Source organism: Aptenodytes patagonicus, chromosome 3 (assembly GCF_965638725.1).
Source record: "Aptenodytes patagonicus chromosome 3, bAptPat1.pri.cur, whole genome shotgun sequence".
Taxonomy (NCBI): Eukaryota; Metazoa; Chordata; class Aves; order Sphenisciformes; family Spheniscidae; genus Aptenodytes; species Aptenodytes patagonicus.
The window spans coordinates 28,898,940-29,016,998 of record NC_134951.1 but is presented as its reverse complement, the minus strand read 5'-3'; the positions used below and the strand labels follow the sequence as shown (position 1 = coordinate 29,016,998).

The window sequence follows — 118,059 nt, the reverse complement described above, 5'->3', positions numbered from 1 at the left end:
TTTGTCCAAAGTCTCATAGAACAATTTGATTTTTTATTCTATAGTCTATGAATTGACATTCTCACCTATAAGTCATGAATTTTTGAGGATAATAATATTCTGCCGGACTAGCTTACAAAGGGAACCACTTACAATTTTTCTTTGTGTTCTACTGATAGCGATACTGTACTTTTCAGTGTCTTTGTTCAGCAAAATGCCAGTGAACTGCATTGTCATTTTTAGATCAGTAATGGACAAATTCAAAGAAGAGCCTTATCCTATCTATGTTCAAATGTGCCATGAAAATATTGTCATTTTTTCAGTCTGAAACATCAGTACTGTTATTGGTTGTTTGCGTAGGATCCTTCTGTAATTCTCCGTGTACTTAACCTTGATTTTTTCTGAAAATAGCCTGTTACCACGAACGTCCAAAACCTTGGACTATGATCTTTTTCCATATTCTTCATTTTCCTCCGAAATTTAAAAGGTTGGAAAAAGGTAAGATGAGAGAAAGTGAAGGATAACATGTGAAGAAGGAAAAGGCTGAATCATTTTTATCTGGAACTCAACTCTGCCAAGTTACAGCTGAGTCTCAGCTTGCCTTTGAAATTCCAGAGTGAACCTTTTCTGAGATCTTTTAGCCGGTACTGTAGTTTAGAATTGGCACAGCTTAAGAAAGTCAAACTTTGCATGCCAGGTAACTCAAAGCTAGAAACTTGATATAAAACCTCTATCCTCTTTATGCTGTAATGATAGTCAAAACCAATATAAACTACATTGTTTTACTCTTCTCATGGTAAAAGTCAAAGAATAAGCAAAGAAATGTGTTTAGGTGAGGCAGGAAATATCTTGCCTATCAATCCAAAATACTAAATTGCACCCCTTCCTGCAGTATCTAGTGAGAAGACGTTCAAGTACTCTTAAAAACATGAACACCCTGATTTGCTTGGCCTGCTCTAGGTGGATAGTTGGATCACCACAGAAAATGCTCTGTTGTCCTTTTCCCATGTTTTAGCTGGGGCTTTGTTATTTAGCAGCCACTACGGCTCATATATCAAAACACGAACTTTAATAAACTGGGTCTTGAAGCATTCACAGATTTAAAAATTCTGTAATGGATTAGGTCCAATGAAGAAGTGAGGAATCTGCAGCAGTATTTAGGTTGTACTTAGTCTAATAATTAGTAGTTAAGCCTAAATGAGGTGCCAGAATTGACATCCTAAAGATTCCCTAATTCAGATGCCATTTACCCCTGAAGGTGACTAACCACACTGTAGTACTTTCCTGTTTAACAATAAAATTTCCTGTTTAGTTTGCTTCTGTGCAGGCACAGAATTAGCTCATTTTGAGCTGAAGTGTGCAGTTCTCATGTAGGGCCTGATGAGTGTTCTTCCTTCCAAGATCCTGTGAGCATGTTTAACTGACATGAGCAAGGTTGAGCTTCTCATAGGATGAAAGTGAAGTCACCCCCTGAAAAAAAAGTCGTTGTGATGCAAACCACCTTTTAAATACTAGCCTGAATGTTGGGCTAAACAATTGATCTGAGATTAGCTTGCTACTCAGCCTGAGGAGATTCAAGTGCACATTTTTTGGTATCTTAATCAATGGATCTAACCACCAGGCTCTATACAGAACTGAAAAAGAACACACTTTCTAGTAAGTCTGGATGAAATTGTGCCACTGGGTAGGATGGAATTCAGAGTTCCTGAGACCAGAAAGATCACAAGAAAAAAATGTCTCTGCAACAGATAAGGTTTTTTTTTTCCTTGAAGATGGTGGTGAGGGCTTCAACTATAGGCCAAGTTAGGAACTGAACTGATACTGTCCACTTTTTTCGTAAGTATACTAACTACAACATCTTAGATAAAAGTGAGTGGTTTCACTACTACCACAACTTTTGTGTTAAATAAAATACCTATGTAGAACATAGACTAGAGAATAAAAGAGGTAGCTCTGCTCAGTTCTTTGAGAGTTCTAGATGTCTATGCTCCTAACTACCGTGAAGGATTGCTAACTTTGGCACTAGGAGACCCTTACACTCTAAAGGAGTTTTCAGATATGCCTCTGTGCGTAGTGCATCCTAGGCTTCTCAGCATCTGGGCTGTCCAGTTTGCAATTCTGAGGCTCTTAACAGTCCCTATGCACTGAAACAAGGTACCTATTAAATCACAGGGATGAACAACCTAAAACGCCTCGGTTCTTTGCTGGGTCTGTTTTAGAAACTACTTGGGAGCTTGTGGAGAGCCTTAAATGCAGGTCTGTTATTCTATAATGATGTGAGCATTGGAAAAGATGAGCAGTCACATCTGGAGCCTGTGCTTTACCCGCACGTTCAGCTTCAACCACATAGTGAGTTATAGTAATCCAGGGTGGAGGTCACAGACAAATGGATTGTTTGTCAGGATTGTTACAAGGGAGGAAGAAACATAGAGCCAGATTAAAAAAACCCCAACATGTATGTGCCAAAAGTGCCACCTGGGATGAATTTAGGCCTGTGGGTCCAGGTGAGCAATCCCCACAAAATCCTTCTTGTAGTGTGACTGAGAATCCTGAGACATCTCATGTTCTCGCTACTAAAATTTGTTAGACACGTAAATTGCTGCTGCTCTGCTTTCCTGGGCTGGCATTGTTTTAACTGTGCGGAGCATTTTAATGCCTAATCTTTGGCTTCACAAAATAGGCATATATTGCCCTTAAGATCAAAGGCTAATCCAGTAGCTATGCCATGAGCATGCATCACTCACATAGGCAGCTTTGAGTTCAGCACATGATAAAGCAGTTGAGACTACATCCCTTCAAAAACATGGCAAGAACTGTAAGTCATGGGATGGTGCTACTGCTCTCCTGTGCTTCTGACTTTCTAAATCTTTATGCTTATATTCAGAGTGACCCGTCGCTAATCGTGCCTGCTCTTTTAGGCCCTATGAGTGTCCCCCACTAAGTGCATTGCTGTCAGTTCACCCTGAAGTAATCCTCTGGCTGCAGAAGGCTTGCACCCAGGTGTGTGGCTTCCATTAGCAGGTGTTCTTATTATTATGTCGTTATAAAAATTATATATAAATATATTTGTTGAAAGGTATCCAGAAAAAGCAACTGAGTGCTGAATATCATGATCACACTGTCAGAATGTGGGGACATGCTGTTTCCCTGTCTGTTTTGCTGATGGTCTTCTGTAAATGCTGAAAAGGGGATAGCGTAAACTCTGAGAGCAAGCGGGAGAGAAGAAGTAGTTACTGACTGCCCTCTCCAAGTCTTATCGGAGCTTAGTTCTGTGCTTTGGAGACTTTCTTCTGTAGCTCACTGTATCAAAGTCTCTGCAGAGATCTCACAGAACAATATGGAGATCATCTTACTTGTGCCAGGGCCATGGAGTATGTAAACTGGAGTTCCCACAGCAGTCTTTGGTCTGTGTCCTGGTCTGAACTTGCGAAGGTTCAACAGCTGACCAATGTCATGTTGCTGGAATTTTCTTTAATATTTTCATAGTAGTTTTTCTTTTTCCCATGTTGTTGGCAATAGAAAGTCAAATACCAGCTTCTTTGGCTGCTCAAGATATTACATTGTTCTAAAGGCATGGCTGGTGTGCTTTTTTAGAGGAGAAGTTGATCAGTTCCATTAGTTATGGGCATAGCTGTTCTTCAGTGCCTTTCACAAGACAGCAATGACATGGATCCCATACGTGGGTAGTGCTAATGTCTTCCAGCAGCAGTTTGCTTTGTAGTTTAAACTTTTATGTTTTAGGGCAACTTGGCTCTGGAACAGAACTTTAATGTTTCATTTTCATGTATAACCAGAGTTTATGGAAATAAGAAGTGAATATGTTGGTCTTGTGAATATGTCCAGAGAGGCTTTGGCTAATATTCCTTTCTTAATAGCGTCATTTCAGTTCATAAAACTTTTATTATTGTAATAAGGAGTCACAAAATGAAGACTGCAAGTTTGTGAGGTAAAATTCCTATGTTTGGGATCAGTGCTGTTGCAATGAAATAACACTTTTCCAAAGTGTTAGTGTGAATGTATGAGATCTGCCTATTTTCTCAGAGAGTTCTTTTTAAGGGGTAGAAATATTGTTTAGTTACTGTGATACCTGAAAATGATGATTCTCTGCCACTGAATTTTTGTATAATTTCTCAGACTGCCTTAAGTTCTCTTTATTGATTGTGAAATGTCTAGAGAACTGACTAAACAGAAGAATCAGTCTGGAGAACTGAATGAAAGACACTTGCTTTCCACTTCTTGACTTGCTGATCAATGCTTTTCTTTTGTTATGTTATATTTCTGAAGATTATTTTTCTCTATGGGCCTGCTGTAACTCAGTGTTGATCTTCATTGCTGCAATAACACAGCAGGCAGAGGGACTACAGCCAAAGTCAACTTAGTCCTTTGAAACTGGTGTCAAAGAGATGATATGTTTGTTAAGGAATTGTCATGTACGCTCTTGGTTAAATGCATTTGTGATTTTGCAATATGTGGTGTTAAAGCTGAAATAAAATCTATCTCAGTGTTTATTGAAACTGATACGCTCATGTATTATGCCAGATTCAGCAGCCCTGACTAACCAGCTCACACATATGGCATTAGTAAATACAATCTGTCACTCTGACATGTACGCCTGTGTTGACTTTGTTACCTTGTAATCCATTTGGAGTGCATTTTCTTAGGATTACCTTTTTATCAGTTTTCCTGTGTGCTTTTATAGCTGACAAATCTCTTCTAAGTTACTAGGGAAACATTTCTTCCCTCCATTAACTAAACATTAAAAGCTACAGCCAGGAGTGGAGGTAGGAGTCAAAAAATTCAATGAGGCATTATCTAACTTCAGATGTTGCACTGCAGAGTAGAAATCGGTGCCCTCTAAGTGATGTCTAAGACCCCCGACACACTTCATGGGAGACTGAATGACTTCAGCATGTGGTCTGAAACATCAGCATGTCTATCAGGGAACTTTCTTGGAAAAGTCAACAGTAAGATTCCCTACCCCATGCTACCGTTGAAGTGCCTCAACATGAGGTTCAGACAGTTATCTTCACCAGCTTGAATCCAAGTATTGTCCCTGGTGGAAAGACACCCACAGTAATTTTTTTGAAAGAACTGAATGGTGTTCAATCTTTTAAGGCACCATCCGGGGGATGGTGTTGGTGCTGCTTCCATCCATCTTCTGTGTTACTAGCTTGATCTGACATCTAGCTCAGAGTACCAGGACGCAATTCCCACAACAGCCTGAAAAGGCCGAGTCCACACCTGTCTCTCCAAGCAGCCCATTCTCTCACCTCACAAGCAGGTGAGATGGCTGAGGAAAATCTTCCTTTTCAAGAATAAAAGACTCACTGTGGCAAGACAGGAGAAGTGGAGACTTGGACTTTACAGCTTTGTAGCTTCAAAACTGCATAAGGAACAGCTAGTCCTGCTTATTTGTCTCAAAAACTCTTTACACATTTAATTCAAAACAATCTTTAGATAAACTGCATAAACAAACTTGAAAGAAAAAACTGGAACCCAGTATGCCCCCTTTTAGATGGGAGTGTTCTAAGGTGAGACTGTTCTAAGGCTAAAATTTATGCTTTCTCCCTCTAGCCCAATCAATCTTCATTTCTTCACTCTGCGATGTTCTAGCTCCAATGGAAGGGGGATGCACACCACATCCTTACCCAAAATGACCTATGTCCTGGGAATCCCAAGTCACCAGTGAGACTTAATTTTCCTCAGCTGGGAATTAAGTGCAGATGTCTCACTTCAGAGGAAAAGATTTTAATGATGAGGCTGTTACAAAGATACTACTTCTTCTTCCATCACGAAACTGTTCATGAAGCAGTTGAGTCTAATCATGATCACCTGCATACAGATAATCCCAGCAGAAAGTCCTTTATTTAATAATTAATGCCTAGATACAATTGACAAAATCCAGTGTCACTAGGAAATATAAATCAAAAGAATACATTTTACATGTATAATGGAGAAAATGTACTTTTCCATTAAGCATTAAAGTCAGCCCTAATGAAAAGAGCCTGTAAAATTACAGAAGCGACACAACAGCCACTAAATATCTTGCTGTCTTTCAGAGTAACTCACATACTTACCTTCCACTTCAAATACATTTTACCTACTTGTGTGTGTGTGTGTGTGCCTAAGCACATATATGAGGAGAGTTCCTAGCATCTAAATATAAGATAATAAGAAAACAAAAAGCTCATAAGACAGAAAGTTACAAGAGGTGTTTTTATGATTGAAGTTTAGTTAAATCAGAATATAAATGGATTTCTTCAAATTTTGTGTCACAGAGGGTTCAGCATTGCATCATTGCTTTTTGAAGTCAGACTGAAAACCAACACAGGGTTCACTTCATAAGTATATTTCCTATATAAAGAAATGTTTTTATCCAACACCGATGAGAACACATTCTCAGCAGTATTTTCAGTTTGAACTTTTTCCTCTTTATGGTTTTAGGATTAAGAATATTAATATACTACTTTTAAAATACCTACATGATGGGAGGTAAACTAAATGCTGCAAATTGCTGGACTGATAAAGGGGATTGTTTTGATTAACAAACTAACCAACTTTCCACTTTTCTGTTGTATTTTTGTCCAAAGGCTGATTTAGTAATGAGATAGCATTTGATTGCAAAACAAGAATGAATTTTTGGTTTTATGCAGATCCTAAAGAAAGAGGAAATGCATGTTGTAATAATTGTTAAAAAGCTCTAATCTCTCCCGAATAGAATTGCACACCTAAGATTTTGCTCGCACACTGAATCATTTCACAAGCACCAAAGCCAGAAGCAAAAGTCACGTTGAAGAGCAGAGATTCCTGCTCTTCTGATCACACCATAAATTTCTAGCCCTAGATCTGAATCAGTCATGGTCAAAACTGGAACTGAATTCAGTGGAACTAGTATTTTATTCCTGATCCTGTTTGTTGTGTGAGTTACGTTTAGTGGGAATTCAGACAAAATTCAAATTAATCAAATTCAAAATAAAATTAATTCATCAGATGCTATCATAACAAGACAATATATATGCTACTTATGGTAACAGTTGTATAAGAAATGCCAGGCCATTATCCTGTGCTGACCAGAACCAGTTTGTTACAGAGATATAACAAAGACAACCAATTGCTAGTAAATAGAAGCTTAAATCTAGCAAAACAACTCAGCTATGGAGAGAAATCCAGAACTCATAGCCAGAAAGTGGGATCCAGAGTGGTGTGTTAAGGACCATGACTCCCAGTACAGTGCACGGGGAGAATTAGTCGCTTCGGGTATTGCTTAGAGACAACGAATAGGAAACACAGATGATGAGATGGGTCGTAACTTCTCTCTCGAGAGGTAGGCACTTCACTTCAGCCCCAAGCAAGTGGCTCTCTCCACAGGGCATTCAGACCACAGAATGCTTTCTAAAATTACTTCATTTCAATTGGAAGGGCTCACTCATTTCTTCTTGAAGGAGGAGAAAGAATAACCTGTTTCAGCAACAACATACTGGAGCCAAAACATTAGCTCATATAGTCAGAGTTTAATTCCTTTTCATTCTGAAAATGGTTGTAATCCTGATCTTCTCCTACCCCACCGAGTGCTCCACCATCAAACTACAGGCAGCCTACCTGTGAGTGCTACCTTACAAATATGGCATTAGGTACTTGGGAGCCTAGTGTACAAAACTACCACATATGTACTTTTTAACAGCTCTCTAAAATGTTTCTGAGTGGATTTTTTTCCTTTCCGCCAGATGAGTTCAGATCAGAAGGGTGGGTTTCAGAGATTGCCACTGCTAGGCAGATTCATGCTGATACAGCATTTATACCATTGTCATGTGCATCTAAAGATTTAGGAAAAGTGCAGCTCAGGACAGATCTGTGAATCTACGAAAGTGAGAGAGAGTACAGTTCTACTTTTTTTAGCTTGTGAAAGGTTTAATATGTGTTAATAAATATAAAAATCTTCTGTATGCTCAACTACAAAATTCCATAATTTATAGTAGGTTTTCTAATATATATTTTATTATCGCATATGTACAACAGGCTGACTTTCAAGAATAGCCTTAAAAAGCATAAGCAATGGAGTAGTTCATCTGTGACTTTTATAACGGACCATAAATGTTTCAGAAGAATGGTCTGGTGAGGGACTTCTTGACTCACGTTTTGTTCTGCAGGCTCTGAAAACAAAGAATGTGCATGTATTTAACAATAAACCATACAGCTTTTGGTTTGAACTTTGGCTTAATTGAAATCAGTGGCAAAATTCCCCTCTTTTTATGATGAACACTGTGGTATAAAATAATTCCCTTCACCGTTATTAATGTACTGTTCTTTCTTCCATCCCCTGTATTCTTTAAATCTGAGTTTTATTTATATGCTGATATTCCTGTAACTGCAAACCAAAAGAGAAAGCCTCTTTTCCCATATATCCTTGACTTGCCTTTTGCATTTTTCTGCATGATTCCTCTTTGATCTGCCTCTGAATTTAATAATGAAATTTGACTCAATATCCCTCCCACTATATATAGCTCCTGCTACATCATGTTCTGTTACCTATCATCTGACAATGTAATTCTTGAAATCTGGCCATTTAATTTGGTCCAAGAAAATGTATCACTTAAGAAAAAGCCATGTTCATTTGACTAAGTGAATGCACATTTCTGTTTTCTTACCAAGCATTGGTGTATGGGCAGTTTCTCATACTGTGTGTGGGGGAATGTTTACAGAATCCTATCAGCAAAAATGGCATTTGGCAAGAATATTAACTACAATAGCAGCATTCACGGTTTGGTTTCTAAATATGTTATAATGCTGAATATTCTCATTTCCTTTCTGCATTACCTCTGCCTGCTACAGGGCTAGGAAGGTAGCCTCACAGAATTTTTGAATTCAGATTTCACCTTCCCCTGCCATGGGACAGGAAATGAAACCTCCTGAAGCCTGGGATCTCTGCATGAATGGAGGGCATTGTAGATACGCATCGTATTTCACTCCTCCCTGCTGACACCCGCAATGTCAGTTCTTTCCATCACTGGGGCATGCTGGACTGTTTTTAAAGACAATAGCAGTGCCAACCTCTTAACTAAGTCAAAACATTTTATTTTCTGCTTTTGCAATTTCCTAGAACCAATGTTTAATATCCCTATCAAATTACCTGATCTTTAGGAGAGTCAACAGGACTATTCCTAGGATGAGAACTATGCAGGAGGAATAGGCAATAATGTAGACTGTTTCACCTATGAGTAAAAAACAGAAAGCAGACATGAAACGTTTACTTCTTCAGTAATAAGAATCAGGTTTGAGATCTGAATTGGAATGCATACATATGTAAGCTAAATTAGCTATCAATTCTGACATAAGTAATTAAAAGGAGGAAAAAGACCTAGATGGTATGCCAATGGTAGGAATAACTCTTCCTTCACCAGTTGGTGCAAAATCATTTTCAGACTCCTTTTAGTAAATACCAGCTCCAATAGCACTTCATATGTGTAGCACTACCTTTTACTCTACTCCAGGGGTAGATTTGTGTTTTGGAGTATTCTCCCCATTGATTTTAAGGTGTTAATTTTATTCTGTGTATCAGAGGAGACCTGGATCTTACTTACCTGCTAGACCTCTTTTCCTTTTTTGCATATTATCATAATTGCAGTGTGCAGCAATATTTGATCTAGAGTCAAATTAATGTAAAATGGGATCTAACACTGTGTTTCTGGGCCCCGAGCCCATGGGGTTTCCTCTTTCTCTTAGGCTTCTCACCAAAAAGTCACTTAGGTGGCTTATGCGCTAAAAATTCCAACTGTTGAAAAACTGGGAGTTGTTTCAACTTTTGTTTTCCAAATGAGGAGAAACTTATTTTTCCTGGAGGAATGAATCCATCAGTTTTGATCAAATATTCTGAAGGAGAAGTTTCAGTTGAGAATGTAATGTAAGCCCTGAACCTGGGATGGAAAGCTGCGGAAGTTGGGTGACTTGACAAGAGGACTCAAATCCAGAGCCGCAAGCATAAAACACGAGACCTTTCTGTTACTTTCCTGTTGCACTGATTCTGTCGTGTTTATACAATAAAATAAGTTTTGCTTATATAGGAACTCAAATGCAGAGGTCCTTAGCTCTTCCCAAGCTCCTCTACCTTACACAGTCAGTGAAACATTCACCAAGAAAGAGATGGAGGCCTGGTCCCATCACTGGGCCACTTATCTGGGCTGTGAGAAGGCCAAATTCTGGTCTCTGAATCAGTTATCAGTTATTATATGTTTTGTGTGCTTGTGCGTTTGTGCCTGTGCACATAAGGACCCTAAATGAGACATTTCTGTATACGCTATATATATGCAACGGATGTAGCGTATAGTACAATAGAAACACAGGTGGTATGGATACTGGAGCAGCTCCAGTAAGAGAGAGTGAATATATATTCTACAACGAGGCAAGCAATGAGCAAGAGCTGAGCAAGGGCTTGGATCTGCCTGGTTTTTATTGCAGGATGACGCTCACTTTTTCTCAAAAAGCTATCCAAAAGTCAAGTTTTCCAATAAAAGAAAAATGAAAGCAATGATTGAACCATCACAAGTTGCACGGAATGAACATACCACCTAATGCTGCAAGCTACTGAAAGATATTTAATGTGGTGAATTTTTGAAGGAAGAGGGGCGAGGTCTATCTTAGTCTCAGTGCAGGACTGCTAATATCATACATTAAAAAATAGATCAGCAGTTGGCTCTCCTCTCAAGGTACAACATTTCTTTACGATGATGAGTTTTAGGAAAAGAATAATTTTTAGGCTTTTTTTGCAGTTTCTGAATCTTAATTGTACACTCAGTCATTTTTTAAAACTTTCTACAACTGCAGGAGCAGTCATAGGGGCAAAAGTTTCCTACTTTTTTGAAGTGGAAAGTGAGGTTCACACATATTTAAGGCAAACAGAAATTTTTAAAGTACATCACTTACCACAAGACTAGGAAAATTATTAGAAGCAACAGTCATGGATGATTAAAAATGGGCTAATATAATTTCACCAAAACATTGTAATATTTTTCTTTAAAAAGTTGGAAAAAGTGTTTCATTTTGATAAAAAATACCACTCTGAAATGATCAAATGAAATCAAAATGTTCTATTTTTTGTCAAAATCTTATAAAATGCTATGTTTTTGGTGAAGTAATTGCTGGTAAAAGAGATGTGGATGCTAACATTTTTACTTCTACGGGGAACACAAGAAAGATGATAATGATGAGATCATGCTAGAAGCCATATATTTTCTCCTACCTTCTGAGAAGTGAGGGAATTTGTAAGGCTAGGAGAGGGCACAATTTTGTGGCTGAAGAGCTAATTCTTCATTTTATATATTCTTTGTGGTTTAACTACTTGAATGTGGTTATGCATCTTCCCTTGTTGTTGGGGTGGTTTATTGGTAGGCATTCTGCTCTTTAAAAATCCAGAAGCAATTTTATAGAAATTTTCACTATTAATCTATATCCAAACAGTTCTTGAAATGTGAAATAGTGCTAGGGAAGTTAAGAAATATAGGTATGAAATTTTGGCTCTGTTCTTCCCAAATCTTGTCCATGAAAACTACCAGAATCCGCATTTCAATTCCTGTGACACAACAGGCTGTATTATCCCATTTTGATCTCTCCATACATGGTATTGATCATCTGAACATGATCTAACTAACAACGAGTTAAGGCTTAAAAAACAGTGCCCTAAACGAACAATAAAAACACTGACTGAAATTAGGCACAACTGTAGTTATGGATCAGTAAACAACCTTAGCTCTCATGCTGTGTGTCCGTTCACAGTTCACTGGAATCATAGAGTCATAGAATCATTTAGGTTGGAAAAGACCTTTAAGATCATCAAGTCTAACTGTCCAACATGCTCTGGAGAGCAGATAGATCCATCGCAAGCATTAGAAACGTGATTAAAAGTTAGAATAATTTCCTGTTGTTAACAGAAATGGTAAAAAATGTAGTGTACATAACGTTCCTATGTCATGACTCTTCTAAGAAACAGCTGTCCCTATTTCAGTACTTCTCTCAACTGACTGAGGTGCGGACGATCAAACCTGGTTGGGGTTCTCTGACTAGATGGAGAAAGGAATACAAATATCTGCATGTACCATGGAGAAAGAGAGACACATGTGGTGCTAGTCTTATAATAGGAGGTGGCTAAAATACGAGATGTTTCCAGCTCAGTCCTGCAAAGAGTGAATCGACACATGTGGAAAGCGGTCATTTCCATTGCAAGGGGAAGGGCTGAGAGGTGCTGGGAGGGCTGCTCTGTCCCATGGAGGTGGCCTGTAGTCATGAGAAGCTCGTGGACCTTCTCACCTCGGGGCAGGTCTATAGCAGGGCCACTGCGGCTGCGTGATGCATGTCTTGCCCTTCCTAGGATGGGCTGCGAACCTCAGGGACACAATGACTGGGCTGCAGGTACCACTGAAGCACTAGCTGGAGCTGTCTACATAGACACACAGACATTTCTAGTGATGAAGTTCGGTAGAGGATAGCTGTGGGCTCAGCAGCTGGAACAATTAGTGGGATTACACTCGTGTAAATCTACCTGCTTATGTATACATAGTGAAGTGGCTGTGAATGTTCATTGGACAGATTAATTCTGGCTGGTGCTCAGAGGTTTCTTGGCTACCTGCAGCTTGTCACAGGCTTTTTTCTACATGTATAAAACAATCAGATTGATAATGTTTCATACCTTACAAATTAAAGTTGCTGGAGCTGAACTAATCTCAGTTCCCACAGCAGCTGGTATAATTATAGATAAACCCTGCCAATTACTTGTTTATCTAGATTCTCAGCATGGCAAAACTCAGTAAGAAATATATGATAACTCTACAATTTAAGACAAAATGAGATTAATTTCAACAGTGTTGGGTCAAGCCCAATTTTATTGTATCTCACAAGAACAGGATAAGAGTTCTGTATTTCTAGCTTTCTCTTCCAGCCAAAAAATACTTCAGCTCCAAAGCTCTATGCCGATGAAAGTAAATGCTTATCTTCACACATGAATCATTTTTCAAATTAAAGTGTGGGAAGCAATCTTTTAAATTATGTGGATCTGTAAAATCATGGAGATAATTTGCATAGGATAAAGTCAAAACTGGGCTGAAAGTGCATAACTAGGTAGGCAATAACAACATTTTTGAAGTTTGGAGAATTTTTGTTTGATTTATCACTTTTTGATGTTGTTTCGAAAATGACATAAAATTCTGGCCCCATCTAAGCTTACAGCAAAAGTCTCATTAACTTTTGTATGGTTAGGACTCTGTCCGCATCACATCTTGTTAACAGGGTTGTATCAGCCCACAGACAACTGGTTTGGCCTGTACCCTCTGGGTATGTGAATGAGTGTAAATCCAGTCAAGATTTTTACACAATCCTGTTATCATACGGTTACACCAAAAGCTGGAATAATATTCTTCCAACTGAACAGGGTTATATTTATTTGCAAATATATATAAGTTTAGATTTATTATTTAGTGTGAAAGACTCCTTTTATTAAAACCAATCTTATCCAGTGGCATGATTTGCGATGCCACTGAATGGAATGGAGAAGTCTTACTCTTTTTTGAACAGTAAGTGGGGTTTTTTAAATTATAAAATTAAGAAAAAGTTGAAGAAATACTCAGTTTCTTCTGAGCGTGTTCATCTGTAGAAAGTCATTAGTTTGAATTGGTGAAAGACATCCTTGTATCTTTCAATGACAAAGTAACTAGATGATTCTTCTGAGATTTTGATGTAGGGACAAGACATCGGCAAATTGTATCTTCTGCTTTCCAAGCAGAAAATAGCCAAAAAGCAAGTATCTTCAAATGTCTTCACACACACAAAAAGGCCATATTTGATAACTTAGCCATTTTGCCTCTTCAGCCTGGGACTCTTCTTGGGATTTGATTTTAGTAAAGATAAATATTTTGCAAAGATGATAACTCCCTTTGCAGCCTGAGTAATGCACATTTACTGGCATATGAATCCAGGATACCGGGTTAGGTTTTTGGCAGTGGGATTTATGAAATAATTTGCAATATGGTTTTTATCATCAGGTAGATATCCTGAATCAGATTCTTCTCCTTGACCTGGCTTCCTATGAGACATTTATAGCTTAGAGAATTCCCATCTAGTGTACATGACAGCTCCAATAGAAGGAATATTTTATTGTACGGTTTAGGCTGGTCAGCATTCTTTTTATTTTTCTAAGGCCGTACAAAATTCTGTTAAGAGTTCAAGGACAGGTTTTTGGAAAGTATTCAGACTTCAATGGGAACAGAATTAACTGGGTGCAGGCTGCTTTTTGCAAACATTTATCTGAATCTCTGAGGGAAATGTATAATACATTTTACCCACTGAAAGGGTCTGCAGTTAGAACTAGTCACAGGGGTGAAATATCTCACATTTTGCATTTTCTCACTTAGAGCAGGATTTCTTGCATTCTAGCTTGCATTATTTAACCACTAGAGTCTCGTTCCAGCTAGAGATTCAGGCTTCCTCTGTAGTCGGCAAAGAGAAGCCAACACTGCCAGCAAAGACAGTCTGAAAAGGTGGGATTAATCTTCCTCTGAGGGTCCCTGACTTTCTTCTTTGGCTACACAGAGCACTTGGATGACATGCATGATTCTTAAGTAATTTAAATGCTAAAATTACAGCTGAATGCTTAATTATTCACATACAGGTCTCAGGAATCCCATTCCCATGAATCTATTTTTATACTTCCCAGGTTACCCACTTCAGCAATAGTTGAAGGATAGAGATGACAGAAGTCCCTTCATTTTGTACTGCATGCAGAGCTTGAATTATTTTTTTCACTGTTAAAAGTGTTCAATATGAACGGTTCTGGGAACTAATTCACAGTAATGTCTGGAGTATTGTAATCTGCCCCATGCAAGGTAGAACAGGTCATTCTCGTTAGAGTCGATATTTGTGCATTAAGCTCTTTAGTGTTCTCACTCTGTAATTGGGCCTTCAAAAGGGAATATAAAATTAATATTATTTCAACCATGAGAAAATTTGTATATTAATTCAATATCCTTTAACTTTATGTCACTTAATTGCTTACTGTAAATGCATGGAAATAAAACCAGATGCAGCTCTTCAGCCCATGGGATATCATGATCTGCAATTGCATGCCCTTCTCTTGCATGAGAAGGTAAAGTATGATGGAGTGTAACACAAACCCCTCCTCAGACCACTTACTGTGGCTTCCTAATTTCGTTGTTGTAACTACTATGGCACAAAAAGTCAAGAGGGATAGGAGAGAAGTAGGTGTGACATCAAAGCTAATAACTTGTATTACACATTATGACTACTACTCTCTAAGGACTGTACGGAGAGTCAGGCTCTGGTGGGCTTAATAGCTTAATTTTCCCCAATTATAATATAGTGATTGTGAGACATCTATTGCAAACCCACTTATCAGAGAAATTGGTTCAGTCTCATTATCTTTATTTTGTGGTTATATAAGCTAAGCCAAACAGGTAGAGAGATTTTTCCACATTATGTTGAAGGGGGGAGCAACAGGTAGAGCTCACTTGCCTGAACCCACCCAAGGGATCCAACCTTTAGTCTTCCCTATCATACACGAGGGAAATTTCAAGAGTACTTCTATGAAAACCATGGAGTGGTTTTCCCAAACTCACCATTGATTGAAGAAGAATGGAGCTGTGCTCTGGAAAGCTTTTCTCCTGGCATTTCTGTATTTACCCAATGGAAACCTTTCTTCTTAATGGAAATTTGACCTGAATATTGGAAAGCAAATATCCATTCAAAATATTACTTTAAAATAATAATTCAAGTGAATATTGCTGTTTGGTGTTTTGATAAGAGTCACAGAATTTATAAAGGCAGCTATTTAAAAATATTGTTTACTGATCCTCGATGAACAAAATGAATGAGTGAATGAGAGTTCTTCCTTTGACATCTCAGTTAAACTTCCCCTGTAGTTTGTCTTACGGGGGACAAGCGTGCTTTAAAAATATTCTCTGCCTTAAATCAGCATACATTCTCTTTTCACATAAAATATTTTAGAAATAGGCCCACCAAAAGAATTGGGCCCACCAAACCAATATAGAACTAATGAGAAATGCGTAGTAGTTTGAAGTAATTTCCAAAAGGCAGAGCTTATTCTCCAAATGAATTGCTAGACCTCAATCAAGTTTTTCACAAAGGCCTGTCCTCTTAGTAGGCATAATTTCATGAATGTATCTGAAAATATATATCTTCTGTTGAAATGAAAAATAAAAGGTTTACCTAAGTACAATAGTTTGCAGAGCAAGAGGCTAAACCATACAAGACTATGCATGATCACTCACATGAACTGTAAACTGAGAAATTTTTATTCCCTAGAGGAATGAAAACAATACAACAGAGGCTCATGTTTGCAGCCTGGAACATTGTCTAAATAGCAATGGACTAAATCTCTTTCTAATGTATTTTTTCTGTGAGATCCAAAAGTACAACCCGGAGTTAAAATATTTTGGAAACTTAACTTTTTACTTTCTGTCACTGGCATTTTTGCTTATTCCCATTGTGACACTGATCCTACATTGGCACTGATCCATGCTGTGTTTCTGTCTCATATAGCGGCCAGTTACTCATAGTTCTTGCCTTTTACTGAGTCTGCAGCAAACTTTAATCCTGTAAGCACAGCCCCAAAAGCAAACACTTGTAGCAAGGCAGTGCCGTACAAGAGTAGGAAGATGTGATGGTGTAAACACCACTTGCTGGTCTGTTCACACCAGTTCTAGAGGCAAAGATCCCTTTTGCTAGCCCTAGGTATTTGCCCATTCAGAAAGACTTCAATGTTAGAAGTCATCACCACTGTAAGAGTGAAAGTTATCCAAACTTCACACCCAGTGAACCCTTCTGAGTTAGCAGAAGGGGTTGGATGAGGTTGGATGAGGTCTGCAACGGAGCACTCACTCCACGTCTCTGAGCTGCCATGCAGATAATGGCATTTAACACTGTGCCTTACAATCAAACCCATAATCATCTCTGTCTTCAGTTTAGCTGCATTACAACTAGACATCTAGAAAAAACAAAAGCAAGATTCACAAGGCTCTGCAAATGTTCTGTAGAGAAGGTGCCAATCCTTTACTCAGCCAAAGGCCCTGCATCCCCAAACAGTTTTTGTTTAACTAGAAGGAATTCATTGCACCACAGGAGCAAGCAAGCATCCGTTCTTCAATCCCTATTAGGTTAGGGAAGTTTCCATGACAAAACCCCCACATTTTATCCTGAGACTGCTTCAGGGAATGGCAAAAGCTCATGAGCATTTATTTGATTATTATGACATGAGGGTCATCTTTTTGCTTTGTAGGTAAAGAATAACTAACACGATGATGTGATCACTAATTTGGACCATTAAATGCAGCCATAAAGCAAGCAAACAAATAAATAACATTCATCAGCAAAATCACTGCCAGTAGTCTCAAATCTAAGTGTGTATGGTACCACTTTTCCAGAGGAGTTGTTATATGATTTTTAATCTTTTCTACAAGTCTGAATTTTAGTAGTGATAAACTAAGCTTAAGGGCAGTGTTTCAGCAACTTGATTTTAATTTCTGGGTAGACTTGGAGTGACAAGAAAAAAATTACACCCTTATCAGTGGTAACATTTTGGCCACTAAAACTAAAAAATTAGCTAATTCATTCAATGAAACACATGCATGCAATTAATACATGTTTTTAAAAGTCCATCAGATGGAACTATGAAATAGTCATTGCTTTTCATTGAAATCATTAGATATAGTTACCTCTCCCAAGCGAGGTTGAGAATATATATAATTACATATAGAAGACGACTGGCATAGGGTATGATGCACTAGCAAGAAGTGTATCCTTAGGGGATTTATACAGCAAAATAGCTGGTGTGATAGATAGAGATTTGAGGAGAAGAGGGTACATTGATCTTTACTCTGGTCCATGGACTGGATGCCTGGAAGTAGCTGGAGCATTGCAGAGGCGGCAGATGAACCTTCAGGTTCACTTTTAGGCTGCAGGAGTCCAGGAACCACCCAGTGATGTAACCCAAAGAACAATAAGTGGGGACAAACAGAGGATTTGCTTTGAAGGCACGCTGCTGATTCAGACTAAAACATGAATATTTGCTCCCACGTTGCCATTTATTGCACTAAATTTTCTCTTAAACAAAGACTTGGCAAGGACTTTTACATTTAACAAAAATAAGTAGGTGATTTAGCACATGAAAGGCTTTACTGGTTCTGACAAAGTATATACATTTCATCTGAGTTAACCACAGTGTTTTTACTGAAGGCCAAATCCTGAAGCCTCCATTCACAGCAGCATTTTCTTTGAGAGGTCTTATGTAAATCGTTGAGGTTATTTTCTGTGGAATGAAGTCTGTTGCTAAATGTGTGTAAGCTATACTAATATTTAGACTCCAAGAAGAAAAGAAAGAAAACAACATAATATGTCATATTATTTGTAAAAACAGTGTACCAAAGTACAACATTAAGCCAATGACAGGAAGGCTTTGGATTTTTCTAATCTGCGTAATAGTATAGACCCCAGAAATTATTCTTTTATTGTTATTCCAGCAAGTTCAATTCATGCAGTCAATTTTATTGATTTACTACTAATATAAAATATTTCCCAAGACCAGAGGAAAAAACTGTACATGCAATTTGTATTTTGATTTGGATTAAAAAACCCGCAGATATAAATCTTGTTGAAATCAGTGGTAGCAAAGATATAGTAAAGATCTGGTATAAGTCAGCATTTCAACACTCTTTAAAACTGTTTTATGTGTTACTCACGTAACTCACTGAAGCAGGATTTGCTGTGAAGCATGTGATGGAAGAGCTTGCACAAAGGCTGCTCTGTGGGAAGTAAATTCTGGCAGGTGCACTCCACGCGCAGCATCGTGCCCCAGTTGCTAATGTAGGCTGCTTTGCAATCAGCATTTGCAGAACAGGGCATGTCACCCTTGATTAAAGTTTCAAGACAAGCTTCATCATCGTAGCATTTTTTTGTCACGTGTCTCCAACACTTTGACCGAAAAGTTGTGTATTTTTTCCTGGTGGAAAAAAAAAGAAGTATACAGTGACAGTTTAAAAACTCTGTGATTTCACAAAAAGACATTTAAGGATCATCATGAAAAGAGACCACTTGTATAGACACACATTTACCACTATACACACATTTGTCTATACACACATTTACCACTTGAGTACCACTCAAGCCTTAAAAATCACAATATTCTGTGATAGCTGGCCTAAACTCTTCTCTGATTTGCACCTAATTGGTTTGAGTGAAATCTGCAAAATTGTAATTTGAGGAAAAACTTGTTTTTATGAAAAAGTTTTTGAGAAAAAGCAAGTGCACTTCTAATCAGCACTGTGGAGATTTCCCAGGGTCCAGCAAAAATCAGTGTGAATACCAACAGTCTCAGATCCTCAGAGAAGAAATGCAGATAGAGGAATTAGACCAGTCGCCACAATGCGACCAAAACAGGTGCCGTACTAGTGGATCAATTTGTTGGGCAGTGTGAAGGAAGAATGAATATTCAACTTATTTTACATAAAATAATCTACATACAATGCCAACCCCTCCTCCCCCTGAATGCTAACAAAATACAAAATGTCCAAGGATCAGGAAAAATTAGAAGTAATTCAGTTGACCTTCAAGATTAATTGATAGCAGAGATAAGTTACGAGAAGAATTAACTTGTTTCCCAGCTCAATAATCTCAAATTATTTCGGTTTATTTACTCTCAGGATAGAATAAAATTGGCCTTTAATGCACTATGTATGACAATAGAAAGCATCTTTTACAAGTTAACTAGGAAATCTGTAGATATTAATTAGAAACCGATTTATCACTTACATTAAGTATTAGGGGACGATAAAGGTAAACTGTTGTTGTATATTGTACATTAATATATTAAAACATTACTTCCTTAATCATAAAATTAGGCTATTAATTTACTGTTGATATTGTGTAGCTGTAACAAGCAAGTCACATGGAAAAACATGGACTGTTACAATACCAGCTAGGACATTATTGTAAATCTTTTCATTACACAAGCAAAGGTTTCAAAGCAGATGCCACCTCTGTGCTAATGGAATTATTTTTATTCACCTCCTGATTTATAGATATGGCTAGCCATAATTCACAGAGTAATTTTGCTAATTATATCCATTTATTGCCAGTGCCAGGAAACATTAATGTTCCCAAAATAATGGGTAATTCAGCAAGTCTCCATTACGATATTGCATGTGTACACATGCACATGCACAGACATACATTTGTAGCCCAGTTCTTCTTGACATGAAAGGGGGCAATTCCCACTGACGTCAATCTGAATAGCCTGCACAGACCTGAAAGCGTCTCTTGGCCTCCTGGTTTGTTGACTGAAGGTTAATTTGATCACAGCTTTGAGGTAAAACTCAGGTCTAATCCACAAGGGAACCGGTGACTGCACTGAAAACCAAAGTGAGCCAACTGACCATCCACAAATGGTGGCAATTAAGTAGAACTACAAATACGGACTAATCCTGTTGCGTGTTTTCTAAAATAAATCAAATCTGAAAACTGCATTATTCTTCATGAGTTTGGTGGTCTGTGCATGTTTCAGGGAAGCTTTTTCCAAGTATCAGTATGCTCGAGATGAATAAGATGACAGTTTTCTGAATGGGCCAAGTTCGTTGTATGGCCGTTGGGTACAAAGGGTCAGACTCTACAGTGGAAGAGGTAATTACTTCAACCAAACAAACTTTGTCCGGTCTGCTGCACAATTTGTGCAAACTGCTAGAGGGCAAAGGTGCAGACAGGCCGGTGTTATCTGAAGAAAGTGGTAATGAAAATATGCAATGGCATAGTTTGTCCAGCAGAAATGGTGTTAAGCGTCATGAAACAGGCAGAAGAAAAACCCACACTAGATTCCAGACCTTTCTGAAAATGAACCTTTTCATTTTACTTGTGGAATTACCACAGTTGATGCAGACATCTGTGAAGATGTCAAACACAAGTGATGATATACAGTAAATAACATACAGAAAATAATTTTGTTATAGATGAGATATATGGCGTATATGTAAATTTTTTTTGATCAAATCATTATTCAAAAGCACATTACTGGGCAAAATCTTTCTTCTGCTTACCTGCACAGTTCATTCTCTTCACATACATGGATTACATTCAGACATGATGGGGGTGGAACTGCAGTAACTGCACAGGGCTTGCCATGAAGAAGTTCTCTGGCTCTGTGGCAGGATTCATCAGGCTGGATACAATCACAAAATGTCATCATTTGGGCAACTTCAAAAGGCATGTTTTGATAGAAGAACCTTATGGCTGCTTGACATTCTTCCATGTTGCACTTCTTATTTACTGAGCAAACCTTAAGGTACAGGGACAACTGTTTGTTACATACTTCATCTTCAACACACTCCTTGTTCACATCCAAACAGGTTCTGTTTGCTGTGTATGCTAAAAAGAATAACAGTTTTGAAAATGAAATCACAAGAAAACCTTTCTCAAGTGATGATTAGTAGTCATCCTGCCTGCAACATTCCCATTAGAAACAAGTTTGACTCCCAAAAACTCTGATCCAGTTCTTCCAGCATTGCCTCTTTTAAGCCCGTTGTGTGATCTTCATACTTCTCCCTTCCACTGCTTGGCCCTCATAAGCAACCCTCCTGCAAGTTTCTGCCCCTGCCTGATACGTGAGGGAGAAGAAAGTGAAAACTGGCATGACGGAAGTTTCTTCACAGTATGTGACCATTTCTGGGAGCTTGTGGCTAGTGGATACCTGAAACTGCTGAAATCTCCAGCATGCAGTCTTATGCTAGGCTACATAGTAAGTAATGGAGAAGAGACTATAAATGGCATTTCTGTGCTTTTAAAGCTAGTTTAGGTATTTCTAGCCTATGCTATAAACCTTCCAAAAAGATCTAGATAATTCTGACCCTAAAATGTTTATGGGATAAGATTTGCCTCTATAAATTTAACAGGATCAGGATTGTTACCTGACATTTTTGGATTCTTATCTAACCAGTAGCTTAACTGAAAATATGTTGGACCTATTGGCTCCCTGCTCTTCAGTAATTTGAATGAAAAGTATTCATTTTAATCGTAAGATACATTGTACACTATCTGAAAACAGAGCTAAACCCAGTTATTAGGATTCATAAGTAAATTCAGACTTACCTTGTTTGGAGAGAGCAGACAAACTCCATTGTAATTTTGTTTCCGTACTAATATTGTCTAGAACAAAAAAGATACAAATACAGGCGTAAGTGATAAATCATGTCTTAGCTTAGTTTTTAACTTTAAAGTATTGGCTGTGTTGCTGGCATAATGCTAGTAATAAAAATAAACAAGAATAAAAAAAATAGCTGGACCAAATAGGACCTGTCAGCTTGTTAACAAACTCTAAAATCACTGTTACATATATTCATAAGTTTTGGGGTGAAAGCCGTCAATGGCTGCTGATAATGTTCTCTACATAATTATAGGTCCTGTGAGCTCAAGAAGTGTTTTTAGAGCTGCTCAGCACAGTATAAAGACAGATTTCTTGTGAATAAAAAAAGGCCAGAAACCTTAACGTGTTCATCAGTGCACCCAGTTTTCAAGTTCAACTAACTGCTTGTCGTGATCTAAAGTCAAGGCAGGCAGACAATTCCTGCTATTAGAGAATTATTGTTATTGGTCTTATATTGTTTCTAGTTATAGTGTAATACTAAAAAGGACTGATTTGGATCAGATTGTATCAAATTAATACATTGAAGGACAATAGTATTTGCACTCAGGCTATCATTTTGCTATCAGATTAGTAATTTCCATCTAAATAAGCCTCTTAAAACTATCCTGTTTCCAGTGTTAAACTGCAAATGATTAAGAAAACCTTTTTCACAGACTTGTGCATGGTACTGTTATGTATGAAAGCATTCAGACTGCTGGAATACCACTAACCTGTGTCGGTGTCCTGATTTTTCTCATCATCAACATCACCATCATCATGATCATCATCATTTTCACTAGCTGCTGAAGCTTGGCTCTCTTGAGAATATTGTAAACAAGGGTTGTTAATTATTCCCTTCCATATTTTAACGCATCTCAGCTGATGTGGGTCTGAGCACTTGCACTCTCCCAGAACTGTTTTCCTCAGTTCTTTCCATGCTGACAAACACTCCTGGTTGACCATCGGGAGCCTGCATTTTGCTGCATCTGCCTGGCATGCTCGCTGGAAGCTCTTATACACTAGAAAACAGTAAGGGTCCTCTCGGCAGCGTTGCTTTGCAATACTGCAGTCATTCTCTAATTCTTCTGGGTGAATTTGGTCTTTGGGGTTTCTGTGTTGCCTAAAACTCAGTCCAGTATCTGATCTTGAGGAAGTTTCAAAATATTCTGTACAAATAGGTACAAACCAGAGATATAAATCAAATGGAAGATGGAGCATCATCACTGGTCAGCTCAAAACAAACTCAGGAAAAGGATAATTGTCTTAATGCAATAAAATGAATGAAAAAGCCCTAGTTTCATTCTGAGCTGTATGTAAATACATAATAATTTCAGTGTCTTGAAGACTAATAAATCTTCCTCATGCTTACTGCATCCTGGTAGCTGTATAACACAGTCTAACAATTCAGCTACTAACAGTAATACAAGAAACCCTCACTAAAATTACTGCATAAAGGGATTCATCTCACATAATTTTAACCACATACAGATTGGACTTATCACAGATTATGATCTTAATTCAATGCATAATTTGTAAAGAGAGAATGGCAATTCTGGAAGATGGTTCATTCATTACCTAAAATAGTCATTTAAGATAGACAGGGAGAATTACTCCTGAAAGCGTCTACCAACACCATAAGCTATCATCTGTAGGTAAAACTGATACTGGTGTAACTCCATCCAAACTTTTTGCTATGCTGGTGAGAAATGTAATCTCAATCAGCAAAAAATATAAAATTACTTCGTTTTGCTAGAAGCAAAAGCAACTATTCCAATGATATCAACATCAGGTTTTAGATACCCACTCTTCTTGTTTGGGGCACGGAGCAATGGATCACGATGCTATTATTTCCTCTGCAATAAAGCCATATATACTACTATATCATGTATGCTGATTGATGCCAGCAGGAAGTGACGGATCAGAGCTGGGAATCAACCTTGGGGCTCACTTTCCAGACTCTCATTCACTGGATGATTTTACCTCTCTTATGTCAGCTTTGCTAAGAGTATTTTTCACTCTTGCTTTCCATTGGGTTGAGCAAGAGCTTTAAAAACCATCTGAATTTCTCACATGCCTTTTATTGTTTATTTTAAAGCCGATAACGGCATTGTTTTCATATGCATGTTGGTGTGTGAATATCATAGAAAAGACAAAACTAATTTTTTTAGGGAATTATCAGATTTGAGAAATATGCAAAGAAACTTGAATCCAGTTAAAATGAGGGTTACAAAATTACATATTTCTTTTTGTTCTTCATAATTAAGTCTTTATGTTTAGTTACCTTTATCAAGGCTGCACTGTTTCCCAAGCAAAGTTGTGATGCTACAGAGATCGTCAGTAGTGCAGACACAGTTTTTAAATTCTGGGTATTCCTCAGCCAGGACCTGGATGATTCTATTACATCCAATAGCATCTTCTGCCTTGCATCTATTACCTAGAACTTACCATTAAAATTATAACGTTATTAATGTTTATGAATGCTTAAGGGATATGGTTACATAAAACAATTCAATTGAAGCACAAAAATAATATGTTCTGCCAAGAGAAGATGGTTTGAACTTAGTTTTGTTTGAAAACCTGTCATAATTTACAAATTTTAAATAATATTCAGAGTGAGATAATAAGGTTGTGGGTATGATATTGCCTTCTTTTATCTGATCTGACCCATTGCCAGAACATCTGTTTCTGTTCTCATTTCCAAAGTACGTAAAACCTTAAACTCATACCTTTTATTCTAGGTAGATGAGGTACAGAGACCGAACTAAAAATGTGCACAGGAGTCGAGGGGCACATCCTGAACTGAGGCACTGAAACATTCAACTTGGTCCTGTGTAGAAATGAGGTGCCTGGTACAGGGACAGGAATTCACAGTGCAGGCTAAGGTACTGCCACGTAACGGCGTAAGAGAGGGGAGGTAGGAGGGCAGGCGCAGTCCTGTGATAATGGCGATGCTAACCCCATGCTGAGGCATCCTGGTTTCAGCTGGGATAGAATTAGTTTTCTTCCTAGCAGCTGGCACAGTGCTGTGTTTTGGATTTAGGATGAGAATAATGTTGATAACACACCGATGTTTTAGTTGTTGCTAAGAAGTGCTTACACTAGTCAAGGACTTTTCAGCTTCTCATGCCCTGCCAGCGAGAAGCTGGGAGGGGGCACAGCCAGGACAGCTGACCCAAACTGGCCAAAGGGATATTCCATACCATATGACATCATGCTCAGTACATAAACTGGGGGGAGTTGGTCGGAGAGCAGTGACCGCTGCTCGGGGACTGGCTGGGCATCTGTCAGCAGGTGGTGAGCAATTGCATCATGCATCACTTATTCTGTATATTCTTTTATCATCATTATATTATTATTATTATTATTATTATTATTATTATTATTATTATTATTATTATTATTATTATTATTATTTTCCCTTCCTTTTCTGTCCTATTAAACTGTCTTTATCTCAACCCACAAATTTTCCTTTTTTTTTTCCTGATTCTCTCCCCCATCCCACTGGGGGCTGGGGGGAGTGAGCGAACGGCTGTGTGGTGTTTAGCTGCCTGCTGGGTTAAACCACAACAGACCTTTTGGTGCCCAACGTGGGGCACAAAGGGTTGAGATAACGATAGATTTGACCAGAGCGTGTTAAGGCAAATTTGTTATAAGCATTCATCATATTGGTTTAATTGTCGCTGGTCACAATGTTGATTAATTTACTCTCAAAGTTGTTATGCTTGCTCTCAAAGTTGTGTTATGTAAAACCTTACTTGCTGTCTATGTTCCCTGTTGTGCTGTCTATCACCTCTGGGAGCTGGATCAAGGATATAATTTTGCTGCACTGTGTAACACTACTGGTTTATGATATCATAAAATTATTGGTTGTAAGACTAATTTTTGTATTTGTACTTTGGTATTTGTACTTTTGTATTTGTACTCGGCATTGCCGTCATTTCCGTACCTCGGGAGCCACTTTTCAAAAACTATTAATAATTACACCTTTTACCTTTTCTCCTCGGGGAACCAATCTATGGGGGGAGATGGGGGGACACTTTCCCCCGTTCCTTCACCTTCCCTTTCTCTTCAGGCTAGTTACAACAGCTCTTGAGAATTTTGAATATCCTTGGGATGTTCAAACCTGTATGTTCCTATTGCTATGTCTCCTGAATGTGGTTCAGGTCTTGTTTAAGCTTAAATAATTATTTAAGAATACCACCCAGAGATCAATCCCGGTTTACCGGACTGTGTGGATTCGGTGGCCTGGCACATCAGACCCACAGAAGTATAAGGCTCTAGTAGACACCGGTGCACAGTGTAGCCTAATGCCGTCAAGCTATATAGGGGCAGAACTCATCTGTATTTCTGGAGTGATGGGGGGATCCCAACAACTAACTGTATTGGAAGCTGAAGTAAGTCTAACTGGGAATGGGTGGCAGAAGCACCCCATTGTGACTGGCCCAGAGGCTCTGTGCATCTTTGGCACAGACTACCTCAGGAGAGGGTATTTCAAGGACCCAAAAGGGTACCGGTGGGCTTTTGGTATAGCTGCCTTGGAGATGGAGGAAATTAAACAGCTGCCCACCCTGCCCGGTCTCTTGGAGGACCCTTCTGTTGCGGGGTTGCTGAGGGTCAAAGAACAACAGGTGCCGATTGCCACCACAATGGTGCACTGGCGGCAATATCGCACCAACCGAGACTCCCTGATTCCCATCCATAAGCTGATTTGATGACTGGAGAGCCAAGGGGGGATCAGCAAGACTCGCTCACCCTTTAACAGTCCCATATGGCCAGTGCAAAAGTCTAATGGAGAGTGGAGACTAACAGTAGACTATCGTGGCCTAAATGAAGTCACGCCACCGCTGAGTGCTGCCGTGCCGGACATGCTAGAACTTCAATACGAATTGGAATCAAAGGCAGCCAAGTGGTGTGTCACAACTGATATTGCTAATGCGTTTTTCTCAATCCCTTTGGCAGCAGAGTGCAGGCCACAATTTGCTTTCACTTGGAGGGGTGTCCAGTACACCTGGAACCGACTGCCCCAGGGGTGGCAACACAGCCCCACCATTTGCCATGGACTGATCCAGACTGCACTGGAACAGGGTGAGGCTCCGGAACACCTATAATACATTGATGACATCGTCGTATGGGGCAACACAGCAGGAGAAGTTTTTGAGAAAGGGAAGAAAATAGTCCAAATCCTGCTGAAGGCCAGTTTTGCCATAAAACAAAGGTCAAGGGACCTGCACAGGAGATCCAGATTTTAGGAATAAAATGGCAAGATGGACGTCGTCAGATCCCAGTGGATGTGATCAACAAAATAACAGCCATGTCTCCACCAACTAGCAAAAAGGAAACACAAGCTTTCTTAGGTGTCGTGGGGTTTTGGAGAATGCATATTCCAAATTACAGTCTGATTGTAAACCCCCTCTATCAAGTGACCCAAAAGAAGAACGATTTCAAATGGGGCCCTGAGCAACGACAAGCTTTTGAACAAATTAAACGGGAGATAGATCATGCAGTAACCCTTAGGCCAGTCTGGGCAGGGCAAGATGTCAAAACTGTGCTCTGCACCACAGCTGGGGAGAATGGCCCTACCTGGAGCCTCTGGCAGAAAGCACCAGGGAAGACTTGAGGTCGACCTCTAGGGTTTTGGAGTTGGGGATACAGAGGATCCGACTATACTCCAACTGAAAAAGAGATATTGGCAGCATATGAAGGGGTTCGAGCTGCTTCAGAAGTGATCGGCACTGAAGCACAGCTCCTCCTGGCACCCCGACTGCCGGTGCTGGGCTGGATGTTCAGAGGGAGGGTCCCCTGTACACATCATGCAACTGATGCTACATGGAGTAAGTGGGTCGCACTGATCACACAGCGGGCTCAAATAGGAAACCCCAATCACCCAGGAATCCTGGAAGTGATCATGGATTGGCCAGAAGGCAAAGATTTTGGAATATGGCCAGAGGAGGAGGTGACGCGTGCTGAGGAGGCTCCAATGTATAAGTATTACAGTAAGAATCACCCAGGTTAATCAAGAATGAACTTTGATAAAACTGAGCAAAGTGCAGTGATGATAGAACCAGACAAGTGCAGTGGTGATGGGACCAAAACTGGCTTCAGCATGCAACAATGCAACACCACACACCATCTCTCCTGCCCTGAAGGACTGTTATGACAGATGGAGCCCAAAGTCATGGACTAAATGAACTCAACGAACATTTTATAGGGATGGCCCATAGACTAAGGGAATGATATCTGTGTGTATATAACAAAAGACAGAAAAAGTGGTGGTGATTAATTGGGTTGTATTGGAAAGTATGGGACCTGGGCATGATGTAGATGGTATCAAATAAGGGGTGGATACTGTCTTGGTTTCATCTGGGATAGAGTTAATTTCCTTCCTAGTAGCTGGCACAGTGCTGTGGTTTGGATTTAGGATGAGAATAATGTTGATAACACACTGATGATTAGTTGTTGCTAAGAAGTGCTTACGCTAGTCAAAGACTTTTCAGCTTCTCATGCCCTGCCAGCGAGAAGCTGGGAGGGGGCACAGCCAGGACAGCTGACCCAAACTGGCCAAAGGGATATTCCATACCATGGGATGTCATGCTCAGTACATAAACTGGGGGGAGTTGGCTGGGGGGGCGGTGACCGCGGCTCGGGAACTGGCTGGGCATCGGTCAGTGGGTGGTGAGCAATTGCATTGTGCATCATTTATTTTGTATATTCTATTATTATTATTATTATTATTTTCCCTTCCTTTTCTGTCCTATTAAACTGTCTTTATCTCAATCCACGAATTTTACTTTTTTTTCCCGATTCTCTCCCCCATCCCACGGGGGGGCGTGCAGAGTGAGCAAACGGTTGTGTACTGTTTAGCTGCCTGCCGGGTTAAATCACAATAGTTGGCAAAGACAACAAATTTAAAGTAGCCCAAGAATATTCTGATTTTAATTTTTTTATAATAAAAATAAGAGAGAAGTTAACATAAAAAAAATGCAGAAACCTTAGTTTGACAGTCCACTTTCAAGCCCGTTGCTTCATGTGCACTTGGACTCAATGACAGACACTCACACAGGCTGTCAGATCATATTTTCCTTGTATGTGCAGCAAAAATAAAGAGCATGTACTAGTTTGTGGTACAAAGATAAGTCAATCATCTCTCTACTTTGTGGACTAATGGTTTTAAAAGTGTTTCATTACTTGTTACTGCTTAAGAAAGTTACAAGTTCATAGAATCATAGAATAGTTTGGGTTGGAAGGGACCTCTAAAGGTCATCTAGTCCAACTCCCCTGCCATGGGCAGGGACATCTTCAACTAGATCAGGTTGCTCAGTGTCCCGTCCAACCTGACCCTGAATGTTTCCAGGGATGGGGCATCCACCACCTCTCTGGGCAACCTGTGCCAGTGCTTCACCACCCTCAGCATAAAAAACTTCTTCCTTATACCTAGTCTATATCTACCCCCGTTTAGTTTAAAGCCATTCCCCCTTGTCCTGTCACAATAGGCCCTGCTCAAAAGTTTGTCCCCATCTTTCTTATAAGCCCCCTTTAAGTACTGATAGGCTGCAACAAGGTCTCCCCAAAGCCGCCTCTTCTCTAGGCTGAACAACCCCAACTCTCTCAGCTTTTCTTCATAGGAGAGGTGTTCCATCCCCCTGATCATTTTTGTGACCATCCTCTGGACCCGCTCCAACAGGTCCATGTCTTTCTTATGCTGAGGGCTCCAGAGCTGGACGCAGTACTCCAGGTGGGGTCTCACCAGAGCAGAGTAGAGGGGCAGAATCACCTCCCTCGACCTGCTGGCCACGCTTCTTTGGATGCAGCCCAGGATACGGTTAGCCTTCTGGGCTGCGAGCGCACATTGCCGGCTCATGTCCAGCTTTTCATCCACCAGGACCCCCAAGTCCTTCTCGGCAGGGCTGCTCTCAATCCCTTCATCCCCCAGCCTGTATTGATACTGGGGGTTGCCCCGACCCAGGTGCAGGACCTTGCACTTGGCCTTGTTAAACCTCATGAGGTTCACACAGGCCCACTTCTTGAACTTGTCCAGGTCCCTCTGGATGGCATCCCGTCCCTCTGGCGTGTCAACCGCACCACTCGGCTTGGTGTCGTCTGCAAACTTGCTGAGGGTGCACTTGATCCCACTGTCTATGGCATTGATGAAGATATTAAACAGTACCGGTCCCAATAGGGACCCCTGCGGGACGCCACTCGTCACCAATCTCCATCTGGACATTGAGCCATTGACCACTACCCTCTGGATGCGACCATCTAACCAATTCCTCACCCACCGGACAGTCCACCCATCAAATCCATACCTCTGCAGTTTAGAGAGAAGGATGTTGTGGGGGACCGTGTCAAAGGCCTTACAGAGGTCCAGATAGACGACATCTGTAGCCCTTCCTGTGTCCACTGATGTAGTCACTCCATCATAGAAGGCCATTAGGTTAGTCAGGCAGGACTTGCCCTTGGTGAAGCCATGCTGGCTATCTTGAATCACCTCCCTGTCCTCCATGTGCCTTAGCATAGCTTTCAGGAGGATCTGTTCCATCATCTTCCCAGGCACAGACGTGAGACTGACTGGCCTGGAGGTCCCCGAGTCTTCCTTTTTTCCCCTTTTTATAAATGGGCGTTTTGTTTCCCCTTTTCCAGTCAGTGGGAACTTCACCGGACTGCCACGACTTCTCAAATATGATGGATAGTGGCTTAGCAACTTCATCCGCCAGTTCCTTCAGGACCCACGAATGGATCTCATCGGGTCCCATGGGCTTGTGCACCTTCAGGTGCCTTAGATGGTCTCAAACCTGATGTTCTTCTACAGTGGGCAGCTCTTCATTCTCCCAGTCCCTGCCTTTGCCTTCTGCGGCTTGGGCGGTGAGGCTCGGGCACTTGCCGGTGAAGACCAAGGCAAAAAAGTTGTTAAGTACCTCTGCCTTCTCTGTATCCTGGGTAACCAGGTGTTCTGTTCCGGAGAAGGCCCACATTTTCCCTTGTCTTCCTTTTGTCCCCGATGTACCTATAGAATCTTTTCTTGTTGCCCTTGATGTCCCTGGCCAGATTTAATTCTATCAGGGCTTTAGCTTTCCTAACCTGATCCCTGGCTGCTCGGACAATTTCCCTGTATTCCTCCCAGGCTACCTGTCCTTGCTTCCACCCCCTGTAGGCTTCCTTTTTGTGTTTGAGTTTGTCCAGGAGCTCCTTGTTCATCCCTGCAGGCCTCCTGGCATTTTTGCCTGGTTACAAGTTACTTAAGAAAGTTACATAAGAAGCAGTTTAACACCATTTAAGAAAGTTTTATTTTGTGAAAGCCATGGTCTACCTTGTCAAAACAGGTACACAGGTCCTCAAACCAGCATATTTCCTCTCTTTGCTTCATGGATATTAAGTATCTGGCAATATGTAGCATAAGGAGTACGTGGCTCACAAGACCCAGGCTGGTCACGAGGCAGCATGAGGATTGGTTTTAATCCACTGAGTACATATGCTATTGTCTCTGCCCTGTCAATGGTGACGTCTGGTTTCCTGCTTTGCTGCTTCCCTGGTGACTAGCATGGAGCAGCAGAGGCCGTGTGCTCTAGTAAAAATGCAAAGCTAGCAGCCATGTGTCACCACTGCCATGGACAAGCTTTAATGTGATTAGAGTTTTAATGTCATTTATATGTTGTTGGCACAAATAGCAGCAGAAGGCAGTCTAGGCAAAGGCCTGCAAGAGGAAACAGTGCATTTTGCCTGTGCCTGAAGGAATGAGTATCAGCTATTCCAGAGTGCACATCCCCACCCTGCCACCCCAAAATCCTTTTTCAAACAGTGTCTGCATTGCCCTTTCTCCAGTTGCCGTTGCTGACTAAGGAGGGTTTGGGCATGTATTAAAATGTGCACTGCTACAGGGGGATGTTGCAGACCAGCAAGGGCTACAGTTCCCAGCCTCTGTTCCCACTTCACCTCTTGTATCAGCGAAGGAGGAGGTGATGGTGCCTGGGCTTGCCTGTATCTCTCCAACCCCATCTCCAACTTGCCTTCTGCATTTTTAGAAATAGAGCATGACCCTGACCCTTAGCCCTCACATTTCTTTCTTTTTCAGTAGCCAAGGAGCTCAGGAGATCCACTGAAGGTCATAGACATAAGACACTCCCTGACCATAAAGGTAGGGTGGAAAGTATGTGGTGACATGGGAACTATGGAGGCCTATGGAGATGGGTAGGTGGATATTCTACTCTATATTTTATCAAGTGAGTAAGGGATAATAAAATAATTTCAGAAGACAATTTCATGAGGACAAATTCCAGGGGTAGAAAAAGAGCAACAAAGATCAGGAGGGGCTTGTGTAAAAATTAGCTAATTTACAAAATGTATGACTGTCTTATTCAAGGTCCTGAGGACACTTCAAGGGTGGAGGTGAGTAGAGGTAGAAGAATAGGAAACACAAATCCCAGTATATTTTATGTAGCACCCCAGCCTCACTTAGCTCATCTGTCTTCATGACACTAACAAGTTGTGGTTAGGAGTCAGGTACAGGGGGCTGTGTTTAGAGTGGCCCTGTGCACGGTGAACACACTGCACTGAATCACAGCAGCTGACAACCAGGGAGTGAGAGGTAGGTTGTGGGGCTATGAACATAGAAAGGGCATAGACAGAATCGGGAAGCACATCAGATTTATGGGGTTCCCGTGCCTGGCCTCTTGAAAGCTGTGTAGAAATAATCTATTATCAGTATTGGTCTGTTTGTACACTATGTTGATTCAGCTGTGATGAACAGCAGAAAATATTTTATTGCTGGTTTTCAATTATTGTTGCTTTACCATTGATTAGTTCTAGGTAATATATTTTAGCTTATACATATGCTTCCAAGGCATTTACGAAAAATGCTCTCTGACCTAATGCTTGGCAGCCATTATTCATAATTTGATTTATTTATATGTACATAATTTATGTACATGGGACCACAGATAGAAGCATGACAGAGCAGAAGCTGACACTTCCAGGGTGATAATCTCTGTTCTTGTGCAGCCAGCTCTTCAGTCATCTCAGTGGGAATTACATCTGAAGACTGCAGAGGAAAGTACTGGGTTTTCCCCTCTAACACTGGTGAGACCACATCTGGAGTGCTGTGTCCAGTGCTGGGCTCCTGAGGACAAGAGGGACATGGGCATACTGCAGTGGCTCCTGCAAAGTGCTACAAATGTGATTAATGGACTGGAGCATCTGTCCTATGAGGAGAGGCTGAGAGAGCTGGGATTGCTCAGCCTGGAGGAGAGAAGGCTCAGGGGCGTACCAATACACATATCTGTGTGTATAAATACCTGATGGGAGGGTGGTGAATAAGGCAGGGACAGACTCCTCAGTGGTATCCAGTGACAGGACAACAGGTACAAACTGAAGTAAAGAAATTCCATTTAAAGGTCAGAAAAAACTTTTTTAATACAAGGGTGATCTAACAGTGGAAGAGGTTGCCCAGAGGGGTTTTGGTGCCTCCATCATTGGAGACATTAAAAATCCAAGTCCTGGAAGACAGCCTGCAGTTGACCCTGCCTGAGCAGGGGCGGGGTGTGGACTAGATCTCCAGAGATCCGAGCAGGGGTGGGGTGTGGACTAGATCTCCAGAGATCCCTTCCAACCTCAATGATCCTGTTTCTCAAAGAAAAATAAACTCTACTTCCAAAACTAATTCAAAACGTGATTCCTTAATATTTGAGCAATCTGAGATTGTTTTTTTTCTTTTGAACCCAGATGTTTCCAGTTCTGAAAAATTAAGAAAATGTATACTCATGGTTAAATCAGAGCTCAGAAATTTCTGGGTTTTTTTTTAATCAGTGAACTAAAAGAAGAAAAACCCAGCAAAATCCAAACTTTAAAATCTTCATTCCGCAGTGATGAAACATTTCTGACATTTTCAAAGTGAAAACTTTTGATTCCATCCAAATTAAATATTTCAGTCTTTTCCATCCTGATCTGGAAGGTGACTCAGACATTTTCACCCCCTTTTTTTCAATGTATTTTGGCACAGAAAAGGAAGTGAAAGAAGAATCGGACTCAGAGGGCTATAAACTGAGACTCTGAAAATGCTGCTGTAGTACTAGGGGAGCAGTGATGGACAGTTTCACAGAGAAAGGAGTGACTTAGGCAGTCATCTGAAGGGTACCCCCAGACCTGCTCTGAAGAACAAAAGGCAGAGGTCCTGATAACGCACACATTTAGCTCAGAGGTTACAGCCTGAGGTACTGAGTTATTGAACTCAGAAGAGGAGTATAATTATAATTTGTAGTTAGGTTTTTCATAAAGAAATTAGCAAAAGGCATATTTGCCCCATCGCCTGTTGCCTCCAACTAACATGCTCCTGCTCAGCACTGAAGGGCTATTTCCATTCATACAGCTCATTCATGAAGTTTTTAGTCTTGCACATGTAGAGTACTTTTGACAGATAGTATAATGTTATTCTTACTAATAATGTTGCTGGTAGATTTTCTGTCGCTGTTTCTGTGGGCTCTCTGAGAGGTACCATCAGCTGTCTGACTGTGGGTTTACACCCTCTGGGGTCATGGCACATAACAACCACATTTAGAATAATTTGTCCTAGACCAAACGCAATATCTGAGTGCCCTGCAATGCTGGAGAGTCCTTGCCAAAGGCTATTATCCTCAGGAAATATACAGATGCAAAAACAAACAAGCAATCACAAGAAGAGTTTATTTGCAGAAGGTTTTTCTGACCCAGTTACAAACCATTAATATGAGTGAATAAGCACATATGACATTAAGTGAGGGAAATGGCATATTATGGGCCAATGCAACAAATCCAAAGGGCAGACCACAGAAGTCATCATGCTGGCCCACTTCCTCTGGTTGCAGGGTATGATGAAGAATAGGCTACAGTACAAATCCTGATCTTTATGGCAAGTAGTCTTGGTGCGGACACCTTTGTGAATGATGTGAGAGAAGCAAATTCAACTACTTCTGATTTGGGGAAGAGGTTTGGTTCTAGAGAACTCATCTTTAGGTCACTGTCTTGAGCCTGAAAATACTGCATATTCCAACACATTTTTTTCAAACAGCAGCCATATATTTTGAAACTGTTCCACTTCACACAAAATATTTAAAAACTCAATAGAACATGAGCTGAAACCCAGGTCCTTTGGGGACTGTTGTAACCATTAGGTTATCATGTATTTTTCATTTACTCTGTTCTTAAAAGTATCAGCCATTCTATGCAAAGCAGGTACGCCTCTGGAACAGGACACACTAAGAAGGACCCCTCAGAGAATTTTCTGCTCTAATTATTCTGAATACTGCCTTGTGATTTGGGACACTCGGTTTCAAATCTCTGCAACAAATCAGACAGACAGAGGCATTCAGGTAGCTCACACTGCAGGTGAATGTTCTAGCAATGGGCTATTGACCATGAAGTCAGGCAGCATCTTCTGCTGCCTGGCTTCCAACACAGACCGAACGTGAGGCTGGGTCCTGACATCAAGACAGGCACAGGGACATTCATTTTATCAACTCTGCTGCAGCTGAGGCTCAGAACACATTATGGCATCAGGACATGGCTGGTTTTTTCAAATAATGTCAATATAAGGAGAAGGGAGGTTTCCATGGAGATATAGAGACCTCTGATTCCCAGTGACAGAGAACCTGCCTTATGGAATTAAGTTGCTAGAAATGGCAGTTATGTACCTAAATACCCTTGGCTGCATTTATGAACAGGACCAAGGCATGGGCTAGGCTAATGGCAAGTTACTGTCTATAGTGCTGCACTTTTGCATGGTACCCGGTCCGGACCGAGCCGTCTAGACTGTGAAGATAGCGTGGGGCTGGAGTCACTCCCAAAAGTCAGTTTTGTGCAGCCAGCGTGGGTGTAAGACAGTTTAGTTGCATGGATACATGCTGCCCCATGACAGTTGAACTCAGGGCCAGAAAATAGTCCCTGGCCCATTTTATTTGCTAGTATTGATGTAGCCTTGGCAGATCAAGGCCCTTGACATTTGTCAGTCAACAAAAGTGTCATTATTAGCTTGGTCTAATGACACTACCACACTGTACTGCCACGCTTCTTCTCCCTTCCATATTCACAGCACCTGGCAAGTGAATACTCAACATTTAACAGCAAGGTCTTGGGGGGATTTAAAGTAAGAGAGACATGGTGACTGACACCCAAGATTTGTTCAAGAAGATAATAGGCCTTCAGAGAAAGGGACGTTTTCATCTGAACGACAACAGAGATTAGGATGAGTTTCAGGTCAAATGTATAATATCTGGTCTTCCCCCACTTAAAACATACTTTACTTGGGAATGATGCACCAAGCATTGGAAGTGCAATAAATAGAGACAGAGACCAATTTTCTGCTTTCATTTATGTGAGAATCTGTTTAACAGTTCAAGGAGGCTTAGTCACATCGTAACCTGCACTTTATCGTACCATCACTCCCTGCATGTGAATCACTCTGACATGTAGGTACTATTCACTGAATAAATACAATGAGCCTCCCTACAACACAACTTTCTTTGAGGCATGCTTTATTTGATTTGTTTCTTATTCTAATACAATATTTGAAACTTACTCTAACCACTACATTGTTATGGGTGTCGTGTGAGATCATAGATCACAGAATCACAGAATGGTTTGGGTTGGAAGGGACCTTAAAGATCATCTAGTCCCAACCCCCCTGCCATAGGCAGGGACACCTTCCACTAGATCAGGTTGCTCAAAGCCTCATCTAACCTGGCCTTGAACACTTCCAGGGATGGGGCAGATCAACTCCTCCAAATTATGGAAAACAAGGTTGAAACTTTTTCCCAGCTGCATGCTGGCTTTGTTTAACAGGATCCCACAAGAGCATAATTTCTGCTGAATTCAGACTTCTTGAGTTGGTTCAGACTCTGACTTTGTTCATGGTCCAGAAATTTCATTTATCACCTTATTGAAGTGACAGTGTGACTGTAACTAAAAACAGTATTGGCTACTGTCAAGGATTTCAGAAGTTGACTGTCTTCTGCCGTCATTTTCTCTTTGAAATCTCATTGACTTCATTCAGTTACCACAGCAATATTATGATAAACTATGAATATGCAATCATTCAGCAATTCAAAATAAACCTGTGTACACCATAAAGAATTACCTGAAATATTGCAGACATCTTCAACAACATTCCAGACACTCTTACATCCATTTGCATCATTTATACATTGCTCCCTCAAGTGCAGACAGTCAGTAGTCTGAGCAGTAGATATACTTGTGAAGTACATGAACAACACTGTAAAAACAGAATATAATGACTATTTAATACAACAGATATTGTACTGAGATTTTTCATTTACACTTAGATTATAACAACATAATTTACTGTAGTTTAACTATAGATTCAAATTTTCTACCAAGATGCTTTTTAACAGAATAAAATTTTTCCTCAGTTTCACAACTGGAAAAATAAGTTTAAATTTTAAATTTTCAAAGTTGCAGTGTGGCATATTTTGTATTGTTTTTACCCCAGTATTATAACATCAACCATAGCTATATATGACATCTGTCCATAGATATATAGAAATGACTGCAATTCTGAGATCCATAATAAATTACAGAAAGGAAGACAGTATAATATTCAGAGGAAACAGCATTTTATTTGGACTGCAATTTCGTCAAGCTCGAGACTACACAGGAATTCCTATGAATAGATGTGAAGGAGATTTGACAGCTACACAACTGTTATATAATAAATGAGATTTTATTTCATAATACAGTACTCTTCACCCTCTTTGTTTTACTTCACAGATGCATCATTTCTTGAAAGCAACCCCAACTTTTATGTCTTTATCTGCTTCCCTGAGTGCACTGAACCTAAAGGCCATGTTAATTGTATTAAAAAGTTCTGAAACTGAAGACTGATGTGGAGGTTTCAAGGTAAAGAATTTTAAATCAGCACCACCTCTGGCTTATCAGTAGAAAATTAAATTGCCTTGCTAAGAAAAGACAAATCAATTGGGGTGTAGCTCTTTCATCAACATTCCCATGGTAACACAACCTCTAATTTGTAACCATTTGTCTTAATTTTCTTTATAATTAAGTTTCAGATGCTGATTTCAGGCCTTATCAAACTAGCTGCTGAACACCTGATGGGAGTGTTTTCCTTAGGTATTGAAGGACACAGCATCTCCTAGACCAAATCTCCTTTTTTTTCCTTTATGTTCAGGCAAAGTCATATGGAATTCGAGGAACTTCCAGCACTGTTTAAATCCTTAAACATCATCTGCAAGAGGCATGAAATATTCCCTCAGGACTTGTCCAGACTCTATCCAGAGAAATGAAATGTTTCCAATGATACATTTGAGAAATAAGAAATGAAATATCAAATATTGCTCTTAATAATCTTAAAGAGCCACTACTGTTTAGAGGTGATGCCATCCCTTCTGGAAATGATGCATACCTGTGATATCAGCACTGCTGTAGGGAACACTTTCTGGACGCATGTTGATAAAGATGAAGCAACATTTAATACTTTATAACTGACAGGCGCAATAGCATCTAGTGTGCCTCAGAGACACAGAAGAGGCCACATGTGCTTACCATAAGAAGGTGAATGAAGCTGGTGCTAATCCTTTCCCAGTTGTGCATATTCCTGCCAATTCTCAAATCTGTGCAGGGTTGGTTGTGAGATCAGTGATTTCCAGCCTGAAACACTCTTTTAGGCTGCTTCTGTCAGTCAGCCTGGCAGACTGATCAATAGCAACGGCTCCTGCCCCTTGACATTGAGGAATGTGCAGCTGGCCCATCCAAAGGGACAATTTTGGCTTATCATGACAACATTTTAGTCCTGGGACTGTCTCCAAAAGTTCTTTCTAATTGTGAAATTACTCACTATTTATTCAGATGACAGAGAAAAAAAGGCTGCCATATACCTTACAGGTGAAAATGACTGTATATATAAGACAATACAAAATTACAGACCCAGGAACTTTTTAAGAAAGGATGTTTTGCTGGATGACCATTTACCTATTTTGTAGGTACTAACACGACAGAAGATTTACGCATCTGATTAGGATCTGCAGCACAAAAACTCTGTGCTGTCTGCCCACTGTTAAGACATATCTTCAGAACCAGTGGCTGAAAATGAATAGTCAAAGTAGGACTGATTAAACAGCCAATTAGCAGCTCCTGCTCCTTTGTAAGGATTATTTCAGAGTGTGTTTATTTCGAGCCCACCTGGAAACTGTGCCCGCAAAAAGGAGGAGATGCTTTTGCAAAATAAAGAGCCGAGTGGCATAATCTATGACTGAAGCTAATTCAACCTAAGAAAGGGCTTCTCCAGGTCTAATGACATCCTATGGATGGGTCTTTTGTTTCCTCAGCAGTACACAGGGGGCATACTGCGGCAAGTCTACATGAAACAAACTGGCCTAAGTGATTTTAGAATCCAGTGCACTGTAGCTTATACAATTGCTTAAATTGGCAGCCATTACTTTAGTCATTCACTTTAGTTATTTACTCTAGTGTTTGGAGTACTCAGCAACTGTTTTTTACTCAGAAGAGTTCCGGGCATTTAAGAGTTAGTTTGTAGCTAAAACTCTTAGAGGGATCCATTTCGATATGAAGATACATAAATTTAGATTTCTACAGGTGTCTGTATTTTTGTACAGGTGTCTATTGATTCACTGGGTAGGTGTAAAATTCCCTGTTCTGAAGAATTTGGTGTCTAAAGGGAAAAGGGGGGAAAAGGGGGAAAAAGAGGACATTTTAGCACCTTCATTTTGCAGATTGGGAACTGAGGAACGGAGGAATTACAGTGTCTCTCCCAAGATTGCAGAATTATTGTCTGGCAGATAATAATGAAGAATGAGAAACCAAGCTGTGGTTTCTAGCCAACTGCAAGAGCAGCAAGATAGCTAGCTCCAAAGGAGAAAGGCAAACTATAGTTGAATATAGTTTGAATATAGTTGAAAAGTGATAAAGGACAACTTTATTCTAACAAAACCTGGAGCAGAACTACCTACAGAATGTTTTTAACAGTGGAATATGAGCTTAGAGTAGTGGGATGTTAAAGAGAGAAGCAGCATGTCTACAATATGTAGAGAGGGGAAAAGGAGAATAAAAGAAATTAAAATATATTTGTTTCAATGTATTCTCTTCTACCCATTCCTTCTGTTCCAGCTGTGTTGATTTTCCCTTTTTCTCCACTCAGACCCAAAGGGGAATGTCAGTAGCCCTCTGCGTAGCACTGCCAGCACTAAACGCTTTCCGCTTAGCAAACAAGTGGCTGTTTATTTAGACAAGGCGTCCCATCTGTGGGTCTCCTCGCCGGTTCAACTTCTTATCAGTGCTGGCACTGCTACCCTGCCTCACCTCCCGCTTCAGACCCCCTACCCGGAGCCGGGCCGAAGACGGCTGCGCCAAGCCGCAGGGCCTGGACGTCGCAGGCTGGTGCGAACCCCCGACAGGTACCTGCTCGCCCCCGCCTTGAGGCTCCCCGGGAGAAGGAGCAAGGGGATGGAGCCGTAAGGGGAACCCGTGGAGAGGAGAGGCCGGGAGGCGCAGGGCGAAGCGAGGGTCCTGGCGAGGCTGGGGGCTGCCTCCCTCCCCGCCTCCCGCGGCACTTACCGAGGCAGAGGAGCGCGGCCATGGCCGGCCGCTGGCGGCTGCAGCTCCGCGCCGAGCGGGTCGCGCCGGGCGGGTCGCGCCGGGCGGCAGGTGCCGGTGCGGCGCCGCCCCTTCAGCACCCGCCGCGGGGACAGCGCCCCGCCCGCCCGCCCGGCCCCCGCCCGGCCCCCGCCCGGCCCCCGGCCGCGCTTGCCGCACGGGGCGGGCTGCGGCGGGGTGTCGTGCCGACAAGGCCACGGCGAAGGGCGGGAGGGGGCCGGCCTGTCACCCTCCGGTGTAAATACTGTGTCTTTCTCTGCCCGCCGCTTTCGGCCGGGAGCAGCTGACGAAGCTTCCCCCCTCACCCCCAGCCCCGCGAGCTTCCTTCGCTGCCATTGTTACAGCCTTTGCTCGCATTGCTCTTTTTGCCATGATCGTTAAGCTGGACTGCGTCTAGATGGGACGTGGTGCTTGGGCATTTTTCACGGGATCTGGCAATCCCTCTGCATTCAGTTCCGCTTGATTTCCAGAGAAGCTTGATTTCCGGAGAAGCTAACAGAGCAAGTCTTTGGCTGCTGCCTCTAGTCGCTCGGGAAAATGCCTGTTGCTATGTCTGATCATCTTCCGTAAGCACTTTTCAATGCATTTTAGAAGTGAATTTGATTGTTTTCATCTCAGATGTGGAATAGGGTCATGGTCTATTAAGGAGAGAGAGGAGCTATGGAGCAGGTTGGACAGCAGACCAGAGGAACAAAGATCTAGTCTGTAGTCTAGACCCATACTGGACTATGGGTCCAACTTCAGGAGTTTAACTAAAATACATCAAAAAACACTTTGCCATACAAAAGTCAGCAGCTGACTTGGGTACTTAGTAAAAAATAAATAAACTATAAATCATACAAGCATACACCTGCTGGCTTCACTGGACGCCCTTTGCTTTTGCATTGGAAGGAGGAGTAAACAACAGATCCCTACTGATTTCTCCATGCTACTCATGAGTCTTGTTTTCGCAAGTTGCTTATCCCATACAGAACATTTTTAATTGGTTTTGGTCCTTGAATGCTTAAAACAAAAAAAATCCTAAAACTTCCAGTATAGCTAGCAAAGATAGAGATACAGTGGGTGAAATCCTGTCCCTATTGGCAAAGTAGAACTTGAGCAAAGTCCAGATTTTGCTTTTTGTTTTGCTTTGTTTTGCTCAGGAAAATTCAATCTTCCATGTAACTTCTTAATTTCTTTAACTCAGATTTTAACTTAGTTAATTTGTTACATTCCTTATTTAAACTCTTAATGCCAACATTGCTAAACACTTGTCTTTTTTTTTTTGGAAAGTGTGTGCAATAAAATAAAATACTATTTCATCCAATATATCCAACATCCAGAAAAAAAACCTTATTGTCAGGTAAAGGGAATAACCTGAGAAATGAATATCATTTTTGCTGTGAGACAAATTTTAGGTTGGAAGGCTAAATTTGCCTCGGCCTTAATCCATTGTAACATGCAGCAATAGGTTGCATGTCAGCGAGGGCTGAGTTAAACTAATGTTTAGTGTGCTCTCCTTCCTATAATGCACTCTCCAGGTTAATGACATGCATCAATTTTGTTAATATCTGAGAATGAGATGGTGCTCTCTATGCAGTCCAGAAGAAAAGGAAAAAATTTGCCTTTTTGGAGGTGGAGAGGGGGAGAAATTATTTTGCAGTCATTGTGACTGCAGGGAACGAGCTTATCACTACAGTGACAACAGGAAAGGAGAAGGTCAGGATGTCAGACCTCCAAGACTGTGAAATATGTTGAGAAACAAAGTACCAGAGTGATGGTGGCACAACAATTTATGTATGCAGGACAAATATGATGTGATTTAAACTCTGTCTAATGATGCTATGACCAAGCAGAAACGTCATGAGAACTCCGTTTCTATGCTCCTGAGTTGCTAGTGGAAATATTAGAATACCAAAGCAGCTAGAGTTAACAAAACCCAATTAAAGCTCAGCTTTCAGATAATTTTCAATATTTATAGACTGAATACGAAATGCACATTCCTCACCTGACCTTTTCTGATGGATAAGAAGCCCAGAAGCTTCTTTAACATGCTTTAATTTCTGTCACATGCAAAAGGCATTAAATTCCATATTGCTCTTAAAATCTTACCCTGTCTCTTCTCACAGACATTTCTATCTCCATTAGTATCCACTGCTCACTACTGGGTTTATTGTTACTGAAAACTCGCAGTGATTATTTTCATTCAAAAATAAATCCAGCTGGATAATATTTTGAATGTATCCAAATATTTGGATCTTTCTGGAGTAAAAGGTCCTAGAACTGGCAAAACCCCCTTCACTACTTTACACAGGTAGACAACAGATTTTTAAATGCCTATGAAGTTTTTCTGATGAAAAAATAATGCCTGACAACATATCTGGGCTAAAGAAGAAAATGTCTAGGTATTTCTCAAATTTTGTAAAACTAAAGAAATAAATACATATGAATATTTGCATCAAAAATATTTATTTCAAAAAACAAATTTTTGAATGAAAAATCTTTTCATCAAAATAACCAAATCTTTAGCTTGATAACCATATTTAACCAATCTTTAGCTTGATAACTGTATTCTCCGGCAAGAATTAGTTAACACTTTCTACCTATCCTTAGAATTTCAAATCTTAGATAAGCTCTGATTGTATCACTTGTGCCTCAAAGATATTCTATTTACTCAACAAAAATCCGGCCAGAGAAAAACCCAGAATCATTTGTCAATGAATGTCTCATATTTTATTTATATTCTCCACACAAAAAGTACTGTTAAGTTAAGGTTATGGCTAAGAGAAATTCCTAGGAATGTTGGAACATTGTAATTTTTGGGATCTAAGTGAAAATAGGAAAAGAGAACAAAGAGAACAAAAGAGAAATTTTTCTCTTACACAAAAGAAAATTAGGGCCAGAACCTCCATTTCTAACATGTCACAGGAGACCTGCAGGAGTCAAAAACTACTGATGACCTTTAGTGGTGTTCTCACCTCAGATTAACACAATTTATCCCACTGGCATTAAGGTAGTAGCAAAAAGACGACAATTTGAGTTAACAGGTAGTATTCAACCTCCCTTTAGAAAGATGCTACTTACGGTTTTTCCATGAGCTTTGCCACCACCACCACCCCGCCCCGTTCATCTCACTGGGATGTGGGCAGCACACCTGACAAGGCATGAGAATTTTGCTGGTCTTCCACAGGCACCCATGACCTTTTATGTTTGAAAAGTATGCATACTCCCCTTTTATAGCAACAGAGTTTACTTAGATAGCCGTTTACTTTCTACTTTCTTACTCTCTCTTCAAGGAAAAGATAAAAATACATTTTCTGAAATGAAGGTATAGGTTTGCAAAATTTTGGCATAATTGACATTTTTCAGCAGTGGGTTGAGGCCCAATTAAATGATTACTGATAATTACTTTGCAGTTAGATTACTATACTAGTTTTTAACTTTTTGACTTTTTATTTACTTATATCAAAACAAAAGAAAAAATTAGAAGACTTTTCAAATTCCATTCTCCCATTTCTGTAATTTTTTAATTCAGCAGCTGTTTTTCTAATAATTTCAAATGATATAGAAAAATTATATCTTTTTCCACACACTTTAAGAATACTACATTTTCTGCGACTGAAGAGCAAAAATAGTCTTCTAATGGCAAAGGAATTGCAACAGCTATGAAATCAAATCCTGCTGTAGTTTCCACAATTATTTGGGTTTTCTTTTCTTAGAAGAGACAAAGAGAAATTATTTCTTGAAATAACAATGACATAATAGCTATACTAAAAAATTAAGCTTACACATAGGAATAGAGGAATTCCTATGATTTTATTTGATGTTTAAGTGTTCTTTCCATTTAGGTATTTCTCCTTATTCTTTTTTAATAGAAAAAGAATATTCTCCTTTTTCTTTTTTAATAGAAAAAGAAAACTTTAATATACAAACAAATGCAAAATTTTTTCTCTCACTTTACACCAGTGTAAACGAGGAGTAATTGCAACAATGTCAAGTGAAACAGCTGTTGGGTAATGCTAAAGCATAACGTGATTAAGCACTTCATAAAACTATAGCTGTCATGATAGCATATCGCATGACATTCGGTCAAAATAAATCCTAGCAAAAATATTTACATAAGTTAGTCAAATAACACCTCGTCTATGAATAATTGGCTTTTCAGAAACATTTGAACATGTGAGAATGTTTGCTTTCTATGCCAAATGCTTTTTACTGAAAAACAAGTCCTCCCTTCCATCTTACCCTTCCTTTTGAAAAATCTTAACTGAAATGCAAGAATAGTGCCACAGGGAGATTGTAGCTGAGGTTCTTATAGATTAGCCTCTTTCTAACCAATAGGCCACATTCCCCTAGTAGACTAAGTCTCCAATGATGCATCATCTTCGTTCTTTAAGAAGAAAAATTGCAACGCATGGTAGGAAGCCCCAGGCCAGGGAGCTTATCCTATAAATGGAAAACGGGTAGGTGAGTACTTGATCTACGGGTCCAATGAGATATCACCTCTATAATTTCCAGAGAGAAATATTTTATTTTAATTGTTGAAAAGTCAATATTTTCTTGGTATAAAAATCTGTTGTTTGTATAATTAGTATTAAATGGCAGCTGAGAGATAAATCGTGAAAGCAAGCAAGATAACCAATGTTTTCTATTTTAAAGATCCTCAGAGGTCTTCTGGAGCGACACTTGCAGACATTATGGACTAAAAGGAGCTACCAAAGCAAAAATGTCCTGTCCTTCAGGGGTGCTGACACTTGTTATTCCTATTGGCCTGAGTAGGAATTTTGAGCTTATAGTACCTTTGAGCATCACATAAGTTTTATTTAAGTAGTTACTTTTTAGGCACTCGAGTCTGAAGAAAAAAAATAATCGACTATTTAGTGTAATCTTATGAAAACGTGTTACTTGCAGCACTTTGCGTTCACATCTTAGAAGCATGTCTGTGCTTAGAAAAGTAGCCTGGAATCTCCCGGAATCAATCTGAAGTGAAAGTTCCATAATGAACGTAGAATTTACTACAAGTGAATTAGCGGAAAAAGAAGTGCAAAGTAATTCCAGTATATCACTAGTGCATAAGTAAGCATTCCTTGTAAATAAGTCACTCATTTATAGAAACAGGATATAAATAAATGATGTTTGAGACTTCTTTCAAATACTTGAGTTCTTTATATGATACATTTTAGAACATTCCACAGCATCTAAAATATATAAAAATAAATATCTACAGTATTTACAAAGTATGATACAATCCAATCTTTAAAAAGACCTGTAAAGACATGTTCTTTAGCTCATACTGAGGTAAGTAGGTTTCTGTAAGACTGAGAAGAAATAGGAGAGGCAGTCGCTTTGAAGGAATCCCTTTGTCTGGTTGTTGTAGTCTGTAACACAGCTAAAAGCATGTGCAATTCTCTGGTGGTCTTACATGTATTGAGCCAAAGTCATCCTTGCTGTAACTCCATTGAGGTAAGTTTAGTTATGCTAGGGACAAATTTGTCCCACTCTACATTCTCTGTGTTGGCAGTGTCTTCTGCAGAAACCCTCACAGCTTCATCTAAATTTGAAGTCATGTTCATCCCTGGTATGTGGAGATGCAGTTCCACTGATTTCAATGGGCTGAGTGTAGCTGGGATACCTGTAAGATAAAAAAAAAGACTTTAAGATGATTTTGCTGTTTGTATCAGGTAGCTGACTGGCTCACGCTGTGATTGTCACTCTCTGAACACTATGCAGGTGATGATCTATTAGCAAAATGATCTGCCAGAAAATGTTCCAAATTGCGCTTGCGAATTTTAAGCAAAGACTTCTTGACTGAAGTCTGAGGGGATTTTTGATGCATAAACCTTGATTTTCTTACTTTTAAACTTTTCTGATGTGTTCTACTACTTATTTAATATGCATTATTTGGTAAATTGCGCTGTGGTTCCTTATCCAGATGCCACTGTGACCAGCAGAGCACTACAGCTTCCTGTGTACAAGTCAATCACAGAATCATAGAATGGTTTGGGTTGGAAGAGACCTTTAAAGATCATCTAGTCCAACCCCCCTGCCTGAGCACAGGACAGGCAGGGAGAAGAGAATGATGACAAATAATCAATATAGAGTAAAAGGTCATCTACAGCCACACTGTCACCTGGGTTTCATGGCTGTAACCTTGCTTGTGCCTTACATATAGGAATGGCAACACTACTGGAGAAAAGCAAGCTGAATTCAGGAAAAAAACATTCCTTCTATAGTAAGTGAAAAGACCAGACTTCTTCAGAGGTAATTTATTTAATTCTTTTTAGATATATATTTTAGGAACAGGTTAGCCGTCCTTGGAGATACCAATTTCTCTGTTATCAATATATATCTTACATAGTCCCAGCCTATAGTGTCTGAGATAGTTTCTAGACAACCAATGTTCACATCCCTAGGAGAGGAGGGATGGATCCTGTATTTGCAGTCCTTTGCAAAGTCCTGCTGGGATATAAAATATACTGTAATGAGAAATATCAGATAATAAATTACATGCCATTTTCCATCTATTCACAAAGCTAGGGAATTGCACAATCATTTCAGTGTTTGCCCAGAACTGGGAAAGCTTGAACAACTTCTGCCTTTCATTTCAGACTATGTTCATTTGTTTATCAACCTGTATTGGAGAAAAATCAAGAGTGGCTTCCCAGCTGTTCCTGAATACACACAATAACCCAACGGGAAGGATAACAGAAAATGTGAGAAAAGAAATTAATGTGAATTTCTTACTTGATCAGTCCAACTCAGAGCAGAATGGATGGTAAGCAGATAATTTGAAACAGTCAAGGACATTCAGGTAGTTCAATATGTACACCCAATTTTGGTTATAATATTTGTTATAAAATAGACCACAACTTCAGAGAATTAGCTCTGAGTAGAATATAGCTGTTTATAAACACATTGCAACTCCAGGGAAAATTATTTTCACACTTTCAGGTACCTGTTCTTTATTTACTTAGGAGTCTAAAAGAAGTAGGAATCCAAAGAAAATATTTATATACAATATGATTACCTTACCCCCTCCCCAATTGCAACTCAACTTTTGAAATAAACAAGACGAAATTTTGTTTCATCAATATATAACCAAAGTTGTAGCATATTCTATAAAATATTTCTTGTAAGTTACTTTTCTTACAGTCAGTTCTTAATTGCAAACACCTTTCTCTCATTGCATCGTCCTCAGATTCAAATATTGTTGTACACACAATTAAATTTTACTTCCACACCATCAAAAGACATAGGGACAAGTATACTATCAGTGGGTAATAGGTGCAGTACCATTTGCTGGAATTGTGTTTATGTTGGTCAATACAACGTGTTCAGAAAGTTTTGAAATGTTATCAAAATTGCTGATCTGGGTGGTCAAGGATTTCCGACTCTCTGTACTGGCACGACCTCTGGCGAGCCGTTCATCATGCTGACTGCGAATGCCAAAGATGCAACAAGAAAATGCTGCTTTAAATTCTTCTCTAAATTTCCCTGTCAACCACAAAAAAGACTCATGAAAAAATTGTACTATAAACCGTGTTTCAACAAACTTTATAGATTAGAAAAAAGCAGCTACCTAAAGCAAAACCAACCCAAAACACCCAGATGTTCTTCTAATGCAGAAGTAGGAAATCACAATTTCAACATCTTGGAGAAAGACAGAAAAAACATAACCTTTGTAAGAAGATATGTGAGGTATGGTATGAAACCTAAATTATTCTTGGCTAGACAGAATAGACAAACTACAATGATTTATGAAATCATGTCATGGAGAGTCTGCTGATTAACAACATATTTTAAAAAAACAAGTAATTGAGCAATCGTAGGCTTAAATGACTGAATCATTACTTGACACGTGAAATGAGAGGGCATGGCTAATTTGTATTTCATCTTGAATACATTTTAAAAGAAGATTCAAAGTGTTCGACAGCCCATTAGTCTGCTTTTGGGGGGCTCAGAGTAAATTGTTCAAATCATCCTCACACTACACACCACAAAAAAACTACAGTGGGGAAATGTGTAGTGAGGATCAACAGACTTTTGCCTCCCTGTATTTAGCTGCAATAGCACCACTTTAAGTCCTGATTCTGCTGTCCATAGCCAAATAAGACAAATACAAACTAAGACAAATCTATACTAGGAAGTAAACAGCATCCTGGCCAGTTCTTTGGCCCTGAACTTAGTTGGCACAGTCTGGTCATGCAAGTACGATTAAAGACTCACAGCCTCCAAAACCCAATACCTGCATATAAAATGCCAACTGGGGACAGCCCCTGGCCTGTGCTACCTCCCAGACAGTATCCAGGGATTTTTTAGGGGAATGGTAATTGTTTCAGACCAAAATCATGCCAGGGACTTCTCTACCAAAATAATGGCATGGACAGTCAAATTCAAGCACTTGGACTCGGGCCCTGGCACTGTTTAGTTTAGTTATAGGTAGATAGCCTGAAGGTAATGGGATACTTCAGGCAACTTGTTCCAAGAAGAGGATCTAGCTCCCACCGGAGGAGCTGGGCTGATGTTACACAGTCATTAATCTTATTTGCTATGGCTCATTACATTCAAACTATACATCAAACTTGAATTCTAGGTAACTGTAACTTACCACTGAGGAAGTTATAAATAATAGGATTGGCTGCACTGTTTGCATATACAAGCCAGTGTGAGAACGTGAACCAAGCGTATACAGTTTCTCTGTCATCAGCATGATTAAACATCCCAAAAACCCTACAGAAAAAGAAAAGCAAACCTGAAGGATGGCAAAATTAGAAACCATATAAAAGGATTTGGCAACTTCTAGCCTAATTTTATCTCTGATGACCTATTTGCAGTATCACAGAAAAGCTGACTCAACAGTGCTCGCTTTCTTGAGAGAATAAAGTCCTCGCCCCACCCCTCTGCCTCCTGTCTTGGTGGTTTAGCACAACAGAAACCATCAGTACTTTAGTTTGCAATGGTGCAGATGCATGACTTCTGTTAAGTAACCAAAGTCACCTGGTGTCAGATAAGTCACGAAAAGATGCTTTTGACCTATTCATGTCATTGAGGTTCCCAGCTCTAGGTCCACTCTCCAATAAACAGGGGCTCTGGAATTGGAAAGGCACTGAACTAGCCCTAAAACTGAGGCCACGGTAGCAGCTTCTGCCCTCCAGAGAAACCTGCTTTGCCCAGATTCCTTACACCTATCTTTTGCCATTTAAGTGAAAATCTAACTATGGGCCTACTCTGCTATTGCAGTCGAGGCAGCCTGCATAATTCCTCTGTGGTTCAGACCGTAGGTGGCCTGAACTGCCTTCTAGAAACACTTCTTTCTCTCCACATTGCCTACTAAGGGACCTGAGGACGAAAAGTACTTAAATCAGGCCTCAGAAAAGTGCCAGAATTGAGTGGGATGTATTTAAGCCTTCATATCCAACTTGAAACTATTCCTTAAAAACTAAAATGTTCCTCAAACACCAATAAAAGCCTGGTTGTTTTTTAGGGTATTCAAATCTTCTGCTGTATGTCATTATTTATCGGTATTCCAGAGGTCTCATGAGATATAACTATACCAAAGCCTTAGCCTGTCAGGCACTGTACAAAAACCAGAGTGTAAACAATTATGTCTCAGATGAAAAGGAGAGAAAAGGGCAAATAAGTAAAACAAAGCTTCATAGGCAAACTAAAGGGTTAGCCTAAGGTCTCAAAATTGTACATGACGGGGCTTGGGTTTGAACCCAGCATTTCACAGTCCCTAGGGCCAAGCCACAACACGACACTCTCCTGCTAAACTTCAGCTGCTGCTTTAGGTAAATGCGCTTCCATGGGTCCATTTACAGCAAACAAGGTGTAATCCCATGTAAATGACAGGTTTTAATGAGGAGATAGGCTAGGTCATTTTCATGAGGAAGAGCTTGCTAATAAGGGTTCCACAGTCTGGCCTTTAGTTTAAATACTATGGATAGGTTAGATATGTTTTTTCTTGCAAGTGTATGATTATTTTCAATTTCTTTATCATGAAATAAGTAAGCTTCTCCTTCAAAAGCATCTGCCAGAAGAAGAGGAATTTAGTAACAGAGGATTTTTTTTTTTGACAGAAAGCTTTACCAAGTGTTTATATTTTGGGATAAACTTTACCTTTTCAAGACATTGAGGATGCTAATTGGTAGATAGCAAAGTGCAAAAACCAGGAGGACAACCATTAGCATACGTGCTGTTTTCCTTCTTGCATGAATCTGTTTTATTTCAGCTGCCACAGCGCTAATCTTTGACTTTGTTGATTGTCCCAGCCCCCGGGGCTGTGCTGAGGACTGCAGAGGCTTCCATTTTTTCTGAACAACAGAAGAAGTTCCTGGGATCTAAAAAAGACAAAGTAAGGGGCACTTTGAAAAACTAGGAACTGTGGGTAGTTGTAACAAGAAAAGTAGAGATGTTGACATACACAATGTAAGCTTGCAGGGAGAAGTATTCTTTTTTATTAAATTAATTGATGTAGCTGGAAGAAACAAACCAGATTTCAGACACATTTGAAGGTCTGCATAAAAAATCACGTTTTATCCAAATATATCAACTGATGTTTTAAAATTGCCTTTACTTCCCAAATGCCTTGCCTTGCTTGTCTCTTTAGACTATCACACTTACCAACCCTACTACTGCAATTGTGTTGCTATAAAGTTCTACACTAAATGTTTTATTATATGACAGAGTAGTTTATCCATTAATATGCTGCTAATTTAAGATACTAAACAGCTTTTCAGCATTGGAAAACAAGAATTTAAAGCCTACATAGTTTTAAGTGCCATAAAATTTCCAAATATGCAATCTAGATGACAACGAAGCAGCTAAAGAAATCACAGCTGAAGTGTGGATCTCCCTGCAAAGCTCTTCAAAACTGAATGTATATACAGTGATGAATAGAGGGGAATCATGGAAGAGTGCCAAGCCACAGGAAGAATTAGGTTAGCCAAACACACCTTGCAACGGGTAGATGTAGCACCATGCTATTAAAAAAAAAAATATCTTGGTTTTTGTTTTCTGTGCCCTCACATAAGCCAAGCCAAATAAAGCAATTTTGCTTCAGTTCTTCAAAATTATTTCCTGCCTGAAGTGAAATGTGAAAGACTACAGATGGCAAGGACTTTCTCAGAGAACTCTATTACAATGACATTTATAATGTTTTCAATGTTATACATTATGAAAACCTTTTTGGGTAGAAATATAGGTTTTTTAATGCATAGTGCAATTGTCTGCAGGGTGACTAGTCTCATGAGTGTAAAATAATTCATGTTTAAAAGTATCTGCAAAATTCAAATTGTCTATTGTACCATTTTAAAAATTAGGGCTTATCCACACAAACTGACTAAAAAAAAATGAAATTTTGGATATTTATTTCAGAAAAAAAAAAGTAAGCTGAAAAGGGAATATTTGTTCTAAAATAAAAGCATGCATTTCAGAATAGCTATTATGTTGGTTTTTGGTTTTTTTTGTGAATAGCTTCCTTGCATAGACAAGCCCTTAATTTAGCATTTGTGTGCACCGTCAAACCTGATTTACAACTATTGGAATGTTTTGGCAAAGTTGTGTTGTAATGAACAGGAAATCAGTGAAGCAGAATGGGGGATACGTTATAACATTTATTTTTCACTAACATCTCTAGGGACATAAAGCAAAAAAACCCAACCTTGCACTTACCTCTACTGCAGGTTCCCACCCGTTCAGCTGAAATCAGCAGTATCAGTTTCATACATGGACACGTCTGTCCTATTGCAAGGGGTTTACCCTACTTAGCTGTGGGGTGTAGTACTGCAATGTGCCTTTGCCATGCACTACTGAGATGCTGACTCTGGCTTATCAGGGGTGCTTTGATATTCTGTTCTTCTAACTCTGAAGCAGAAGCTTTTCAGTCATACTGAGTTACCATATTGTAGCAAGAACTGGAGATGGAAGCAGGGAAATTCAGCCAAATCTCTCCCTCCTGATTATGCCAAAGATTCACTTGAAGAAACCAGTGACCAGCTTTCATTGTAGCTAGATGCAATTTAGATGAAGAGAAACATTATCTTGGCTCAAAATTGTGAATGGCTATTTCTACAGAAATGTTAGACATGACTGTGTACATGGTTTGTACCTGTGTGTGCAGGTAGAAGGGTCTTTTCTGGTATTTAAGCAATAAATAGCAAGAGGTGATCAAAGGTAGGACTGTATACAATGTACAATCTCACTGTACTATATATTATATTGCTAAATCTTCAGGAGTTTGTATTGAGAACCTTTCTAAAGAGTCCTATTTTCCTCAGTCTTTACCTGGCATGCACCTGGGCTTTGCTACTAATAGGCAATAATACAGCAAGAATTTTATCAGGAAAAAAAGAAAAAAAAGAGCAGCTATATACCCACAGATGCATAGTTGAACCAGTACCATCTAAGGAGCATAACACTTCAGAAGTGTGTGTGCGTGTGTGTGTGTGTATACAGAAACATTTACAAATATGCATTTATGTAAACACACATAAATGTATTACAAGTGATGGGATGAGAAGAAATGGCCTCAAGTTGCACCAGGGGAGGTTTAGATTGGATATTAGGAAAAATTTCTTCACGGAAAGGGTTGCCAAGCATTGGAACAGGCTGCCCAGGGAAGTGGTTGAGCCACCATCCCTGGAGGTATTTAAAAGACGTGTAGGTGAGGTGCTTAGGGACATGGTTTAGTGGTTGGCTTGGCAGTGTTAGGTTTATGGTTGGACTCGATGATCTTAAGGGTCTTTTCCAACCTAAATGATTCTATGATTATGTATGTACAAGTATACACATGCCAGCATAATGCACATATTTGCTCTTCAGTAATGAATCAGTTATAGAGATAATTGTGGAGAATTTGTGTAATTCCAATGATTCACTAAAAGCCCACTAGCTGTGTCCAAACAGGTACTAAAAGTTGCAGTTATTTTCTTATGCACCTTTCCTCTATCCCTTCAAATTATTATCAAGGGGTTTATAACCAGAGGAAATCTCTCCAAATGTAATAACGACTTGCAAAGATTGGAAGGGTATATTTCAGCTGCTAAAATGAAAATGGGTAGGGTTCCTAGTTACTAATATGAGTAGGCTTTACTGTCAATGCATTTGGACATCAGTAAATCGAAGCATACAGTATGGAACTTGATAACACAAATTACGTATCAACATTTTCATCAGAAGTCCATTCAGTCCTATTTATTTGTTCAGAAGTTACTTTTAATCTACTTAAAATCCGCAAGAGAACATAGCCTTCTAAGTCACTACTTCCTTGCTAATAATTAAAATAAATTACTCGAAATCCCTGGTAGTCGTGGCATGATTGTTCTTGTCTTTACAAAGATGAATCATTAATTCAAAGACTGTAAAGCTTATATTCAAAGATCTGCTTGAAGGACACAATCAGTAATTTTAAGAGCTATTGCACAAAGTACGGTGACGACAGCTTGTAAATCTGTCTTACCTTTAGTCATCTGAAAATTTGCATGCATAACACACTCCATTTTAAAAAAGAACCTTTAGAAAAAGTGTAAGGCATAGAAAGCATCTACTGTTTGCTGTGTTTTTTCTATCACGTACATCTGGAAGGCTCATTGTACCTTGCAATAAGATCATTATATTTAACTGAAGTTCTGGTAAACAGCAGGATTTCTTAATTAAAACTACTATCAAATAATACATTTAGAGCACCGCATTCATTTGCTCTACATGACTGATTATGGCACACCTGTTGCACTTAGAAAAATGCCTGATGTCTGCAGCCAAGTCACAGTTGATAATAGATGTGCAGTGGTTTTAATTTCACTTAGTGCAGCCTCTTATACATAGTGCTATCATCTATGCTAGGAAAAGAGACATTTGTAATTTCACACCGTTGATAGCACTAAGCCTGTAGCAGTATTTGTCTTTTTGCCACTGGAAAAAAAAAGGATCATCCTAACCTTGTGAGCACACAAGATGTATAGGGAGAAGAAATATTGCGAAGAAGAAATAGGCCAGCTAATACAATCGGGGGGGAAAAAACCCCAGGTTGGTTTCCAGTCGTTCAATTTCTGCTCTGAATCTGAACCAGCGTTTTCAAGCTACGTACAGGTTAAGAACAATTGCTTTGCATTAACTTAATTAATGGACAGTTTGAGAGAATAGGTAGATTGTTAAGAAAGTACAGAAGAGAAGGTTAAGAAGGAATACGGTGATAAGGTCATTGGATGCTACAGGACAGGTAACTATTCAGCAGTGCAGAGCATCTTAGAGCTATGTTAGACTGAACTTAATTTCAAAACTAACTGAGCAAAGCCTTTGTTCTGGTGAAGAGTCCCCTCAAATTGTAAAGGTTAAATTTTACCTTCAAAATATCTTGTTATTTGATCTTGTAAGTGTAAGAAATTAAAAGCAAAAATAATAATTTAAAGATAAACAGCAAGATAAACAGCAACTCTGGTTTAACCTAATCTGATTACAAGTGAGAATAATTGCTATTATGATGTATGGATGATAACAAAAATGCCTTAAAGCAGATTCGGTTTTTCCTATATTTTCGTTATTTGCAAGAGATATGTTTTGTCAGTATAAGATTTGATTTTTCCGTTTAACATAGGTATATTTAGAAATTTAAAGTCTGCTTGTGATTTCTCTGACAGATCAATTTGGACTGCATGAAAAATGCTCCAGGACAGCCTCAAATTTGGATGGTATCGGACATAATGGTGAGAAAGAAATGATTCATGCCCATATCTTTATGGAAATGTCAGCCATTGTTAGAGCCATTTGAGAGGACAGGAGATGGAATATCTTGCATCATGTCTTCAACGGGATGAGTTTATTGTCCTTTACAGAATGACAGGGCAGGGGGTGGTGGAGGACTACAGCTATAGATAAATGCCAGACAAAGCAGAAGACAGCAGAGAGAACCATAGACTGATGCATGACAGATTACAGTTCACGCCCAGAAAATGATTCTCAAGCTGACACCACTTCGAATTGTTGGAGGGAGAAAACGTTCCTGAAAATTCACATAATTTTTGACATTTCAATTCAAATGTTCTTTGTGTGCTTGCTTGCTTGGGGTTTTTTGTTTAGTATTTCTGTTTTCTTTCCTGTGTTTTTAATTTTAAGCTTGAAAAAACAGATGTTCATATTAGCAACCATGCCAACTATTTGTCAATAATTCACATGAAATGTTACTGATAACAGCCAGCTTCACATCAGGCAATTCCAGTCTCACAGTTCTGATGGTTGGACTTTCTAGTCCAACTTTTGTTCAGATTGGACCTGCTACGAACCTGAGACTTTGTAGAATGAAAAATAAAAATAAAAAATTGTACAGACTACTAACAAAATTAGAAGGCCAATCCCAACTTTTGACTGCTACAGGAGATTTTAGAGGTATAAATAAGGTCACCTAAGGTATTTTGGTAAGCATTTCAGATACAATGGGAGAGATCTTTCTTCTGCCTATAATCAATCTTTCTGTTGCCTTTTTCTTTATCTACCTCTAAGCCCTGCATGGACATGAGCAAGAAGGGGTTTACATTCAGCCTGACCGCCTTCATTTTTTAATGCATCTCAGTGCCTGTCCAAGGTGGCTGTAAGCCAGCAGTGTCACCGAACCTGGTAACAGTGCTGGATGTAAAAATCCAAGTCCTAAGTGACAACATGGAGCATACAGAGAAGAAGGTTCTACATAGGAATCTGCAAATAGTCACAACGGCAAGCAAATAGAGCTAGTGACAAGTGACTTACCTGGCGACACCAGAGCTTTCGAAATATTTGCAAATAGGCCAACACCATAAGACACAGTGGTGCCATGTATGTTACCAGAAAAAAGCATGTGTGATACATTTTGGGGTAAACCTCAGCTGGAAAGAGAATTCAAATAGGAAAAGTGCATTTAAATATACATACATTTCAAAATCACTTTAAGCCAAATTATTCACATAGATATGCATGTGTTTTTCAAACATGATAGGTTATAATGGAAGATGTATCCAATAATATTATGGTCAGGATTGATTTTTTAATCACTTCTATATACATTCTGTTTCTATTATAAGCATGCTTTTATCCTAAGCATCTCTTATGTCACATTATTGCTTTCATATTACATTATTACTTTAGGTATGAAGTCTTAAGAAGTTTTGCTTTTCATTAAATCAGTGAAAGATAGAAAATTTCATTATCTAACAACAGCTAACTAATTATCCAACCTACCTCATCTTTGACGTATTTAACAGGTTTTGTAACTGTCTTTAGTTTTAATTCTGCAAAGACTACTATGTATCCCTGAGTAAATTGCAGTCTCTCACCTATAAACAGAGAATGTAGACTACAGCACACAGGATGCTGATGGGAGGAGAGACAGACATTTTTAAATCACTTTTTGGTAGCAGAATAAACGTGATTAAGACTCAGTGACTTATTATTATGATTACATTAAAAAAATAGAATTAATTCAGTCATGTGCTCTAAACTTAGGAAATTTCCAAGATTATTTTTGACTCAGCTTTAACAATAATGAGTTTGCTACCATTGTGTTCTAGTTTCCTGTGTATGTCTTTTCAAAAGACAACTTATGAATGTTATTTGCTTAGAGACAAACATCTTACAGGTGTTATGAGTGTATTGTGTTTTAAGAATCTCGATCATAAGCTTCATCATTAGATTATAGCAGAATGTGCAGTGAGTGCCTGGAAAACTTGCTTTCACTTTTGTTACAACAAATGTAGTTTGGTATTACCAAATGTTGATATTAATTACAGCTTCACATTTATGGATGGCCTCAGAAAAGGAATGAACATTATAGAGAGTGACAATACGTAGCAGAACAGAAACTATGCACTCCATGAGCAGTTAGATTGCACGGCAATCCTAAGCATTGCATTTTGGCTAAAGAAGGAATGTTTATGTTAATTTCCAGAATTTCCAAATGTTTTAGGATGATAAGATCTGCAACTGAAACTGTATTGATTGTAGAATTAATTAAAAAAAAGAAAGAAAAAAAGAGTTTCACGAGATCAAAATGTTGGTGAGTCAAACTTATTTTCTGCCTCTTAAAGGGACTGAGATTGCAGACCCTATCAAACAAGAGGTCCCTTTGCATGCCAGGAGAATCCCTGAGAGTTTGATTAGACAGGGAGATACAAAGACTTGGCCCATAACTCTCATAGCAGGGAGGAGTACACCATCGTGTCAGCTCCAGGCTCACTCTCAAAGCCAGACTCGAGCAATACCACACTCAGTGTTGGGCCTGAAAGTGCCAGCTGGTTCACCAGTCAGCAAAAATCAGTATCAGGGAAACAGAAACTTGCTATAGCAAAATCCAGCCCGTGTTCATTGCTGGCAAAGGTAATAGAGACGTTGCCATTGACAGCTTTGATGGATCAGGGTTCAAAAAATTCAGATGAGCAGCATTTGGCTCCTTACTTGCTCTAAGATCCTCTAGTAAATCAACTTACCAACTCTTAAGTAGCAGCTGCAGCTACTAGCTCTTGTCAACGTCCCTGGGGGAGGCAGACCATTTGGGGCAGGTTTTGTATAATTGGTGATAACCTGGGTTTGTGTATTAACTGATGATCTCAAACTTGTTTTTGCATTCAGGAAAATGCAGCCTCACAGCAATCCTGTCAGCCAGGGAAATACCGACATGCATGCTTCACAGGTGGAGAGATTAAGGAGAAACTAGAGTAACGTGACTTACTGGGATCATGGGAGGTCAGAGCTGAAAGTACATTCTTTCTGCTCAGAAGGAGGTGGCACCTGCCTCATCAATGCTCTACAGGCAGCCAGGCCCCTTTCAGGTAGAAGGACGGTACATATTTAAAAGGCCATCTGGAGTTTATGGCTTCCAATTTAGCATTCCAAGTAAAGTGAAACATTAAATGAGCCTAGCTATCTACAAAGAACTGTCGGACCAGGTTGGAGGAAGATCCTAACACTTGCCTTTGAAGTTTAGCCACCTGGAAAGTGCCAGCTGCTAAACATCAAAGGAAACCTGTCCCTCCTCCACTCAGGGCAAGGCCCTTTGTAGAACTTTTCCCTAAGAAGCATGACTCTGTTTAGCTTCTCAAGCCAAAGAAAAGCTTTAAAGCTGTTTTGACAGTCACAGAAGCAAGCAGGAGGAAGGGCTGGTTTGGGATACTGTTCATTTATCAAGTGAGTGAGTTCCAGGCTCCTTGAATGAGAACATCAATCAGTCTATGGTCCTGGTGATATATCAGCTGCCTGACTGGGACTGCTGAACCTCTTACTGCCAAGCAGAAGAGGAGATAACTGTCTTTGCCTTCCATGGTCACTTAATGGGCTTCAGGACAGCGGGGAGATCGTTCTTAGCTGGAGTAACTGTCTCTTTAAGAAGAAATTAATGATTCTCACATCACTGGCTGCTATTTTGCTGAAAAGAAAGAGAGGACAAAAAGCAAACAGGTGGTCACAGGGACTGGACTGCGGTGAGATCCACTAACAAGCTGCCTTCTGTCTGCTGCAGGGGTTATTACACAAATTTTAAACTTTTCTAAAGCTTCCTTCTCGGCACCGTGTTCCAGTCCCAGACTGTTGTTCAATGAAGCAAGGAGGCAGAGGACTGAAACTACAGCTTCTGGATTTTTGCCAGAATTTTACTATATTTGTGTAAATACATATATACATACACATATACATATACAAACGTATACAAACTGAAAACAACCCAGACTCAAAAGGTTTTGATATGTCTAGCAAATTAAATATTCCCTTAAGCCACAGGTGCATAATGAAACTGGTACTCGTAACATCTTCCCTAAGAATAGGGAAAAACAACAAGACTATCAAGTTTGTTGAGCACCAGTACCGAGTTCCCAGGTTTCCTAGTCTCAGGAAGATACCTATGAGGTTTTGGAGTTACCAATATGAAGAAGCAATGCAGCTAAAAGAGTATACTTTTAGAATAAATCTTACTAAATAGGGATGTTAGGAAGTGGGTGTCCATAGTAGAGAAAATTTGCCCACACAACACAGTCCTCTCCAAGCTGTTCCAATGTCAGAGTACTTACAGTTAGCTAATACTAAAATGACATTTTCAAACCTGATATATTATGCTTGAATTATCAATTCATGATAACACCAAGCATAATTTTAGTATTAACAATATTCTGACTTCTTTCTGCATTAAAATGTCCCACAAGTTTTTTCTTAAATTACGAACACTTTGATAAACAGGATGTATAAACCTTCATGTAATAATGCAATTTCCAGCTATTTGTTTTCCAGAATTAAGACAATATGGTTTTGTACTATTTTATTAGTAGTCTAAGAGGAAATGAAACACAAAGTCTTCCCTTTGTTTCCATTCACCCATGTAGTTTTGGGAAAGGATTATCTCCATATTCTTTTTATCATTTGCAAAGAGGTTGGCTAATGCACTTTGGCTAACACTCTTTTTGTGAACAGCTCTAAGAGAATGTATTTAGCTGACTTGGACACATGGTGAACTCATTTTAATATACGTTTCTTTTATTTTGGCACTTTATCATCAAATTCAGCACATAGCAATTACAGACCATTATAGAACTGCGGCCAACACGGGCTCCTTAAGTGAGCCTGCGTAGGTCACATGTTGGATCCTTCTGCATTCCCAAATAAAATATTGTTATTAGACAGTACTCGAAATGAAAAACCCTCAGCCTAGAATTGGCAATGAATTTTATATTCAGGAACGCCAGAAGCAATTAAAAAGAAATTGAGCGCTGTTTTAGGCTGAACTATTGCTCCATTTGCAGTCACTGGCAACTCTCCAACAGCATGCTTGAAATCTTATTAGTCAGGGTGGTCACTATTTGTTCACCGTTAAGGAGCCCAAGTGTCACAGTGCTGATCAGACCTTTCTTCCAGACACTCATCAGACTTGTATGGATTTCAGCAGCCGGACCTAAGTCTGGGTAGGGTACAGTGCTGTATCCTGCTTTGGCATCTCTGACATTTTCCTGGACATGGATTCCCGTTAGTCCTCTGTAGCACCTCATGTTTCAGTGGCCCTGAGCTCCCAGAATTAGAATAGACTTCCAAAACACTTTGGAAAGTGTCATTAAGCACCCCCTTTTTGTAGTCCCAACCTTGACAATTCACAGTTTAACATCGTTGGGACGTACAGCATACATGATGCTCTGCAAAGATTTCATCAGACATACCCTAATTTTAGACAAATTATATGCAGTTCTAAACAAAGCAGTAAACACCCAAATATAATCCATTTCCTCCAAATTGACTCTCCTATAGGATTTGCTCAGGGTCTTTTGTGTGTGTGCAGTATCCACATCTCCACTTTCTCTTTGCAAATATAGCTTATTTGTAGGAACATGAATTTCTTTCTCCTTCAAGCTCCTCCTAGTTAGCTTTCTTTGACCCTCGATATTCCCATAGTCAAAAAAGGCAAAACAAAATCCAGCAAAAATGCAACTATTTTCTTTGAAAATATTAGCTCTTTATTCTTTCTTCTGGCCTCAAGGCTCACCAGTCTTTTCAAACTGCTGCCCTGTTATCCATGTTCTTTTGTTCTTCTGTTTTGGGGGCCTTTGTGATTTCAAACCCTGGTTTTCAGTAGAAAAACTGCATCTTCTATGCTTTGGCCCAACTCAGTGTCCTTAGACATTTTCAGTTGAATGGAAATTATTAGTAGCTAATGACGCTCTATTCTCCATAGTCTGAAAGGGATATTAAGGTGTATATATATATTATATTTTATACTCATTGATAATATATGGTTAACTCTACATTTACTAAGTCATTCCATGATTTGAGCAACCTACTTGTAACTTAATGCATAGAAAGGTTCTTCTTTCAAGTTACTATGGTAAGCTATTATTAGAAAGTGGAGAGGATTATTTTTTATGGATAGCTGAAATGCACCAGCAGAATAACTAGCAATGATGGTGCATTATCATTAGAAAAATAATTCCTTAAAAAGGCAGCAGGATAAAAATTGGACTGTTACCTTTCAGTGGAATGAAAAGCTTCCCATTTCAGAAAACTTTAACGTATTTTTAATGTAAAATTATTTTCATTTCATGATCAATATAAATTAAAAAAAAAAAACAACAAAATCATTTTAGAGCATTTGCACTTCATTTCCAAAGCAACACACAAAAATAACTTAATTCTATGCACATCTACTTGCCTTTGTTATACCCCTTTCTACCTCTCCAAACACCCAAATGAAGGCTCACAGCATAACCTGAAGACCAGTTGATTTCATTTTGGACAAATACCTCCATAGGAGTAGAGTCTTGCAAACACATGGGAGTTTTTTTTCTTTTGTATAATGGGTGCTTCAGCTCAGGCATATCTGTGGGCTGCAACTACTTCAGCACAGCACTGAACGAGAGGCACTCTTTAAAATAGTTCCGAGGCTACTACAGACTCTGTAGTTCAAAAGCAACACTTTCCTGTTGGGAATCAAGAAGCGGCCAATGCAGATCTGGAAATTTTGAGATTGCATTCCCTGATGAAATGCTCTCCTGACTCCCTAATTAATTAACTACGTCATTTTCATTTCCTAGGTTGATTAAAAGAATCTTTGCTGCAGATCTAACCTTGAAGTGATGAAGGCATGGATAATTAGTTCTGCAGCCAAAATGAGTGGACACAGATTGTACTAGGAGTGAACGCTGTGAAAGAAAAAAGTCACATAAATACTGCAGCATCCAGCAGCAGACGGGGATACAAAATCGTTCGCAGATGAAGAATACTAGAAGTAAAGAGCAGATGTGTCCTCTCCAATGTAACAGCAAGTACAATACTCATAGCTTAACAGAGACTTCCTCTAACCTACAAACTTTCAGCACATCTTTGTCTGCAATGAGTGCCTGCTAGCTAATGGCCATCTCTGCCCCCTTGCCTTGTCCCAGAAGACTAACTGGGATGAAGGAGATAAAGAACAGGGAATGTGATAGCCAATGTCTTCTCATTAATCCCGTGGTGGCCCTGCGGAGGCTGTTAGCAGGGGAGGAACTTCCAAAACAGCACATGGAAGAGCCCTCAGCAGTTCAAGCTGCTTAAGCTAATTTATCATGATAATTAAGTACAGGTGATCCAGTTGTATTTTATCTTAATTGTTCACAGGACTGGAATCTTCTTCTACAGAGACAGCTCTGGGAGAGAATCTGATAGTGTTTTAGTCTGACTCGAGGCTATTAAACAGGCACCTTTTAGTTATATGTTTTGGCAAACCTGGCTTTATTTTCCTGTGTGTGAATAATGGTATTACTGATGGTCATTATATCCAGTGTCAGAGTCACAGCATGTAACTCATACACTCTATTAGCATTGGAGTTATGCCAAGGCCCACCAGAGTTGAGTCTTAACCATTTGGGTGGGTGGCTAACACCGCTTGCTGTGAACGGAGACAAAATACGAGTAGTTACTCCCTGACAACCCTTGTGGCTTCTCACAGCTGAATTCAAATACAGAACAAGTTAGATTCAAAGTTAATCTGGAAAGGCAGAATTACACTTCTTGGATAGAATCATTTGTAACTGATTACATTTACAAAGTTATTTAAATGATCTTGTCCATGGCAAATTTCAAATTGTAGACTAACTTGCTACCCCATATTGATGACGTCTCTGTAAATTCTGTAATGACATGCAATTTGGATTGAAGTCCCAGGAGATATCTATAAAGACTAGTCAAATATCAGCAATTAGCAAAAGCAATACATCAGGTAAAGAGAAATTCTGTTCTCGTGTAGTTATTATTTAAGGCTAAATACTGAAGTCTTTGTAAACCTGCAATGTCCATCGATCACAGAATTATATAAGCATAAGCATTTAAAGGTGGGAACATTTGTACCCTCTGGGAAACATTAACACGGTCAAGATGCAACCCAGCCTCATTCATTTAAACTTGGTTTCAAATGTACTTCAAGCCTTAGCAATACAAAAGAAAATAGGATTTCACAGTATTTGAAAAATGGTAGTTCTAGGAAAGCTTATATAATTAAGAACATTTTGTGATATGTTTATACAACTTGACTGCATATTAATATGTCCTGATATTTTTATTACTTAACAGCAGTACAAATTCAGTCTTTATGGTCAATGACACACTCACCTCCCCAGTGCTCATCACACACTGTGAACAAGGTGGTTTTATTGGCTAATCCTGGGAACACACTGCTGCACTCCATAACAATAGCCTGAGGAATCATTATGATGCAGGACACAATCCAGATAATTATAATGCTGTTCCTTGCTCGCTTGGCTGTGCTTTTAAACATCAAAGGGTGACAAATTGCATACCATCGATCCAAAGCAATGCAGCTGAGTGTTAGTACAGACACAGAGACTGAAACTGTCTAAAGAAAAGGAAATATTATGTAAATGTAAATGTAATTTTTTTCAAAGCTTTAAAAACTTATTGTAATTTTTTCCCAGTCTTAAAAATTATTTCTATTTTCAACATAGTTAGCTCTTTATCTGCAATTATTAAATAGAAATTATTCCCAGAGAAAGACTTTTTAAAATCACTTCTTACAGAATTACAACAGATATCCTCATCTGCTGTAGTCCCGCTAGAATCAACAGGACAATTCACAGATTAGGGTTCTACCCAAACTGAGTAGGTGTAGCAGGGTCAGATTCTGAAAGAGCAAATTTATGCGACTTAGAATTTGCAAAACTTTATCTGAAAAACTACTTTTAAAACATTAGACAAATAATTAGATCTTTTTTTCTTTGTAGAACAATTTTGTTTGTTTGTTTTCTATGTTGCATTTGGATACCAGTATCTCATTTTGGCTTTTCAATTTTCACAGGAACAATGGAAATTCAGGATCTCATGAAAAAAAAACCAACAACAATCAGCTTAAGGCAGACTAAGTTATTATTACTATTACCTTCTATTCAGTATAGGAAATAACTTATCGTTTTGGTTTTACTCTTTCACTCTGTACACTAGGTGATCATTTCACTGTCTCTTCAAATTTTCTTCCACTAGAATGGAGGCTTTGAAAAAAATTCTGTGATTTTTATTGTATCGAGTAGAGGACACCCCTGCTGGAGAGCTGTTGCCCTTGACAATGTGGCTCTTCAGCCATACAGGTACCTGCTGAAAATATAAATAGTGCTGGAGGCACAGAGCTGATCACCTGCATACGTTCAGAGTTCTGCTTAATTCTTTTGATTTATGACTGAAAGGCCAAGCACTTGTCATTCTAGTATGCCCAGTCAGTTCATCTAACCAGCTATTCTTAGAAAAGGTATTTGTCAATCATGTTGATGCAAATGATCTCATAACCAATTAAGTCCACTGGTAAATGAGTGGTAGCAATTAATGCTTCAGGCAGACAATCTGATCAGCTCCCAGTGAACCTGGATACTTTGACTGTTTCTAAAGAATGTGAAGTAAGTCACTAAACACATAAGAAAGCCCAGACTCCCTTCAGAAGTTCAGATTCTCTGTCCTGGACACTTGTGTAGCTCTTTAGGTCCACACACACATAGTATAAATGATTGTAATTCTATTTACAGACATTTTTATTGCATTATATCCCTTCTGAATTATTAAAAAAGATCACAGAAAGTGAAGAGTATCAGACAAATGTTCCAGAAAGTGTATTGCCCAAGTCTAACAATCAGATAGACCAAGAACAATATTTATTAAGCATAAACATATTCACAAGGGGAACAGTCCTTTAATCCTCAGCATGTACCCTGAGATATCTACTTCAGTGGCAGAGATAGACTTCCATCAGATTATCACTATTAGGAAGATGCTATTGTTTTTTCTCTTTTTCGTGACATGGGTAATGTGTACACAAGCACAGTAAAATAATACCTGTAAGTAAGGAATCACTTTGCAGAGGGACTGCCCAAAGAACCACGTTTCTGTGATGTCCACTACTAAAGTTGCTGGAAGACAAGTAATTGTGACCAGAATGTCAGCCAGAGAAAGATTCACTATGAAATAGTTGGTAACTGTCCGCATGTGATGATTCTTCCACACTGCAATGCAAACTGAATTTGGAAAGACAAGTTAGTAAGATGGAAAAGACTTAAGGAATGCTTCAACAGGAAAACACTTGGCTTTGCAGAATTAAGGAAATGTTTGTGTCCTTTGTTTAACACAGAATATTTGAATATGTAGTTCAGCGTAAGAACCATGTGTTTTCTTTTAGAGTGGAAACAAGAGGGTACATGTAGAGAGAATCTTAGTACACAAAGAATAGTTTTCCACAGACCACAGCATGGGAAATAATCTGATATATAAAGCAGCTTATTCTCCTGATAATTTATCTTCACTAACTATTCACACAACTTTCTTCATGTCTATTTTAATCCATTGGCTCTAGTCTATGGCAATACACATCTACATTTCTAAAAGTTTATCTTTTTCTTATGATAGCGTGATGCTTAACTCAAACTGCTACCACACAGAGTCTTGTAAACTGCACTGAGACAACAATCATTTTATAAAATATTTTGCTGGGCATAATATATCTGTTGCATCTACAGAGAATCTGTAACAGTTGTCTGGGTAAATGTGATCTGAGGTAAGTAAATAAAGGTAATTTTGGCAGTATTAAGCACTACCCATTTTAAATGCGGTGTATTTTTGATGGTGATTACTGTGATCAAAAGCAGCATGCAGCAGACACTTCATAAGATGCATCTTTAAAGCTTGTTTTATATGTCTTCTTCTCCCTCTTTTTCAATCTGAAAGGCTTTTAGAAATGAGGCAAATCAGTCCTTTAACATGGTTGCACTAAATTCATAAGCTAATACATTAAAAATGCCAAAATTGAGTCTGAGAAACTAGCCTAAAAATAAGCTTTTTAATAACTTTGGAAGTAAAACCCTGAGAGGTTGTAGCAATCAATAGCTTTTGAATGTTTTAGATTCAGTCACCAAAATCTCTTTAAAAACTGATGCACAAAATTTTCCAGAAACACCACAATAATTCTTGTAAGAAAACACTACAACTCATTGTACATCAAAGGTTCTTCTCCTGTAAACAATAATTCATCCATCAAGCAAATCTGGATGAAGATTCAAAGTCTCCTTAATCTGTCAGGATATAGCACTATGCTTAATTTAGATATATTAAACAGATCACAGAATGCTAAAGAATACAGTTAGAAGGGTACTCAAGAGGTTGTCCAAATCTAAAATGGAATCAGCTAGAGTTAAGCCATTCTCTTATTAAACTAGCTAAAACAGATGGAAAAAAATACACAGACTTTAAGGCACATAAGCTCTTGAGATCAGATACTTCTTTAGATCCTAAGAAGGATGGTGTGCCTGAAAGCTTGTGTCCATCTTCCAGCTGCATCAGTTGATCTAATAAAATATATTACTTCATTCCACAAATCTTGTCTTGCTTAAGTCTCAAGACCAGCACAACTACAACAAGACTAACACTAAGCCATTGTTGCCAAGTTTACATTTTAAAATCTGTTATATTTGAAGGTATGATGCCTCTTTTAAATGTGTTGCAGTGCTAAACTATCTTCCCTATTAAAAAAAAAAAAATCTTCTAATGTCTAATCTACCTTTCTTTTGCTGCTATTTATATCACTTTTTTCCCTGTACACAGGCAGCAATGAAGAAGAGTTTTTCTGTGCGGCAACGCTTCACATACGTAAAGAACATTATTACATCTTTCCTCAGTTTTCTTTTAAGACTGTACAACTCCAGAACTCTTTATCTTTTACTGCTCGTCATTTTTAGAACTTCTGCAACCATCCTTGTTGCTGTTCTCTGGACACTCTTCAGACTGGATTCCACCTGTGTTGTCAGAGTGCAGTGACCAAAATCAGCAGAATACTCATTCAAGACCTTACTAGAGCTTTAGCAGGAGCTGAGATTGGAGCACTTCTTCATGAGGGCTATGTTTAGACATTTAGGGCTAATTTAGGACAAAGAGAGAGGGAGAGGCTAGGTAGCCTTCAGTTTCTCTAAAAGAAGGTGATTTTATCAACTACCTTTTTAGGATATGTCCTAAAGTCCTGCCTGACCAACCTTCTATGATGGAGTGACTACATCAGTGGACATGGGAAGGGCTACAGATGTCGTCTATCTGGACCTCTGTAGGGCCTTTGACACGGTCCCCCACAACATCCTTCTCTCTAAACTGCAGAGGTATGGATTTGATGGGTGGACTGTCCGGTGGGTGAGGAATTGGTTAGATGGTCGCATCCAGAGGGTAGTGGTCAATGGCTCAATGTCCAGATGGAGATTGGTGACGAGTGGTGTCCTGCAGGGGTCCGTATTGGGACCGGTACTGTTTAATATCTTCATCAATGACATAGACAGTGGGATCAAGTGCACCCTCAGCAAGTTTGCAGACGACACCAAGCCGAGTGGTGCGGTTGACACGCCAGAGGGACGGGATGCCATCCAGAGGGACCTGGACAAGTTCAAGAAGTGGGCCCGTGTGAACCTCGTGAGGTTTAACAAGGCCAAGGGCAAGGTCCTGCACCTGGGTCGGGGCAACCCCCAGTATCAATACAGGCTGGGGGATGAAGGGATTGAGAGCAGCCCTGCCGAGAAGGACTTGGGGGTCCTGGTGGGTGAAAAGCTGGACATGAGCCAGCAATGTGCACTCGCAGCCTAGAAGGCCAACCGTATCCTGGGCTGCATCCAAAGAAGCGTGGCCAGCAGGTCGAGGGAGGTGATTCTGCCCCTCTACTCTGCTCTGGTGAGACCCCACCTGGAGTACTGCGTCCAGCTCTGGAGCCCTCAGCAGAAGAAAGACACGGACCTGTTGGAGCGGGTGCAGAGGAGGGCCATGAAGATGATCGGGGGATGGAACACCTCTCCTATGAAGAAAAGCTGAGAGAGTTGGGGTTGTTCAGCCTAGAGAAGAGGCGGCTTTGGGGAGACCTTGTTGCAGCCTATCAGTACTTAAAGGGGGCTTACAAAAAAGATGGCGGCAAACTTTTGAGCAGGGCCTGTTGCGACAGGACAAGGGGGAATGGCTTTAAACTAAAGGGAGGTAGATTTAGACTAGATATGAGGAAGAAATTTTTTATGCTGAGGGTGGTGAAGCACTGGCAGAGGTTGCCCAGAGAGGTGGTGGATGCCCCATCCCTGGAAACATTCAGGGTCAGGTTGGATGGGGCTCTGAGCAACCTGGTCTAGTTGAAGATGTCCCTGCCCACGGCAGGGGGGTTGGACTAGATGACCTTTAGAAGTCCCTTCCAACCCAAACTATTCTATGATTCTATGATATAGGCTTCCAAATCTAATCTAAAACCCCTGTTGTGGAACAATAGATGTTCTTCATATCTTTTAATGTGTTGCAGACATGGTTCCAAATTGTATAGCTTGTATAAATTTAATCTTTGATATACATCTATCACAGTCTTATAAATGCAAGTCAAAACCCCCCTGCAAAGCTCTTCATTGTTCTTGGACTGGTTTTGGAGAAAATCTCCCACAGTATCCATTTCTTCTATTGTTTTCTTCCCAGATATAGAATTTCAGGTTCTTTTAACTGTGGCCTCAGACATCTGAAAGACAAGGCTTATAAATCAAAACCTTAAAGGAAACATCATATTAATTGTATTTACTTCCCATTTGGGTGATTTAAGTTACCTACTAAAGTAATTATTTCTATAGCATTGCATGATAATTACAACATAACTATCCAGACCTCTAACATTGTCACTTGGTGCATGGGATTACTACAGTTATAACTTACATTCTGACAATGCAGAGGCAGCACCTAACAGGGAAGATAATACATTGCTGCCCCTCTGGAATGTTGTTCACCATTGGAAATGCAATACTGGGGAAAAAAATTGCAAACACCATTTCACTTTCAATTTTAACACTTTGGGTTTTTACGTGTGGCTTGTTCTTTGTCTTGAGTGCAATTCGTATTGAAAATATGGTCCTGTCTTGTACTTAGGCAAAAGTTAATATTAAGTGGCAATGTTTTTCTGTACTTTTTATTTCTTTTATCAATAGGCAAAAGTTAAATAAAATGTTTTAGAAGTTCAGCCGTAGGCTACTTTGTTCTCATGCTACAGTTTCAACAGTCGTACATTCTACCTGATTCAGACAAGTGCATCATTTTCAGCGAAGGATGTCAGTGCCTAAGGGTGCCAGACACAAGCAGTTATGTATGCTCTTTGACAAAACCTATTCTCAGTCCTGTGCTGACCTGTTTGGGGTAAGCACCTCAACATAAACATTATTTCTGGTAAAACAAATCCATTAAGTTAACAAATGTGAGGTCAATCTCATTGGCAGCAAACTGTATCGGAAATCAATTCATAGCATTTTGCATGTTGTGTTCAAAGCTTTCAACCAGTACGAGCAAAGGAAACCTCATGATACCCCAGAGAGCTAAGAAAATATTATCATTTTCATCACTGATGCAAGGAAAGTGAAGTGCAGAACAGAAGTTGCTAAAGCCCATGCAGTAAATCAGACACAGAATAAGAAACTTGGACTCCTAATTCCCAGCTCTGTACTAAGCCTTCCAGATCACACTGGCTTAACACGGATGGAATTTAGCAGTACCTGCTATTCCTCAGAGAAATATAAAAGACTATGCCCCTTGCTACTCAGGGAGTAGCAGTATTCAGGAAAGCCAATGTACTGAAAGTAGCTATGAATTCCTTTGAATTCGAATCTATGAGGGCAAGAGGCACCTGAAAGGTGGAAAAAATAATAATTTACAAGCATAGAAATGCAGTATAATTTGTTACTTCAGATTTCTCTGTTTATGTTTGTGTGTTTCCCCTTTTGACCTCATCTGTTCTTTGCAGCATAGACCATTTTCCATTCTTTGTACGGCACATAGCACAAGAGCATCTTAATTAGCATGTTTACATACTACCATAATAATTAAGTATCCCAGAAACTTATTCCATGAATGTATACAAAAAAATGAGTTTGTGTAAAAAAGCCTCTGAAGAGAAAGTATTGTAAAAACAAGCCAGCTTCTTCCCCCACTCATTGCCCTCTGCTGGTTGCAGTATTGTTTTCAACCCGCACAAGCATTGGCAGTGTTTTCTTTCAGTGCAAAGCTAAACTGAGCTGTGAGGATCTGCTACGAGTTATTTGAATAGGCCAGAATGGTACAAATGACAGAAAGTTAGTTCAATATATTCCTTGCAGACTCGATGTCTTTCTGAGTCTACTACAGTGCAAGGTTATTCAGTAGTCTTGGACAACAGCTTCATTGATATACCGGTGATCTAGCAGATCATCGAGAAAGACGCTCTAGCCTGTGTTCAAAACCTGTTATTTTATAAGCATGCAAAATAGTTTGACTATGCCACTGAATATATTATAACTAGTTAAGTATCAGAACAAAAGAATTTTGTATACTCTCCACTCTCACTCCTTAAAATATGCATTTTCATCTTAGGTGGTTCTATAGAGAAGAGGAGGCACTCGGCTTCCATATAAACCCTAAAGAAACATGCTAGAGAAAGGAAGCTCCATGGAGTGGGAAATGCCATCTGCCTACCCAGAGTGAAATAGCAGAAAGCTGTAGCTTTCCGCTCAGCTTGGAGAAGAGAAGCAAGGGTGAGAAATGTAGTAAAGATTCTCAGTTGGGAGCGTATTTTACCAAAAAGTACTCCAAAATCATAATATAGGAGATGAGGCCAGCACCAGCCTTCCTAAAAAACTTGGCAGACACCACAGAGTTAACAGGATGCCTGTTTAGTTAGGGGACAATTAGTTGCCCAAACTAAGCTCTTCAGACCTCCACTGAAAACCTATGAAATAGTAAAAATAGCGCTGAATAAAACCTCGATTTAACATTATATGCAAATCTTTAATGCAACCTTTGATGTTCCCAGCTATAAATGGGAGTGAGGAAGAAAGTGGGGAAAACGGTATTAACACAGACATTGAAGAAAAGAGGATCCGAATTAAAAAAAAAAAACAAAAGTGGGTGAGAAATGTGAGAGAAATGTAACTCAGAACTGTGCTACTACTATGCATGGTTTTCCCGACTGCTAGAACTCTACTGGAACCTAATTACCTGCCCAGTGTATTTTATTATGTTCTGTATTTTTGCTTTTATTTTACAAAAACACTCAAAGTTACAGTTAATAACTGCAAATGAAAACACGCAGGCCAGCTTTCACAAAGACCAGCTATTTTTCTAACGGTTATTAAGTAATCCGACTCTCATAAATTCTCCGTCTCACCGCTGATGCTTTCATCTACTGCCGCCAGATTCAAGAGTCGAGTTTTAAGCAAAACGATTGCTATTCCTACCTCTGCCACACAGCGTCAGTGAAGGCTCGGAAACTAGCCTGAGTTGCCAGGCTGACAGTGTTTGGGAAAGCTTGCGGGGGCTTTCCCCAAGTGAGGATAGTTCTGCGATCATGAAGCTTGTTTCAGAACCCATCTTCCAAACATTCATGATCTCCCGCCCCCAAAAGTCTCACAGGCAAGTCCCAGGAAGGATTAAACATAACAAATTTAAATAAAAGTTAAAAATTGAAGACAGATGCTATTAGAAGTCCACCAAGAAAGCTTCATATACCTCACTGTATTCCTGAAGAAAAAAACCCTCTCAAATATGACAGTACAGTGAGATTGGTATTTTCCATGTACAAGGCCAATGGCATCCTGGCCTGTATCAGAAAGAGTGTGGCCAGCAGGAGTAGGGAAGTGATCGTGCCCCTGTACTCGGCACTGGTGAGGCCGCACCTCGAATACTGTGTTCAGTTTTGGGCCCCTCACTACAAGAAGGACGTCGAGGTGTTAGAGCGTGTCCAGAGAAGGGCAACGAGGCTGGTGAGGGATCTGGAGAGCAAGTCTTATGAGGAGCGGCTGAGGGAACTGGGGTTGTTTAGTCTGGAGAAGAGGAGGCTCAGGGGAGACCTCATTGCACTCTACAACTACCTGAAAGGAGGTTGTAGCGAGGTGGGTGTCGGTCTCTTCTCCCAAGGAACTAGCGATATGATGACAGGAAATGGCCTCAAGTTGCACCAGGGGAGGTTTAGATTGGATGTGAGGAAAAATGTCTTTACTGAAAGAGTGGTTAAACACTGGAACAGGCTGCCCAGGGAAGTGGTTGAGTCACCATCCCTGGAGGTATTTAAAAGACGTGTAGATGCGGCACTTGGGGACATGGTTTAGTGGTCATGGTGGTGTTGGGTTGCTGGTTGGACTCGATGATGTTAGAGGTCTTTTCCAACCTTAATGATTCTATGATTCTATGATTCCAAATTTAATCCCTGTTGGTTTAGTGTCCTGGGGCATTTTAATTAGAGGCTGTAAGGCCATCTATTCATTTAGCATAGCTCATTGTATCTCAAGCTGAATATGAAAACAATACAAAGGCTCCAGCTGGTATAAAAGGCAGCTGCTTGCCTCCTGGAAGATTTACGCTGTCTTGAGCATATTAAACATTGTGCTGCAGTCCTTCCGCTGGCGGACTGCTGGTTCAGCTGTCAATTTGTTTTTTATATGTCAACCCTAAATCATTTCCCTAACACTCCAGAAGTCTTGTCAACCTCTTATTCAATGGGTCATCTTCCAGTGTGACTTCTTGGCCAAAATAGAAACATAATTACCATAACCAATACCTCATGTTTCCTAATACAAATGAATGACACTATCTCTTATCTTATTTTTTGGTGAATAATAAATCCCAGATGGATGTAAACAAAGAATTATCATTTTCTTTCCCATTATACTAAACTTCAATGATTTTATTTTGCTTTGGAATTCAGTATCACAATTGTTTGACTAAAATATCGTAATATGGCCATCCAGCAGTCATTTGGAAGTAATACTGTGATCATAAGCATTGGTCAACAACATCATTGGTGGGTGAGGAATTGGTTACATGGTCACAGCCAGAGGGTAGTGGTCAACGGCTCAATGTCCAGATGGAGATCAGTGACAAGTGGTGTCCTGCAGGGGTCCGTATTGGGACCGGTACTGTTTAATATCTTCATCAATGCCATAGACAGTGGGATCAAGTGCACCCTCAGCAAGTTTGCAGACGACACCAAGCCGAGTGGTGCGGTCGACACGCCAGAGGGACAGGATGCCATCCAGAGGGACCTGGACAAGTTCAAGAAGTGGGCCCGTGTGAACCTCATGAGGTTTAACAAGGCCAAGGGCAAGGTCCTGCACCTGGGTCGGGGCAACCCCCAGTATCAATACAGGCTGGGGGATGAAGGGATTGAGAGCAGCCCTGCCGAGAAGGACTTGGGGGTCCTGGTGGATGAAAAGCTGGACATGAGCCAGCAATGTGCACTCGCAGCCCAGAAGGCCAACCGTATCCTGGGCTGCATCCAAAGAAGCGTGGCCAGCAGGTCGAGGGAGGTGATTCTGCCCCTCTACTCTGCTGTGGTGAGACCCCACCTGGAGTACTGCGTCCAGCTCTGGAGCCCTCAGCAGAAGAAAGACATGGACTTGTTGGAGCGGGTGCAGAGGAGGGTCACAAAAATGATCAGGGGGATGGAACACCTCTCCTATGAAGAAAGGCTGAGAGAGTTGGGGCTGTTCAGCCTAGAGAAGAGAAGGCTTTGGGGAGACCTTCTTGCAGCCTATCAGTACTTAAAGGGGGCTTACAAAAAAGATGGCGGCAAACTTTTGAGCAGGGCCTGTTGCGACAGGACAAGGGGGAATGGCTTTAAACTAAAGGGAGGTAGATTTAGACTAGATATGAGGAAGAAATTTTTTATGCTGAGGGTGGTGAAGCACTGGCAGAGGTTGCCCAGAGAGGTGGTGGATGCCCCATCCCTGGAAACATTCAAGGTCAGGCTGGACGGGGCTCTGAGCAACCTGATCTAGTTGAAGATGTCCCTGCCCACGGCAGGGGGGTTGGACTAGATGAGCTTTAGAGGTCCCTTCCAACCCAAACTGTTCTATGATTCTATGATCTCCAGATGCATGAGGCAGAAAGCGTCTAAAGAGCTTTACTCCTTCACAATACTTTACAATCAAACAGTAATTAAAAAATTATTAGATTTGAGTTACACATTATTTATTTCCTACCCCCACAAAAAAATTGTTTCCACCTGGCAATGAATTGGTTCTTCATACGGCATTGTCCCCCTTGGTCTTTTTTGGTGATGTCATTGCCTACTGTGAATCAAGGTCTGGGTGGTGGGGTGTCGAGTAACACAATCATGTTGAAAGGAAAGCTGAGTACATAGGCTACGAAATGGGATTCTGGAGAGATAGAGCCGCTGTGGAAACACTGAATCAATGCATACTGTTGGAAGGAATAACGCTGTCATTGAAACTACTTTCATCATGAACAATTCCTGATTGAGGATTCTTCTGCTTTAACTTAAGAGTCTAAAAATTAGGTGCCTATAGACTAAGCTTATTTTATTTGTTTTAGGAAGACTTTCCATGAGTCTTTCAAGAACTTTATTGATGATCTTGATTAAGGGGTGAGAAGCACTTTAACTAAATTGCAGAGTATATTTAATTAGGGGGTTTTGAAACCAGCAGTGAGAACAAAAGATCTAAACCAAAGCAATCTCTTCTGTGAATAGGAGGATGATATCTACTTCCTAGGCTGTCCATCTCTTACCCACTAGTAAGCTCTAAACTCACACGTTACTTCATTTTTTACGTAACTAATCTTCTCTGAAAAAACGAGTCCAACATAAGACCAGGTTTATGTTGAAAAAGTAATAGACTGACACAAAGAAAAGACACTTTTTATACAATATTTACTATAAAGGAAATACTGAAAAAATATCTACAGCTAGTAATAATGCCCAGCAGATAAGAACTGTCCTTGAATATGTGATGCAACAGCTGAAAAGATGGACAATATTCTGGGCTGCACACACAAACGAATTACATAGCCTGCCAGTGAAGTGATAGCTCCTCATCAACAGGACACACTAGATGTGTCAACAAATTTGAACAAAGTCATGAAAGCATGACAAAAGTAGTAGGTGGTTAGGTCATGCCTCCTATGTATCACATATAAACAAGTATATATGTGTAGGTTCCATCACTTTTTTGTAGTAAAACTCTACGAAAAATACTGAAACTGTAAGAAATATAGCTTCATAACATTGAGCATACAAAATGTTAAAGTATTTTGTTGAGTATCAGCTTCATTGAAATGTACTAATGAGGAACTGTCTCCCACAAAAGACAGTGAGAGTCTACATAAATAAAACAGATACACAGCAACCAGTTTGCTTGCAGCAATGTATTTTCTGAGATGTTTTCTAGCTGCCAAGCGTTCTATTGTTGTCAGGCTTTTAAAGGAACTTATGAGTTGGGGGTTGTGGGTTACTCACGTTCTCCAACCCACTTCTGTATTTTTTGTGCTGCCTCATTATTATGGTGCTAAAGAAGAATACAACTAAATTCTGCTTGCTGGAAGCTTATCTCTACAAATTAAAATTGGGAGTAATAGCACAACCATCTAATTGGCACAGGATTCATTTTCTAACTCAGTCACATTACAAAATCTTAGACAATTAACAATCTTATGGAAATGGGAGTTATTACCAGAAGATCAGCCTATGCTATAAAACCAGACTGCTAAAAATGCCAGGTTTGGTCAGCTCTGGAGGAAGTGAAAGGTACCATCACACAGTTTCCTGAGCTGACTGTACTGATGTTGTGGTTTAACCTCAGCTGGCAACTGAGCACCACACAGCCACTCGCTCACTCCCCCCGCCCCCGGTGGGATGGGGGAGAGAATTGGAGGAGTAAAAGTGAGAAAACTCGTGGGTTGAGATAAAAACAGTTTAATAATTGAAATATTATAATAATAACAATAACAACAACAATAAAAAGAATATACAAAGCAAGTGATGCACAATGCAGTTGCTCACCACCCGCCAGCCGATGCCCAGCCAGTCCCCGAGCAGCGGCCCCCCCGGCCAGCTTTCCCCAGTTTATGTAGCAAGCATGATGTCACATGGTATGGAATGTCCCTTTGGCCAGTTTGGGTCAGCTGTCCTGGCTGTGCCCCCTCCCAGCTTCTTGTGCACCTCCAGCCTTCTCAGTCAGTAGAGCACGGGAAGCTGAAAAGCCCTTGACTAGTGTAAGCACTGCTCAGCAACAACTAAAACATCGGTGTGTTATCAACATTGTTCTCATCCTAAATCCAAAACACAGCACTGTGCCAGCTACTAGGAAGGAAATTAACTCTATCCCAGCCGAAACCAGGACAACTGATTAACACAGACAGCTTGTTTTTAAATTGTCCCACCACACACACACACACATACACACACAAATCATTACAAGTATTAATTGGCAACCCCGGTCACCTCTGCAGAGCTGGCTATACTGAATGACCAGTTACTTCATAATCACATTTGATATACTTATTTTTCTGTCCATAGTAACAATAAAAAGCCTACAAAATCCTTATGCATGCTTCATGTTAGAGATGGAAGGACCATAAATATAGCTGTCATACTGCACATGACACTACAATAAAAAGATTTCACACTTCACTATGGTTCAGTTTGAGCCTGCATGACTCATTAAAATCAAGGTATGCTCCACAGCTGAAATGCTGTGCAACTTTGAAACGATATGCTTCAAAATGCATCTGTCAGTCAGTGTAAAATGGAATTGCACTAGGAAAAACCCTTCCATGTCCATGTCTGTTTCTAACGTAGATGTAAGAATGCCTTTTCTTTAGACTAGACAAAGAAAATACAATTCACTATGCCAGTGAAATGCTACAGCAAATATCTCGCATAGTATACAGCTTCTGAATCTGTATCATGAATCCACATTGCCAATATAATATTCCCCAAACTGGGCTAAAATCCTTGGAGTCTTACTGTGCTGAGAACCAGGAGACAGAGCACAGTTCTGTCAGGGCTGAGTGCACCCCCAGGCTCTGTAACATCTGCCCCCTGCCCAGGGAGTTAGCTGCCTGTGCTGGACGCCAGCTCTGGTACTGGGCAGCATGTAAGCTGGGATCAGGCTGCTGGGAACAGAGTTTTCGGAGAAAGATGTGAGAGACACCTCTTTTGGGGGTCACCTCTTTGCCTGGGAGCTGCATTTAAGCTCAGGTTCTCACACTTAGCTCAGGCAAAGACCACATTGCAAGTATGCATGTGCCTTGCTGACTTTGATTGTAATCCTCACCCACTGACTTGACTTTCTGGCTTAACCTCAGACCTGCTTCACCACTATGGATTTGTCTGGCGATTGCCGGCAGGCGACTGAACCCTGGTAAACATCACGAGACCTACCAAGCTCTCAGGCTGAGTACACTGCCCTGTCAATCTTGCTGCTGCCCTCAGCTCCTGGCTCTCCTTCCCCTGGGGAACAGTCCATTCTAGCTCTTCTCTGACAAATTCCACTTGTGAGACATACAGTAAGTAAATCAGCTGCTAATGTCCAAAAAAAAAGGAAGGTTTCACTTGACATGCAACACAGAAAGTAAACAACGCTTTAAAAACAAAGCAGCATTCCAAAACCTTCTGTTTTTGGAAAGATGGTGAGTTAAAGCAGAAAGTGACAACAGCTTTCATTTTATTTGGTAATGCCCCAAAGACACTTCTGTCTAGAATAGTACTTCACTAACCTAAGGGAAAGATGTGTTAGTCTCTGTTCAGCTCCTGGCAGACAGGCTTTACTGTTTTTAGTGGTCTTTGAGTTGTGCAGTTGCTGAATAGCTCTGCTGAGGTACCTTCCTTCTTCCATAGATAGATTATTCTTTCCAAACATCACTCACAATATAAAACTAATACTAGGCAGCATATCCTGTCACCATCAAGGTTGCACCTGTTTTGGGTCTAAATAGCAGAGCTGGTCTTCAGAACTATCACTCCAACAGCTTTGAGAATGTGTAAAATTAAATGGGATAAGTTCTTTAAAAGTTTCACATGTTTATCAGAAGCACATCTTGAAAGTAAAATGAAATAAAACCAAAACCATTGAAGACATTGCAGCTCACTTTCCTTCAGTCTTGGGTATTGCCCTTTTTCAGAGTTGGGTTCAATAGGACTGCACTATTCACGCTAGGCAGAGTTGCCTTTCGACATAAAGAATGGTAAAGGAAAGTAGAGCTGCCCCTACTCTGGACTCTCTGGTCAGAAAGCATATAGAGTGGAACTAGTTACACATCTGGATATAAGAATCTAGAAAGAAAATGGCATAATTTCAAATCAGCTTCATCTTTTAATGCTTTTCTACTTTTTGTCCATCTCACGAGGATGTGCACGACTCTTTCCTGCCAGTAATCCCCATATTATGCAAACACCAATGTACTTCGGTTGATACTCGAACTCTTACATAAATTGAGCTCATACATTCTATATCTTAGGTAGATGAGATGTATAAGTATTGTATCATTTCCTACGTGGAGTCTTTTTAAAAATGATAAAGCGACTCTAGTTATTATTCATCCAACAGATAAAGGTGACTCTCATGCTGATATTACAAAAGTAAAGCTCTTTCAGTGCCAGATTCCCCAAGTAATCTGGACAAAATTAAATGTAATAACTTAAAACGCGATTAAATGAAATATGGCTTATCTACAGCAATCAAATAGGATTCATGAAGATCATGGCACCATTTAAGAGAATACATGACTCATCCAATTCTACCAACACATGCATGTATGCATAGACCTCAGTATTCAGCAGATACCTTTAAATGGTAACAGAGCAGCATTTGAGACAGTTGCCTATTGATGGGCATTGACTAGGACTCTGGTGTTAGAACTATACACAAACATTTTCTTCTCCAGCCCTGAAAAATCAAACTACAATAAGTAAAAATCAAATGAATGCTGTTGAGCTCTATGAGTCAGACTACGAACTCTTTCAGGAAAGGACCACAGCTGGGTTCTGTACAGATCTCAGCGTAACTAGCAGTTACTGTAAAATAGATAATAAATAATAGAGCTATCCAGAGAAGAGTAATTCTTTGTCAATTAAATTTGGTTTCATTCTGAGTTGGAAAGAAAAACAAGTATCACCAAATTGAGTGAGTAAAGAGAGTTTCTGAAATCTCTCACTGATGTCCTGCATGGTCTCTTAGCTTTGGAAGCCAGCAGTGCTGAGGACTTTCAAGCTGGGTGCTGGCAGGTTGTTTGTGTGCTCAGGATCTCAGCTCCTGCCAGCCCTGGGGAGGGCTGCCAAGAGGCCCAGCAGCCCAGCTGGTGGGACACCAGAAGGCTGCTTGTTCTGCATTCAGCCTTTGATCAAACCAAGCAATCTCTGCTGTACATTTTGATTTTGACGAATGCATGTTCCCTGAGGGAAACCATTTCATTAGAAAAGTTCTGACCCATGTGAATGAATAACTTAAGCAAGAACCATTCCCATTCGTTACCTGTATAAATGGAATTAAATGTATGGAGTTGTACATTACTTATTAATCCCTTGTGGTCTTATTCCAGTTATAAACTGCTGCAACTGGTTAGTGTGGAATGAGCGTGTCAGTAACCAGAGACCTCTGTACATCCTAAAAATATCTTTCCTTCTCTAATTATCTAGTTTTCTATTTTTAAGCAATGTTTTTAATGCAATGTTTTCAAATAAAGAAGAAACAGGTATTTACTCTACAGTCAACATACATTCTCCATCAAGAAGTCCTATGTTTTGCACTAGCTGTACAAAGAAGCTGCAAGAGTTTCGTTGCTGTGCAGTGGTAAAGAAATCTTTTGGTCTTGTTTGCAAAACAGAAAGTCCTTATCCTCAACACCTATTCTGCTTCTAGTGGTAAATAGTGACCAGGTGAAGAAGAAAATAGGACAAAGCATACTGATGTTATCACCCAGATTTCAGAATCTCTGAATGTTCATGTAGATATGTCCTAAAAACGTCTTCTGTTTCTTCTCAGTGGCTTGCACTGAAATCTCTGGTGAGCAGGCAACGTGGGCACACATGTGAATCATTGACATGAAGCACTCAAATGCAATAATGAAACTTGCATTCAAATGCAGAGACTTGCTAACGGTTTTCATTTTAGCTGGTTTGTGCAGCAGCTCGGACAGTGTATGTCAATTCTCCTAATTAAATTGAAAGCTAAATAGCAATGCAGACCTTGTTATATGCTACTATAAGTAGAATTCCTGCAGTGCAGCTCACTCAAGAGCCCAGTAGATGTCAATCAAAGTTCAAGCTTCTGATTCTACCCTTGGTTGTTAATTAACTGTCAGAATGCTTCAGTCTAGTTTATTACTAATATCTGAGGGATGTGCTGTGCCTTCCACTTGCACAGATGTTATTGCTGGGACACAATGAGCCTCTTCATCCCATGTGGATGCCCAAATCGAAGTAAGAGGCAGAAATCTAATTTTTCAGTACCACATTGGGAAGGGAAGGGTCTTTCCTGGTTACTTAAGTGCTGTCTGAATAGGACATGGACAAAATAGAATCAAAGCATTGACTTCACATGCCACATTAGTCCCACAGCACTGGTCAAACATAAGCAGAGGAACACACTGCATCATTAAGGATGATACCATAAAGCACTATTAGCCACTAAAACTCTCTTTAGAATCACTTCTGCTCTGCTTCAAGAAAGTCCATGACTAAATCCCAGATTAACCTTGAGTATGGATTTTTCAAGCAGGAAAAATTAGCTTCTCAGAGACTTCAAAATGTGTACTGTTCTATATCAGATTTTCAGTGGTAGCCAAATAAAGTTTCACAAAAATGTCTTTGGAAAGAGCATTAGACCACATCCATTTCTCTCCTCAAAATCAAGTGAGCCTGCAATCAGTGCAGTATGAGCTTTCTTGCATAAAGATGAGACAGTGTTCAGCTAACGAGCACCTGCACCTGCAGATCCCACAAACAACTTGCCCGTAAACAGAAGCAGCAGCTTGGGTGGGTGAGGTCCGTGTAATGCACAAAGGCAGTTTAAAGAGCAGACGGCTCGGGCAGCAGCAGTCCAGTAAAAGGAACGGCGGGTGGACAGCCAAATGCCAGCTTCCATCCCAAGCAAAAAGATAACGTACACAAAAGTCAGGGAGGAGCGGCTCTACATCAGCACCGATATCGTCCCTGTTTGCCAGTGCACAGAGAGGAAAGCTTTTCTCCTCGTGGCTTCAGGGGAAAAAAGTGTCAACAGGGCGAGAGCTCCTATAGCCGAAGATTGACCTTGAATCTTTAAAGGCGAGAGGACAGCCTGTTTACAGAACGGGTGGAGGCAAGTAGGTAAACACAGGTAGTTCTCCTAAAACCGTCTTTGCTCGAGATCAGAACGAAGGACGCTTTTCTTCCTAGTTTAAAGTACAGCCTCTTTGCGAGGGCTATTATCTTTACGCTGCCCGTCGAGCTGGCTGCCGAGCAATGGACCGAGCAAGCATTCTCAGGCTTCTGAATAGTTCTAACGTAACCTCTGTGGCTGAAAACTCACTGGTTTCGCCAACGTGCACACTGGATGTTTACAGGCAGTTAGCGCACCATTCAAAAAAAAAAAAAAAAAGAAAGCGTACCATCAGTCCGTTGAAAGAAAAAAAAGCCTTGGAAAATTTTGCCATCGGCTTCGGTCTTATTTGCATCTTGCCTGGGGAAGCCTAGAGTGCTTGCAGATGACAGCCCTGACACGCGTAAATCCTTCTGAAAAACATGAATGAAAGACCCGTATGGCAGGGCTGGGCGCGCTAGTGCGCCACTCCGTTCATGAAAATGTCGCCGATGTAAATGAAAAATGCAAAATGGCCGTGGCTCCAGCTAAGCGGGTCCGCGGGGCGTAACCGGCTCCCCGGCGGCCACACCGCATCCACGCTCATTCATAAAGGCAGAACTGATGAAGACCAACGCCTTCTCCGCTCACCCGGCCGTCAGCAAACGGAACGGGCACGGCTGCGGGAAGGAGCAGCGCCCGCCGAGGAACACGGCCGCCCCGGGCGTCTGCATGTGCACGCGCGCGTCCGCCCCCCCCGCAGCCAGCGGCCGGGCGGCGGCGCCGCGCTCCCCCGCACCGGCACAAGCGCCTCTTCCGACAGTCCCCGGCGACGATCCCCGGCGTGGGGCCGGCCCGCCCTCAGTCACGCTCCGGGGGCTGCAGCAGCCGGCTCGGGGGAGCGGGAGCGGAGGGAGCAGCTCCGCTCGGGAGGAGAGCGAAGGGGAGCGGCGGGCGGGCCCCCGACGGCCAAGACCCCGCTCGCCGCTCCCCCACACCGCCCCCGCCTGTTCCCGTAAAGGCTCCCGCTTCCCGCCGCTGCCCCAGCCCACCCGTGCCCTCCCTCCCCCCCCTGCCCTCGGCCCTCCGCCACACTCCCCCTCACCGCGCGAGGGTCGCCCGCCCCCCCCCCCCCGCTCCCGCCGGAGGCACCGCCGAGCAGCCCCCCCAGAAGTCCCCCCGCCCGCCGCCTCCTTCACGGATGAATGGGAGCGGGGAGGAGGCGGGCTCCGAGGCGCCGCCTCGCCCCGCTTTCCCTCAATGAGAGCTCGGGAGGGCGCCGCCCCGCCCCCGTCTCCCCCCCCGTCCCCGCTCCGCGCGGCTCGCGAGCACGGCCGCAGCGCCGCCGAGGCTCCCGCCGGCTGCTGAGGGGAGCAGCCGCCGCTCCCCCTCACGGGGCGGGCGCCGTCCCGTGTCCGTTACCCCGGGCCCCGCGCCCCGCGCCCGCACCCCCTATCTCCGTCCTTCAGAAAACACCGAGCGTTTGTTAGCCCAGCGCGGCGCCGGGCTTCGCCGAGCGGGCCGGGGCAGTGAGAGGGAGCAGCAGCTTCCCGGGCGGGCCGAGAGGCGGAGCCGCCGGCCGGGGCGGGCAGGGCGGGGTGGGGGGGGTGTTGTTCAGCACCTCTGCCCGGCGGACAGGGACGGGAGCCGGCCGGCAGCCTCCGGCTCTCCCCCGGCGGGTCCCTCCGGTGAGCTCCGCCGGCCCCTCTCCGCCTGCCCAGCCCCGGCAGCGAGCGGCTGCCGCCGCAGCCCCTCGCAAGCGCCGGGGGAAGCGGTTTTCACGGCGTCCCGCAGAAAAGGCCCCTTCCGCGCAGCCTTAACTTTCCCCCGCGGCTGGGGACACCCGCCTTTCCAGCGGGGGAAGCGACACCCAGCCCCGCTTTCCAGCCACGGGTAAAAACCATCCGTGCAAACCCCACCTCGGCAAGGGGGAACGGGAACTTTGGGGGAGTGCGACTCACCCAGGACGTTCCCGACGAGCGCCACGATGAAGACGACGATGTAGCCGGCGATCAGCGCCCATTCGTACTCCTTGGGATGCAAATACTCCTTCCAGAGGTACCGCAGGAACTCCTCATCGTCGTAGTCGGAGGAAGGGGTTAAAAGAGCCTCCCGCGTTTCGTTTAGCTCCGACCCGATCGTCCAGTTCCTGCACGGAGGGGAACCATCCTCGGGTTGAATCCCGGACATCCCTGGTGGTTGGTCCGGGGTCTGGGGGGGGGGGGAAAAAAAAAAAAGCCAACCCCAAAACAAACCAACAAAAACAGACCCTCTCAGAGCATCCGAGCTTTCTCCCGCCCGTCCATCGAGGCTTGTGGTTGCCAGTGCGAAAAGCGGGGTGTGGGGAGAAAAATGACGCGGGAACTTACGGGAACCAATGCGGGAACAGGCTGGGGATCCGCGTCGGTCCCCAGCCCGCCCTGGCCAGCCTTTTCCCCGGCCGGGCAGGGTGCTCAGCCAGGGAAAAGGCTGGCCAGGGCGGGCTGCATGCCTCAGGTACCGAACGGCACCTGCCCCTGCTGGAAAAGTCACGTCCGTTTCGGACGACGCCGATTTTCGATCCCCAAACCATGCACACGCACCCCCCCACACCCCCGCATCTCTGCACCCCCCCACCTCCCCCCTACATCCCCAGCCCCGCATCTCTCCCCCCGCCCCTGCTCCCGGCTCGTCCACCCCTCTTCCGACTCCTGTTCCCCTTGGTTTCCCACCCGCTCTAGCACAGGCACCTCTCTTTATACCTTTCTACATTAAATACCATATATATTCAAGGTATTTGTAGATTAAAGGCGGCGGAAGGCTGCTGTGGAAGGAAGCACAGGCTGAAAGGAGCCATTAAAAACGAGTGGCTAATGAGGCTGTCTCCTTTCAGTGCCCCTTTTAAAGCTGGGCTGGGTATGGGGCTAAAACAGAGGAATTAACCCCGACGGGAAAATCCTTAAGAGCACTGATCAGACAAGCGCGGGGTTTCATGGGATTTGAAGATCACTGAGAGCTCACTGTAGGCTTGAGCCTAGCATGAAGACTCCCTACACTGAGGTTGTTTCAAACGTCCAGCTTGGGATCTCAAGACAGCACCTGCCCCTTAGCTATTCTGAATTGAGCTGAGGTGGCAGAAAGCAATTCAAGAGAGCCCAGAAGTGCTAGTTAAACAACGCGACAGGATTCCTGGCTTCTGGTCATTGCTTCTTGAATTATTTTCATACTTTGCCCAGTGTACAGTTCCCAAAAGAGAAGGGATAGGTCTGGACGTGTCCCTCCCTGACTGAAAAAAACCCCTCTTATTCAGATAATCTGTTCAATTCCGAGCTGGATAATTTAATGAGTCTGATAGGAGCACCACTTCCATGGTGAAATGACACACCTTGCTCGGTTAAGCATTTCCGTGCAGGGTCTGCACCTCCATAGGAATGGAGGAACTATTATGGTGGGACTCTACTTCCAACACATAAGCTTAAGGGAGAGGCAGTTATTGATCAATTTTGTAGTGCTTAGCTCTAGACAGTACTTTAGTTTCCCGAGTTGTTCTTTAAAGGTATGCAGCCTTCCCTGTTGCCTTCAAAGTCCAATACAGCATACCTACACCCGGTGTTGCCTGTGGGCACCTATTTCTATAGACCTACTCCCTTTGCTTTAGTTCCCTGTAAAATAAAGAAAAAATCCCTTTCCTATTCTACAGGGAAGTTGGGAAGTGGACTTTTTAGGCTAAATATGTTAAAGACTGAGATATACTGGGATATATAAAGGTAGGATCAGCACCTATCTTACACAAATTAGAAAGGCAGACTTTGCAAGCATCATAAATAAAGATTAGACACTCTGCAGCTAATGAAAACATCTAAGGTTATATTAGTTAAGGTATGAGTTTTGGGAAGTGATTTAAACTCTCCTGAGAATGTGGGAATGCAGATCTACTTGGTACACAAAAAGAGACATATTTAAGGAGCTTGTCATGGTCTTCACTAATGGTGGAAAGACATAGAGCATGACCATTTGGTGATCAGTAACAGACAACCACACTCATGCTCCAGCTTGTTTCATATGTTACACTGTTGGTCCACAATTCCAATATTTGCTTCCAAGTTGCCATAAAGTCTGAAATAGGTAATGCCTTTTTTGACGTAGAGTGCTTTTTTCTTCCTCCCTCACCGATAGTAAGGAATTGAATTAAAAAGGTATAAATATTAAGAAACAACATGGTTTTATGAAAAATACATCCTAGAGCTCATTATTTTTTCAACAAGATTACAAGTTTGATTGATAAAGACATAAATAATTGATTATGCAGATTGATAAACTGCATAAATTTAGTATTCCTAGAGTACTGTAAGACATTTGCTTTGATTGATACAACACATTCTGATTAGGAGGACAGGATAGTAGAAAATCAATACGGCACGCATTATAAAGATTAAAAATGGGCTAACAGATCTCAGAATGAAACGGCAGAGAAAGAATCATCACTGAGCCTGTGCATTTCTACTGTCAGTTCTTGGTTCTGTTACACTCATCATTCAATGACCTTGGAGAAGCTGGCAGGTGATCCAAAGGTCTGGGGTAATCAGCTAAACACACACTCCCATCATGAATCTGTAGCCAGAAAGCTTCTGTGATCCTTGATGGTATAAATAAGTATACCTGTGAAAACAGATTAAGGTATATAGAAATATGAGTGAAACTTGACTAAGCAAAAACAATCACCATGTACAGAACTCTGCCACTGAGGAAATACTTTTCAAATGGGGTCATTTTAGCTGTACGTTTTAAAATCAAGATCGAATGCCTTTCTAGAAGATAAGTGCTAGCTGAAATGGGAATTAATACAGAAAAGTCACACGACCTGTAGTATGCAAGAGGTCAGACTAGATGATTACAGTAGTCCCCTCTGGCTTTCTAATTTGTGAAAGTGCGTTAGCAAAATAGATTCACCTGATGAATTTTAGTGCTGATTTATCTTTTCTTTTAATTATACTATTTGCATCAAGACTAGTGCAATGGTTGAAATCTGTTCCTTTCGTATGCAAGTGAACAGCAAATGCTTAAAAGTATGTAATTCTTATTTTGTTAACTTTTTTCAGTTCAAAACCTGTTTAACATGTGGTTTTACAAACTTCTACAAGCAAAGAAGATAGCGGCTACCCAGCACTTAAAAGAAGCATAAATTCAAGGTTATATCTATTAACCTTCTTACCTCAGGAGAGTACTGTCTGGTACTTTATTTAACTAAAAGGTTCACATACATTGATATCTCTTCTAATCCATAACTTTCCATCACTAATCCAAAAATACTGAAATGAAATTACCAGCCCTAGAAGATCTTGTGGCTTTCAATGCCACTTATTATATGATATTAGACCATGTGAATATAAATCAAACACAATTTTATGCTTTATTGCATCTGATAGCTCACAGGAACTGACATTCATAGAGAACAAACCAACCCATCCAAGTTTATTGCTTTGTCAAACGCATTTCCCCCCTTCATAATAATAATTCTATTGCAGACTTACATTTTTATTAATCACACAAATAGGCAGCATTTTGTCATATCTTAGGGACTGGCCCTTTCATTTTAAAATCTGTTTGATTCAGAGGATTAGCTCCATACTAGTCTAATAGCATATTAAATTAGGAGCCTTTTATCAAAGCAGAATGAATTTTAAAGTTTTTGCAAACTTGGGTTAAGAGGCAGCTGAGCTGGAGGGTTTCTGTTGAGCCTTTGCTGAACATTTTAACAGGTGCTTTCATGCTTGGGAAGCAAACCACATAAGCACGGCTGCTGAAGAGAAATTGACTGCTGTATTGGCAGTAGAGATGTACTGCGTGAATATGTCCTTCCTTCCCATCTTCCTTTCACCGTTCTCATGTCTCACTCTCTCTCCGTCCCCTTTCTCTCTCTTAAGGAATACGCCACATGACAGTTCAATAGAAAACCACCAGCTTTACTGTTTATTTACTTGAGCAATCTTGCTCAGTCATGTTCCAGATTTTGTCTGTGAAGCCCCTCTGGTATCTTTCCTCCTACAATGGTATTTCAAGGTGGAAGTGCTGCTTCCCCGGCAGCAGCACTAAGTAGTTCCTGAGAAGCAGATGGGCTATCATCAGCTAAATAGTGAAGAAGGGAAGACGGTAAATGAGCAAGTATAGAGAAGCCAGGAGCAAGAGAGGAAGATTGATAGAAAAAGCCAAGTTTGGAAATCTATACAGCCATAAAATTCAGTGGGGTAATAAGGGTGGTAACTACCAGGCAGTAAGGTGTAAAGAGCCACAAAAGAAAAATTAATACTATATTTTTTTATGAAAAAGGATGAATTAATCAGCAAATCTTATAAATGTACATAACGATGCTCCATCACACAATGCATTTGCAGTACCACATTTCCTTTAGGCCCCTTCTTGCCTTAGCATTTATTCAGTAATGAATTGTAGGTTAAAGAGGCAAAACTAGTTTTAACATGAGAGAGATTGTTCAAACCTGCTGTTGAATTTTTGGAATTGCTGGTGATATAAGAAGCATCCAGCAATTAACCTTGTTTAGCCAACCTTAGGTATTTTTCTCTTTGTGTGTAGAAAGCAGGATCCTGTTCGGCAGGATCCTGTTGTAAACAATCCAAGAGCTTGCTAAAATACCGTTACCCAAATATAGCAAGAATATCCGCTGTGCTCTATTGATTTATTAGCTCACTAGCACCATTAAAATGAGTAAAAGCTAAGAGAACTTGCTCTGCTTCTAGCAGTGATCAGATAAGAAAGATCAGCAGTTGGTTAGATCATGCCATCTTCATTACTAATATCCACCAACGCAGAACATATTTGAAGTGAAAAAGTCTGATTCTATTCTCATTCACACTACTGTAAATTAGAAGTAACTTCCTTCATATCAGTAGAGTTATGCTGCTATAATACAAATTAAAATAATACACTGCACAGCTGTGCAAATTCAGATGAACTGAAAACAATATGAGAATCTGAGTCTTGGTGAAAATTCTGTTGCGTAATCTGCAACAGAATTGCCTAGCATCATTCCTGAATGTTACAGGTATAATTTTCAAGGCGGTACAATTCATACAAAAAAAAAAAAGGTACACTGCTCCTCCATGCTTTTCTTGGGCCATTTGCTTATTAACAGCCAAGCACTAAAAGGAGTTCAGAAAAAAAATTGGTTTTGATATATGAAAATGAATGTGTTCCATCTGCAGTATTCACTCCTCCACGCAGTCTACAAATATTGAAAAGCAAGCACATTTCATGATCAGGGCACAGATCCAACCTCGATAGAACAAATTACAATACACCTTTCCTGAAGAGGTCTCTGAACTGTATATGGAAGCTGAAAGAGGGATGCCTGTTTACTCTTTTTTTTTTTTTTTTTTAATAAGGCAAGGCATGCCCAATGATAATTTCAGTCAGCAAGTTTAAATAAGTCAGAAAGAAAAAGCTCTTCTTCATCTTTAGGTGAATGCTGGAACTCATTGTAGAAGCCAAGGCAAATTTATTACAAGTCCATCAAAGCTGTTAAATGAAGCGGTTTGGATGCAGCATTGCACTCAAGAGCTCTGAAGCCAGGGAGAATATAACTCCAAATAGAAACTGTTTCTTAAAATTAATTTCCCTAGCATCTACTCCTGACCCATTTGGAAACAGCACAGGATCTTTGGTGTGATCTGAAACAAGATGGATGCTTTCCTATTATTTTGAGGAATAAGAAAGAAGAGGCACAAAGCTTTTTTTTTATAAAGAATTTGGTTATTTTAAAGGCCTTTCAGATGAATTTAGCACAAGCATCCCGTGCTCTAGCAAACATCGTATTATTTATAGTAAAGGTTTTCATGGCGATTAGAGCTCTGGATCTACCCTTTACAACATGCAGCAAGGAACAATCTCTGTTCTGCAGAATGTACATTTTAAGTAGAGAAGACAGATTAAGAGTGGGAAGCAAAACAGTGACAAAGACGGTTTTAAGTGATGTATCACTTTTGGTATATGAAAGCTAAATGACACCGACCTGTGTTACAGGCTATGACCTGTATTTTATGTATTCAGGTTCACTGACCTACTGACATAAAATCAGACCAAAAGTACTATATTGTCCTATTGCTTTCATCAGACTGTTTCTTACTTTGTTCTCTAATCCCTTAGAAAAGCAGGTCATATTGCATGAGGTCAAAGATCCCTCTAATAAGTGTTACATCTCTGACAGTGGCCCAGAATAGATGTGTAGAGGAGCACATAAGGGTAAGGCAAGTTTGCAATGATACTTTTCATCATTACAACTTCTCATCTTTGAGCAATCTGCAAGTTAGCAGCTTCCTGAGGCAAACCATTATGTCTGGTTAATCAATTGGTCTTTACATTTTTTCCCCAACAATTTTGCTTAATTGTTTTCTGAACCCATCTAAACCTCTGACTTCCACTGTAACTAGAAGCAATGACTTCCACAGTTTGTTACAGTGTTCCTCCGTCGCTACCTTTAGAACTGTTGCTGGACAATTTTATTTGGTTTGTTGTTCATATATTGTAAAAATTAGAATATTTCCCTTTCCACTTTTTCCATATGACTTGTGATGCTCTTTTCCTCAGTCAAGTCCTCCTTGAAAAGGTCTCCATTTCAGCAATCATTTTATTTTTGTTACTCAACTTAGCATGATCAGAAAACTTTGTTACCTTTTATATTCACACCCTTTCCTAAATCATCCATGAACATGGTGGCTAACACAAGTCCAGTGTAGGTCCCTGGATCTAGTAATAGAATTCTACTGGCAACTTTTCCCATTTTCATAAATAATTATTTATTTCTACTGTTTTTCTTCTCCCCTTGAACTTGTTATTAACTACAAGAGGACCTATAAGATGATAATTTAACTTCGAAAAGAGTATTTCAAAGACCCTGAAAATAGAAAATATTTTGAAAACACAAGTATACTTCATAAAATTTAAGGGAAATGTAATAGATATGTGATGTATACCTTCCCTCTTCAAAAAATACGATGATTCTTTTCTATGATGCGTATTCACATGTCTACTACCTCTATTACATCAAATTGCAAAGTATACAAAATGGACTTACCAGTCTAGTGTTTCAAAACCGTCTGTAGGCCCTATAAAAGTCTGGCTACATATTTGACACCTTTCATGTCTCCTGTATTGTTTTCATCTGGAGGTTACATATTTTAGTTATTATGCTAATAATTTAGTATTTGAATCTTTTAGTACATGTTGTGAGTATCACCAGGTCTTGGAAAACTTTTGGGACTGTTTTCTTTAAATGGCAAATACTGGTATACTCATTCCTATATCATTTGCACTTAGGAACTACTTGATATGAGACAAGCTACGTATGACCTGGTTTACGTCCCTGGTTTTAACCCTTTTCCTTCCTTTCTCCAGAGTATCATGGTCATGTGCTGGCTGCTGAAGTGATCTCCAGCTTTTGCAAGCCCCTGAACTCTTTCAGGGAGTGTCTGAAAGAGAGTTGGAGCCTGTGCCAGTGTCCAATATAACGTAGGCATAAATTCTACTTCCTACTGAGTATCTTCCTTCCCTTTGAAAGCCTGCCTGCCAACATCCTCATTTAAAACAACCATTCCAGGTTATCTATCTTCTATTTCAGGTTTCAAGCCCTTGCATAGAAGTATTCATACATATGATCTTGTTTTGTTGGGGTTTTTTGGTGACCTGGTTAAATGAGACCCTATTCATTCAGTCTTTTTTTGCTGTCACTTGTTTGAATTTTGTTTGGTTTGCCCTATATACTATACTTCATTTGAGTACAGCGTTCTGTAACTTCACTACCAGATTAATCATCTCAAATGGTGTACTTTTCAGCACATTGTCTTTCAGATCATTAGTTTAAAAACTTCCCCATAACTATTTTTATTGTAAGTTTCATCGATTGATTTCATTTTCCTTGGATGGACTACCTCTCTCATGTCAGTTCCATTTTTTCTTAAAGTTTCGCCCGTTCCTAATTAACTGACTGCTCTTCTTTATGCCACTTCTCAGACACATATTGACACTCTGCTCTCTCTCTAGCCCTGTGTATGGTACTGAGAACATTTCTCAGTACATCTTTTCTCAGAGATTTTATATCATCTGTTGCTACTATTCTATAGTATGACATATAAGGTCATCTATAACATGACCTCTTGAGATTTCCATTTTTACGTTAAGTCATCAGAAAACAAGACAGAAGTATTTTGTCATGAGAATAGTTCACAAACATCAAAATCATTTGTATCCATGTCTTTGCCCACTCTGCTACTTTGTTTCTTAAGGTGTGATTTCATATTCTGTTTATGCACTTATATTTTCATGTGACATTTAAAAACTTTATATTTTTTCTAGCTTAATAAAATATTTCAGTTAGGTAACAGGGAAGATCTTACTTTCCTCCTGTTTTTAATGAACTGCTGCATGAATATTTAACAATCATTCAATGAAATGCTAAAATGAGCTTTCAAGTGGCTACTTAAAAGTACTATACACTACTTTACACTGCAACATGCAGAACTTTGCAGTATTTTCCCTAACTGTTCTAAGGCTTCTTGTGAGATAAAAACATGCTTTCTGCATCAGAAATTGAAGATATAATGGCATAAAATTTCTGAAGAAAACAAAGAATTTTTTGCACATTTTGATCTGACCCCTGTTGGACAGGATTCTAATCTTTCAGTCTATGGGGTGAAAGTTCACTGTTGTGCCAGCATAACCTGCACTGATTTGTTTTTATTCTGCAGATTGCTACTGCATCTGTAAAATGTATATTTACTAAGGAGATTGTTAGCAAGAAGTCTGAAACTGAACACTAAATCAGTGAATAGCTTGATTGTTCAGGCTCTAAGATGATGCTGGGCCAAAAATAAATAAATAACAGAGATTGTCTCTTCTACAGAATCCCTAAAGCTAGAATCTTTAGTGGTCTTCTCCAGCTCCCCAAGTATTGAATATTACGTTCTGTGTTCATCTCTTACTGTCAGTTGCATATTTCAATAAGTCTTGCCTTGCCTGGCTGTGCATCAAAGAATACTGTCAGTACTCTTCATTACCCAATGTCCTATTAGACAGTGACTGGCTCAGATATTTACTCTGTTAAACACTGTAAACCAATAATTCAACTTCCAAAAAGAAGAAAAGATAATAAAATGAAAAAAAACCCAAAAAAGCGCCAAAAAACGCCAAAAAGGAAAGGAAATGTTAAAAAGCCTAGATACAGATCAACCTTGTAATGCAGAAATTAGCCTGGCCTGAATATCAGATGAGTCTTTTAAACCCATATTTTTGTATTTCTGTCAAGTCATCTTGCAATTTATGAGACAAATCTAGCTTCAGTTCTCATGCCTCAGAATACCAGTCCTTGTGATTGCGGACAGATTTTTCTCTCCCCTTTGCCACCTGGCAGCTTTTGAGCCTCAGATAATTATATTTCTGTCTGCTATTAAAATCTTTTTGCATCTATGATTTAAAATAAAGATGCGTGTGTACTTTGCAGGATGAACCTAGTATCGATGGAGGGGAGGAGGAAGAAGTCATTTAAGGACTGCCTCTGCTACTGGTAAAGGCAATTGTGAAAGGATCAGTCCTGTGACCAGGCATATGCAAACTTACCCACCTATTGTGCAGCACCCCAGTGGGGTTGGCAAGACCCTGAATGAGCTCAGATGTGTGCCAATGCAGACATGACTGTTGATTCAGACCAACGGACTGGAAACCCATCAGCACAGGAACCTTCCTTGCCTTTTCCTGTGTTTATAAGCAAGCTGCAAGCTGTCAGAGTCATATGTGTAAATTAATTATTATAATCTCTCACATTACTGTTATATTTTGGGGGACCGGCACTGTAAAGGACAAACACTTATTTTTCTGTGAAGTTGAAAGTGTGAGGCAGTGCTTAATATGCATTGAACTTGGAAACCATAGCAGACCTGCAACCTTAGGACTCTTCCAGTAACACTTTCAGGGGGGTGTCTGAGTCTGTGCAATTCTTCCAGTGATTTGTGAGGATAAATAATCCATTTTTTTTCAGGATCTCGGGCTATAAACCAGACTTTCATTCTGTGATACTGTTAATTCTTTCCTCTTCTAAAATGTAATTATATTGGTTGCACATTTTTCATTTACTGTTATAGAACAGCTTGCAAACAAGGCAGCCTTGCCTCAGTTTAAGTTCAGCTGGATCATGATTAGCCAAGATCTTAAACTAAAGATCTGAAGATCTCATGGTAAAGCATGAGCAGAGCTTGGGAAAGTATTATTTGAAAAAGCATTATTCATTTTTTTTCCTTCCAAGTTTCCTGCCTCTTTGTCCTGGTTTCAGCTGGGATGGAGTTAGTTTTCTTCCTAGTAGCTGACACAGTGCTGTGTTTTGGATTTAGGTTGAGAATAATGTTCATAACACACAGATGTTTTAGTTGTTGCTAGGTAATGCTTACACTAGTCAAGGGCTTTTCAGCTTCCCATGCTCTACTGACTGAGAAGGCTGGAGGTGCACAAGAAGCTGGGAGGGGGCACAGCCAAACTGGCCAAAGGGACATTCCATACCATGTGACGTCATGCTCAGTACATAAACTGGGGAAAGCTGGCCGGGGGGGCCGCTGCTCGGGGACTGGCTGGGAATCGATCAGCGGGTGGTGAGCAACTGCATTGTGCATCACTTGCTTTGTATATTCTTTTATTATTGTTATTATTATTACTATTTTATTTTATTTCAATTATTAAACTGTTCTTATCTCAACCCATGAGTTTTCTCACTTTTACTCTTCCGATTCTCTCCGCCATCCCACCGGGGTGGGGGGAGAGTGAGTGAGAGGTTTTGTGGTGCTCAGTTGCCAGCTGAGGTTAAACCATGACACTCTTTAAATACTTAAGCCTCCTCAGATGTTCCTCACTGTTTCTTCAGTGGCTTTTTCTTCTGGATTTCAAAACTCTAGGTGTAAAAGTCATTTCTTGTGAAGCACAGCTGAGCTCTTAGCATTTTCACCGCAAGCAGGATTATACTTAATGCACTTTGTGAGGATTATGTATGTTTATACACATCACAGTAAGTTGTTTGCAACCACTTATAGAAAACTGTCATCGCTTAACCCCAGCTTCTAGTTACTCATTGCAAACTGAGTTCACAGAACTTCCTTACTATGAATGTTTGTAAAAACATAAATTTAAGGTGCTATAAGTGAAGGAGGTGAAGGTTGACAAGTTGAGCACCTAAATTTATGAGTTGCATAAATCCTGGCACTGGTGCACTGACTGAAGTCCAGACTAAGTCCACTAAGTCCAAACTAAATATCAGAACTTGAAAAATCTGTCCCTTCCTTTAGCTGTTTTGTCTCCTTTCTGTAAATTTGCTTAATCATTCATTTTGTATAAAGATAACCACAAATTATTCTGGCTTCAGAATATCTACTCATATCTACAAATACCTAAATAGAGTTGGTTTATAATCTGTGTAAAGACATATGCATTTTGTTATAGGACTTATAAATTGCTTCTTCATTTTCCATTCTCCTTGCCAGAGAATAAGAGTAAGCTGGACCATGAGATGGAGAATCTACACTGAATAAAGAGCTGTTATAAGTGCACCCCAAATTATTAGTTACATTACTGTTAAAGTTCATTGAAAGTCTCATTGAAAGTATCATATGAACTGATAAAGTTCATATGTGCAGGGAGAAAGGACAGTTTGCAGAATTATACAAGAATATAGTATCCTTAAACAGATCAGTGGTGGTGTCTCATCAGTAATACTGTTGGATGTGCTAGTCAATCTGTTGTTCAAAGAGCACACGTCAGGTTTTGAAGATCTTTGTAAAAGGGTGGTGAGAATGATAAAGACAATGTGAATGTCTTTGCAAAGAAGTTGAAAAAATGGGATGTTTTACCACAGGAAGCAAATCAGAAAGGATATCAGTAAAAGTGTGCCAAAAAATGAACAGCAAGAGGAAAGAAAACTATATTTCTGTTCTCTCTAACTCATGGCACAAGAAGGAATCACCGAATGAAATTAGTAGTGGGAAATACAGAATAGATCCAACAGCTTTTCTTCCAACAAGGTAAAAATAGACTGTAGAACTCATTAAGGTAAAAAATTTAGCTACTTTTTAGAAGGTCTCATCATTCATACAGATAACAAGAATATCCAGGCTCGTCACTGTTAATTATAACAAAAGGTTTGGCTTAGCTTTCCTGTGTTAGAAATTAGGTGAGATTTCTGAAGTTTCCCATGGAATATTAAACTACCTTTATTGTGTATCCTATTGCTCATAGGTTAACACACTATGAAATCTGTTCAATAAATGTAATAAGCTGCACCTTAAAACCAGCTAAATCTCTTTTCTCCGCAAATCCAGCCTACTGTAAGTAAACAGATTGTCCCCAGATAAACTATACATCTACTGTTGTCACAAGATAACAGCAAAGATGGATGATTACAGTTGAACTGAATGTTTTCCAAGTTACATTATCAGTTGCAAATAAAAAAAAAGTTTAAAAGAAAACAATTTAAGAAAAGTATATTCCTTCTTGAATATAACATTGTAACCTTCTCTGTGGATAATTAAGAAAACAGGTTTCACCTTCTGTTGAAGCATCAGTGCAAAAGCTGCATAAATGTACACCTCAGAACATAGAAATTCCAACTCAGATATGCAGATTGAGCCCCCCAAAATTGTGCCTGTGTGGTGTACGCAGACAAGATAACCTCACAGACTTCTAGTAACACATACATTATTACAGCCTGTACTTGGGTCTTACTCAACTCTCCTTCTACAGAGAATGTGAGAGGCTAGCGTAAGTAACCTGGAAACTGTCCTAAATTACTCTTCAGTAATTCAAGACGTTTACACAGAAACAGGCTTCCATTAACAGAGCTTAATATTGTAGGTTGAGAGCACACTGGATAGCAAGCAATGCTCCAGAGAAGAGGACTGACACTGCCCCCTGTGCATCAATCCGTCTCCTAGGAAACTAGTATTTAATTCATTATCCAAAACCTATTCCCTCACTTCACTAGAGACAGGTTACTCAGACCATATTTTTCCACTCTGTGAGGAGGAATACAGTTAAGAGGGAATACAGTTTACCTAGCAGCCAAATGCCTTCTTTTGCTATTAATACCATTGCAAGCAGCATTACAGTGTAGCGTTGATAATACCCTGGATTGTGTTGTACTGTATTACTGTAATACTGTACTGTATGGTCTTGTGACTTTCAATACTTTTTCTTTCATCCTGAAGTGCAAGATGTGCTTTTCCTACATAAATGGTATGTTAATCATCTATTTTCTTCAAATATTACCATTCCCCATGCCCAAAGAACCCAGCTTCTTTGCTGTTTTATAAGCTGTAGCATTTTATGTTATTAAATACTAAATTATTACTCTAAGACTCTCCTAATGACCAGTTTTTGAACGTAGATTTTAGATTTGCTCTGTGAATATTGTTTTGTTGGACATTAATTCATAGGCAGGTTTTTTTTTTTTAAAGAATAATGAAATTATTCCCCTTTAAGCAACAATACTGAACTTGAATGCTGAGGAAGTTTCACTTTGTACCACAATTTATATTATTTTTGGAAACTTACAGTTATCTCTATTGAATTCTGTGTGCATTTTTATTGTAAGACAAAAATTTATTAAATAACAGTAATGAATAAAACAAACAGCTCAAAACAGTTATTAAAGATGAACAAAATAGTCAAAACTGCAGTACTCAAATAAAGTAATTTAATTTTTAGAATAAATTGCTGTCTGAACAGGTTTCTGGAAAGTATATCACACATACAGGGATGTACAGCAGAGCAATGGGTAGCACCCTTTCAGTTGTTCACCTCTGCTCCATGTGTTCTGCATGTCTTTGACCAGCTTCAGAAAAGTTCTGCTGTTTAGAGTGGAAGTTAACTTCAGATGAGCAAAACATTTACCATCTGCTTGTCTATATGCTTGTCCCCAGAGTGCCTGTGCGTGTGTTTAACTGATAAGTGAAGTAATGAATACATCTGTAATTTTAATTAAACAGGGCCAGGGCCTGTTCTCTGGTCCTGAGTCAACGTGTCACAGGCTGGCTACCTCAACACTACTTTGCACTCGGCTTTGGGTCTCCTTGACTACATCTTTACTGGTACTGGCTATATCTATACAGTAAACTAAACAAAACCTAAGCAATGCCTGAATATGGTTTGGAGGTTAAAATAGGGCAGGAACCATTTCCAACACACAGTTTTCAGGACAGTACCCATTTTCCAAGAAAAGAGTTTATCTGTGCTGACATGAGCCATGCCATGTCAACTGGTGTCATCAGAGGAAGGTTCCTGGCTTGTTTGTTTGTCCCTGGATCCTCCTTCTTGCCCTTCTTGAAGACGGACGTGACATTTTCATTTTTGCAGTCAGCAGAAATCTTCCCTGATTGTCATGACTTTTTAAAGATGACAGAGGAAGGCCTCTTAATGAAATTAGCCAGTTCCTTCTGCATCACTGGATTCTTGCCATCCCACAGAGCTGAATTTGCTTAAGAGTTCCTTGACTGTATCTTCTTCTGCTATAAGTAGTGTTCATTCTCACACCCTCTGCTACTATACCCAAGAGGCCTGAGAGCAGACCTTATCAGTAAAGACTAAGAGAAAAATGTTACTGAATACTTTTGCCTTTTCTGTGTCCTTTGCCACTAGGTGAGCACATTGAGCAGTAAGTTCACATTTTCTTCAGTTTTTCTTTCTGTTGCTGCTGTACATCAAGAAACTCTTGTTTTCGTTCATGGACCTCCCTAGTTTCAGATCCAGCTAATCTCTGGCTTTCCTAACTCCACCCCTCCATGCTTAGACAGTATCTCTATATTCCCCCAAGTAGCCCATCCCCATTTCCATCTTCTCTGTATTTCCTTCTCATTTGGCTCAACATAATGGCAAATCTGCTTTCAGGACTGGACAAGATAAAAATGATCATAGTCATCTGATGTGAAAGGCTTAACCAGTACGAACAGTGTTAGTACAAATGTGTTCATAATTTTTTGAAGAGTTTTTAAGCTAGGTCAGGAATCATCAATTCTTCACAGCTAGCATAAAACTTGAATAAATAATGCATTATATGTTCTCTTTGAATCATCAGAACTACATTCATGTCCTTATTTTTCATCTGGGTGCAGCTGGTAATGCTAGGTGACCCAGTAGCACCCAGATCTCATGTTGATGATGGTTGAACCATGGCCTACATCTTGCTGATGGAGCTGAAAAGTAAGCAGGGAGCTGTTGGTTACCTCTCCTATGGATTCCAGCTGCAGGTCCTGCAGTCCATGCCACAGTGTTCAAGATTTATTTCATGTTGGAACACACTTTGTTTACTTAATTAGGATGGATTTTCCTAGGAAGAGGAGTAGTGCCTTTGATGTTTTCTGTGACAAGTGCTGTATGCATTGTGTTTGGACTGAGTTTCTAGTTAAATGAAATCAGGCAGTGCAGGTAATAAATCATAGCAGTTATAAATCAATAAAAGCCCATGAAAGTTAGAACAAAGTGCCTTGTTCTTATTCCAAAATGTGGAGTTTGAAAGAAAACCACAGTAACCTAGAAAACATAAAGAGACAGAGTTAAAATCTTGTCATCTTTGAAGAGCTTAAAACGGGAACAGACAAGAAAGAAAAATGTGGGAGGGCAAACAGGAAAATAGAGATATGCAGACCTTTCTAATGACCCAAAGAAAACCATTCACACTGCTGGAAATCAAACTCATGTCTCCTGATTCCAGACCCTGTATCTTACACACCAGACCTTTGCACCCCAGAACTACAGGACTGTGACCAGTGTGGCAATGTGGCCTATTAAAAAAAAGAGGCATCCACAAGCCCAAGCATTTTAATATATTCTTCACATCTGAAATTATATTCTTCCCTTGAAGCAGTGGATCACAGCAGAGCTATGACTGTGTGCCCTGTTATTTCAGCTGTTAATAAAAGCCTCCATTCCCTGTACTGGATACCTATTGAGGGTTACGCACAAGGGAGGCTGCTGGAAAGGCTTGACTAGACACTGCTCTTAATCAGCACACATTAAGGCTTCTCCCAAGTTCAGTCTGGCTCCCTGGAACATGGGGGAGTCACTGAGCTATGTCTAGGTCAGGTGCTCACAGGGGTGATGCTTAAATGTAACATGTCATAAGTACTGGTACAGAAACCCACTGTGCTTCAAGGCAGGCAGCCAACTACCATTGCCAACAGCTCACAGCCCCTCGTGAGAGCTTCCATCTGAGTAAATAAGTGGTATTTATCATGAAAGTGAGGCTATGTCTATACTAATAAATTAGTATTCCAGACACAATTCTATAGCAATTGCATCAATACTACTTAACTCTTTTACTCTTCAAATCAGGCACCCATGTCCAAGCTGTATTTCGATTCACTAGTATAAACCTAGGCATACTCTGAATGTGTACAACTCCTGTCAGTTAGTGGTCCCTGGGAGTTTGATTTCATTCTCAATGAAACCCAAATTATTTGTTGTGTTTGAAGAAAGGCATGTGGAGCAGCACCACATGAATATTTCCTTGGATACATGAGCATGAGTAGACAGATCGACTACTGTAACTCGAGGATTTCTGTTATGGTGTAGTCCAGCGATGTTCTTAGCTTAGGGCCATTCTGAATTATTCCACTTCCTCACAGCCTCAAGGCCTGTTCAAAGCCAGAAACTAGAATTGCAGAAACGTGCCAGTGGGTCTAGCTAAGTACAAGGAATTGCCTTTTCTCCCAGCAGTGCCCATAAAATGCTTCTTAAAAAATCAGGAAACCTTCTAAATGCCTTGACTTAAGGCAGAAATTTTTCTTAGGTGACACAAGAGATGGCATGAAGTTTCTAGGGAGCCACTTGAAAAAATTAGTTTGGCAGTAGTTTCAACTATAAGGAAGGAGTACTATAATCTGTGCTATAAACCACATATTTCTTGCATTTAAATTGCTCCCAGGAAATGAAGGACTGTTATCAAATTAGTTGAAGGATTCTAGTTTACCTCTTACAAAGATGCGAGCTAAATAAACCATCCATGGGAGGTCTCACCTTATCAAGCACTGGCACAGATGGAGATGGTGCTGATTCCAGTCATATACTTACTTCTGGGCTGTAAAACTTTAGGTGATAAAATTGCTAGGGAATAGCTTAAAAAAAAGAAAGAAAAAGCATCAGCAAAGAAAAAATAGCTCAATTTTAGAATTATTTAAACCATTAAAAAAGACTTTTTTCCCCCTTGATTCTTCATTTCCAGAAAGACAACAGAGTTCTGTTAACAGTTACACCTTCAACATAAAACAGATGGCTCCAGGCACTAGAAGGGTATACATACTACATTTAACACATTGAGATTTACTCCCCCTCACTTCACCTTCCCTAAAGCAACAGCCTACAGAGCCTGAAAAATGAGCATGCTTGCATGGGTGCAAGTGACAGGCTTACGTTATGTGGAATGAATAAGAAATTAAACCCTCTATTTTTCTTTTTATTTTATGAATGATTATTTATAAAAGAGACAACAGAGGTTAAAAAAACCCCAACAAACAGGAAAGGAACCCAAAGTGACTATATTTTAGGCTGACAGCAAAAATTCACAGCCCACAGTGTTTCTGTGTTACACAATAACATCTCTCCCTGGGTTATAGATGCTTAGATAGAGCACAGATAAACATTTAAGAAAGTACTGTCAACTCATGGGAAGCTTACAAAGTGTTTCTGTTTGAGAAGAATTTGAAAGGTTTCCAACATGCTGATGGCAGGCACATTTCAGACGCAACACTATCCATTTCATTTGAAAATAAAAGCTATTCTATACATCAGGATATAGGCTCAAAAGAGCAAACTATTGGTTAAAAATCAAAGAAAGATCTCACCTAAAGTCTCCATGATGAAAACTATCCAAACTGTCACCAGTGCCAATGCATGAGTCCAGGTGCTGGAACGTGAGTATCCACAATGCAACGTTGTGAAAATTATTCTTGACCTGGTTTTCAAACATACTAAATAATTCACCTGCCAAACAGTTCCTGGGAATAGTTCAGGAGGTAGCATAGACAAGGGAATATTCTCAATAGAGTCTGTGAATAATGAAACCTCCTGTCTTGGAGACAGTTTAGTAATATGGGCGTAGTTCTCCTCATGACTGGAGAATGAACCTGGACATTGTTACTTTGCTAACACAGATGTAACCTGACAAAATTAAGAGCATATCACCAATGTAGATTTATTTTTAAGTATTCTGTCTAGAAACTGGCCTTATCTTCCATTTGTATTGACATACAGAAAAATTAGCTTTCAGATCCCCTGTGAATATATAAGCAGCATCTGAGAATAGTAGTTAAGGTAGCTGATAGTTAAGATGCTAGAATCATAGAATCACTGAGGTTGGAAAAGACCTCTAAGATCATCGAGTCCAACCGTCAACCCAACACCACCATGCCCACTAAACCATGTCCCTAAGCACCTCATCTACTCGTCTTTTAAATACCTCCAGGGATGGTGACTCCACCACTTCCCTGGGCAGCCTCTTCCAATCTTTAACCACTCTTTCAGTAAAGATATTTTTCCTTACATCCAATCTAAACCTCCCCTGGCGCAACTTGAGGCCATTTCCTCTCGTCCTATCGCTAGTTACTTGGGAGAAGAGACCAACACCCACCTCGCTACAACCTCCTTGCAGGTAGTTGTAGAGAGCAACGAGGTCTCCCCTCAGCCTCCTCTTCTCCAGGCTAAACAACCCCAGTTCCCTCAGCTGCTCCTCATAAGACTTGCTCTCCAGACCCTTCACCAGCCTCATTGCCCTTCTCTGGACACGCTCCAGCACCTCAATGTCCTTCTTGTAGTGAGGGGCCCAAAACTGAACACAGTATTCGAGGTGCGGCCTCACCAGGGCCGAGTACAGGGGCACGATCACTTCCCTACTCCTGCTGGCCACACTATTTCTGATACAGGCCAGGATGCCATTGGCCTTCTTGGCCACCTGGGCACACTGCTGGCTCATGTTCAGCCATCTGTCAACCAGCACCCCCAGGTCCTTTTCTGCCAGGCAGCTTTCCAGCCACTCTTCCCCAAGCCTGTAGCGCTGCATGGGGTTGTTGTGGCCGAAGTGCAGGACCCAGCACTTGGCCTTGTGGAACCTCATACAGTTGGCCTCGGCCCATCGATCCAGCCTGTCCAGGTCCCTCTGCAGAGCCTTCCTACCCTCGAGCAGATCAACACTCCCACCCAACTTGGTGTCGTCTGCAAACTTACTGAGGGTACACTCGATCCCCTCATCCAGATCATTGATAAAGATATTAAACAAGACCGGCCCCAGTACTGAGCCCTGGGGAACACCGCTCGTGACCGGCCGCCAACTGGATGTAACTCCATTCACCACAACTCTCTGGGACCAGCCATCCAGCCAGTTTTTGACCCAGCGCAGAGTACACCTGTCTAAGCTGTGAGCCGCCAGCTTCTCGAGGAGAATGCTGTGGGAGACGGTGTCAAAAGCCTTACTGAAGTCCAGGTAGACCACATCCACAGCCTTTCCCTCATCCACTAGGCGGGTCACCTGGTCATAGAAGGAGATCAGGTTGGTCAAGCAGGACCTGCCTCTCACGAATCCGTGCTGGCTGGGCCTGATCCCCTGGTTGTTCCGCTCATGCCTTGTGAGCGTCCTCAAGATGAACCACTCCGTAATCTTCCCCAGCACCGAGGTCAGGCTGACAGGCCTGTAGTTCCCCGGATCCTCCTTCCGGCCCTTCTTGTAGATGGGTGTCACCTTGGCAAGCCTCCAGTCGTCCGGGACCTCCCCCGTTAACCAGGACTGCTGATAAATGATGGAGAGTGGCTTGGCGAGCACCTCCGCCAGCTCCCTCAGCACTCTCGGGTGGATCCCATCTGGCCCCATAGACTTGTGAGCGTCCAGGTGGCGTAGCAGGTCATTGACTGCTTCCTCTTGGATTATGGGGGGTTCATCCTGCTCGCCGTCCCTGTCTTCCAGCTCAGGGGGCTGAGTACCCTCAGGATAACTGGTCTGCCTGTTAAAGACTGAGGCAAAGAAGGCATTAAGTACCTCAGCCTTTTCCTCATCGTCGGTGACAATGTTCCCCCCCCGCACCCAATAATGGATGGAGATTCTCCTTGGCTCTCTTCTTGTCATTCATATATTTGTAAAAACTTTTTTTGTTGTCTTTAACGACAGCGGCCAGATTGCGTTCTAGCTGGGCTTTTGCCTTTCTCATTTCTTCTCTGCACGACCTAACGAGATCCCTGTACTCTTCTTGAGTTGCCTGCCCCTTCTTCCACAAGTGGTAAACTCTCCTTTTTTTCCTGAGTCCCAGCAAGAGCTCCCCGTTCAGCCAGGCCAGTTTTCTTCCCCGCCCGTTCTTCTTACGGCACATGTCCCCCTGCCGTAAAAAAAAGATAAAAATCATAAAAATGATAAAAAAATGATGAAAAAAAGCCTGCTCCTGCGCCTTTAAGACTTCCTTCTTGGAGATCGTCCAGCCTTCCCGGACCCCTTTGCCCTTCAGGACCGTCTCCCAAGGGACTCTCTCAACCAGCGTCCTGAACAGGCCAAAGTCTGCCCTCCGGAAGTCCATGGTTGCGGTTTTGCTGCCCCACCTCCTTACTTCACCAAGAATGGAGAATTCTACCATTTCATGGTCGCTAAGCCCAAGACGGCCTCTGACCACCACATCTCCCACCAGTCCTTCTCTGTTGGTAAACAGCAGGTTGAGCGAGGCACCTCCCCTGGTAGGCTCACTTACCAGCTGCGTCAGGAAGTTGTCTTCCACACACGCCAGGAACCTCCTAGACTGTTTCCTCTCTGTCGTGTTGTATTTCCAGCAGACGTCCGGGAAGTTGAAGTCCCCCACAAGAACAAGGGCTAGCGATTGAGAGACTTGTGCCAGCCGCTTGTAGAATGCTTCATCCGCCCCTTCATCCTGGTTGGGTGGTCTATAACAGACTCCCAGCAGGATATCTGCCTCGTTGGCCTTCCCCCTCATCCTGACCCATAAACAGTCAACCGTATCATCATCACAATCATTGAGCTCTAGACAATCGAAACACTCCCTAACATACAGAGCCACCCCACCGCCTCTCCTTCCTTGCCTGTTCCTTCTGAGGAGTCTATAGCCATCCATTGCAGCACTCCAATCGTGAGAGTCACCCCACCATGTTTCTGTGGTGGCGACTAAGTCGTATCTCTCCTGCTGCACAATGGCTTCCAGCTCCTCCTGTTTGCCGCCCATGCTGCGTGCATTGGTGTAGATGCACTTGAGCTGGGCTACCGATTTCACCCCCGGCATCAGCACGCCACCCCTAGGCTCATCTCTAGTGAGCCTGGTTTTATCCCCTTCCCTCTTCGAACCTAGTTTAAACCCCTCTCAATGAGCCCTGCCAATTCGTGAGCAATGATCCTTTTCCCCCTGTGTGACAGCTGGACTCCATCTGTCGCCAGCAGGCCCGGTGCCGTGTAAACCTCCCCGTGATCAAAAAAGCCAAAATTCCTCCGATGGCACCAGCCCCTGAGCCACGTGTTGATCAGGTGTGTTTTCCTGCTCCTTTCAGTATTCTTCCCTGCCACTGTAGGGATAGAGGAAAACAATTGCTAGTGTCGGAGGCAAAAAGATCTCATCTCAGGGGATCTAACTTCATAATTAAGTTAATGTCATTTAAATATGATAAAAACCAACCCTTGTAATTTTCCCACCTGCAGCAGAATTGTATTTCAAAAAGAAGAATCAAGCAGTAGTACATCTGCTAGTATGTGCTAAATAATTTGCTTTCTCCACTGACTGACAATCACATATTTTTACAGAACTGATTTCCTAGACAGCCTAGTGAGAGTTCTGTGATTTCCATTATTCATTATTTTTTTGAGCTGTTAGTCAGTAGACAGGAACTCCCATGACTGTCTCCATTTTGAGAAGAAATGAATGATAAAAATGAGATTTTTATTCATCCTACACACAAAGCCTGTTTTCCTTGAGCACAAGAGGAACAGCACCTTGACTTTAGTTTCCTCTGGTCGTCATCTCAGTCAGTTTTGCATCCACAGAGCTGCCTTCTTAGAACAAGGTGCATGACTGCTTTTCATCCTGTCTTTTTCTCCTCATGAGTATACATTTTTCCAAACAGTCTGCATGTCTCTTCAGTTGGAACCAAAGGGAAACTTCTCACAAAGTGAGAATCATCTCTGCCCTGGCTCCGATATTTGGCTAAGTTCTTTAGGAGATGTCTTCTTAATTTTTATAGCTGTCAATCTGTGAAAGAGTTTTACTTGTTGCATGTATTTAAGATAGAAGAAGGCTGAACTAGACATTGCTTTGTTTAAACTGAGTTTGTTATTGTTGATCAAAGACCCATTCACAGCAATCAATAACACCTTCTAGTTCAAGAAACATCTGTGCGCCTCTTATTATTTCCTATGATTAGTCATGATGGAAGAAAGCCATTGCAAGTTTGATGATAGTTAAATTCAATCCATTTTTCACTGTCTGATCATTAGAAATTCTTCTGAGGAATGATGTTTTTCTGGTGGATCAGCAATTAGCACTTTTAAAGGACCTGATGATGACCCAACTCTAGACATCTTGAATTATACCCTCAGTAACTCAACAAGAGTTGAACCCACAGGTGACATCAACCAAAAAGTCATCTGCTAAATTGGACTTCTCCCTGGGAGCCTAAGCCATAAGGAGTATGTCTAACTGTGTCATTCACATGGTAGCCACATTAGCTATGAACCAGCTTCACAAGCTGCCAGCAGACAAACCCTGGGAAACCTGTCTGACCCTGAAGGCCATGTAGGCATCTGCTAGTGGGAGAATAAGAATAAGAAAAATGTCTGGAGCATGCATGGGGACTAGGAAGAGTTCACTGTCATGAAACTCTCCTGATTTGTGTATGTCTTAAAAGGTAATACTACTAGCATTCACAGTAATCAGAAATTGAATGCAGTACAAAAAGTGGCTCATTGCTTACCTGGTGCCAACTTTGTAAGGATTAGCAAGAGATCCTCTGGGCAAGTAAGTCAGCAAGTCCTTTGGCTCCACACCGAGTGCAGGATACACGCAGAATGGCGTTGGGTGTGTGGCAGAATTATTTAACTTATATGCCTCTAAAGATAGAACACAGATGTTAGATCGTATTTAATAGATGGTCTCCTCTTGGCGTATGCTTTACTGTCTATGGCATAATGGTCACATTTATCCAAAATAATTTAGGTGCTGAACTGAGACATCCAAGTCAGGATGACTTCAGTTTTGAACTGAAGTGTCTTTTCTAATTGCTTAAAGATAGGCAGAAAGAGGGTTTTACCCTAGCATGAGGCTTGAATGAGTGTCTAGTAAACATAAAGGGTTGTTGTGTGCCTGGTATATTGAACTTTGTGAACTGTAATCACTAGATCCCAGCCTGGACTAGACACACATAACTCAGATACTTCTCAAAAATAAAGGTGGAACTTTCTAGTGTTACCAAGCCAATTCTTTGTTAAGGGAAGTTTACTAACATATTAGATTTCCTATTAAAGTACAGAAGAGAATGTAACTCTGAATCCACTTTAGAAATTTCTGTTTTTCCGTCCTGTGCATGAAAGCTGTATTCTCTTCAGTTTAATCCACAGATAGCAACGCAAGATTTTCCTTTTTCTTCTGTTAACTCTTTATACCTATATTTAAAAGATTTACCTGTTATGTAAGTCTGTTTTTACATCTTGTGAGATTTGGATCTTTGGGTTAAAGAGCTACAAGCTACACCTTAAATGTAAGTGAACACAAATTTCATCTTTGAAACTAGGTCTAATTTTACTTTTATATTTTTAAGCTAAGATTCTGAAATACTACAGGCAAATATCTTTTTCTCCTAACTTTTTCATTCTACTACTACTCACATTTTAAAATTGGCTAGTTATAGCTGACAACATAGCATTAGACATACGTGTTTATTGCAAGCATATTCTGTTTTTTAAATGTAGGTGAAGTCTACTACTTCAGACAATTTTAATTAGCATATAAGACAAAATACTGTACAAGATAAATGTATGTCTTATCATTAATAAACCAACTTAATAGACTGTGATTACTTTATATGTATTAATTCTTTAAAACGTAAAATAATGTATACAGCATACTCCTAGCTGATAACTTGTTCCTTGACTTTATGTTGCTAATACATGGAGGTTAAAAATTGTTTTGATAGCTTATACGATGTTGCATGTTCTTACTTCCTGATTAGTTTACTGCTGTTTTTAATATTGAGATAAGAATTTGCAATCTGTTCTTCTCAATATTTTGTCTAGGTTTTATTTAGCAAATATTTCCAACAACAAATTTAATTGCTAGAAAAGAAATGGCAGCTGAGCAAAACTAAGTGCAGAGTTACTCAGAACAAATACAGAAGAGAACAGAGGTGGGTATCCACGTCTGAGAGGTTTTCATCATTCTTTTTGTTGGCTATAAACTTGTACTACTCCTGAATCATGAAATCATTTTTACCATAAACAGGTGGAGAAAATGGTCAAAACTTTGAATGCTTTGCACAAATTTAAACATATCCATGGCTGATAATGCATTTGAAAGGATCTGTGATCTGTCAGTTCCCTGAAGGTAAAGCACTACCTACAATGAAAAACTTTCTTAAAAAAAAAATGAAGTGCAAAGAAGAAAAAATAAAATAGGTGCAAAATGAACAGTTGGGAAAAATATTAGAAATCGTAGAATCATAGAATCATAGAATAGTATGGGTTGGAAGGGACCTCTAGTCCTGAATGACCTGGAAAGGTCATCTAGTCCAACCCCCCTGCCGTGGGCAGGGACATCTTCAACTAGATCAGGTTGCTCAGTGTCCCGTCCAGCCTGACCTTGAATGTTTCCAGGGATGGGGCATCCACCACTTCTCTGGGCAACCTCTGCCAGTGTTTCACCACCCTCAGCATAAAAAATTTCTTCCTCATATCTAGTCTAAATCTATCCCCCTTTAGTTTAAAGCCATTCCCCCTTGTCCTGTCGCAACAGGCCCTGCTCAAAAGTTTGCCGCCATCTTTTTTGTAAGCCCCCTTTAAGTACTGATAGGCTGCAAGAAGGTCTCCCCAAAGCCTTCTCTTCTCTAGGCTGAACAGCCCCAACTCTCTCAGCCTTTCTTCATAGGAGAGGTGTTCCATCCCTCTGATCATTTTTGTGACCTTCCTCTGGACCCGCTCCAACAGGTCCATGTCTTTCTTATGCTGAGGGCTCCAGAGCTGGACGCAGTACTCCAGGTGGGGTCTCACCAGAGCAGAGTAGAGGGGCAGAATCACCTCCCTTGACCTGTGTCCAATATGCCTGCAAACCCTTGATTATTTTTTTTCTTTAGATTCCTGCTTGGCTTATCAGAAAAGGCAATGCTTTGTGTTTAGCCATGCAAATTTTCATATCAAGAAACAGCTGCTGTTCAGATGAAGCACTGGAGGAAAAATAATCCGTTCTGTGCCAACTGCAATGTTTGTTTCAGAGCATACTTCCCAAAAGTGTGTCATTAGCACAGTGAGTTAAAGGTGACCATGAGACGTAGCTGGCAGGGAATTATGTCCATAATGTAAAAAAAAAAAAAAGAAGAAAAAAAAAAGCAATACCAACGAGATATATATTTGCTTCCTTTGATGTTTTCAGAAGCATGGTATATAATATAAAGATAGTAAATACCTGACCTTTACCGAGAACTAACCAACATTTTCTGACACGTATTATGCTATTTGAGTCTTTTAAATTGGCAAAGTGGCTAAATGTAGGTTTAATGACACCAAAAGAGAAAGATTATAATTCTTTTTCTTTCCATTTTCCTGGCCTTTTTTCATATTTGAAATGTATTTTTATGCAAACGTTTCTATTTTATTCATCTGTAGCTTGGCAAGTCTTGTCCATGTTAGTAATACATTGGCCCTCCTTAGGGTAAAATCTGTTTCTGTGGTTTGAAATAGCTCTCTGGTGTGTGGAACTTGGACCTTCTGCTTGTCTTCTATGGTATAACATCTTAAAGAGCACAGATGTGGAACCTAACTCACAAAATGAAAGCAAGAATCAAATTCTGTTTTCTTTTACATCCAGACATCCCAGGAAAGCCAACAGAATAAATTACATGAGTGAAAGCAAATTTTATCAGTAGCAAATTGTTTTAGGATGGCATTCTGACCTTGCTGGATTACAGCTGATCCGTCCTCAGATACAGCTAACACTGATGGATCATCTAACTCAGTCGACAGAGGCTCATGTACTTTGCGAAGTTCTGGAGCTCATCCCTGCAGCTAGCATACTACTGGCTTGCCTGTAATAAAGTGGGAAGACAAGAATGGCAATAAATGATACTATGCAAGTTACAGCCCATTACCACAGCAAGATGCACACACCCCAGTCTCTAGGAAGGAGGTTCTGCTCTAGCTGTGCATGACTAGACATACGTGCAACATACTACAGGCTTTCTTCTACAACTTGAACATAGCTACCAACAAGCATTGTTATGTGTCCACTCTCACACGAGTACAGTTGTATGTACGGCTACCGTTAGTAAGCGTTCTTGCTTTGGACAGCGACTTCAACAGTCAGTTTCTTACATTACATATCATTACATTATGTACATATGGCTAAATGCCCCACCTAGGGTCTATACAGTACAGTGGAAGCAAAACAACAATGCTGAGGCAAACTAAAGGTCTATCAGATATGGTATTCTTCCTCAGCTACTGCCAGCAGATGCCCAGGAAGAACATAAGAATACAACAAACATATAATGATACTTCCCACAACTAACCCCCCAGGTTCCAGCGATCCTTGAGCTAGAGTATTCATATTCAATAGCACATTGGTTTTTGTTCCGTAATTTTGTCATTTAATCCTATCTATATTTTCAACATGCACAGCCTGCTCTCAGAAGGATTTCCAAAATTTGACTACTTATTTTGTGAAATTATACTCTTTTGTTTGTTTTACGTTTGTCATGAGGACAGTTAATGAACAAAACACTGGTTTAAATTCAGCAATTGCCACTTGGCCACGATAATAATCTGAAAGAGAAAATTTATGCGTTGTGGCTCACTGAGTAATGACATCATGACATGACTGTGTTTGTGTGACTTATTAATACTTAAAAAAATAAATTAAGTTGACTTCAGCTGTTGTTGTATTTAGTATAAAAAAGGGAATACATTTCTAACCAGAAGAGTTCTTCCAGACCAGCAAAATGGATCACATTTAGTGGCATTCCTTAGTCACTAAAAGGTTCAAATGAACCTGAATTACAAAACTAGGAAGAATGAGTATTCTAGCAAAAGGCCATCTTGATTTAACGAGACATACATCCAACCATACAAACTTAACAGCGTAAAAAGAGAACAATCCCTTTGACTGGGAGATCCTGCTCCACCTCTGTGAGGGGAATGGTAGAATGATATCCTTCCATATAACCACAAAAATTTTGAAGCTACTCTAAGAACAGTTGTGTGTAAATGCCCTATTTATGTCCTGTTTACATCTATCAGATGTCCACATGTGCGTACAGAGCTGTAGGTGGGAACAGAGAAGCTGTGTCTATGAAAGTTCCTGTCAGTATTTCCTTATAGAAAGACTGTCAGTATTTCCTTATAGAAGAAATACAGTATGGCTGCCAAAGATGTTACAATCTCTCTGTCAGTAATAACTATTACTAAAGGATGGTGTTGGATAAACATTGAGAATATGTGGAAAAGTATTATCCGGATATTTTCAATTAATTTCTTTAATACATGTCTCATATCTTCTTAATGGAAAAAAATTACTGGAGTTAACATCATAAAAACAGGAATGAGAAACAGCAGAGAAATAGTCCATACATTAAACAGTGATCTGAAATATATGAAAATAGGATGTTTGTAAATAATGCTTTTTCCTAAAGAAATGGAAAAACTGTAATTTCTGGTATTGGGTATACTAGCCTTTAGTTTTAAAAAGACTCTTATTTTAGAAAATAAAGGAATGGAAGATCAGTATAACTGGCATATACAAGAGATAAAAATGGAAATTTGACTAGCAAATAATTTCATAGAACAACTCTCAACTTTGTTTAAACTAGACTACTTTGCAGCAGGCTTTTTCCCTACATTAACAAGAAAGCACGGCTAGAGAGGAAGAGCAGTTAGGGGTCCATTGAACCTTGACTATTCATTTCTGGCACAATATTAGACACAAATCATGACAGTTTAGCACCTCCTTAAACTATCATTATTGCTAGGGACCTGCTTTGAATTATGCTGGGAAACACATAATATCGTCAGCTATCGTTAGATAAAAAGAAGTTGATATAGTAACCACTTTAAAGTCCCTTTCAGACATCTAAGGGTTGCCAAACTAGGCTGAAATGAATGGTCTGAGGGATTATAGGAGTTCCTGGGGAATTTAAATTTTGAACAAAGAGACAGAAATGTATTCAATGTCTGAAAACATTGATATTACTCGTTATTTTACTTATCTCAATATATTTGCTAGTTCTGAGTTTTTTGCTACATATCCTGATCAGCTCACAGTGAGCATTTGATGCTTGCTATTTTAAAACCAAACTCTATGTTTAACACTACAAATGACATTTTATATCCTTGCTGTGTAACTTTAATGTAGAATGTGGATGTTTATATCCAAAAAAGCAACCTAGAAATCTCGCAGTTCAGAGCTTCCCAGCTCCAAGTCACTAGGCATCTTCCCGGACAGTTAGTTTCCTACAGGATCCAAACCAGGGACCGTGCATGCTCAGAAGTACAGTGGTATGGAGAGCTAGTTATTGACCTCATTTTTAACCTCTTCTGTGACCTAGCTGAAGAGTGTTCAGAAAAAAGCTTAATAGCTCTAGGAACCCCACATAAACTCTAAAATATTAAAAAACTAACCAACGGGCATAAACAAAAAACTCAGAATGTTTTAGGTGGTGGTTTATGACTTCAAACAAACACCAGATAATGGGCCCTAAGCCATTGTCCCGGAGGACACTAATCATAGCCAACATACTTTTAAGTTTTGAAATATTGTTTGGCCGTGCCCATTTAAAAGATTCTTTTTTACTTCCGTGTTCCTAAAATTGCTTCTATCTTCACTGTGGTCACACTCCCTACTTTCTCTACTGAGCAGTTTTTGGTTTGTGAGCATTTTATGCTTATTGATTTATTGCTTCATACTTCTTAATTAGCCACACTGGCCTTACTTGCCCCCTTCCTTCTTAAACCCTTGTTGAGATCAATTTCAATTAAAGATGGGCTCGTGACATAGAATTCTGATCAGGATTTTGATTAGGCTAAGTTTAGACTGTTTGTGTTCAGGTTTCTGGCTTAGGGACTTGCTTAACTCTAATCATATCCACCGAAGCCTGTCTTTCCCTTAAACCTCGTTCTAAAAACTTGACATTAGACAAATGGGCCTTATACTATGGTCATGCAGCATAAATCCCAGATTGAGGGATTTACTAAAAATCATAACTATCAGAGTACTAATTTCACTTGCTACTTCATTCAGGGTTGAGAGATTACAGAATGCAATGCTCTTGTGTTTGTTCCTTAAATTCAGTATTTTTATTTCTGCAGCCTTATTCCCAGTAACAGTCCAAAACTTTAAAAAAACAGCGTTGCTGAAAACCAAGACATAATATTCCTTTGTTGGGCATCATACAAAGATTTTCTTCTTCATTCTTCATGTAGGACCAGTTCTACTTCTTTCCTGTTTCATTTGTTTTTTCATCGCTTTTGGATGAACAGTTTGTGGTTCATTGCAGTTTGCAAGATGAAGCTCAGCTTTATTCATTACACTGTATTTTCTCCTTAGTTCTTTTAGTCTCTTATTTATTTCTAATATTCTGTATGAAATGGCTTTTCATTTGTGTAGACATGGAGCCTCACTGTGTTTTCTTCTTAATGTGAGCAGCAAGCATCACAAAATTTTATATTCAGCTTAAAAGAAATTCCATATGCCATGTTACAGCTAAGCCTCTGAGCAATCTGACCCCAGCTGACTTCAGCAAGTCTTCCAACAACAAGAAAATGATCATTTTTTTGCCTAATCGTGTCATTTTACAGATTCAGTTTAAAGCAAACTAAATTACCAGCTTAAAAGACACAAGTAACAGTATCCCCAACTTCTATGAAGAGATGAAGATGCAAGCGGTAGGAATCTGTGACTGATGGTAGGCAAAGGAAGGGTGGAACTTAAAGCACTTTGTCAGTTCTTAAAGGTTCATAACATGGACTCAACCCCTTAGCTATAGATTCCTTCTTGGAGAAAAAAGCTTTAGTTTTAGCCTTCTGTTAATTTATTTTCCATTCAATTGAATCAGCTTGTGATTACTCAATTTAAGTTTAGTGTCTATGATCAAATCTTCACTGAATCTCTCACTACTTTCTAGAACTAAGTCTGAAAGAGGATCCAGTCTCATGAGTACCTGGTCACATCATGAATAACTGATGTTCTCCATATTCTTCAAAGCAGAAAAATCCCATAAAAAGTACAAATGCTACAGGTATTCTCTCTTTTACAAGATTGTAGAGGTTTTTATTTTCACTTGAAACTGATCATATAATAGACTCCAAGCATTTCCCTGTAAAATGTGCTTTTCTTTTCCAGACTGATTTTGATTGAAACAGATTCTACTTTCTACATTTCATTATTTTTATTCCTTTACGGTTTATCACATTACTAATGCACAGTTTTACACTATCTTCTTTGCTCTTATTTGTGTTTTTCCTGAATGGTACTTTGCAACACATTTCATCAATGTGCGCATATGGTGACACGAGACTTTACTGCTGTAGTGTTGGATTGCTTCAGGGTAATCTTAACATGTATTTACAGTCCTTGCTAACATTTTAATGTCTCCAGCATTTCCCTATGACAAACTGCAAAGAGCCAAGGAGGTTTCCAGCTGGTTAGGAGTTTGGCTTCCCTTATCGCATCTTTGTTCCATCTTTGATTTAGGGGAAAGGCAATAGCAATGGCTGCAGGAAATAATGAAGCAAGACTAAGGCTGGACATTGAGGTTTTGAGAGCTAACTTAAATTCAAGGACTGAGTGTGACTTTCAGCATTATGTAATCTTGCTCCGATTCAGACACCTCGGTGGTTAATACTGCTTTATTTCTGCTGAGTCACTTCACCAATTTATAGTTTTTAAACTACTTTTTATTTGAAAGAGGATGATATATAGCTGAATTTTTTTTCATGATGATGTACAATGAATTTATGTATGTGCAGATCCACGAGGTACATAACCAGCTTTGCCCTTCCTTAATGCCTGAGGTGGTATCCCCAGGACAGGTTCACAGACCTACAGCTCCTGTACATTGCATAGGAAGGCCCATGAAGTGTTATGTGTCTAACAGTCAGATTCACAAAAGAACACAAGCTGAGCAGAGGTAACGCATAAGCTACACGATAAAAAATGTTGAGATGTGCTTCTGAAATTTGTTTACCCTTGGGGTTAATTACCTCCCTGGAGGTATGTGTTTAAGTGAAACAGAAATTTACAGATCAAGTCTTCTCCTGATTCCAGGAGAAGTTTTTCTTTAAATAAAGAAAAACTCATTCTTTGAAAAAGAGGTGAGAGTAGAGTCAACCTTATTAAACAATGGTCTCAGCCATTTTTAAAGCGAAACTTGCACTGTAGGCCTCCCTCTGTCTGAAGAGGTTTCCATCGCTATTTCTTAAGTCCCAGGAGAGAGACATGATCAGTAAGCTAAAAGCTTGACAGATTAGGAGACCATCCCTGTTGACATTGCTGTCCCGTGGGGCTAAAGGGAGAAAGCAAGGTTCTTCAGATGGAGCAACCAAAGAAGAAACCTCTCATTCCAGTCCTTGCTGCCACGATCGTTTCTGCATTTTATATTGAAGAATCTCTTGAAAAATTACTGTAACAGGACTAGACCTCAGATTCCTAAATACCCCTGTCCTGGTTTCGGCAGGGATAAAGTTAATTTCCTTCCTAGTAGCTGGTACAGTGCTGTGTTTTGGATTTAGGGTAAGAACAATGTTGATTACACACCGATGTTTTAGTTGTTGCTAGGTAGTGTTTACACTAGTCAAGGACTTTTCAGCTTGGTGCACAAGAAGCTGGGAGGGGGCACAGCCAGGACAGCTGACCCAAACTGGCCAAAGGGATATTCCATACCATGTGACATCATGCTCAGTATATAAAGCTGGGGGAAGAAGAAGGAAGGGGGGACATTCGGAGTGATGGTGTTTGTCTTCCCAAGTAACCGTTACACGTGATGGAGCCCTGCTTTCCTGGACATGGCTGAACACCTGCCTGCCCATGGGAAGTAGTGAATTCCTTGTTTTGCTTTGCTTGTGTGTGTGGCTTTTGCTTTACCTATTAAACTGTCTTTATCTCAACCCATGAGTTTTCTCACTTTTACCCTTCCGATTCTCTCCCCCATCCCACCAGGGGGGGAGTGAGCGAGCGGCTGGGTGGTGCTTAGTTGCCGACTGAGATTAAACTACGACAACCCCCCAGCTAACTGCTGGGTTACATGGTCAGATTCCTTCTTTTTGTACCCATTCTATTGTCAATGTTCTTGGCTGCTTGTTAACCCAATTTCAATAGGGTGTAGCCAGCAGTTTATTTAGTGGATTTGTGTTCAAATATGTGGATTTGAACTTCCTTGGGGGACACAGGAACTGGAAGCAAGTTTCTCACTTCAGAGGTATTTCAGTCATCAAACTTAATTGGATCAGTAGGATCTACCTCTAGTCTTCTACTACCTTACAAAAAAGTGAGCACTGCTCAGTGGGAAATCACCTTCAGCTAGACAATTAGTATTTTGATCCTCACTTACCTCTTTCCATTGCCTTTATGGAGATCCAAAATGTTAAATTTAGAAGCTCTGAATCATGCTACTGGGGAATCTGGAAAAGATATTCTGAACATGGTCCTAAGCCCTTTATTTGCACCATGTTGTTCTAAGAGCTACAATACATTAAATGTGTTTTGCATACTTTTAAATGGATTTAAAAGGATAAAGCATTAAATATTGTATGAAAAACACTGGGAAAATAGTTTTACTTCACACCTGACAAAAAGGTAGTCTTTCAAAAAGACATATTTATTGATTTAGTCGATCATCCTTGATTTTGCTAGATAATAGTTCATTGACAATATCAAGAATGCAGACTTGCATTCTTTTTACAAAAAAACTGTAAAAGAATAATTAGGTAAAACTTAGTTTAACAGTTACTGATTATCATTTATGGTCAATAGATACATACAATTGGCACATTTGCCTCCAGTGGAGAGCTTGCTTCTTGTTTTACACACCCTGAACAATAACTGTACTGTCCCAAATGTTCAGATTTCACATCCAGGTGCAATCTGTTTTTCAAACTGTGGACTACATAATCACTTACTGAACTAATCCCAGCTCTAGAAACTCTGGAGGAGTAGCAGGGATGGGCAGAAAATAATTAAAATTGAATCTCATGAAAACATTCATATTTATTCTCACATCTGTATTCCTCAGACAGCTTATGTGTCTGTTTGAGCAAGTGTTTGTTGTAGCAGCATGTTCTCGTGTACAATGTTTAGCCATGTGTCTGCCAGGCTACCACCTCACCTTCAAGCCCTGCTTTCAGGTTGCAGCAGCACAGGAAATTACTCATTCCACAATCTGTTTTACAGCTGGTTGAACCCTCATTGCCACTATTGTCAGCCGTCATCAGAGCTGGATAAATACTTCAAATTTATGTCTGCTAAAAAAAACCCCTTTTCCAACATAAATACCCCAAATATACAAAACAAGTATAATGGAACCTGTTACCTACCTATGTGAGACATGATTTTAAAAATTACTAAAATTTATTATATTCTTGGAAAGTTTGGCATATATAGTTACAAATTGCCTTTAGAAAATATTTTTGTGATCTGTGGCTGGTTCATATGCACAGCAGAGCTCATGGTCATGTAGGTGAATTGTAAAATCTTCCATCTGAACACAGCTGAAAAATCTACAAATATTCATGCCTTTTTGATTGCATATTTATTCATAATATTATAGTCATTCTTTAGGATAGCTAGCACTACTGATTTTTGAACCTATTAAATTTATAGGCTTACCATCAGTTCTTGGAACAGAAAGGTTTTCTAAATATATAGTTCAACAGATGAGGTCTATTTGTTTGTTGAATGTCTACTAGTTAAAATACATTAGGCTGATTCGTGTGATGCAACTATAAGCCATGTTTATTCTAACAGTTTTCAATCAATTTGTGAAATTCCAAAACTTTTCCAGGGAGATGGAGATTGTCCAGCACAGTCAATTTTA

General features: G+C 40.3%; 2 protein-coding genes across 2 annotated transcripts; both read right to left on the bottom strand.

Annotated features, from left to right (window-relative positions):
* Window positions 1–8,041: 8,041 nt before the first annotated feature.
* Window positions 8,042–40,765, bottom strand: GFRAL (GDNF family receptor alpha like). The gene is made up of 10 exons (XM_076335311.1): window positions 40,727–40,765; window positions 37,257–37,391; window positions 24,441–24,599; window positions 22,891–23,325; window positions 22,126–22,182; window positions 21,078–21,405; window positions 18,732–18,991; window positions 15,594–15,692; window positions 9,107–9,188; window positions 8,042–8,129 (listed from the first exon to the last, which is right to left on the bottom strand). The coding sequence occupies exons 1-10, from the start codon at window positions 40,746–40,748 to the stop codon at window positions 8,042–8,044; spliced, it is 1,665 nt and encodes a 554-aa protein (XP_076191426.1). The 5' UTR covers window positions 40,749–40,765.
* Window positions 40,766–46,182: 5,417 nt separating this feature from the next.
* On the bottom strand, window positions 46,183–83,979 carry HCRTR2 (hypocretin receptor 2). The gene is made up of 8 exons (XM_076335442.1): window positions 83,751–83,979; window positions 65,546–65,724; window positions 63,821–64,064; window positions 56,483–56,598; window positions 50,864–51,084; window positions 49,353–49,474; window positions 48,038–48,238; window positions 46,183–46,376 (listed from the first exon to the last, which is right to left on the bottom strand). Exons 1-8 carry the CDS (start codon window positions 83,977–83,979, stop codon window positions 46,183–46,185), a joined length of 1,506 nt encoding a protein of 501 aa, XP_076191557.1.
* Between the last annotated feature and the right edge of the window lie 34,080 nt (window positions 83,980–118,059).

Coding starts and splice junctions, on each gene's coding strand:
- HCRTR2 (XM_076335442.1), bottom strand. CDS start 83,979: ATGTCCGGGATTCAACCCGAGGATGGTTCCCCTCCGTGCAGGAACTGG. Junction 64,065..65,545: donor AAGTGATTCCTTACTTACAG/GTATTATTTTAC, acceptor CCTTTTCTTTAG/ACAGTTTCAGTCTCTGTGTC. Junction 56,599..63,820: donor GTGTGATGAGCACTGGGGAG/GTGAGTGTGTCA, acceptor TTCTCTTTCCAG/CTGAGGTTTACCCCAAAATG.
- GFRAL (XM_076335311.1), bottom strand. CDS start 40,748: ATGGCCGCGCTCCTCTGCCTCG. Junction 23,326..24,440: donor ACAGTGCAGCCTTGATAAAG/GTAACTAAACAT, acceptor CTATTTGTACAG/AATATTTTGAAACTTCCTCA. Junction 15,693..18,731: donor ATCCTGCTTCAGTGAGTTAC/GTGAGTAACACA, acceptor TCCAATATTCAG/GTCAAATTTCCATTAAGAAG.